At 44.5% G+C, this 144,179-nt stretch overlaps 5 long non-coding RNA genes and 1 other non-coding gene across 10 annotated transcripts in view; 2 read left to right on the top strand and 4 right to left on the bottom strand.

Moving 5' to 3' along the window:
* The window catches only part of LOC138924037 (uncharacterized), an 11,114-nt gene extending 8,136 nt beyond the window's left edge, over positions 1-2,978 (bottom strand). Inside the window, exon 1 of the long non-coding RNA XR_011438582.1 lies at positions 2,795-2,978. This is a non-coding gene — a long non-coding RNA (uncharacterized lncRNA). The remainder of the gene's footprint in view (positions 1-2,794) is intronic.
* A 27,149-nt stretch (positions 2,979-30,127) lies between these two features.
* Positions 30,128-70,452, bottom strand: LOC111773482 (uncharacterized). Of its 3 annotated transcripts, none has more exons than XR_011438581.1 (4): positions 70,281-70,452; positions 35,121-35,271; positions 34,119-34,216; positions 30,128-33,438 (listed from the first exon to the last, which is right to left on the bottom strand). It is a non-coding gene; the product is annotated as an uncharacterized lncRNA (long non-coding RNA). The 3 variants fall into 3 exon arrangements; XR_011438579.1 differs by having other exon boundaries at positions 35,089-35,271; positions 70,281-70,450; XR_011438580.1 differs by lacking the exon at positions 70,281-70,452 and adding an exon at positions 36,630-37,108.
* A 6,240-nt stretch (positions 70,453-76,692) lies between these two features.
* On the top strand, positions 76,693-80,011 carry LOC138924036 (uncharacterized). Its single transcript, XR_011438576.1, has 4 exons — positions 76,693-76,971; positions 77,131-77,178; positions 77,996-78,129; positions 79,733-80,011. It is a non-coding gene; the product is annotated as an uncharacterized lncRNA (long non-coding RNA).
* Positions 79,689-79,757, top strand: MIR205 (microRNA mir-205). The gene has a single exon (NR_032842.1). It is a non-coding gene; the product is annotated as a microRNA mir-205 (primary transcript).
* Positions 80,012-85,307: 5,296 nt separating the features above from the next.
* Positions 85,308-103,179, bottom strand: LOC111773386 (uncharacterized). Of its 2 annotated transcripts, XR_011438578.1 has the most exons (4): positions 103,062-103,179; positions 96,544-96,666; positions 95,360-96,051; positions 85,308-85,342 (listed from the first exon to the last, which is right to left on the bottom strand). It is a non-coding gene; the product is annotated as an uncharacterized lncRNA (long non-coding RNA). The 2 variants fall into 2 exon arrangements; XR_011438577.1 differs by lacking the exon at positions 85,308-85,342 and having other exon boundaries at positions 95,263-96,051.
* A 17,980-nt stretch (positions 103,180-121,159) lies between these two features.
* Positions 121,160-135,201, bottom strand: LOC138924035 (uncharacterized). Of its 2 annotated transcripts, none has more exons than XR_011438575.1 (4): positions 134,663-135,201; positions 133,789-133,874; positions 124,563-124,712; positions 121,160-123,289 (listed from the first exon to the last, which is right to left on the bottom strand). It is a non-coding gene; the product is annotated as an uncharacterized lncRNA (long non-coding RNA). The 2 variants fall into 2 exon arrangements; XR_011438574.1 differs by having other exon boundaries at positions 121,160-122,463; positions 134,663-134,879.
* Between the last annotated feature and the right edge of the window lie 8,978 nt (positions 135,202-144,179).

Raw genomic sequence — 144,179 nt, 5'->3', positions numbered from 1 at the left:
TTTAATAAAACTAATAAATCAAACCCTGTTAGGTGGCGCCTCCTGGCTATGTTTTAGGCCTATAATTGGTGCACATGGATGATATGAGAATAAAAGGCATTGAGTCAGCAGAAAGACTGCTAACCTCTGAAGTGCCCCTTGAGTATTTCCAGGATTCTCTCCATGATTTGTTTGGGAAAGTTTATCGAAAACAGAGTATCTTTCTTAGAAAAGTGCCAGACTACCAGTCTATGCCTATCAATGGGAAGTACACCCTCTCTCTGGGGATCTTCAAGGACAATGAAAAAGCCAGAGAGGAAGGTAAAGGAGAGATAGGAAAGGGAAAAAAAAAATTTAAGTATACTGATTTGTTGTGCACCTCATATGTGCACTTTATGTATATTTTCTGAGCTAATCCTCCCAACGACCCTGTGAGATATGTGACACTATCCCCTTTTTACAGGGAGAAGGTGTGTCAGTTAAATGACTTGACCAATGGCGGAACTGCTTGACTTCCAGCCAGAGAAAAAGCAGCTAAGGAATCTTGGGGTATTGATCCTTGAGAAGGTGGACCAGGAGAAGAGCTCTTAGAAACTTTAGGCCAGTCTCAGATTATTGCTTAAAGAATGGGACCCCATTTGCATTGGGTCAGAAGAGAACAAAGGATACAAGTTTATGCGCAGGAGGACTGGGTATCAGGCATCTCTGACGGCTGTTGGACTTAAAAGGAAGTGGTAGAAATCCTTTGCCTGGAGAAAATCTTAACCTTCCAGATAGCTGGGTGCAGTAATGTTCTAGAAAGGGCACTTGACAGGTCCATGCCCAGGCACAGGCACTTACAAGCAGTGTGACTTTCGGCGAGCAACAAACTCTCTGACCTTCAATTTGCTTTGTAAAATGGAGATAGTCATAACTAATTTGAAGTATTTGGGGAAAGCAGTAAACGAAATGATGTATATAAAATGCTCGGTGAACACTAAAGTGCTATCAAGCATGAGGATTGTTATGACTCCACCTTTCTGGAACTTTTCATATATAATACAGCCCAGAGACAGAGGGATGGGCTGAATGACTGACTGTGGCTCCTTTACACCCCCAGAAGTAGATTATTCAAAGCTTGGGAGTGAAGTCGAGCTGCTTCTAGGGATCATTAGCTTTATAGTTTTCAGAAAACCTCAGCCTAAAGTAGAAATCACTTTTTCCTCCCTCTCCCCAGTGAAAGGTTCAATGACATGTTCAGCTCTGGCCCTATCACAGAGTTTGAGAGCCATGGACCAGGTCAAAGTCAGCCTCCCGCCAGGAAGCAAGACAATTTGGATGAAGAGTTAGCGGGTTATAATACTGAAGGTAATACGTGATTTGAGGCTAGAAGAAATTGGCCTTTTGCCTCAGAGGTCGTTTAATGACAGGAGATTCCAGCCCATTTTCAGAGGCCAACTTAGAAAAAGAAAAATACCAAGGCCTTAATCATTATAGCAGATTGATTAGTCAGGGACAGATGGCTTGGGGTCTACTCCCTACTCTTCCTATAGCTTACCAGACACACACTAAGTTCATCTCTTAATCAATATTGTAAATAGTTACCTCCTCTCGTTAAAGAGAGATAGTATCAATCTTTAATGATCAGTAATAGACAACGTCAGTTTAATTCCTTGTATGATGTCTACAGGACGGACTATACAAGCTGGTGGGGAGGGATAAGCTAGAAAAACTTTGATATACATACATACAAGAATACAGAAATAGAAATTGATTTAGATCTACTTAGCATGATGAATTATAATGACAAAGCAGTCTGAGATCTTATCTGTCATTTTTTTAACAGTGAGAAGCTCCAGGTACTTCATAACTCCATCCTTATTCTCTCAATCCTCGTATCAAAGAGCTTTCTGATTTTTAAGAGGATGATAGCATTTGGCTTTTTTGAAAGTTTCGGTATAACTTTGATAAACTTTCCCACACAAATCACCAAAAATCCTTTATGAGCCTAATTAAGTCACCAGAAGTAACTGCCTTTATTAAGAACCTTGCAGATTAAAGGCTAAATGAACATCAGCCTGGAACAGGAAAGGTGTTCCTAGGTGGAGGCTTTCCCTCACACCTCAAAGAGGTGTTCCCAAGGGGCTCTCTTCTCACACAACTCCTGGGCATTTTGTAGAGCCTGAAAAGTTGGACATGGCACACTAACTCAGTCATCCTCTTCAGCACTGGCAATCATTATCGAGGGCTTACTAATGCAAAGCACTGCACTTGGTATGGAGTGGCAAATATCGACTTTACCCCATGCTTTCCTTCAAGGAGCGTACAGTCAAGATGAGAAGACAGGACCAAGGGACAACCCACGTTTGTCTGACCTCAATGCCACATGAGTGTCATAGGTACTGAAAATTATAAAAATTCAGAAAAGGGCAAAATCACTTTGACATAGGAGTGATTAAGGAAGTTCTGAAAAGGTCCAGGGAGAATTCTTTGAGCCTCTGGTGTCTGCTCAGTGTTTTGTTAGCCATGGGCAAATGGACGGCTTGTAGAACACTGTTACAATGCCAGTTATCATCTCAGTGTTCCCAGGAATGTCTCATCTGCCTCCTGGACATCTGACCCCAGTTTTAGCTACAGAAAATTTCAATGCCTGCAAATGCATCTTGTTCGGTACAGCACTGGATTTTAAACTCGACCTTAACTGTCAAAATGTAATATTGCCATCCCTTACATTGTGAAATTATTTCTACTTTTTAAAGAGTGTTTCCGTTTGGGGACTATTTCATCTTCATAGGATTTCTGAGATCAAATGGAAATTATTAACTTCAATTTATACCTGAAGTAACTGAGGTCCAGAAAAGTCGTTTAAGAGCACACGAAAGTCTTGAGCAGAGGCAGGCTGGGACCCCGGGCCTTCCAACGCCCCATGCAGGTGGAGAGACGAATGTATCGACTGCAGTTATCTGACATCAAGGCAGGAGAGCGTGATTAATGGTTGTTTGTGAAGTGTCCAGAGACCCCTGGAGAAAAAGGCGTTGTAAAAGGGCAACATATTAAGCTAATTAGTGCAGGAGTAATTCCTTCAAGATGGCATTTCAATCAGAAGCTCTCTTCAGAGGCTCCCCGAACAGTCGGTGGCTCTGTAAAGCTGGCATTTCCTGTGGTGCAGAAATCATAACCACAGTTTGGCCATGCATCTCCTCCTCAGAACAGAGACCTGAACGCGATGAGAAATTGCTTTCAACTCACGGGGAGTTGGGTTGTGGCCTGAACATTTGCCTTATACCTGCTCCATCGAAAGTGAAACCAAGCTTTAACTCCAATTAGAGCTGGCTACTCTGGGCAAGGAAGATGATTGGAAGGAATGAACACAGACTTCCAGGAGTGATGAGGACAAGGAGGCAAGCAATATTGTTGAATGTCTGCAATGTGCCAGGCCATTTTGTGTGAATCCTAGCCTTTAATACTCACCACACCCTATGAGGCAAGGACAGTTGCACCCTTCTCACAGATGGGGAGGCTTACAGAGGTTAACAAATGTGCTCCAGGTCACGGGGGTACTAAGTGGTAGGCTCCTAACCAGCACTCAACTATGTCTGACCAAACGCCCAGGCTTTTTGCATTCTCAGTTCTAAGTCAAGCCCGTCACTGAAATGAGGCTGAGAAAGAATGGAGCCAAGGCTTAGGGAGAGATCTACTTCTGACCACACTTCTCCACAGAAGACTGGCTGCCTAAAGCATGGGACCCACTGCAAAGTGAAAATGCAGGAGCCCTCGTGCAAAAATTATTAAGAATTTTAAGACAGCAATCGCAGAGGATTAAGCCAAGGACAGCAACCTTCTGAGTGCTGGGCCCTGTTCAACAGCACAGGTTGGATGTCCATGAAGCTGGCCCTGCTCCCCTGAGTCCAGGGCATAACAAATATGAGAAGGCAAGAATCTTGGAGTTGGGGGTAAATCTGGAAATATAGTCCAGTGGTAGGAAAAATGGACCATGTGGTCCTCAAGAACCTTACGTCCCATCATGGGCCTGCTCATCTCTCCCTCTCTCTCTCACACACACATACACACAAGCACACACACACACACGCACATGCACATGTGCACACACGGAAGTGCATGCACTGCCTAGGGGAACTCACAGATCAAGACTGATAAAAATTACATGGCAAGGCCCTGGGGGCAATTGTAATCCTTTTTCTAATCTCAGGAAGATTCGAAATAGCATCACGGTGACACAGCGAATGAGAGGACATCACCCCTATTGCAGCTGTCACTTGTATCTGCAATCGGGTGAATTATAGAGACTAGCCACGTCCAAGAATTACTGCACTTTTTGCATGGTTCTGAGCATGGCCCTTCTTAAGGTGGAATTGCTCAGGTTTGTGTTCAGACTCTGGAGAAAGCTTAGGAAGTTCCGTGCTGCCACCCAGTGTTCAGAGCGTGGGCCCAGGAGAAGCAGCTGAAGGCAGACAAACATCCCAGGCTCAGTAGGGGTTGGAAACATCCTGAAGCTACAGAAGATGCTGGAAAGCTTTCACAGGCCCCAGCCAAGCTTATTGTAGAGGTCACATCCTACATCACATCCAAGGTATTAAATGTACCCAGATCCCACACTAAATAAATTGACATGTAACTATCTAAGACTTGAGTTGAGTTGTTTTTGAGTTGGTTGACATGTTGTGTTTTGAAATTTAGTTGAATGTTTATTTTGATTTTGCAATTTTCTTTTTGAATTATGGATCCAATATGGAGGTTTTTGGAGGTGACGAGCGGCTCTTAAACATTACCCTAAGACAGAAATATTTGAAAAGGTCCTGGACCCTGGGCTCAGTACCTGTAGTACCTGCTGCTGTGGGGAAGGCAGGCAAACAGAGGAGTACCACGGAAGAAGGGAAAACACGGGGAGTATTGGATCTGATCACCTCTGACAACCTGTGCAGTACAAGTATTAGTCCTTTCTCATTTCCATGTAAAGTACCAGCCTCAGTCTGTTGAATTTGTCTAGAAGAGTCCTAGGCAAACCATGGCTAGGATCTCTGACACTTTAGTGTTAAGATTTCATTGTTAAATAACAAAACAGAAAACCTTTGGTCAGGTGTGCTGCCCAATGCAATTGCCAAATAAGGCCCCTGCACTCCCACAGTGATGGGTTGGGTTTAGCTGCTGGTAGACAAGCAGCCAACATGGAGTTTCACGCTCTTGAGTCCCTGAATCCCTCCTAAGGTATGGCAAGTAACTTTTTGTTTTGTTTTGTTTTGTTTTGCTTTTTGAGGAAGATTAGCCCTGAGCTGACATCTGCTGCCAGTCCTCCTCTTTTTGCTGGGGAAGACCGGCCCTGAGCTAACATCTGTGCCCATCTTCCCCTACTTTTATATGTGGGACACCTGCCACAGCATGGCTTGATGAGTGGTGCCATGTCCGCACCCGGGATCTGAACCGGCGAACCCTGGGCCGTCGAAGCGGAACATGCACACTTAACTACTGCGCCAACAGGCCGGCCCCTAGCAAGTGACTTTTAATTACATAAGATAATAAATGGTAAAGCCCCTCACATAGCTCCTGCCAGAGAGACACAACGTGCAAATATTAGTCTTCTACTCCTCCCACTTGGACTGTGCTTCTGGTTAACAGGGTCAGCCAGCTCCTTGGTGTGGGAGCACAGGGGTGAAACCAGAGGATGCAGAAATAACCAGCTTTGTGTAAATGAGGGCAAACTGGACCAGGAAAAGAAGAGACGAATTCAGGCTGGAAGAGGCCGCGGAGCTCATTAGATCCATCACCCTTCTCTCAGGCAGAACTGGAGTGAATCTACTTTGGCCACCTTGTGGACCGAACGTCTCAATTCTGCACATTTGTGGATTTAGGATTTCAATGGATTTAGGACACAGGGGTTTATATTCTGTGAAATAATCTCTCTTTTTTTTTTATCTCCTTCCATTACCTATTCTTTAAGCTTTTAAATTTTATCTTCAACCACACTGGTCAAGACCCTATTTCTTCCATTAACTGTATGTGATGCATTTTACTACGAGCCTCTGTGACCCAGCTTATATAGAAGGATTATGGGATCACCTGATTCAGAGTTGGCAGAACCTTTATGAACAGAGTCTAGCTCCATCTAGAGCTGGAGTCTTCTTTACAATACTCCCAGTAAGTGCTCTTTCAGACTCTACCTCAATACTTACTTATTAAGCAAGGAAATTGTAACTTTCCGAGGCAATCTGCTTCCTATAAGTAGCACAGAAATACAGCTGCCAGAAAGTTCTTCCTTCTACTATCCCTGTAAGATTTAAACTAAGGTGAGTCAGTCATGCTGAGCGTGGGACTAGGCATTTAAACTTCTCTGCTGTGGGATACAAGTGGGAGCCCTACGTGGCCCTCAGGGACTTCATGGTGGACTGGCAACATTCTGTGGAGAGATAGCAAAAGCGACGCCCCACTCTTTCCCCTCCAAATGGCTCCAAGGAGTCCAGACTTTTGCAGAAGAAGTTAGTCTATGGAATCAAGGGGACATCGAGCATAGAAAACCATGGGCAAATCTTGCGTTTGTGCCAGGGCTCAGGGCTGTTCTGAGACCTTAGAACTCTTCTTTCTAGAGGTCATCCAATAACATTCTTAAAACGCCTGAAACCAGGATCCTACAGAAGCCTACGTGTTCGCCTCCGCACTCCGAGTATTAAACTCTACTCCAGTGCCATGGTTGTTATTTGTGGTTTTAGATGTGAGTGGGGGTGTGTCCTAATGCTGGAAACACAGTCCTGGGCTTCTGAAATCTAGAAGAAAAAACTATCCAAGTGTGAAGGAAAGGCAACAGTTGGCTTTCACTTCTACACCATCTGCATTTAAAAACAGAGGAAAATTAGCCCTGAGTTCCTGCATCAGTCGGAGGATGTGCTTCAGAAAGTAGACAGTAGCTTTTGGCATTTCATGAACTCAAGAGCTAATAACTGGGCGGACTAGCAGCTGGGCATGGTACTGATGCTAGGGATACAGGGATGAACAAAGCAAAAATACAGATCCTTGACATATCAGTTTAAAGGAAAGGTAAATGATTAAACAACTAGAAATGTTCTTATAGCCAAATTTAAGGAGTAGGGATTATCCTTATGGAGGATATCTCAGTCTACTCGTAATTATGCACTTTTCCAAGCTTCAACTATGTCCTAAAAAGGTCCCTAAACCAAAAGCTCCTCCACATCCCTTCCTACTACCCCTTCACCCAGCTGGGCCCAATTGTGAGCAGTGGTTGTACAGGTTATATTAATTTTCTGTTGCTGCTGTAACAAATTGCCACACACTTAGTGGCTTCAAACAACTCAAATATATTCTCTTTCAGTTCTGGACGTCACCAGTCTCTGGGCTAAAATCAAAGTGTCGGCAGGGCAGTGTTCCTTCTATAAGCTCTAGGGTAGAATTTAGTTCCTTGCTCTTTCCAGCTTCTAGAAGCTTCCTGCATACCTTGGCTTGTGGCCTCTTCCTCCATCTTCAAAATCAGCCATGTAGCTCCTTCAAATCTCTATGACTCTGACCCTCCTGCCTTCCTCTTATGAGGACCAGTGATTACATTAGGCCTACCCAGATAATCCAGGATAATCTTTCCATCTCAAGATCCTTGACTTAACCACACCTGCAAGGTCCCTTTTGCCACATGGCCTCACGTATTCATAGATTTGGGGAATGAGGACGTGGAACCAATTTTGATGAGGGGGCCTCTATTCTGCCTACCACATGTATCATTTCTTGTTTGTTTTTTAACACAAATAATCCATGTTCTTTACAGAAAATACAGAAAAGTTTGAAATTAGAAAATAAAGAATATGACCACTTTTAAAATATCTCCATTTTGTTCTTTAAAAAAAAAACAAACCCGACTAAATATTATCTAATGCACTTCCTCACTTTACAATCTAATGTAATCAACCTCCCACATCAACAGATGTGACTATATATCAGCATTTTAATGACGGTACAATGTTCCATTATGATACTGTCCTATGATTTTCGAACATGTAGGTTGTTTCTAGTTTTCTGTACATACCAATAATGGTGTTATAATGTTATTCTTCATGCATATTTGTATATTTGCCCAATATTTTCTGAGGGCAAGTTCCCGGAAATGTAATTATTGGGCCAGTGTCTGTGGCTGCTTTTAAGGCTTGAAATACATATGGCCAAGGTGCCCTGCAGGAAGTCAGTGCCAATTCACAGAGCCGAGTGCAGAGCACTCCATTACCACGCATGCTCAGGAACCTGCCCGGGATCTGACTTTCAACCCCTTACCAAACCAGTAGACTGATTGAAATCCCATTATTGTTTTAATTCACATACCTTTGATAAGCAGTAAGGTTGAACATTTTTCACATATTTATTTTCTACTTACAGTTCTTTTGTTATGTGCCACCGTAAGTCTTTTTTCTGTATTAAAATGCTTGTATTTTTCTTAATAATTTAATAAATCTGTAAACTAACTCTATGTCGTATTTGCCACAAATAATTTTCTCCCTTCTGTGCTTATTTTATCTTATTCATTGAGTTTTTATTGCCCAGAGGTTTCAAATTTTTTTGTAGTTAAATCTATCAGTCTTTTTATTTATAGTGTCTGCCTTGGGTTTCATGCTTAGTATCATGATATCATGGTATCACGGGCCTCAGCCACCCTAACGTTACATAAATATTCTCTGGGGGGATTTTTAATCCATCTTGATTGTTTTGCCTAAAATACATGTTAATGCCATTTGCTACAAGGATCCTGTTAAGGCAGCCACGTGAAACATGAGGATGCAGCTCCCTGCGAGGTTGACATCAAGCTCTAAATAACGGGCACATTGTGTGGCTGTGTGCAAAGGCTTGGCAGCAGCGCCTCTAATTGGGGTTATGCTTGAGGTCCTAATTCATTGTGGTTTTTAAACTAAGTGAAGAGCCTTCAGAGAGAGAGGATCTACCATCTCTTTCAATTCAGTTGAGATCAATATGACCCTGCTCCTATCTTTCATGGAGGAACAGTTTAATTTCATTTTCCGTGTCATTTATTTCCGCTGCTCTTTGGATCACTGAAGTGTGGGCAGAGATTTTACGAGATGGGGTCCAAGCCCGTGGAGTTCTTGGCTCTGGCTGTGCTGCTGTGGGCTCCAGCCAAGGAGAATCAGGGAGTGGAGGGCTTCAGAAAGTAGAACTCAAAGAAGTTACTGCAAAAGACCCAGGGCCTTCTGTCCACCACTCGGGGGAGACCTTCCGTTGTTCTTGCCTGATCTGGAGGGGCAGCTGTGGACTCCTTCAGCAAGTGCTCCCTGCTGAGTTTGGGCTGGTGCCAGGTGGAAGCAGGAAACCCAAGCTGGCATGGTGGGCACTCTGCTGACCAGACAGGTTTTGCTGTACTTTGCAAACCTAAAGATTTAGATGAAAGTACTTCTATTTTTCCAAAAATCTGAGTCCCAGGACTTTCCGTTGAATAGAGGAACAACATGCTGAACAGTCTGCTGTCTCCCTAGGTCTGCAAAAGTAGGTGGGAGTAGAGAGTCCCCTGAGGACAAAGCCTCATTGCTGAGCATCTCCCTCATTAAAGTAGGAAAGTGGACCACACCTGCTTTTTAGTGCATTTACTCAACAAGCCGTTACTGAGAGCCTACCTCCACACCTTTGTTTATGCTGTTCCCTCTGCCTTGCATGCATTCCTCTGCACCCACCTAGTGAAATCATAGTCATCAAGGCCCAACCCAAAACTGCCTCTAACTTAAAGCCTTCCTCAACATCTTTCCAACACTGCCATCTTTGCTGCCTCTTCCTCCTCTCAACCCCATCTACCCTGCAGGATTGCATAGTGGCTTTGGAACCAAAGGGACTTGGGTTTAACCTGATTCTTCCACCTCATCACTTCGGTACATTTGGGACCTTTGGAATATTGACTTAACGGTTCTGAGCTTCAGTGTCTTCATCTGGAAGGTGGAAATATGCTAATCTTCATAAGAGTGATGTTTTGCAGATTAAATGAGATCACACATGAGATAAATAAGAGCAGGTCTCTGGCTTCCAGATGCTTATATTAATTGGTTAAAACCATAACACAGTATTGCCATCGTAAAAGGGATACAGAATGCTTCATCAGTACAGAGAAAAAAGAGCTCTTGTCAACCTGGAAAGATCAGGAAAAGTAAATGGAAGAGGGAGCATTAAGCCTCTTGAAGAAGAAGTAAAAGCCTACCAGGTAAATATTCTGATTAGGGCCGGCCCTGCAGAAGAGTGGTTAAGTTTGCAGGCTCCGCTTAGGTGGTCCAGGGTTTTGCCGGTTCGGATCCTGGGCACGGACCTAGCATCACTCATCAAGCTACAACTAGAAGGACCTGCAACTAGAATATACAACTATGTACAGGAGAGCTTTAGGGAGAAGAAGAAGAAAGAAAGAAGAAAAAGATTGGCAACAGATGTTAGTTCAAGTGCCAACCTTAAAAAAAAATTAATTAATTAAAAAAAAAAAAAGATTCTGATTGAGGGAAGTCTGTGAGCCAAAGATGAAGGGGAGAAAGGCAGGCTATGTCCAGAGAAGGAAAAATAGCAGGCTCCACCAGAGCTATTTTAAAAGTAGATTATTTTGTTTTTGTTTTAAAGCTTCAGAAACCAAAAGTTTCCGAGCACGGCCTGATATCATTAGAATTATCTTTAGAAAGGTCAACTTGGTGATTATGTCCAGTACAGTTTAGAAAGGGTTCATTGGCCAGTTAAGAAGGTAATGCAGTCATCCATATTGAAAAGAACAGCCTTAATTCTGGAGTCAATAAACCTGACCCAAATTGCAACTTGATTGGTTATGACAAAGGGAATGGCTGTATCAAAGAGGGCTTATTCTCAGTGACTTGGAGTATGGTAGGGCCATTAAAGAAAATAGAAACCCTTAGAGGACCACCTTTTGACATGCTGGGATGGCGATCCCAGGAAGAAGAATCATTCAGTAAGAATGGAGGTTAAGAAAAGGATTGGCACCCAAGATCAAACTTGAGGGTTTATCTACATAAATGGGAATGAAAATTGTGTGAATGGATGAGATGCCCAAAAATAGAGGAATAAAAGAGGACCAAGGATAGAACCTTAAGTAATGTCTACAATTTAGGGAGTAGAAAAAGGAAGCAAGACCAGGAAGAGCAATATCGCATCCACCTATAATATTTTCCCTTAATCTGCAATGTTCACTGAGATTCCCTTTGTTTAAATTACCATGATTCTTCAAGGTCTAACATAATTCTTACACGAAACAATTATTAATAGCTTGAATTTATTGAGCACATACTGGGTACCAGTAACTGTGCTAAGCACTTTGTATGTACAGTAGTCCCCTCTATGGCTACACAGAGGATATGTTCCAAGACCCCCAGTGGATGCTTGAAACCTCAGATAGTACCGAACCCTATATAGACTATGATTTTTCCTATACATGTGTACCTATGAAAGAGTTTAATTTATAAATTAGGCACAGTAAGAGAGTAACAACAACTAATAATAAAATATAACAATTACAACAATATATTGTAATAAAAGTTAGCATAGACCCTAGTGACCTCAGCATACGATCTTTTTCTTTCCTTATTCAGTCAAGAACTTTCCCCTTTTCACTTAAGGGAAACGCTTTATGGCTTCTTTTTGGCATATCCCAACTAACAGCATCACTACCCTTGAGCTTTGGGGCCATTGTTAAGTAAAATAAGAGTTACTTGAACACAAGCATTGTGATACTGCACCAGTCCATCCGATAACCGAGATGGCTACTAAGTGACTAACGGGAGAGTAGCATATACAACGTGGATACAATGGACAAAGGGATGATTCATAGCCTGGGTGGGATAGAGTGGGATGGCATGAGATTTCATCACACTACTCAAAACAGTGTGCAATTTAAAACTTATGAACTGTTGATTTCTGGAATTTTCCCTTTAATATTTTCAGACCACAATTGACTGCAGATAACTGAAACCCTGGAAAGTGAAACTGTGGCTAAGGGGGGACTACTGTATTAACTTTTTCCCATAATGATATGATGCAGGTACATTAATTATACTCATTTCACAGATGAGGAATTAAAATTCAGTGCGATTTAATGATTTGCCAAGGTTCAACAGTTAGTAAACAAAGCTAGGTTGTCTGGCTCCAAAAATCAAACTCTAACTTCTTTGTTGTATAGCCTTTAACTAGTCTCCAGTATACTTGAGGCAAGATCAAAACATCTTTATTTTTTGAAGCTCTATGGGTGATCCTAGGAGCACCCCATTTGAGAACCTTGCTACAGACTGCACAGGTTCACAGCAAATCTGACCTCCATGTTGACAACACGTGGACTAATTGCTTGACTTCTTCAGATGGAGATAACTTTACCTTGCAGGGTCAGCATAAAGAGCAAATAAGGAAAGCAGGGCAAAGTGCCTACGTGCTATTCCTGTTCTTGCTGTTGCTGTTGATAGGCACTCTTCCACCTCCCCTCGAGCTCCCTCCTCTCCTGAAATCTATTCCAGGTTACTTTCTGCAAGTCCAAGTTCTCAGGCATCACTCATCTGTCATGTTCTGTATTTAACGTCCTGCCCACCCCAGGGAAGCAGCAGTTTACAGGGACTTCCTGGTGATGCAATGTCAGAGGTCTGAATACTTGGGCAGAGACAACCTGGCTAGATAGGCCATGCAGCTGCCCCATGAGTTGGACCTGAGCCCTCATTCCCTTCTTATTTCTGATACGCCTTCCTAACAAGGCCAGTGCCTTTATTTCTGTTCCCAGTGAGGGGCAACATCCTTACATCTCAGCTTCAAGAGACTATGCCATCGAAGCAGACATTCCTCCCACACCAGCCAGGTCCTCCCCTTCCCCATCGGGAGCTGATGCGTCTGGTTTGGTCACATTTGGGGCCTAATTCCATGCAAGGAGCTAAATCCCGGCAAACACGGCCTCTACCAAGACTTTCTCTTGGATTTTACAATCATCTGCTCCTGCCAAACCTCCACTCCCATGCTCCCCTTCCAGGAGGGGAAGGCATATGGACCGTTATTTTTTGCCAAAACGGATCAGAAAACAGAACTCAGTTCTCATAAAAATTGCACAGTACCTGCTTCCCTTTCTTTGCTGACAATAAAAATGAAGCCGGAGCTCCGGGAGCTATCTTTCTTGAAGGAAATATTTTTCACCCAGATCTAACTCTTAACTCTGTCATTTCTCACCTGCTCAAACGCCTTGATCACTGAGGGAGAGGACTATAAATAACAGAAATTATAATTTTGTTAAGAATCGTGTTTTATACACAATCATATGGAGATCTTGCCATTGAAATCCACTGATAATTTTAGAACTTTCCTTACAGAAGTGGAAAAGAATCCACAGTATTTTTTTTTATTTTAATTACTCACTGAATGAAATCTGAAGGTATTTAATTATTAGATTTATGCCTCAAGATAAGTTCAATGATAATTACAGGATGTCTCTTTTTTTATTCTAATTCCAAATAATTAAATCCCAAACACATTGGATCATTATGATTATAATTAGAATAAAGGTGTCTTATATTTGAAACCAAAGTCTGGCTTTTTGTGTAACCTTTTTGCACCTCATCAAAGGAGAATGCCTTAGAAAGAAATCTGTTTTAATCTCTCTAATGCTTCTTTAAAACAAAATAAAAAACATAATTGTCTGCAGGAATGCTTTTCCACTGCAATACTCGCAGAAAGGTGAGGCCCGAGCTTTCGCCTTGTTTGCGGTTCCAAGGCATGCTGTCTTCTCTATCGTCATTTGTCATCCGTTGACACAAGGAGAACTCAGAAACCAGGCAAAAAGATGAAATAGATGCAGTCCGAATATCAAGGCAATTCAGGAAGAGGATCTGTGAAATGATCCATCTCCCCCATCCCCGATTTGTCAATCAATTTTGGGGTAGATTTTCTGAGCCCCCCCTCAGTTAAAGATGAATGGATGAAGATGGGTTGGGATTGGGTAGAGGCCTTAGGGGGAGCCACACGCAGACTAGAAAATCTAAAGTGAAATCCCATAAAATAAGATCTCTAACTAGGGTTCAGAAGGTATTTAATGCTTGGAGCCTGGCAACAATAATTAATTGAGAGAAAATGTGCCTTTCCTTTCCCTGTGTTGATGAGGTTGGAAACACCAGTAGGATGGCTCAGAACAGCATATTAGTTGGGCTTACCATCCTGTGGACACCCCTACACTCTGCTTTGGGATTTGGGAAGCGGGAAGGGTGGTGGTTTGTGGTTTCAAGGAGGAGGTGCAGGGCGGGAGTTCAGGAAGGAGAGGAGACAGGAGTCTTTAAAAGTAAATAAGCCAACCCCAGATGTCTTCCCCTGACTAGTAGGCAGAGAGGAGAGCACTTGCTTATTGGAAAGCATTTGAAGGCTGGGGGGCTGAGAGTACGGGAGGAGGGAAGCGAAAAAGCTATAAAGAGAAGGCTAGAGAGCAATCAAATACTTAGAAAAATGTCACATTGAAACCTTCAGCTGCCGGCGGCTGGAGGGAAAAGAGTTCCAGACAATAGCTGAGGGAACAAGTTGAATCTTGTGTTCATTCCTGTGGTTAAAACAAGTCTGTACGACCACAAGGAAAATTCCGTTCTCCTCAGACCTTAACTCCTGCTTACCTGAGTTGCAGACACTTTCTGTGGAAAGGCCCCTTAAAGTTAGAACTGACGATGCACAAAGGCCCGACGGCCCTCCTACCCCAGACTTTCTCTCATATTCACGTCCTCACATCTTGAAAATTACCCCCTCTCCTTTGAGGGGCCTGGTTGCCGCATTGACTAAAGCGTGAAAAATAAAGCAGGCTTCAGGGGAAGGACAAGTCCCATTGCCGCCACTCCCCACCCCCACGACCACAAGCCGCCTTCACTTTCCAAACCTTGAGAACCATGGATGTCAAATAAAATTATTCACTAATTCAATAAATGTTTACTGAATGCCTACTATGTTTCAGGCTCCAGACTAGAAATTTAGGGAGGACAACCAAGGTCAAGCTGTTGTTAAGAACTTCCAAGTTGGGAGGCACAAAAAATAGGAGAGTGTATGCTGCTAACTGTAGCACATCATACATGGTGAACACTGGACATGGTCTTTTCCTTTCCTTCTCTGGGGCGTTCGGGAGTCCAGCTGACAAGTGGCCTGCCTGCTGGAGTCAGTCAGGCAAACATCCCACTTCACCGATATTCCCACATCTGCTTCTTTGCATCCCCCCAGACAAGCCTTAGGCTACCTTGCTCTGTAACTCTCCTGTTGGAATAGGACGATTATTAATAACTCCCCTGGGTCCAAGGGAAGATGGAAAACAAGTTTCCTTTCTTAAATAACCCCTGTGATACCCAATTCAGGGAGGTCTGCTTAGCACAGCCAGCACAGGCAGAATCCACTGAGACAGGCGTGGGTGATGGGAGGAAGTGCGTCTCCCCAGTGAGAAAATAAAACATCAATAATCTAATACGATAGGAAGGAGGCAAGGTTGGTAGACTGTGGCACTTAATGGAGATTACAACATATTTACAGTCTAACTGGGAAAGGTTGCGACCTGACTTGTCATCTGTGCTTGTCTTTTAAAAGTTTCAGTAAACTCTAAAATGTGTTTAGGAATACATAAAGAGAGCTACAGGAATTGATCAAGGCCCTCCGAGAGCTCGTAGAAGGGGTGTACTCACAAATTTTAACAACCAGTTTTCCCTGGGGGAAAAGTCCTGCTTTTTAGCTCTCGCCAATTTCCACAATATAAATACTCTCACAGTGGTTGATTTTAAGGTACCAATGTGAGAAGTGGGGAAGTAATGCATACCACCAGCTCTTGCTAGCTAACGTGAACTGACTCCAGAACACCAAAGCCTTGCAGTCTAATATACTGACACAGGTAAACACAGGACACACAGACAGAATCTCCTGATCAGTTGGCTGATTGGCATCAGATGGAAAATGTTTAACCAGGACTCAAAAGGAGCATGTTTTGGGGGTAGCAGGAAAATTGACTGCACAGTCAAGTAGAGACTGAGAACAAACAGTGTCTGTATTTCCCGCTTCCGGTTGCTCCGAAGCACAGAGAACCATGGGAGGTCAGAGCCTGCAAAGACCTGGGAGATAATCAAGACCAATGCCCCAATCCCCTGCCCTTTTCAGAAGGGGAATTGGGGCATGCAGGAGAGGAGCGAGTTAGATAGCCTCTTCTTCAGACATACACTTTTGTTGATGGTTTCAGTTTCTCTGACATTAGGCTGGGATACTGAACAGGAACCTTGCAAATAAACTTGATTACTAAAAAACAAAATCAACCAGAATTCCCTGGGGCCCTCCAAGCACCCGTAGAGGACAAGTGACTGTCTATACAGCTGATGGAGAGTGGGTGAAGGTGCCACCTGGTGAAGGCACAGTCTCTGTCCCAATTTGTTATTCAATGACTTGCCCTGGACACAAGCTTTCTGGCAGAACAGAAACAAACCCACAAGTCTGCCAGCCTCTGGCTGCCTTAGCCTTTGAATCATCGGTGAGGAATAAGTTCTGCCTAGGAAGGGAAAAAAAATACAATCCCATGTGAAGAACCCCAGCAGTAATTTGCTGGGCGGGAGAGCTACAGCTGCATCTTTTGGGCAAATGTAATGGGATGGCAAAGTCTTCAGTGCTGAAGGAGCTCCAGCTCCTTCCTGCCTGTAATTCATGATCCCTGAGACAATTATGAGCAATGAAAAGGCATAAATCAAAGGAACATTGAGTAAAGCTAGATTTGGGAAAATAACACATTACATTTAAATATCCATATATATTTAATCTGTGTTTAATAATGCAAGGAATACATTAGTCAAGGCTTAGGCAGATTCCACACTGACGTTAGTTACAGAACAGCCTGGCTCTCTGAAGTTTCCCAGCCTTGGCGTCATAGGAATGAAAACTTCTGCAGGAATGGAGCATGTCATTGCCAACCTGGGGCACTGCAGAAATGCAAACAGAGGAACTGCAGAGGTCACCACAAAGTCAAGCTTGCTGCAGAGAATAGAACTTGGGGTGAGCAAGAGAAATTCACAGTTCCAGGCTCTGGACTGACTTTCTCCACGTGCCACCTTCTGCATGGCAGGGCAGGGAGCGGAATTAACACCATGCAGGGAGAGAGGGACCAGGATCTACTATTCCAGCTGTTGTTTGATCTCAAATCTCCTCTTCTGTCCTTGGGCTTTCATTCTGGACCACCAGATGGAGAATGGCTGCCTGGGCCCTAGGGAAAAGTCAGAACATGTCCCCAGGGGCAATGCCCAAGCTCAAAGGCTCTTGCTGCCATCTGGAGAGGTGAACCAAGTGAGTGTATTCAAGGATGAAGGAGGAATCACAGGCATGCCCAGCTTTAGTGCAATCGTGCTCCTCCAAAAGCGGGAAAGGGAACCGGTGGGGACACAGTGTAGTATATGCCAAGTGGCATCTAGGAGCTGGAGAGAAGGAATAAGAGGCTGGCCTGCCAAGATGTAGAAGAAATCTTCCCACTGTGATTGATCGTCACCCAATACAACAATCATAAAGCCCCAAGTACTTTGAGCTTATCATGAATCTCTTATTCCACTTTGGGCAACTCATTCCCCAGACTCCAGAGTCCCACTCTACGCTCTAAGTCACTCACAACCTCAACTAAGGCAGTCTCAGGAACAAAATTACAGCAGGAAAGTATCTCAAAGACTCTCTAACCCAATCTTCTGATTTTACAGATAAGAAGACTGAACCCAGAGAGGCAAAGCAGCTCATCCAAGGTCACCCAGTCAGTAAGTGGATAGTCAGATGAAAGCCCGTGTCTCATTCCAGTGTCCACATGGAACACCGGCCCTCCTGTGAAGCACTGTTACCAGTTTTGAAGGTCTGTAGCAAAGGAAGACAAGTATGCATTAATGTCAGGCACTGTGCTAAGAGCTTGAGTATATATTATCTCTAAAAGATTAAATACTAACCTACCTCAATATAAGTTTAGGATCAAAAAGAAAGCTTGACTCTAATTCCAGCTCTGCCATTTTTTTCAACTGTATGTTATTGAATTGGTCACTGTACTTCTCCTGCCCGTTACCTGTAGAACCTCCAGATGTCATCAACCAAATCACAGAATGAGCGCTCAGCTAGTTCAAAGCGCAAAGAAAGAGATGAAGGAAAGGAAGCCTAGATCGAGGAAGAGAATGAAGGTGCCTCTCACAAATGCCTCGGGGAAGCAGAATTGTGACGATGGTCCAGATATGAGCCAATCTATATTCTTGAGTAAGTCATGAGACACCTCTATTTCCCCACCTGTACTTGGGAACAACTCGTCCTAACTCCATTCCCTATGAGAGTCATTCCACGTGTCAAAACAGTCCAAGCTGTTCCCAGAAAAGAATTGTGATAGACACCTCCTTAGTGTGTTTCAATCTTCCTTCCAAGAGCTGAGTCTGTAAAGATTCAAATTTTCTGAAATTTCCTCATCCCACAGGACTTCTTCCTTGGAGGGAAAGTCAAATTACTTCTTAGTGTCTCTTTCAGTTAAGCACAACTCTGAGAAGCAGGCTCATTCTAGCAGTTGGCACTTAGAAAAAACACAAGCCATGATTCACCAGTCGTTTTGAGCCAAGTAGCTTGAATTTGCTCAGGGCAGGAAAATGGCCACGGGGGTGGGATGGGGAAGGGAGGGGAGGACCCACATAGATGATGGCTAAGAACTATCCAAAAAGGCAAGTACAGGGGAGACTCTCAGAACATATGCTCCTGTTCTTGTGGCTTCCCTGCCAGGAGCCTCCTAAATCATTGTGAAATGGCTGCTTTCTGCCTGTCTCGATCATGTATTATGGGGCATTAATAAATAATGGGAGATTGTAGAACCAAAAGGCGGGAAAACCCAAAGGGAAGGTGATGGAGAGGCATAATTTAACAAGTAAATGAAAGAAGCTATTAAATCATAGTTAAATTATGCTGGCACCAGAAAAAAAGGATTTCCCACTACAAAATACTTTCCATAAAATATTAGAATTTCTCTCCTGGCTAACGGAGGCATCTCCCAATCATAAGGATAGAAATCTGTGGCCTGTGGCTCCCAATAGATAGTGAGCTTCAGCAAGGGCCCTGAGGATAGAGTTTCTAGGATGGATGCACATTCACTATTTGATGCCCCATTTATGATCCAGCTATTGCTAGTGGCCTCAGTAGCCGGTTCACTAATTTTATGCCTATTTCTTCATTGAGTCCCTTAGAGGAGGGGAAGTTGAGGTTACCAAAGCTGTTGCTTAAAAGTAACTCTTTGATTGTATATACAGCTTTATACTTTCTCAAGCAGCATCATATCCATTAACATTTTGACATTTACTATAACACTGTCAGGTAAGAAATGAACTCTTTCAGTGGAGAAACCATATTTTGTTTATATTTTTGCGGCCAGAACCCGGGAAACTGCACATTTAATAAGTATTGAATTGGATGGCCGCATGCATGCATGCTTGGAGAAATGAGTGAAAGAATGAATTCCCATCTAGTAGCTAAGAAGCTCGGAGAGGTTGAGTGACTTGCCCAAGACTGAACTGTATAGTGTGGGAGTTGTAACCAGCAACCAGACTTTCGGAATCTCAACCCTGTGCTCTTTCAACACAACATGTTGTCTCTCTTCAAAGTCACACAGTAAGCTAGATCAGAGCCAGTATATGGAACCCCTGTAAAATCACAGAAGCAAAAAGTAGGCACATTTTTCTTTGTTGAGATTGCGGTTTTGACTGTGCCGTAGACTATTGTTGAGCATTTGAAGGACTTGGAGAGTCTCTGTATCTGAAGGAAGTTTCTGGAATCCTCTGGCAGAAGATCCACACAGAAGCCAGGACACTTCGCAGTAAGGCCCTCCCTTTCCTTGCTTGCAGGGATGTTTGCTATAGTCTTGGCAGGAAAACTTGCTGTTATTCAATTTCTCAGACATGCTTGGGCCCCAAGCCCCAGTGGGAGCAGCATGTGTGTCAACACGCCAAGGGAATAAAGTCACAGCAGAGTAGATTTGTTTGGACAGGCAGGCTTAGCGGTCTGACAGGGTGTGCAAGCCATCCATGCTACCCTGCATTTTAAGAAGGAGCTACTAGGTAAATGCATCAGGTGGCCGGGGGCTAAGTGTATCCAGGGTCCCTGAATGGTCAGGGGTACAGAGGGTGGTTGGACACCTTTCAAGACAGTGAAGCGTACTCTGAACCTCTCTCCAGACAGTGGCGGCTCAACTCAGCCATGCTTGCTTAGAAGAATCTTCAGACCAGGAGAGAAGACAAGACATGCCCTTTAGAGGCCTGCACTTACCAGCAGGAAGTATGGTACAGCAGAAAGAGACTCTGTGCCGTGGGCTGTGGAATCAGAGAGAACCAGCCTCCACCACTCGCTACTTAAGTAATTTTGAGCAAGTTATCTAACCTCTTTGATCCTCAATTTTTTCCTCCTTTAAATGGGAATATTTGAACCTACCCTTATCACTTAGTATTAAATTCAGCTGCAAGTGACAGAAACTCTAAAACCCTAAGTGAATTAAACAAGACGTTAAAGAGAATAAAAATAATCTAGATGCAAGTAATTTTAGACAAGTATGGTGGCTCCACAAATCCTCAGGGATCCAGGTTCCTTTTCTCAGGTTGTTCCACCGTCTGCAACACACACTTACACCAAATGATTCAAGATGGCTCTGCAAGCTGCAGATACTTTGTCCAAAGTGCAGTCATCAGGCAGAAGGGGAACATGCCACCCCCCGGGAGGATAGTTCTCAGAAATTCCACATCCTTCCTCTTATAGTCCACCGGCCAGAACTTAGTCTCATGGCCACATCTCCATGCAAGAGAGCTGAGAAATTTAGTTTTGATTCCTAGTGTCCATATACTCAGTTAAAACTCAGAGGTTCTATTTCTTATTAAAAAGGGAGGATGAAGGGGCCAGCCCCATGGGGTAGTTGTTGAGTTTGGTACACTCTGCTTCGGCAGCCCGGGTTCGTGGGTTTGGATCCCAGGTACAGACCTACACCACTCATCAGCCATGCTGTGGTGGCAACCCACATACAAAATAGAGGAAGACTGGCACAGATGTCAGCTCAGGACCAATCTTCCTCAAGCAAAAAAAAAAAAAGAGAGAGAGAGAGGATGAGTACTGGGGGGACATCAATAGAGTCTCTTATGTCTGATTTATAGGACAAAATGAGATGCTTGTAAATCATTTACTTCCAGGCCTAGCATGTAGGTCATACTTAGTAAGTGCTATTGACTACTGTGTTTAAGGTTGATGCACCCTCTTTCTGGAGCAGACTTCTTTTTTTTTTTTTCTTTTTGAGAAAGATTAGCCCTGAGCTAACATCTGCCACCAATCCTCCTCTTTTTTGCTGAGGAAGATTGGCCCTGAGCTAACATACGTGCCCATCTTCCTCTAGTTTATGTGTGGGATGCCTGCCACAGCATGGCCTGACAAGCAGTATGTAGATTGGCACCTGGGATCTGAACCAGTGAACCCTGGGCCGCCAAAGCGGAATGTGTGAACTTAACTGCCGGCCCCTGGAGTAGATTTCTGTGGGAAGTCTGGGCAAGGCCCAATACCTGACTTCATTCCAGCGACATTGTATAATCCCCTCAGATTATCATTGAGATCAAAGGGAAGGTCCCAATAAAGTCAAATAATAAATTTGGAGAGGGCTCAGGGGAGAGAAATGAAGACAAATAAAGCACTGCTAACTAGGACCCATGAGGGAGAGATTAAGGAGCCATGAAGACTTCACCTAAAAGGCAGAGGTCTTCAAAGTTGCAATATCTGTTTTATCAGTGAAGGCAGTCAAACTCTGCTTTCCTCCACTGATGGCAAAAATAAAGGAAAAATATGAAATAAGGTAAGAGTTGAGTGAGACCTGGGGTCGTCATGTATATAGGTTTCCATGCAGCAGAAAGAGATGGATCAGATGGAGAAGGGATCGTCAATTAAAAAAACTGTTTTTTGGCACCTTGTGGCTATCCAATAAGTATTTCTTTTTTTTTTAAAGATTGGCACCTGGGCTAACAACTGTTGCCAATCTTTTTTTTTTCTGCTTTTATCTCCCCAAACGCCCCCTGTACACAGTTGTATATCTTACTTGCACGTCCTTCTAGTTGTGGGATGTGGGACGCCGCCTCAACGTGGCCTGACGAGCAGTGCCATGTCTGTGCCCAGGATCCGAACCCTGGGCTTTTGCAGCGGAGCATGCAAACTTAACCACTCGGCCACGGAGCCGGCCCCCCAGTAAGTATTTCCTGAATAGAAGGAGAAATATTAATCTTGCTGGAGGAATATGGATATGAAGACAGTGTTAGTCGGGGTTCTCCAGAAAAACATAACCAACAAGATGTGTATGTATGTGTATACACACACACACATAGACACAAAGAGTGTGTGAGAGACAGAGATTCATTTTAAGGAACTGGCTCATGCAATTGTGGAGGCTAGCAAGTCCAAAATCTGTAGAGTAGGCCTGCAGGCTGGCAATCTAGGGAACCATGGATGTTGCAGTTTGAGTCCAAAGGCAGTCTGCCACTGCCTGGAGGATTCTCTCTTTCTTGGAAGAGGTCAGCCTTTTTCTTAAGGTATTCAAGTGATTGGATGAGGGTCACCCACATTATGAAGGGTAATCTACTTCACTCAAAGTCTACTGATATTTAAATGTTAAACTCACCTAAAAAAATGCTGTCATAGCAACATCCAGACATATTTGACCAAATATCTGGGTACCATAGCCTAGTCAGGTTGACACTTAAAATTAACCATCCCAAAGACCCTCAGAGTCTTGTCCAGCAAGAGAATCATATTCACTTGGGGACCTCTTTTTGTTGTTAGGTTTTCTCTGCTTGAATAGTCTTTCGTAGACAGGACAAACTGATTACTCAAACAAATACCTTGAAATATTTTGAAATATAAAAGAAGTACATCCACGAAGGGGTTCGGCTCAAGGAACAGATAATGGGTTTTCATTTCAGAGTCAAAAGAAATTAAAAGCAAGAGGAAGGAGAGTTGAGCCTTCAGACTGGACAACGTGGAACAGACTGAAATGACAGGAAATAATTAAAGCCACAGGAGGTGGCTGACGGAGAGCCCTGACAGATGAAAAGTCTGTTATTGACTAAAGTGGTAGTTGGATATTTCATAGAAATTAATTGAGTTGTTTCTCTCGTTGCTCCCAATGGAACCAAGGTGGTGGGGGGAGGTGTAGTGAGTGAGTATGTTGAGTGTGTGAGTGTGGATGTGTTTATATTTGAGACATACTTAAATGGAAGAGAGAGGAGTAGGAAGCAGAAGGGGAACAACATAAATATTTAAGAAAGCTTTATTTTCCTGAAGCAGAGAATAACATATGACACTGAGGAAATAACGTCCACCTTGACTTTCCACGACCAGCGAAAGAGAGAATAACCTATGTGTGTTTTGAGGGATGCTGTGAAGACACCTATCCTCTTCCTTCTCTTCTGGTCAGCTTTCTTGGAAGACCCACTGGGGGTCACTCCTTTGGGTTGTAGCAATGGATGGGCTGGCACTTGGAGCAGAGATCAGCCCTCCGCGTTTAGGAGCTCCAGGCCATTAGGGTCTTGAGGGATTCCTACAGCGCATTTCCAAGTCCTGAGCAGAGTCGAGGATGACTCGTCTAAAGCCCAGCCATGGTCGTGCTTTGTTCAGCTCAGAAGATGCCAGAGGCTTCCCTGGCCAAATGAATTCCGTGCTGGCATCTTTGACCCTCAAAACGTGGCCCTGACTTTCCCTTCTGGCCTTATCTGCTGCTATGCCCCTGCCCATGACTAGCACTGCAGTTAACCTTTCCTAGTCCCGGCTCCCTGGACTTTTGCAGTGTCTCACTGCGCCTGTGCTTCTCCTGATGCTGTGTCCTCAGCTTGGAATCCTTCTTCCTTCACTTTAGCCCATCTACGGAGCTTTCTAAATCCAAACCCATGCTGCCTTCATCATGAACTGCTTTCTATTTAATTTTAACTGCAAGAAGAATGAATTTGTTGTAAAAATATTCATTCATATCAGGAAAGTGTAAAGTAAAAGATTTCTCCACTCCGTCCCTCCCACCAGTGCTACGGAGAACAACAACCTGGCATCTCGCGGGTGCTGGGTGTAAGGGTTCTGGTGGGTTTGGTGGGGATCTAAAGACCTTTGAAATTCGGGTAAACGGAGATCTCTCCAACCTCTGCAGTCCCCTGGCCCTTGGTAGCCGTCTTATGGTACTTTATCTCATTCTGGATTGTATTATAGTTTCATATGTAGATTTATCTTAATTGACCTCCACACTCAAGTCTTTCCTCACTAAAATGTAACTTATTTGAGCATCATCTACGTTTCCCTTTTTCAGGGCTTAGAACAACTGGCTCCATATTTGGTTTAGCTCTTCAAACCTCCATGAGCACCTGTCCTGGGCCCTTTTCAGCTGGGACCAAGGAGGAAAAAAAGGAAAACACATCCAGCTTCAAAGAACCTGCATTTTAGGTGACCTTTCTCTCTGGCCTGAAAACAAAGACTGTTTGCGGAATTGTAAGGTACTAACTACATGGAAGCAGTAGGCTCTGGCTCCGTGGAGGTAGCGCTCGCCTGAGCTAAAAATTGCTTGCCAGAAATATTTGAGAGCAGTTACAAAGCAGTCATCAAATGTGAACAAGTGATACTGAGTTCAAAATGGGGGTAAGGAATGAGAAGAAACATCGGTAAAGAGGGGGTTAATAGTGAAGCTCTAGAGGAGAGTGACTGAGGGGGTAGTTGGAGCACCTGGGATGTTATTTATGATGCATTGATGGCTGCCACGGCATTCTTCCGGAGAATTCCGCCTGCATGAGGAAGTCATTAGAGAAGGAGGCGCTGCCACACCAGAAGGGATGAGACCCTCCAGCTCCTAGTTTAATCCTCTTACCCTGGAGATGCATTTCTTTTTCTGTTGACCTTTCCTGGTCCTCAGTCCTCCACTATTGTTTGTATTTTCAACCAGTGTAGCATATATATACCGAAGAGATTTGATGTCAGAAAGACTGGACCTCAAATGTCACCTCTGACACATCCTCACTGGGGGCCAGAGCAACAGAGATCCCAAATTTTCTCATCTGTAAAATGGGAATAACAGCACCTAACACCCAGGGCTGTTGTGAAGATGAAATTTAATTGCATTTGGGAAATGATTTGGCTCAGTGAGGGGCACAAAGCAAGTGTTCAATGAACAGAAACTATTTTTATTGTTAGGCTCATTATCTTTAACTTGAGCACAATCATGATCGAGAGAGAGAGCTCATCTCCCACTCCTCGGTGCTGCTAGACACCAGTCAGGTTCCCTCACGCTAAGAGCATTCATTAACTGCCAACGAGTTTCCTGCCTCTGCTTGAAGAATGCTTCTCCCAAAGGAGACGAAAATCCGCAAGTTCCTACACCAGCTCATCACGGATGGAGCCAACAAGTGGGAGGGATGGGCAAGAAGTATCCTGCAAAGGTCTGCAAGATGGTTTAAGGGCCAGGTAGGGGATAGAAAGAGTATCAGTGTGAATGACCAGAGGAACTTTTCCATTAGACTGAGCAGGGGCTTAAAACACATTGTCCCAAATTCAGCTTATTTAGTTTTCTCAAGACAAGTTTAAATATGGAAAGAGAGAGTTTACATTTTGTTCCACGGAAAGAAGATATTTTTATAAAATATGACATCTTGTCGCAAGAGGCCAAAGCCATTGCTTGTGAGAAAATACGGCTATGAGCCAATGACCTGAAATCTTGAAACAACCAAACTCAAATCTTTGTATTGATCCCCAAGAAAGGAATATCTCTGCCAAAGAAGAGATGAATATGGATGATTTGTTCCAGATTCCTTGGGCCTTCCAAATGCATATTTTTATACCAAATCTTGCTCTATGTTCTGTACACAAGATCAAACTTAGGGGAGATGAGATCAATATTGAAGCTGTGTCTGAGATCTCATCTCTTTAATACTTTCCTCATTTCCTTTAGTGGGAGAAATAGAGCTCATGTCTGTCTTTCAAACAGTTGTTTTGCATTTTTTGATCGGGGAGGATTAAATTGAATTAGATGGATCTGGAGTGGTTATTAGAACCATTAAATTTGGCATGATGGACATACCTAGAGAAAACATTTACATAAGGAAATCAAAGCTGGACTCATTTTTTATCCAGTACTCTGACCTCTATTGGAGTTCTGACAAGCAGAATTTAGCCGAATATTTCTTAAGATGGTACATGTAACAATAAAATGGCATCCCCTAAGATATCTATATTAATCAACATTTCCTTTTGCTAAAAGGAATAAACTGCCAGAAAAGAAGAGAGCTTTTCAAATATTTATAGGCATATTTTCCATTTGGGTCCTTATTTGAATTTTACTCTCATTTAGAATACAATTCTGACAACTCCATCATTAATGCCAGCTCTGGCAATATTCCATGAAGAAACACCAATATAACACAAAATCTAGATGTGAAAAGGATTATGATGTCATATTAAAAGAAGGGAAAGGAGAATTAAAATAAGAAACCTATCTGAAATGATCAGAAATGAAATTCTCTTTGGGATAAAATGGTCTCTTCTAGAAATGCAGTCATTTAAAATAAGATTAAAGTGATATTTTATAAGAACTAACATAGAATACAAATTATTTCTCCCTGAATGAACTCAAATTTGCATACAATGAAGGGTAAAAGTAAAAGAGGGCATTTTTAGGCTATTAGACTGAAGCTTCTCAAGTTTGCTCAACAATTTCTCAACACACGCTCCTCCATCAACAACGTTAAGGTGTTAATGAGGCAAATTCTAGGGCCCCATCACTTCAGAATCAGAATGTGTATGGGGGAGGGGGGAAACTCTGCCTTTTAGACAAGCCCCCAGATAATTCTAAAGCCTATAAGTGTTTGAGAACCTCTGGTTTGGTGGGTCTCTGGGAAGTATAGGTGGACCAGGTCAGAATTCAGAGCAGAGCACGCTCCCTATTCTGAAAACCACCAACTCTATTTAATTGTCCTGAGTTTGAGCCCTTCCTATCTCTTACTACCAGAAGGGGCTTAAACAAGTCACTTTGTCTCCCTAGGCCTCAGTTTCTTCATTTATAAAATGGGATAATTTGTTTCACAGGTTGCCTTGAGTATTGAGGAAGTGATATTCTTCCACAAAAGCACTGCCTGATAAAGGTTAGTTCTCGTTACCATTATTGTTACTATGTGGCCAAGAGTATGATCATAAGAGATAACTTTAACTAGCAACATGGCCACTGTTAAGAGAAGGAATATAGAGATCACAAACTAAGTATGCCAGAAAGGAACTAGCTGGTAAAATTCTGTGTGATCATCAAATACATGTCAAGAGTAAATATGAATCAACCGGTTGGCATACCTTGAGATGAAAAGAGTATTGTTGGGAATGACAAGGTAGAATTAAGTTGGGACAGAGCCATGGTGATGGGGTAATGATCAGACCGGGATGGCTGCCGGGCAGGATGTGGTTTTGTTTCTCAGAGGCATCTGGATGCTGAAGACTGGTGAGTGGGAATATAGACAGGTGGCTCTCTTGGTGGAACATCTGGGGACTGAAATCAGAGAGGAAGAAGGAAGTTCCCAAAGACTGGTGTCTGAGAGGAAGCACGTCTGGATGGAGAAAGGTGAGCCAGAAATGGCATTTAGAAATCACAGCAAAGGAACAATGAAGAATCCTGAGACTAAAGTTGATTTCCAACCTGGGAGCAAATCATCAGAGTGCCAAAAAGGATGGAATTTTAAAATATTTCCTTAATCAGCAATGAGGCAAGTTTAGTTACTGAAATCCACAGCCCTGCCTTCCTTGTGGGTTCCCTGTGTATGCGGTAGGGCAGAGGAGGCGGAGAGGGGAGGAGGGAAGGAGGGTGCTGTGCTTCTCCTAGAAAGGGAACTGAAAACACCAGGACCAAAAGGAGCCACACTACTAAAGGGCAGAGCTCTGGCTTCCTTTGTGTCAAGCTCTCAGAGTGTGAATTTCAACTTCTGAGGGTCCTTCCACTTGAAGCCCAGGTGAATTGATGTTCTTCCTGGAAGTTCTGTGCTGTGCCCAGCTTTTCCTCATTTTGTTCCCTTGGCCCTGTTTCTGACATTTGGAGTCCTAATTATCTGTAAGAACTGATTCCAAGTGTCGACTCATCCACCACCTCCGCTTCATTCCATCCATCACTCTCTTCTCTGTGACCTATGTTAGTGTTAGGTATCTGCATGTGGGTCTATGTTGAGGAGGTTCTTTGAGGTCAAGGACTACATCTGATTCACTACGTATCCCTCTAGATGCCTTCTTCCATACAATAAAGATGCTCAAAACACATATATGAATGATACTCCCTCATCCTCTATTTTCACTGGGCTTTGGGATGTTGTTCACCCTGAACTGATAGAATACTGTTCAATAGATCCAACAGAGGAAGAAATAGCTGTGGGTTTCTCTGCACATTACAGCAGGATTTAAAGAAGGCTGCTTCCACACCAGCAAGCCAGAAGATCTCAGTAGTAAAGGGCTTCCTTTAACCAGAGACCTTTGTTAGGAAAGATTGTTTATTATTGAAGGTTAAGACCCTGGGACCCCATCTGTCCTTTTTCTGCCATCAGACCTGCCCTTCCTCACACAGTTGCATATGGGCAGGAGGCCTCACCTCAGTGTGCACTGGGAAATCTAGTCTATCCATACAATCCTCTCTATTGGTTGCCTCTTGTAGAGGTTCCCTACTGATGGAAGTCACAACACAGACCAAATCAAGGAGATTAAAAGATGTCAAGTGTCTGAACATGGCTCCTTTGGACTCTAGGAGGAGTTGTTCAGGTGTAACTCTGATTCCTATGCTTGTTTCTACCCAGGCCTTGGCTTTTAACTTCCTATATGTGAGTTTATATTAATAGGGTATTCTCAAGTTGGAAAATGCAATTCCAGCTTCTGTTCTTAGAGGGCTCAGAGACTGTCTGCACTGGAAGGGAATTTAAAATCACTCAACTTCAAAATTATTTTAGGAAGAAACTGAAGTCAGAGTGGGGAAGAGACTTCCCGAAAGGTACATACTCTGCTACTGGCAAAAGTGGGACTAGAGTCCTGATGTTTTTCAACTTCAGCAAGTCCTCCATCTCTAAGGAAAGCAACACTTCATAAAGTATCCCAGATCCTCACATCCACCCCTGTCAGAGCACAGCTTCCCACTTGGTTAACAAATGGGCCAAGAAAACCCTCTCTGGAAGACTGGAGTGTGGGGACACTCCCTTGAACAAGCTAAACTTGTCCTGCTGAGGCGCTACACCTTCCCTGATTCTTCGGCATGCCACACTCTTTCCTACGTGCCACCTCGGCTCCCACCACCTGGTTGTCTTTACCCATCACCTTCTCAGGGAGCCCTTTTCTGATACCCCTAATCCAAATAGTACCCCACATGCACACATCCATCAACCATCACCTCTCTCTGATTTTTCAGTCTCTATGGTAATTACCGTGACCTGAGATTATGGTATTTATTTATTTATTTTGTTTGCTGGCTGTCTTCTCACACCAGAATATCAGCCCCCTGAGGTTAGGGGGCCTTCTCTCTTTTGTTCTCTGTAGTGTCTCCGGCACTTAGAAGACTGCCTGGTATAGAGCTCGTACTTGGTTATCTCCAATTGTACAAGTGAATGAATGAATGAAGTGAAAAGCAAGTGAACTCTGGAAGTCCCTTACAGACAAGCCGAAATAGTCTGCACACAGAGGGAGCAAGAAGATGATCTTTGATATGGAGCGTCCTGTCCAGTGAAGTCTAGAATGTTAGCATTTAATGGTCAAGTTCTCTCAGGAAACTACAAATAAAGAGGGGGAACGAGATAATGTTGGATCAACCATTTTGACCAAATTGTCTGATTTAGTCAAAGAGCTGTTGTGGAATTTTAGTCAAGTACTGATACACTATTGTTGGCTCTACACACATGCACATAAGGGAGTGTGCACGCACACGTACACTTACTCACACCCTCCTGTTGCCTCCTACCCAGTAGATACTCCAACAAAAGCTCTCAAACTAAAAATGACATGATGCTGTTCAGCTTCTCAGGGGGATCCACCTGTCCATGGAACCCAGGAGAGCAGAGAGGCTGGTCTCTTGGGAAAAATAAAAGTCTGTAAACAATTATATTTGTCATTTTTCACTGGAAATATTTGTTTAGTCCAAGAACTAGCAAAGAAATATTGAAAAAACAGAGACATTTTGACATCATTTATTTTTTCATACAGATATATCCCCTCTGCTTTAGAGGGACATCCGACACTAAGATGTGAACATCTTCCAACTTTAAAAAAAAAGAAATTGGCTTTTTTAAATAAAGAAATGCCCACAGTGCAATTTGTTTTTCATTAAGCACTGTCCATCTCCAACTATGGTGGGGAATTTAGAATGAAACAAATTCAAACTCCAGTTTAATTTCCTTTTTCCTGTTTAGCTCCAAGCTCAGTAGGTGATCTTATAAGTTGACTGGGATAACATTGCACCTATTAGCACTCGTCAACCAAAAGTAGATTGTTCGGGTTTCAATAAATGTTTTTTGAATTGGATTTAGGTTGGTGAGAAAATAAATTGTCAGAAATTCTTTGAGGCAAATTACATATTGAAATGAACAGTTTGATGCATAACCCTTCCATCTCCCCTCAAAAAAAAAAAAAGACAGAAAGAAAGGAAAAAAGCAGACGTCTTGCTTTTTCTAGGCTGTAAGAATTTCTTCTGCTGTTGCATCTGTGAACACTTTACAAGGCAATGTCTACAGTTGGATTTTTACAGCCCATGTTTGATTGGAGTTTGCACGGCAACTGGGGCTGTATTTTTTGGAGAAACTTCAAAGCTAGTGATTTCCAGTTTTTAACGGCCAGAGTATTTATTTTCTACCACAGCATAATTTCTACAGTTATTTTTTATGGGAGCAGTGTAAAATGAAAATCAGGAAGAATTAGTAACTTGCTCTTGTATCTGTCCAGGCTCAATGGCTCTTACCTGCTCTAAGAGGCTAAAAGCCAACGTGCTGACCTCACAATGTTGGAAAAATTGAACCCATGCCGGTTGTCAAGGACAACACACTCTCCGTCACAAGTACAAAGGGAGCAGGAAAGGCTAATGAGGAAGACGCCTTGCACCCCAGACAAGTACACAGCACCCTGCCCCCTCTGCTCAGAACCCGGGTCATGTTTGTGGCCACAGATGCCACATGCATGTAAGCTTTGCATGGGTAAGAAGAGTAAGCTTTGCAAAAATGATTTCCACCCCTTTCTACCGAGAAAGCAAAACACCACAATTGAGCAGGCTGCTCCTCAGTAAGGGAATGGATAAGCACCAGCTTTCCATCGTGGTTTAATCAGCCTGGTGTGCATGCAAGTAAGAACTAGAAGAGAGGCTGCTCATCAGCAAACTCCCCAGGACTTCTGCCGCCCAGCATTAGGGGATTTTTTGTTGGGTTGGGTGGTTGTTATTGTTGACTTCCCTTCCTGTGCTTTGGATTAAGCGATTTAAACTCAAGAGATAGCAGCCACTAGACCTGTATCTAAGAAGGTAAGTGATTTGCCCGGGTTCACACAGTTAGTAGCAGAGCTAGTCTTTGCAAGACTCCTTTACATAAAACAAGGCAGGTGAGGCAGGGGTGAATGAAAAAGAGGGTACTTAAATTATTAAGAGCTGGAAGGGAAGGGGCTAGATGAAATGGAGGGGCTTTGAGAGAAAATTGATAGATGGTGCTTTTAGTGGCCCAGTCTCCCCCGCCCACCTCTGGCTCACTTTGCTCCAAGCCCTCCTTCACTCTGAGTTCCGCCTGGGCAAGTCCTGAGCCCCTGGAATGCATCTTTGCCTTCCTTATCTGAGAGTTAATCACTAAATAGCAGGTGGCGAAGATTCTGTTTTTCATCTCTCTTGTTCTCTCCCCTCCTCTCTTTTACTCATTTCCTCAGGGCTACGAATTTCTGAATCTTAAGCAGGAAACCTCCCTGATTTGTTCACACCTGGAATCTCACTCTCTCTTTGCTTGGAGACTATCCAGAGGAGCAGGGAGAATCAAGAGAAAAAGCTGTTGTCTAGAGAGAAGAGATGTCAGCATTTAAATATTAATACACGCATTCTATGAGGCATGTTGCATACACATATTTTAAACCAAGCATTCTTTCTTTCAACTCCTATATTTCCCAACTCATCTCTACTCCCAGCCAATGCCTTACAAGACACAGAGTATTTGCTGTGTGTCACTTTAGTTATCAACACTCCACACAAATAGGTTGACAGAGGAAAGAGGCAAAGTACCTTTGCAAGGCTGTTTGGGGTTGAAATAACAACTAGATTGCCTAGAGGCTCTTAGAGATTACCTTACTTTTTGCTCCTACAAATGTTAGAAACTGGCTGTGGAAGGAAGCTGTCATCAACCTCCCTGTCTCCGTGGTTGTTGGGAAGTTCCAGCCTTTAAGCTGGGCATTCTGTCCTCTTCATGGACTTTCCATTTTGGAAAGGATTTAGGCAGGTCAAGCGGTACAGGCTCCCGCCTTTAGTTATCATTTGTCTCTAAACCCAGAGACTGGTGTTTGTGGTCTACTGAACATTAAGCTCCCTATGGGGAAAATGGAACAAAATATTGGACACAAGGATGTAAATCTAAAGCCACGGTTTCCAATCTGTGGACCCTGGGACCCCATGGGAGCACCATATTTGCATGAATCAGGACCTATAGGTTGACTTCATGGCATGACTCAAGTACATATATTCTGACACTTCCAATGTATTTATTCATTCATTCTACAAGTATACATAAGGTGCCTACTTTGTGCAGGAACTGTGCTAGGTGCTGAGTATACAGTGGGTAGTGAACAAATCAAACCAGTCACAGCCTTATGGAGTTTCCAGTCCAGGGGTGAAGACAGGCACAGAAAGTTACAGAAACACAGAGTGAAAGCAATAACTCAGATTTGGGATAATATATAGAGAAGGTTGTGATTAATAGCATTCAAATTCCTTTTAGGGTGATAGCCTCTGCTCTTAAGCACTGCTCTACGAATGCATTCCTAAAGCGTTAAGTATCTTTATCTGCAGGTCTATAAATTTTTTCAGATGAAAATGTGCTCTCCATACTGAAAAAGGTTGGACACCACTGATCTAAGTCATCCCCAAGAGATGTCTTTTTATCCCAGATGAGTGAATTAAATAGCAAGAAGTGATGTTTCCCCAATATTCTAGCAGCTTTCAGGTGGACAATTCTTCCCTAGATCTGAGCTTGCGTTGCTCTATTGAAAGTTAATCTCAAAGCTCTCTGTACCCCATCATCCAGGAATGCTACCTCTCTGGAGAACACTGGAGGAGAAATCAACAAAGAACATACCCATTTGGTCCTAGAGTCTACCTCCCCAGGGGGCAGAGAGCAGCCCCACCTCCACCCTTGACTTGGGTGAGGTTGGAGGCAGTCTTGTGGTTGACTTTGGTATGCTGTGGAATTGCAGGCCTGGAGCCACGGGACGTGACTTGTTGCTCTATTAGACACGCTAGGTAAAGTCCTGAAACAAAGAAATAAAGCAAAGATTAGATGGGAGGATTTTCCTGTCAAGAATTATGAATGTAAAAATAACCCAGAAAATACAACTGTATTTGAAGAGGAGCCAAGCAAGATAATGGACAGGAAGCCCTGTTAAACATGAGGTCCCACTTAAATCAAAATGATCCACCAAATCTCAGCTCCCAGTGAGGTCTCTGCTTGCATATTCAAGGGGAGAAATATTACAGGGACATTTTTAGTGTCAATTCTGTCTTAGACCATGTGATGGGCACTGAATCTACAAATAACACAAAGTATGGTCCCTCAAGTGGCTTCTTTTAGAAAAGGTAAATTGTAATGCTCATTTAAAAGATAATTAAACAGTATTTTAGGCTTTGTGACAGTGGGCACAACAACCGCATGAGGGGCAGGTCAATGTGTGCAAGGAGAACTATGTTTAGAGTCAAGAGACAGGATTTTTTCCTGGTTCTATGTCTAATTTGAGTCTGACCTGTGGCAAGTCACTTCCCTCTTATCATCAACTCAGTTTCCTGACCTATAAATTGATAAGGTTACTTCCAGCTCCTGGTACTGTGGTTCCAGTTCCCATACCAGAAAGGCCTTCTTATAAAGGTACCCTTAACTTCTCTGGTCACAATTATTCTTCCTATAGAACTTCTCACAGCAGGACAGAAACTCCACCTATTTGTATCAGGCATGGGTTGTGGGATAAGATATTTCTTGATTGACAGCAAGAGCCTCTATCTTCAGGGCCTCTCCACGTGACCCCATGAGAAGACCTTAAAGGAAGGAGATCAAAAAGCCAAATGGTGAGGACAATTTGGGGGGTAGTCTGTAGGAAAATGATCTGTTTATTTAGTGGCTAGAAACTTAAATGCACGTATCATATGTCTCCCTATTCCCCTCCCCACTACCCCACTCCCGCCATGGCCACGGGAAAAGGAAAGAACACAGCAGCTCTTTAGCATAGTTAGACCTCACCCATTTTCAGCCCTGGTCTTTCACTGAGGTAATATCTTTATCTGCTGCCAACTAGACCTGTTGGTGTATGTAACTATTGCTTCATTCTGACTCATCACGGCTTGCTTTGTGGCAGCGAACCCAGGAGGCATTGTTTCCTGGTGATGCCTGGCCTACTTCTTCCAAAATGCTGCAGGGCAGTCCTGGAGCACTGGAGGGTGGATTGACTTTCCGTAGGTCAGTCAACAGCCTTTGTCACAGCTACCTCCTGATCCCCTTTAAGCCCTCTTTATGAGTCACAACATAGAAGTTCCAGTGAAAGCCTCCCACGTTCTGCTAATTCCATAAAGGACTTTTCAAGAGTGAAAACTGGGCATCCAAAGCCCCCATAAAGTGCCATACATACCGTGCCCTCCAAAATCAGCTCATTGAGGAGACTGACCACAGTGGGAAGAGCACTTGCATTTGGAAGTCAGATAACTGATCCAGTTGGACCAATCCCAGTGCAGCACAGACTGCATATAGGTCCACATAACTTGCTGTTTTCTAATTCCATGTCTTGCTCATGCTGCTACTCTTTCTGGCATGCCCTGCCCCACCCCACAGCTTCTCTTCAGTAAGCTAACTCCTGCATATCATTAACCCTCAGCTCCAACATCACCTTCTCCAGGAAGCATTCCCTGACCCTCACCAGCTGCATTAGATGCCCCTCTTAGTGCTTACCCAAATGCCCCATGTATAGTCTCATCTGTAGCTTGGAGATAACAATCCATCTTTCATTGGGATGTTGTTCAGATTAGGAGGTAACATATAGAAAGTCCTACTACAATGCTGACACATAGGATGGAGAATTAATGCACATAGGGTCGTGGATCTGCACAGGGGATGATGAAAAAGAAAAACAAAGAAGCAGGCTCATTTTAGGGCAATGAAGACTTCTATGTTCAGTTTCTAGTCCCTTTCTCCATGGATTGAATGTCCAACCAGTAGCTCCCTCACTTCAAGGAAGCCTGGAAGTCTTTTTTTGTTTCTTGTTTTTTCTTAAATGGGAAACACACAGCAGATAATTCCCAAGTTTCCTAGGACTTCAGCATCTCCAAATGGATTGACTGATTAGCATAGTTACTCTTGTCATTTCTCCCATTGACATGGGGCCCCACAAGTCTAGACTCTCCCCCACCCCCACCCCAATGCTATTGTAAATAGGTCCTTTCAAGTGAGGTCAGGTTTACCCAGAGTATCTGGTGAGTTATCCACACACTGGGGAGAAAAGAGGAAGAAGCAGTGGTCTGAGCCTCCAGGAACCTTGACAAGTGAACTGACACTTGGAGGGTTTGCTCCATGTGTCCAGAAGAGTTTCTAAATAATGGAGATAAGGAAGCAGGAAAAGATAGCAGAAACCGGGTAGATACCATGACAGCAACTGTTGCTGGCCCCAGACCACAGTATCATGACACAGGACCAGCCCCACCCACCCCAGTCTCCCCAAAACACACATGCACATCAGCACCCCCTACACACACACACAAACACTGCCTCCCTTCTGGGAACAAGCAGGGTTCTCCCCTGGTCAAATGCCCCCACATCCTCCGGTGAATCAGGCTGAATCAGACGCTATGAGTCATCTAAAACACACGAGCCAGGGTTAATTTATTCAACAATCATTTATTAAGCAAGTTCCCAGTGCTAGGCTCTGTGCTAGCCACTGCAGGCCAATGCCTTCTAGAACATGCTTGAAAGTCTTTCTCCCTAAGCCACCCCATGGAGGGGAAATCATTTCCGTCAGAAAGTGTGATGAGACAAGGGCTTGGCATGGAGGTATTACCAAGGAAGAGATCTGCGTTGAGGCAGGCACAGGTCATTAGCATTCAATTCATTCTGCAAGGACACACACGAGGGCCCAAAGCCACTCCCAGGGACCCACAAAACAGCCATCAAGGCAGAGCCCGGGAGCAGTAGCAAGTTATGGAAGAGGTTCAGCAATGGGGGAAGAGCAAAAGTAAGGAGGTTTCCCACCGAATTTCTGCCACTTTTAAATTCAACCATGGCCAAAGAGCCAAGAAGCACTTTAGCAAGTTCCCCACTGTCACCTCCAAAGTATCCTAGGATTCGAGAAGTGGAGATGAAGGAGCTCCTTACAGGGAAAGGGACGGAGAGTGATGGTGGGGCCTGGTTTGGATCTGGCAACATAGGCTACCGTGAAGATTTTAAAACATGTCTGCAAATACTTACATGATCCTCCCAAGCAAAGCCAGGTCTATGTCCCCTCCCCTTGAATCCAGGTGGGCTTCTGACTTGCTTGTAGACAACTGATTGTGGCAGAAGTGATGCTCCGTGACTTCTGAAGCTAGGTAGGAAAAGGTTTTGTAGCTTCCATCTTATTTGCTGGAACACTCACACTGGGAGCCCTGAACTATGAGCCACTGTGTAAGACTGCCCTGAGGTGGCCATGCTGTGACGAAGCTCAAGTGTGTGAAGCAGCCAAGTGTGAATGTTCTGGCTGACAGCTGTACTGAGGTCCCAGCTCACAGCCAGTGCCGCCTGCCAGCCTTGTGAGCGATGAGCCTGTAGATTATCCCAGCCTCATGGCCTTGAATGGCCCCCAGCCTTTGAGTCTTCCCAGCTGAGGCTCCAGACACTACGGAGCAGAGGTAGGCAGTCCCTGCCACACCTTGTTTGAACCCCTGGTCCACAGAATCTGTGAGCAGAATGAGATGGTTGTTTTACGCCACGGATTTTGGGTGACTTACAGGGAGGGGCAGGGCTTCAGTGATCCAATGATTCCAGAGGCGCGAGTGAACAGTGTTAGAAGAAGAAGACAGAGGAACACACAAACAAGAGAATAATGCTATAGGAGAAGGACATTGACCTGAATGATGCTGTTTGTGCTGTTTTCTTTTCTGAGGTGAAAAAGGAACTGAATATAATCACATTTCACACGCCATCCCTAGGCCCTCCTTTTGGGGGTGCAGCCTTACAGTGGTCGTGAGCACTCACAGTGGTTGTCCACAACCTCCTGTCCTGACCCCTCCCTTATGCCACTCTCCTGGAAGAGGACAGGAGCCTCCTGCGCCTTGGAGGACCCCTGTGGTGGGAAGTCAAATGACTTCCCCGTGGGACTTCGGTGCTGCAGTGGCTCCGATTGAAAGCTTGCAGTCAGGAATTCCTTGGTTCTTCACAGCAGGAGAGGGAGGTTACTTCCTGCTGATTCAGATCTGGGCAGGTGCTTCTGAAGCTGGGGCTTCTATAGCTTCTTCCCTTACCGCCCCCCAGGGGTGAAGCAAGAGGTGACAAGGATTACGTCTTCCCAAAGGCGTCCCAGAAATTGTCCAGTTGTTCCTGATATGGTGGACAGTCGTCATCCTGAAAGAGACCCTAACCAGCATGGAGAGTGCTCATTTCATGCCAGCTTCGGGGAGTTACTTGGGGCCAACAGCTCTCTCTGCTCTTTGAGTTTCCTTTATTTCCACTGCTTGGAAAATAGACCACCTGCTCACCCCCACCCCTCCCACCAGCCTGCTAGGAATACTTATCCTTGTTTACACAGCCCCATATTAGAGCTCAAGTGCATTTTAAGAAACCCCTTTGAAACAGAGGAGACCCTCAACAGGCCCAAGCCAGGAGTCTGACGGCTGCCCCCACAGTCAGCTCACAAGTTGGCGAGCATCCAGGGCCTCTGGAGTCCTTGAGGAGAGCATGGTCAGAACTTGATACATTCAGTGTAGAAGTGGGGAGGGTTCTCAGATCTGCAGGGCTCCCCCAGGGACCTCTGTTTGGGTCTCCTGTAGTGTTCCATTTTCCAAGGGTCCATGCATGTTGTCAGAACGCCTTTCCATCTGCCTCGGTTTACTCTGATTTCAATCTCCTCCTTCAACTGAGTGGGTGAATTGGACCTGAAGTTATAGACTCTTTGACTAGACGGGACCTTAGAAATCCCCTAGGTCAAGCCCCAGGAAGAGAAAGTGACTTGTTCAAGGTCACACAGCAACTAGGACTAGAACTAGGTTCTTTGGTTCCCACGCCAGGCCTCTTTGCAGTGTGCTGTCAGACTATCCAGATGTCTGTACCCTGGAGAGCATGAACTCAGGGAATCAGCTTGAGCTCAACCAACCTCAAGACTCCTGGGTACCAAAGGTCCTGTCTGCAGAGCCCCTCTCCTCCCTACCACAATCCCAGCCTCCCAAACCTTGAGAATATTTTGGAGGTTAGCAAAAACAGCCTGCCAAGGCAGTGCTCTTTTCTTTAGGCAACCTTAGCATTAAAGCTCCTGGTCATTCTAGAAATGAAGACTTTCCCACCCACCTGTCCCTAGCCTTTTCATTCTCCTCCCCACCCTGGCTCTGATTTCACATCTGCTTTTCTGTTTCCTTGGCTACATGAGGCATTTCACCCGGCCAAGCTTCCATATAGACTATTTCCTGTCAGTACAACTCCGTGCTTGGACATAACAATAAAACTTAACTTTGGTCAATGTGCTGTTTGGGGTTTTTCAATAAACCATATCCCTTGAACACATTTTCGAACAAAGTGAAATAGCGAAAAATGAAGAACATGGTTATTTGCAGACAATGGAGGACCCACTTAGATATAAACATTATCAGAGAGGGACAGACTGTCCTATATTGTAACTGTTTGGATATCTGTTTTCCCCACTGGACCTAACTCCTGAAGGGTTTACATCCTGTCTTTACAATTCTGCATCCCTCACAACCTCAGACATACTGCTTTTCACATACTAGAGCCTCTATAATTGTTTAAATTGCAAACCACCCTAACAACCCTGACTCCAGTTCCAATGTGTTGGGAGTCTTCTCATACCAATCAAGCCATTCTGTGACACCAGCTGGGTGTCCCACACTTCAACTCAATTCTGACACTATCCGCCTGGAGGTAGCGTCAGATTCCACAGATTGAGCTCTCAATCCCACAAGACTGGCCTCCACTTCAGAAGTCAATTGCAAGTCCAGGTAGTCACCTGTACTTCTGACCGACTGGCTATAAATCACAAGTTTCCACAACCCCCTCTTTGGGTTTGGTTAATTTGCTAGAGCAGCTCACAGAACTCAGAGAAACATTTTGCTTACTAGATCACTGGTTCACAAGGATATAACTCAGGCACAGCCAGATGGAAGAGATGCACAGGGTAAGGTATGTGAGAATGGGCGCAGAGCTTCTATTCCTCTGGAAGCATGCCACTCTTCCGGCACCTCACATATCCACCAACCCAGAAGCTCTCCAAACCCCATCCTTTTGGGTTTTTATAAAGGCTTCATTACACAGGCATGATTACTTAAATCTTTGGCCAGTGGGGATTGATTCGATTTCCAATCCCTCTCCACACCCTGGAGGAGGTCAGGGGGGTGGGACTAAAAGTTCCAACCCTTTAATCACAGGGTTCGCTCTACTGTCAATCAGCCTCATCTTTAGGTGGGGTCCAAAAGTCACTTCATCAGCATAACAAAAGACACCTTTATAGCTCTCTTCACTTAGGAAATTCCCAGGGTTTTAGGAGCTCTGTGCCAGGAACCGTGTCAAGGACCAAATATATTCTTACTATAAATCACAATATCACATACCCTCAAGCTTAGTAGCTTAAAACAATCACCTTCTGTTATTTCTTATGGGTCTCCAGATTGGTTAGCCAACGCTGTTGATCTAGGCTCGGCTTGGTCAATGTCAGTGGAGCCCCTGTAGTCACCTAGAGGGCAGCTGGAGGAAGTTGATCTAAGACGGCCTAAGCTGGGGTAGCAGGAGTGACTGGGACCTCTCCCCATGTGATTTTTCATTTGCCAGTAAGCTAACCCAACCGTATACTCAAGGTAGAGATAGCAGGGTTCCAAAAGAGCAAGGGGAAGAATGCAAGGCCTTTTGAGGTTTAGGGTCAGAACTGGCACCCCTTCACTTCCGCCACACGTTATTGGTCAAAACAAGTCACAAGGCCAGCCCAGATTCAAGGGCTGGGGAAATCAATTTCACCTCTTGATGGAAGGAGAAACAAAGTCACATTGCAATGTATTGAAGGACTGTGGTCATTTTTGCAATCAGTCTACCACATAAGTCCAATTTTAAGATGAAGAAAGAAAATAGAGAGACATTAAAAGATTTATTGAGAGTATTATAAGATTGCATTGTGGTAATGGTTGCATAATCCTATAAATTTACTAAAAATCATTGAACTGTACACTTACAATGACTGACTTTTCTGGTATGTAAATTATTCTTCAGTAAAGCTGTTAAAAAAACTGAAAAAAAATTTAAAAAATTTATTGAAGATCATTCAACTCATAATTGTCCAAATCTACACTTAAACTCAGATATTCTAGCACAAAACGTAGCAATCTTTCCAATGCACTATATTTATCATACCTAAAGTTTTAGATTCTCAGAACTAGGCAGTCGAAGAGCTAGAAGAATCTTCTACAGACTATTTTGTGTGTCCCTTCTTCAAGCAGTTGAATGAGTAAGTCTTCTGGCACAGGTGTGTGAATCCTCTTCTTGGGTTGAAAAATAGGAACAGTGCTGCAGAAAACCTGGGCCAGGTAAAAGTATGCCTCATCTTCTCATATGCTTTTGGGATCCAGGGTGATTAGCACTGGAAAGTTGACCCACTGTTCTTTCTGGAACCAGAGCTGCAAACAATTCTTTTGATTTTAGGTCTTCTTATTTTACGCTGACCATATCTTAAGTAGCCAGGGTACCTAATGTGCTTAGAATCTGGTCTTAACAGCAATAGCATTTTTCTTCTGTTTTATTTTGGGTTGAAAGTGGTTGTATTCAAATTAAAGTTCTCCCAAGAAACTTGCTTTGTGGGTAAAAATCTCTGACCTGAGGACTCTAGGAATAAAAACAGTTAAAAAAAAAAAAAAAAAAGGTGGATTTGTACAATATGGTTCTTCTCCTGTGAGCATTAAGGGATCTGTGAGGATGATGAAAAAATGGGAGGTGGCATGGTTTCATCCTATAATTTGGACTTGTTTCTGGAGAGAAAAAGAGTGAAATCCCAGGGAGACGCATCCAAGCTCTCCATAAACAGAGCTTTGAAGAGCAAATGGAGCAGCTTTCATCAATCACACACGGACCACATCAAAAGCTGCCTGAGGAGAATCACTCACCTGATGTCAGGCAGGGTCAGACAAACGTTATCAAACGCTCTTTCAAGATATTATGAACCCGAATGAAAGAGAAGAGGAGGTAAAGAGGAGTGCCAAAAATAAGACCATGAGAGGAAGGGAGGCAAATGAGGCAGAGAGTGAGATGCAGTGGCAAAGACGGCGAGGAGGAAAGAGAGAGGAAGACAAAGGGGGAGGAAGAGAAAGACGAGAGATATAAATAGATAGCAAGAGACAGAGAGCAGAAAGGAAGATGCTGCAAAATAGAACAAAAATAATCAACAGCTAAAGAGAGGCAGACAAAGGAAAGCTCAGAAGCAAAGTGGAGAGAAACAGCCTTTATACAGGGTGGAGGCCATGTTGGCAGCCGTCTGTCCTGAGGATGCATAGTCTACACTGACTTGTGTTGCAAACTGGCCAGAATGGTTCTATCTTCAGCACCTAGAGGAGCATCACCAAGTCTCAGCAAAAGGACGTGCGATGGAAACCAAAAAAAAAGGAACACTCCACCCTCTCCGGCTCCCCAAACTATCTTGCATCTACTATGAAGCGCTACTTGGTCATCCTGGCTGGCTTTACTCAGGCCCTCAAAATCGGAGGGAATGGTCATTAGAAACCCAGGCACATGTCCACACAAGTCCCCACTGGAGTGATTTCATCTTTTATTACAACAAAGTGAGGGCAGTAATACATCAGCTCAGGCTATAAGTTTGCCTTCTTCATTGATCAAGGTCGATTTTCCAACTAATTGCAGGGAAACAAATCCACTCCTGGGTCAAGCCAAGTAAATTTCCCCTTCTCTGTAAAGGGGCTGGCTCTGTCTTAATCAAGAGCTGAGGCCCCAGGTGCCTGGGTGTTCTAGTGTGGAGCACTGAGGAGCCCAGGGTCAGTGAGAGGATACCAGGTGCAAGAGGGGGAGCCTGTGCAACAGGGAGAAGATATGAAGAATGGGCGATGGAGTGGCTTTCTCCAAAGAAAACTTTGCTAATTGTACATTCTCACCCCATAAAGAGGTATTGGAAATAACACTGCATTAAGAAACGGGGTCCTCGAGACAGCCTCGCTCCTGGTGCTCTGTGCACCTTTGTTGAAATAAGGAAAGATACTAAGAATGGTTCCATAGTGGTTCCCAATACTCAACTGCAGGGTTTAGATGGGAGCCGAGAGAATAACAATGCTAACGTCTATTGAGCCAATCATTTTCCACGCATCATTTCATTTAATCCTCACAACAACCCATGAGGTAGACATTTTCCTTATTATTCCCTTCTTTTTCCAATTTTTTTTTTTTTAGTGAGGAAGCTTCTCCATGAGTTAACATCTGTGCTAATCTTCCTCTGTTTTGTGTGGAGGACGTCACTGCAGCATGGCTTGACAAGCGTTGTATAGGTCCACACCTAGGATCCAAATCTGCGAACCCTGGGCTGCAAAAACTGAGGTCACAAACTTAACCACTATGCCACCGGGCTGGCCCCTTATTGTTCCCATTTTACTGATGAGGAGGCAGATGCTCAGAGAGGTTAAATGACTGATCCAAAGTCACAGAGCAAGAAAGTGGTGGAGCAGAAATCTGAGGGGCGGCTGACCCCAGAGCTGGTAGTACGTGGGCGACATTGTTCAGGTAGCCAGCAGATGTGATGGAAGAGCACTTTGGTCCTGTCCACTTGCAAGCAGCATGCAGGATCCAGAAGAAGGGAACTCGCAGCAGCCTCAGTCCAGTTGGACAGGATCAGGGCCTTGAATAGGATGGTAACAGTCCGTGTCGCAAAGAGGCCAGTTTACGAAATGACGATTTTTTGAGCTTTGAGATAAATGGTTCCGCCATATGCCAAGACAGAAGGTAGCATTATTATGTGCAGCAACAAGTTTAGAGAGCTCTCTAAACTCTTTTATTTCTCTTTATGAAAGCAAAAGGCCAGAAAATTATCCATAATTATGGAGCCATCAGCACTGAATTCCAACGTCTCTTGCATGCGCCAACGCGGCAAGAGACATCACAGCATGAATAAGGGTCCTGAGGTCCCCCTCCCACCCCCAGCTCCACCTTGGGGTACGCTGGCATGAGCAGCCCTCCAGGTCCACTCCATACAGCAGTCAGAGCACAAGAAGTGTGGTCAGCCAGACCTGTGTTCAGCTCTTGTCTCTACAACTTACTACCTGAGTAACTTTAGACACTTTATTCAATGTCTGAGCCACAGTTTCCTCATCTGAAAAATGGGGCCATAAAAATACCTGAGACCCAAGTAATGTTAGGATAAAACACAAAGATGAATACATAACATCTAGAACGATGCTAGCACCTAATAAGCATTCTTTAAAAAAGCTATTATTATTATATTTTTCTACCCCTTCATCTTCCTTATTTGAAGCTAAAAGAGGAAGAGGCAAATCAAGGGAAACTGCTTACATAAAAGCTAGAGAGGGCCTGGCTGTTTCACCAGAGGCAATAATTACAAAGCTGCTTCAGAGTACAGAGAGTTCCAAGAACGGAATACACATTTGGAACAAGTTCATTAAAAAATTGCTTACTCATAAAAGCCACTATCATTATAGCCTGACAAATGGAAGACGTGGCCCCGATAAATAAGAAGCCGGCGGTACACAAGGCGACTACTCCGAGGTCGCTCGATCCCTCTCTTCCCATCCATCAACGGTTTCTTAACGTTCTATGGGGTTGTAATGACAGGTCGTTTTGATGTGGCTGTTTGCTCCGAGTTTTCCCCAAACTCCAAATAGAGAGAAGCAGCCTCCAGACTTCTCTGCCAGGTCTCCCAGCCGTGGCACCCAGCAGGCCTGCTCTCGCCTCCTTGCCCAACAGTCAGCTGCAGGTTTTTCCCATCTCTTCAGCCTCTTCAGAGACCTCCAAACCCTCACACCTCTGCTCCAGTGCCTCCCCTCAGGCCTCCCCTGTCCACTCCAAGAATTGTCTCCTGGCCAGTCTGGGCCTGGCTGCCTTGCCCCAGCCTGCGCAGGTCACCCTCAGGATAGTGCGACGAGTCCTAACTGGAAAGTCAGGAGATGGGGATAACACAGCATGGCCACTTAGTAGCTGGACATTGTCACTGAACTTCTCTGAGCCTCAGTTTTGTTGTCTATAAAATCGGGATAACAACATCTCCCTCATAATGTTCCTGTGAAGGTTAGATAAGTCTATGGTCATGAACTTTCCCTACATGTGATACAGTGTCGCAGACAGTCAATGACAATGATTAAGTCCCTTGATATCTGAGCTCTGTCCTCTGAACTCAGGGTCAGGGGTGACAATAGCAAGTAGGGGGAAGGCCCCCAGGTATCTGCCCTCAGAGTTTTGAGTCACAGTGCAATAGAGATCACTGAGACTTCAAATCGTTTTCAAAGAGTTTGTTTGTTTATTTGTTTGGTGAGGAAGATTGGCCCTGAGCTAACATCTGTTGCCCATCTTCCTCTTTTTGTTTGAGGAAGATTGGCCCTGAGCTAACATCTGTGCCCATCCTCCTCTATTTTGTATGTGGGATGCCACCACAGCATGGCTTGAGAACAGTGTATAGGTCCATACCCAGGATCCAAACCCACGGACCCAGGGCCGCCAGAGGAGAGCAAAGCAGAAGGAGAGCAGGCAAATTTAACCACTATGCCACCAGGCTGGCCCCTCAAAGAGTTGTTAAGTGCAGATATGACCCGAGGAAAAGGGGCCAAAAGAGCTGGGTGCTGTCACCTGTCCCCTGTACCCATGCTGTCCCTGCCCCACTCCAGCCCTGACAGACTTGGCTATGGCTTGTTCCCTTGCCAAAGAAAGCCCAGTAACATCAGAAAGGAAGCAACTCAGTGTTTTTCTAAGGCCTGGGGCCAAACAAACTTTTGCCAGGATTTACCAGAAACCATGGCAAATCTCACAAATTCTTATGTAACGAAAGCCGGTAATCTCCACATATTCCTTTCTCACCCAAACCCCGCCTACTTGACTACTGTCTTTCTGGAAGTTAAAACAAAAACTATGTGTCAGTTACACAAATCAACAGCCAGTTTGGGCTTTGAAAACTTTCTTTTGTACAAAGGGGACTAAACAAAAAGTAATACATTTTGGGAGTCACATCCTTCCGAAGCAAAATTGTCTGGAGAATTGCTTTCTGTGTGTGGGTGCTCAGAGGCAGGAATGGCTGGCTTGAATTTGAATCGCAAAAGCTAGGCTTTTAGGCATCCACTCTGCTATCCTAGAAACCTTTATTGAATTTCCACCACGTGCAGAGCATTATGCTAGGTGCTAAAGACACGTGCATGTCCTACACGTGATTATTCCTGTTCATCAGAAACACCTGGGCAGTTTTGAAATAATGCAGACACCTGGGTCCCACCACTAGATAATCTAATTCAATTGAAATAGGGTAGGGTCAAGGTGTGCCATTTCTTCTTTTCGCACGTAAATCTAATGGCAGTCAAGGTGGACAACCACGGGCTACAGAGAACAGTACAGGTGGAGGAGGGACAGGAGTCCAGGCTGGAAAGGGGCAGGGCCAGTGGTGGCCAGGTTGACTCATTCACTCCACAAAGAGTTGTATCTCAAGGACTGTGTTAGGTGCTGGGCATGTGAAGGAGCCTAAGCCCTAGCTCCCGCTGTCAAGGAGTGGACAGAATAATGAGACAAGTACAGTTATTCTGTGTGTAGGTTCTGTGATGAACTTGAGCACAGAGGCAGGCTCCTGGCCCACTCCAGTGAGTCAGAAAAAGACTTTTCAGAGGAGATGATGCCCGAGTCACATCCTGATAGGGGAGAAAGAGCTAAGCAAACACAGGGACAGATGCAAAGGACATTCCTAGCTGAGGGAATCACCCCTGCAAAAGCCCAGGGGCAAGAGAGAGCTCACTGGGTTCTGGGAGCTGCAGCAGCAGTGCAGAGCAGAAGAGGGGGCAACAAAGGGGCTGCAAGGTCAGTGGGGAGGGACCAGAGCATGATGGGCTTCTCATATTTCAGACCACTTGGTTGTCTCTGATCCCTAGTACCTAGCACAGGGCCCAGCGCATGATAAACATGGAATAACAGTTGGTTGGCTAAACCAATACAAGCAGAAGGCTGAGGACAGAGTTTGGGGGGAACACAGACACTTCAGTGCTAAGGAAGAGAAACTACAAAGAGACTCAGTTCTTATCTGTAAAACAAGGACAATCCCCCCCCAACTTGAATGATCGTTGTAATAAGTAAATAAAAAATGTCTAGTGGAGTGATTGGCTCCTGTAACATTTCAAGTTCTTTTTTTTCCCCATCTTTAATTGAAAGAGGTCCACTTAAAAGTTGGCAGAGTAGAAAGACTTGTATCTCCTTGTATCTCTCCTCTTAGGAGTTTAGTGGCCTCTCGCATGTCAGTAAACATGGTACATACACTTCAGCTTCCTCAGTCAAATGGAGACACTGGTCCCTGTCTCATAAAGCTGGGCTTTTAGATTTACTGAGAATATAACAGTAGAAGGCATTTGCAAAAGTTAAAAGTGCCATTGACATGATGTGATTACTATCCAGGCAACACAAAAAAGAACCTTGAGATGGGTGACCAATATTTCCTGAGAGTCTGGTTGAATCATTGATTCACTCTTAAAAGCTCTAAGACCTTAGGGAAGCTGAACACAAAGCTTCTACATCTTGACCTCTAAAAGGATTAAAATTTTTTAAAGTGTATGAAGCTCTCTGAATATAGTAAATGTCAACAAATGTTACTTTATGGTCTTGTAGGGGAGGAAGACATTTCCTCTACCCTCTCTGGGTTCTTCTGGCTGGAGAATGAATTAAATTCACATGAGACAGAATAACAGGAGAAAATTAAACAAAGGTTTATAACATGTATACATGGGAGGCTCAGGCAAGCTGAGCAACTCACCAAAATGGCTGAAGCCCCCACCTTAAATATCATCTTCAGCTAAAGACAAAGGAGGATGTTGGGGGTGGAGGGGGAGCTGATCATGGGAGATAACCAAACAAGTACAGTAAACAAATGCAGATTTAAGTCCTTGCCTTTGGCATTGATTAAGAGTTTCTAGAGATAAGGTCATCCCCCCTTCTTCCTGGTACAGAGAGGGAGACAACTTTACAGACGGAGATTTCCTTCACAATGTAAATGTCTCTTAACAAAGGGTAAGTAAATTCTACTTTTCAGTTGCTTTCCTGTCTGCAGTTTATTAAAAGTAACCAGCCCCAAATAATCCTCATGCCAAAGAGACATATCTTGGGGTGGCCAATTCCCATCCCCCACAGTCTCCTCATCTGGACCTTTTAAAAACAGTATTGTCTTCTATCTACATAGAATAGTATGAGTGGGATTTGGCTTGGTTACAAAGGAAAGACAAGAAGGTTCAAATTCAAGTATAGGCAATGGACATTAGAAGACTCAAGAAGTAGAGACATGCTGTTTCTAAACTAAGTTGCTGGTGGAGACCCTCCCTCGTGATCTTTTTAGCTTTAACAAGCATCCCATATTTAACTAAAGTCTTCATGCCACCAACTCTTGCCCCAAACCAGCACCTTGACCAGAAGATAACAGTCAGTCTCTCTGATTTGACTGCAAGCTCCCAAGAGGGATAAGAACAGGTTTTTTTGTTTTTGTTTTTTTAACAAACATACTAGTCAATGAATAATTACAGAGACAAAGACTTTTCTTTTTACTACTTTTTTTTTTGGTGAGGAAGATTGGCCCTGAGCTAACATCTGTTGCCGATCTTTTTTTTTTCCTTCTTATTTTCCCCAAAGGCCCCTAGCACATACTTGTATATTCTAGTTGTAGGTCCTTCTACTTCTGCTATGTGGGATGCCACCACAGCATGGCTTGATGAGTGATGCATAGGTCCACGCCCAGGATCCAAATCAGCAAACCCCAGGGCCACAGAAGCAGAGCGCATGAACTGAACCATTCAGCCACAGGGCTGGCCCCAGAACTGTCTTCATCATTCTTTTTCCCCAGCTCCATGTTTAGTGCCTGCTTCAGCCTTCAGAGGCACTCTATCGTGGAGTTGGTAGACCTGGACTCCAATCACTGTGGCATCCTAAGCAGGTGCCATTGACAAAGTGATTCAGCCTGTTTAAAGCTGCAGTTTCTTCATCTGTAAAATCGAGACACTTCTGATACACAAGGATTGGAGAGAGGAACAGAGCGAGAGTCTGTAAGGAGCTAGCCTAGTGAACCGCCACATAGTAGGGAATCAGCACATCATGGAAGCTCATGTTATTGTTAGGAATAGAATCACCCAGTGTCCCATGCGAGGGAGCCCAGTGAGATCAGGGTGCAGGCAGGGGTAATAGAACATGGACAGTCAGATCTTACAGCTAAAAAAAAGTAAAAAAGGCTCAAGTGAAATTTGTCCCCGTTTCACTAAAATAATACGCTCTGAGCCTGAGACCTTTTTCCTCCTGTCTACTGCCCAAAACTCATTTCTCCAACAGAGATCTAAGCCACCATAAATCCCACCAGGGGTCAAAATGGCTGACACAATTTTAACTACAAGAGAGCACAGCATAAATGGCGTCATTATTATCCCCAAGGGCTGCTCTCTGCCTTTTCTAGGGGACAAAAGAAAAAGTCATATTTTTTAACCTGGAAATATATAGTATTCTAGCACTTTTGAGAGACAGATCCAAGAACTCAGAAGCACAAAGGCTGTTAAAGTATGACAAGACTTAAAGTGAACAATCTTTCTGCTGTTTTTTAAATCTCTTTGTTGCTCTCCTACCCAAAAGCCCAGAGACACTGTTTCTAAATAAAGTCAGTTCTGCCTCCAATGTCCTGTGACTATGCAGTCCTCCATATTCCTCTAGATTCTATAACCAGATCTCATCTGGTGACAGAGCACTCGCTCCCTCACTGAGGCCGCACACTTTTTCCCGGGGAGGTACAATACTGCAATCTAATTCTGACACTGACTACTCGGAGTTAGTTCAGACTTCACGAGTTAGAGGCACAGTCTCCAACCAGACTGTCCTCACTTCAGACAACAGCCACAAGTTCAGGGGTCCCCCAGGCCACCTGCACTTCTCACCAACTGGTTACAAATTCAGAGGTTCCCATAGCTCCCTCGGGTTCAATAATTTAGAACGACTCACGGAACTCAGGAAAGTGCTATACGTATGATCAAAGTTTTATCATAAAGGATACAAATCCCCGGGCCAGCCCAGTGAAAAGATACACAGGGCAAGGCGTGGGAGGGTCCTGAATGTAAAGCTTTGTGTCTTTGCCCAACGGATTCAGGAGGCACCATCCTTCTGGTACATGGATGTGTTCACCAAGAAGAAGCTCAAACAAGCTTCAGCATCCAGAGTTTTCATTGGGGGTTTCATTATATTGGCATCGTTGATTCAATCATTGGCCATGTAGATAAACTGAGTCTCCACTCCCCTCCACTCCTGAAGGTTGGGCCAATATCATGTGGCTCAAAGCCCCAGTACTCTAATCCTACGATTAGTCTTTCCAGCATAGCCATCCCTCATCCTGAAACTATCTAGGGGTTCACTATGAGTCACTTCATTAGCATAAATTCAAGTGTAGTCCCAAGGGCTCACCATGAATAACAAAGACATTCCCATCATTTTGGAAATTCCAAGAGTTTAGAAGTTCCATCTCAGGAACTGAGGGCAAAGACCAGACAAATACATCATTATACAACAAGAGGGGGTTCTAACCTCTAAAGACTTCATATTCTCACTCTAGACCCAATGCTTGTTCACCAGTTGCCAACTTCAGCAAGTCAAACACTTTCTTGCTGGCATCTCAGTCTCTTCACCTTCTGGCACCATTATAACCAACCACTCTCATTCCACTATTCTGTGTCACAAAATCTGCACCCTACTGCTCCTGCTCTATCTTAGTCTCCCCAGATAAGTCATGGAATGCTGAGATAACCTCAGGAACATGGATGAATAAGACCAGCAAAGGATCTAGGACATGAACCCACTCTAATATTTAAGAGTGAGCAGAGGAAGAGCAACCTAGAAAGGAACTGATGAAGTAGGGGAATGTAGCTGCTGCAGGTGGCCATGGAGGCCCTGGAAATGAACTTTCAACATGCAGGGAAGACCCAATAGTGTCAGCTACTACTGGGAGCTTAAGGAAGAAAATGGCTTAAAAGTTTCCATTGGATTCGGCAATAAAATTTTCATTGTTGACCTCATTAGAAGCAGTTCCAGTAGCATGATAAGGGCAGGAGCCAGATTGCAGAGGGTAGAATAGAGAATGTGAAGTAAAGAGGAGAGAAGCAGCTATATCTGTCTTTTTAAAGAGAAAACAGAGGCTGAAAGGTGCCAGGGGGCCTGAAAGGAATAGCATATTCAGGATAGAAGACTTGAACGTGTTCAAGTGCTGACAGCAAGAGGTCAAAAGGGAAGAGAGAGGGAACATTGATCAAGCCAGGTTGCTAAGGACTGGGAGAGAAGAGCTCCAGAGGACAAGTAGAGGGATCAGCCCAGGTGGAGATGCTCCCCTTCCATTATAACAGAAGTGAAGGAGGGAAACATGGAGAGAGTTCTAGCTAATTTTTAAGTTCGGTGGCAGTAAGTTAAGTGGAGGGGATTGTTCCCATCTTTGGCTTCTACATTCTCTGTGAAATAGGAAGAATTGTCATATGCTTAACTTATGAAAGTCAAACATTTAAGGAGAGGAGAGCGAAGAAGGCAAGAAAAAGTCAGTCAAGAACTAGAGAGAGAACTAAGAAACCACAGAATGATTCCAGGGCACCAGTGGAGAGCCAGTAGCATCTGAGAACCCTGAAGTTGCAGTGAAACTAATCTGCAGATCTGTGTGGGTTTCTCTATAACACTTAGCAACACTGGTAGAGAAGGTGGATTGTTAATTAGATACAGAGTTGAGGTTTTACCACACAGTATAAACGAAAGCCAATGGAGCAATGATATGGTCTAGACAGTGGCTGAAGTAACAGGAAGCTGCAGAGAGAATGAGGAGTGGGCTTATAGACACGAAGAATATAAAGAGAGTGATCAATGGTCTGGAGTTCCTAGTTTAAAGGACAGAAATAGTGTGACTTATTTAGTAAAAGAAAGAGAAAGATAGGAAGTTATTATGGTCAGAAATTAGGTTGTGACCTAGGAGATGACACTGTACATGAGAAGATCCAAGAACAGGGAGTCAGAGTGTTGCTGGGGCTCCCTCATGAACACTGAGCTAACCCAGGATGAGGCGAGGGGTTCAGATGCAAGGAAAGACTGTGAGCCACATCCTGATATCTTTAGTGAAAGGAGGAAGGTGAGTAAGAGATTGTTACATGATGACTAAGAAATATAGAGTGAAAATCACAGATCAGAGGCTTACGGGCCAAATCGGACCAATAGCGAGACTCTATTTGGATGGCACAGGGTTTTTTGCTTATTTGTTTTATGATGAATACCTCCTATCATTTAAAAATCAGGAGAGTTCATGTAAAAATCTGGATTCTTTGGAAGGCTGCTCTTAAAGACTATGAAGATCTAGCAACATGAGGCTCATGGCAACATGGCCCTCCACTGTGACCTGTGGAGCTGAGGATCAATTGCGGCCTTTAGAGTATTGTGGGGGATCACAATTGACCACCACAAGAGATATGTCTTGGGCATGAGGATTATTTTGGGCTGGTTACTTTTAAAAACTGCAAGACATGAGAGAAACTCTGAAAAGTAGAAGTTATGCTTTGTAAGAGACATTTACATTGGTAAGGGAAATCTCCATCTGTAAAGGTGTCTCCTTCTCTGTACCAGGAAAAAGGGGGGATGACCTTATGTCTAAAAACTCTTATCAATGCGGAAGGCAAGGACTTAAATCTGCATAATAACCTTACTCTTGTTTACTGTGCTTGTCTGGTAATCTCCCATAGCTGATTCCCCCCACCCCCAACATCCTCCTTTGTAGCTGAAGATGGTATTTAAGATAAGAATCTCTGCCATTTTGGTGAGTTGCTCAGTTTCCCTGAGTCTCTCCCAAGTATACATGTTATAAAGTTCTGTTTAATTTTCTCCTGTTATCCTGTCTCATGTGAACTTAATTCTTAGGCTGGCCAGAAGCACCTAGAGTAGGTAGAGGAAATGTCTTCCTCCCCAACAGTATCAAGCTGTCTCTAGCTCACCACCGCCTCCACAGGTTTACTTCACTCATTGAAGTTACTTGCCTGCCTTCTTAGGCATCTCATTGGTGGCGTCTAGGAGAGGGCAGGCAATGCCAAAGCACACAAGTCTTAAAGGGGCTGAAGTTTTTACGTGAGTTATTTTGGGGAGTTGTGGTGAGAAGCAGAGATGGTGCCAATATCACCTGTTGACCCTGAGGTATAGGAGAATGAACAGCTCCCCTTGAGAAGGGAGAAGCAGGTTCAGATAAAAAGGTGGAGGGAGGGGCTGTCCCAGTGGCGCAGCGGTTAAGTTCGCACGTTCCACTTCTCAGAGGCCTGGGGATCACTGGTTCAGATCCCGGGTGCGGACATGGCACTGCTTGGCAAAAGCCATGCTGTGGTAGGCATCCCACGTATAAAGTAGAGGAAGATGGGCATGGATGTTAGCTCAGGGCCAGTCTTCCTCAGCAAAAAGAGGAGGATTGGCAGTAGTTAGCTCAGGGCTAATCTTCCTAAAAAAAAAAAAAAAAAAGGTGGAGGGAGTGGTTAATGAGAAGTCTGAGGTTATGAATGAATTTCTTGATTGTGGAAATTCTGGAGTGCAGACATAAAAGTTTTGGTAGAAGCTGTGTCAAGTGAGAGGAAACAGAGATCAATACTAAAGGACAGGCCAAAGCAGAAGCCACCTGGGAAAACAGATATCTGAGACATGAAGCATCTAACGTGAAACTTCAAAAATGTCTAACTAATTACTCTTGGGAGCAACCCGGTAGCTGAGGTGGGGTCACTGACCTGGACCCTGGGTGCCCAAGTCACCTTGGTAAAGATCTCACCAGGACAGCTCAGGAATACCTAAAGAAAACTCTGACACCAAATCACAAGGAAGCAAATCAGACTGAATTTCTAATCCTCTTTTTCCTCCACTTTGTCCACAGATCACAGAATCTCATAGGAGGAACCTCACCTGGCTTACCCACCTGTTATCCAAAGCAAGAATCCTCTTTATACCGTCCCTGGCAACGATGCATTTAGTTCCCTTGGGGGCAATGCAAGGCCCTGATAACCAGGGAGAGAGAAGCAGAAAAGGAAGATGCCAAAAACATGCTAGGTATCTTCAAAATTTCACCAGCGCTTGGCTCAAGAATCAGGAGAAAGGAATGGAAGTTCTTCTATCTCCTCTTTTCTAACCACACGGATTCTTGTCCCTAGCCCACTAAAACTCTTAGCAATACATTTCAGCCAAAATAGTATATATTAAATGGACTTTTGTGAGCAAGTCAAGAAACCTGACCACTGATTTAAAAGGACTGTTCTCAAGTAAATTGAGTTCTGGGTTCTGAAGACCCAACTTGGAAACTTTAGGCACACAGCTTATAAGAATGGTCAAGACTGCCTAGATTTTAAACCAGATTTGAGAAAATGTGTACGTTTCAACTTGTTTTTTTCAAGGATCCTATCAATCAAAGCATGGTGGCTTGCCTTCCTACAATAACTACAGATTCATCAAAGGCTCCCTTCTCCTTTTAAGGTGTAAATCCACTTCCCCTGATGTTTGTTCACCTTACAAAGAGCTCCGTGCCCAGTCCTTTCTGGATTCAGTCCAGCCTCCTCCTGAAGTGGCTGGGGAGGTGTCAGAACCCCGTGGACACAATGACCCTGTGGGCTTCAATGCAGACTTCACCCTCCAACCATGGGATTCCTAGGGTAAAGGGTGTGAACTCAAGAATCAGCATGGAGACAATGCCAGTCGGTTGGTCCTTTTGTTCTACGACATTGAAAAGCATTCCATACTCTTTCCATGGCCTTCCTCTCTCAACACCTGGCTATCACATCTTAAACAAACTGAAACTCATCTTGGTGCAGCCTTCCATTCAGATTTCCGATGGTAGATTTTCTTCTTCTTTTACCTTTTGCCGTTCTCTCCTTGTCAAAAAAAGAGCAATAAAAGGAAGCAGAGAAGCACTCACAGTTTCTCACCTTGTCTTGCTTCAGTCTAAACAAGAAAATGTCTTATTAAAAAAAGAGGGTGTGCTGGGGGGAGAAAGGTGATATTTCATTTTATTGGGGAGAACGAATCATTGCTAGAGAATGCCTGTGGCTAAATGAGACCATCAAACCAAGAGCAGAGCGGCAAACAGCGTGCACAAATATGAAGTAATATCTTTCTACTCTGAGGGAAGCTGACACTCAATTTCAGAAGCTTCAGGCAGGCAGCTCCGAGTTTGAAGAAATCACAGCCACCTTCTTGGAACCATTTACAACTGCTTCGACTCTCTGCAGTGAAAGCTGAAAAATGCAAATGAAATGGGGCCATTTAAAGAAAAATATCCCTGCTAACTGTGCTCTGGGAAAGAAAAAAAAAAAGCCTATAGCTCAGAGGGCAATCTTAAAGTCAATGAAACTCAGCAGCGCCGGATGGAGCTTCATTCTGATGGATAATGTGCGCTGTGCTTCTCCCTCATAAGTTTAAAAGTATTTAAAGAAAGGGTAACATCACCCTGTTTAGGAGATTAATTTCTTTTCTGAAAAAAATGTCTGTTTTTGCTGTCACTTCTAGTTTGACGAAGAGTAAAACCAGAGCTTATTCTAAATGTTTGCTGCTGAAAATTGCCAACAGGGGGACTGGAAGTAAAAACGCTGGAGAGGTCAAGTTCTTCCCCATTCCCCAGGCAAACTCATGCTTATATTATCCAGGAAGCCATTGGAAATGTATTTCTTCAGGGACACAGATTCTAATAAGACGTGCGACATTTATTAAATACTGAATGCCAGGGACTAAGCCTAGCAACTAACATGAATTATCTCGTCTTCACAACTCCCTCTTCCAACATACACACACAGTGTGTCCCCTCACTCTAGGCATTCTACAGGTGAGGCAACCTAGCTTGGGGAGATCGACTAACTTGCTCAAGGTTACAGAGCTGGAAAGCGGCTGGGCTAGACAGAGTTCAAGGTTAGGTTGTCAGCTCCCGAGCTCAAAGCTACACAATGCTGTGAGGCCCACAACAGCCTCTCAAGGCAGTTCATTTCAATTCAATCCAGTAAGCCTTACCAAACTTCAACATTGATATAATTCAGTAAATTAAGTCTTGCTTTGAAATTTCTTTCTTTGAAGACTGTATTTCAAATACTGTCAAACACAGAATTTGATGAGCAGGCACCATAAACCTAGGGCGGAGGAGCAAAGTGGGGACAGCTGGCTCACAAAAGGAAAAGGATGCATGAAACTTCCTGCCCTTCATGTACTTAGGATATAATTGGCACCCCATCTTTATTAAGCCATTTAATTCAAAAGAAGAACCTACATTAATTCAGAACCTAAATTCTTCTTGATGCAACTCAAGTACATTTTCCTACTTTATGATGAGATAGCAAAGCCAGGCTGCCGACCTCACCACCTTCTCTAATTCTTAGGTAAAGAGTGTAGTCTGAATCCGACAGTATGCAGAGCAATAAGAACCCTTGTACACTGCTGGTGGCAGTGTAAATTAATACAATCAGTAGGAACACAGTTTGCCATTCTCTTGAACATTTGGAGATATGCGTACCTGACAACCCAGAATTTCCACTCTCAGGTACTTTCCCTGGGGAAATTCTTGCACGTGAGTACCAGAAGTCATGCACATGAATGTTCCTAGCAGCAGCGTCTGCAAAAACTAAAAGCCAGAAACAGCCCAAATGTCCATCAACAGGACAAACGAAAAACAAATCGTGGCACATACACACAAGGGAACACTCTGATCTATTGAAAATGAATCAATTACAGCTGCATGCATCAACATGGATGAATCTTGTAAGCATAATGAGCTAAAGAAGGAAGTAACAAATGAAAACATTTCATACGATGCACATACCATTCAAAACAGGCAAAACCAAACTGTGTTGTTTGGGGATGCATAATAGATAGTAATAGCCTATTTTTTTAAAAGGCAAGGAATAGGTCATCACAAAAATGTGGAGTGGGGTCATCTCAGAGGTGACTGGGAAGGGACACATGGCATAGGTAGGGGCTGGGCTTCTAAGACATTGGCACTGTTCCAATATTGAACCTGGATGGGGGCTAAATGGGTCTTCATTTTTTAAAATATTCATTAAACAGAATATATTGAAATGCATATTTGTTATAAAACATGGTCTTATGTATGTATGATAGATTGTATAAGAATATACTCTGTGTATGTAATATAATATCAAGAAAGTATGTAGCCTGGCTTAATCTGTGGCAGAGAATGAGCCTGTTTTCATGCAGAGTTACAGAAGTTCTGAAATCCTTGGCATCGATCCTTCTAATCCTGAAATTCTCTTAGAGAATGCCACCCTGAGACTTTCCAGTCGCTGCTTGCACACTACAGTTATGGGAAACTCAATACCTCTCATAGTAGCCACTTCTTTTTTTCTTTTTTGGGGGGGTTGATTCTTTAGGCAATGGAGCCCCATATTTGTTGTTTAACTGGGTAAGATATACATAACACAAAATTTACCAAGTTTACCATTTTTTAGTGCACAGTTCAGTGGCACTAAGTACATTTACATTGTTGTGCAACCATCACCACCATCCATCTCCAGAACTTTTTCATCTTTCCAAACTGAAATTGCATACCTATTAAACATCAACTCTCCATTTCCCCCTTCTCTCAGCCCCTGGCGATCATCTTTCTACCTACTGTCTCTATGAATGTAATGACTCCAGGCACCTCACAGAAGTGGAATCATGCAACATTTGTCCTTTCGTGGCAGGCCTATTTCACTTAGCATAAAGTGGTCGAGGTTCATCTATGTTGTAGCATGTGCAAGAATTTCTTTCCTCTTTAAGGCTGAATAATATTCCATTGCATATATATATACCTCATTTTGTTTATCCATTCATCCACTGATAGGCATTTGGGTTGTGTCTATCTTTTGGTTATTGCGAATAATGCTGCTGTGAGCATGAGTGTAAGCCCATTTCTTCTTGACTACAAGTCCTTATATTCAACTAAAATTTGTCTCCTTATAGCTTCTGCCTCTTGGTCTTCATTCTCCTACCTTAAGTCCTTGCAAAGCAAACCCTCCCCCTTTTCCTCACAAGGAAACCTCAAATATTGCAAGACAACCTTGACATTGTAGTTACCTCTTCTTTAGCCCAGATATGACAAGGTCTTTTGTTATTTCAACCATTCCTCATCTGATGCATTCTCCAAGCCGCTCGTCAACCTAACATGCTTCTCTGGATACATCTCAGATTACATTAACTTTTATGGAAACCACAACCCACTATTGTTTCATCTTCTGTTTATGTTCCAATAAAAAGCCCTTCACCTAGAAAGCCCTCTCCCTTTCAATATTAATATCTGCAAAACCAGGTCTCCTGATTCTGTGGCTGTGTAATTGATTTTTGAGCTTCAATGCAGCAGATTAACATTTATATGTGTTAAATCTCATCTTCTTGAATTTAGTCCAGACTTTCAGTCTATCAAGATCGCTTTTAATGTTATCTCATGTGACTCTATGTCATACAAGAAAACTGGAAATTATATTTGTTACCATGTTCCTTCACACCGTTGACGTATATATTGAACAAGACATGGTTAAGGCAAAGGTAAATTTCACTGACCTCTCTTTCCAGATTATCACTTATTAACACTCTTTAAATACATAAATTCAACCAACTGGAAATCCATTTAACTGCAGTGTTGCTTAATACACCTACCGTAGTCTTATCCACTATGATATCATAGACAATCTTGTCAAACATGTGGAAATCAAGATATGCTAGATTTATGGACCTTCCAAGAGTCTTTGTTCTTTTTTTGATGAGGAAGATTGGCCCTGAGCTAACATCTGTTGCCAATCTTCCTTTTTTTTGCTTGAAGAAGATTGTTGCTGAGCTAACATCTGTGCCAATCTTCCTCTACTTTATGTGGGATGCCGCCACGGCATGACTTGACAAGTGGTGCCAGGTCTGCGCCCAGGATCCAAACCTGTGAACCCTGGGCCGCCAAAGCAGATCACACAAACTTAACCACTACACCACTAGGCCTGCCCCTGGACCTTCACAGGTTTACCAATGTAGCTGGTCCATCATGGTTCAGTTTATGGCAGCAGTATCCATAGTGGCTGCTAGAGATCCCCTCATTCTTTTCTAAGCATGAATAAAGCATGAGTTTAATGCACTGTTGAAGACTTTTATCAGATCCAATATCCAGTTCCCTTGGAGGTGGCTTCCAAAACTATTTTTTCTCTCTTTTTGAAAATTAGAGGAATATTTTTCTATGTACGTATTCTGGGGAATTTTCCATTCTTCACCATTGCTGAAAACAAGAGTTTTGAGATTTCATCAGCAAATGTCTTCAATACATGAGGATGCAACCACCTGGACTTGGAGACTGTGATCTGATTCAAAATGACTACATGTTAATATCTTTCCACCACCCTTAAGTCGTATATTGTAACCTCTCTTATTTGACTTCCTCATTCTTGATGAAGACTGAACCTAAACTTCCATTGGGCTTCCACCTTCTCCACTCATCTGTTAACATTACAATTGCCTTAAGCAATTGGCCCATCCATTTTAGGTAATTTCAATTTTCATTGTTCTTCTTGCACTTTTAAGCCCTTTTATTGGTTGGGAAAATAAGATTTGTGGTCTTCAGTGGATAAGAAGGAAAAAATAGATATATCCAGGTACCAAGACTTATAGGCTTTGATTGGTTCTTCCATTTATAATGGAGAAGGTCTCTTCACTCCAGCTGTGCAACCACTGTGAAAATTGGCCAAAGGGAACAAAAGAAATGCGATCACATCAAAGATAGACAGATGAATCAGCCCCATTCATTGCCATTTTATTGACCTGGGGAATATCCGGCCTCAGTATCTTCAAAACTCAAATGATGAGCTGGACTCAGTCCTCTAAAAAGGGGCACTACTGTCACTTTGGACCAAAAAATTCTCTGCCATATGGAACTATATCACACCATATAGCACAGAAGCACGTAGAATGCTTAACATCTGTAATTTCAGGACATTAAATTCAGTTGTGTTACTCAGTCACTGTCATCACGACAATCCAAAACAACCATATACATTTCCAAGTGCCCTTGGTGGAGACCCACTGACAGATGATGTTTAAAGTCCCTTTCAGCTCTGAATTTCTGGATCTATAATTCTTTGCAGACAGAAACTTTAAAGTTTTAAATCATTAATAACTTTATGTTAAGTTTTGGTCAATAACATATTACATTATTGAAAGTCATTTTCTGGATGAAATAGAGGTAGTCTGTTCAATTTCAGCAGACATGCAACATTTCTATCCAATTTTTTTTAAATTGGCGGGAGTAACTACAAATCTGGACATTTAGAAAAACTAGCATGCAATTAATCACTTGAGTCAATCGGATGAAGAGCCTAGATGAATAAAAAATGTTGACAAGTTCTTACCACAGTATCACAACAAAGAAAACAAGCTGCTAAATCTATATGTATTTTGCTTTGTTTTAAAGGAGCAAAAGCCTAACATGTTTCTTATCTCCCACTGTATCTTGAAATTCTCCGGCAGATCAAAAGAATTTCCCCAAATCCAGGAGAACTATCTTCCTGCTCAGAACTGTATATTTGCCTTATCTCAGAGCAAATAATTTAGTCCATCAACACTGTGCCTTCCAAGAAGCTTATTTTTTATCCCTTCCCTTTACAATACCTTCCTGCTCCACACCCCTCCAACACACATATGCCAGCCCCTTTCCTCACCCCCATCACTACCATCACTGGCACTGCCACCACCACCCTCACCCAGGGAGAGCCAGAGCCATGGCCGGTTGGCCTTCCCTCAGCACAAACTGGCACAACTAGTCTAGTGCGATGCATGGGTCTCTCTGCAATCAACATCTGCAGAAAGTATTTTCCTCTCAAAGCAGAAGGGCACCCTCCTACAAAAATATCTGGCTCCTTCCAAGGCTTCTGAGCTAGTCCAGACAGAGAGAGCGGGTTGTAAAACTGAAGACACCTCTTTTATTTTTTTCTTGGTAGGGGAGTAAAAATGGGGAAGGAGTACCTTTAAGACAATGCATTGTGTCAGGCTGCCTTCCCTTCCCAGCAGTTCCAGGATGCAGCATCAGCAAAACATGTTATGTCATGTTCTGATGTGGAGACAAAGAAAGAGGGGAATTCAAACACTTTGCAAGGGGTGGGGCTTTGAGACTCTCGGCTCCTCTTCCTGCTGTCTCCTTTCTCCCTGGTTTTGGGGAAGGGGGAAACACTGCAAAGGATTTGGGGGCTGCACCAAAAAGAGTGAAGGGACAGAGTATGTGAGAAGCTGAGATGTACGTAGCTACCTTGAAGACACTGGAAGTTGAGCCTCAACTTCAATTCATTTTTGTTTTCCTGCTAATTATCTGGCATAGAAAGCCAGTAACGGGCAGCTATTCTCCTAGCAAAGGGATTCATGTGTCCAGCCTGGATTGGAACCAGGCTTTGGATAAAGGCTGTACAATCCCCATAGCTTCTTCTGTCACACACAGAAGAGATAGGACTAGCTATTCTTTCTTAAGGACAGAGCCAGTGAAAATGAGTTGATACCATAGCCACTGGGATCTAGGTTAGATATGACAATGAGTCCTGCAACACAGGAATCTTATGCGATGTTTCATCCAGAGGTCTTAATATCTGAAGAGTTTTTCATCTCTCCTCTGTGTCTAGTCTGGTCTTTTCCAGAGGCAGTGGTTGGTGACAGCTTCATTTGTCTTTCCTTCTTTTCTCCATTTCTTAATTTAGCAAACTTTTCTCCAGCATCTATTGTGTCTGTCTCTGTGCTTGGAACTGGGAGGAGAAGAAGGGAAAACTTTTCCTTTGATTCTAATCCAGGTGGTTTATATCTGTAGTTCGCACCAGTGTAGCAGCAACAGGAATGGACAAAAATGGTTGCATTCAACGCCTGTTAAGGTGGTGGAAGTGACAGGTTTTGATGACAAATAGAATGTGGAGAGTAAGAGGACGAAAAGAATCAGGGGTGACTCCTAAATTTCTGGCATGAGAAACAGGGTGAAAGTAAATGCCAATTACAGAGCAAAGGAACACAGGAGTGTTTAAGGGAGCAAGTTTCAGGAAAAAGATAATTCAATTTTAGACAGGTTGAGTTTGAGTTGCATGCAGGATATCCAAGTGGAGATGTTCAAGAGAAAGGTGGACAAATGCATCTTATGCTTAGGACAAGGATCTGGGCTAAAGACATGAATTTGGGAGGCACTGCATTCAGGCAATTTGTTACACATGGTAGGAAAAGCAGGGTTGAAGGAGGTCTGTGTATCTTTCCAGCCCCCAGAGAGATAAGAAAATCCAAATGAAAATCCCACAGTGTTTTGGGAATTGATCACCAGCCTAGATTTCAAAGAAAGGTGCTGACTGAGTGAGGAAAATCCCATGAAGTCACAAAATGCAGCCTTGGTGGGCCCAAAGGACCAGCATCTTTCAGTAACAGGCAAACTGAGCCTTTGTGCAGATCCAGCTGCATAGAGAAAGATTCCCATTCTGCCAGGCCTGGCCAATGATGGTATGACCTTTCAAATGTCGGAAGAGCATAGTAAAGAAGGCTTTACAAGCAAAGCCCGTGGGCTCAGCTGAAGAGCACCAGCAAAATCAGCTTCCCCAGAATGATTTCACAGGGTGGGGATTTAGCAGCATATTCAATACTTTTAAAAGAATTTTTTTAAGGAGCCGGCCCTGTGGTATAGTGGTTAAGTTCAGCACACTCCACTTAGGCAGCCCAGGTTTACCAGTTCGAATCCCAGGCACCAAGCCACACCACTTGTCAGCCATGCTGTGGTGGCAACCTATATATAAAGTGGAGGAAGATTAGCACAGATGTTAACTCAGGGCTAATCCTCCTCAGCAAAAAAAAAAAAATTTAAGGGAAGTTGACCTGCCTCCATCCTAAGAGCTTTAACATCTTCCCAACCTCTCTTGGACTTGCCTCTGTCCATGCGGCAGCACCACAATAAGCAGAGTTTCTTCCCAAGTCTAGCACAGAGTTCTCAAAGGAGCATTTTTTCCTAAAGACATAGAACCTCTATTGGTGCCGCTGGAAAGAAGGCTGTTAGCAGGTGAGGTGGAATGAAATGGCAGCGGCTGAGCTGAGCTGAGCAAAGAGGAGGGGGAAGGGTGGGGTGCCCCAGTGCACGCCCAGAGCCAGGGTGGGGCTGAGGCGGCCCGCCAAGGCATGAACCCACTTCAATTCCAGGTACTTGGACGTCAAACCAAGCCCACCCCTCTGGGGCTAAAATTTGTTTATTCTTGGCTGAGGAAGATTCCAGGTTTTCAAAAGGGAGAGAGGAAATGAGAAATCAGAAGAAAATCCTAAAGGTCTTATTATCAAATGACACAAGTTCTTCTGTCAATAGAAAAGCATCAGAAACATACAACTTTTCCCAAAACTTCCCCACCCACAGCACAAACATGCTTTTAGGTTACCAGGAAGAGTTTTTCGCAGACGTGGCCATTAAAACATTAGCTAATGAAAGAGACAAACAGCAAGTTCATTGTCAGGATTGACTTAAGACCCATGTCATCCCAACTTGCGGTCAAATAAAAAAAATCACACTGGGAAGGGGCATAAAAGAGTAACACCATTTTTCTTCTCTTTCTTTTTCCTTTTATTTTTGGATTTTTAATAAATGTTTTATTTTAGAATAGTTTTAGATTTACTTTTCCTTTCTTTTCAATGTCCCACAATACCATCTTTTTAAAAAACAAGCATTTGACTAATCAAGTCCTGATGAAGCCTTTTTAAGAACTGCCAACAGGGCCACCCAACTTTGAAGAAACCTCGACTCCAGGGAAAACCTCAGGCCGTCACCCTAGACCAGCTGTCAGCCTCAGGGGTGTTTGCAGCTCCGGGTCAGCACTGTTCGTAAGCCCAGCCAAAGCCAAACTCTGGGTGTTCTTACAGATCAGAATTGATATAAAAACAGCCCTTAGTTTTTAAGCACTTTAAAATTGACAAAAAGGGCTTCCACATACCTCGGTTTATCCTCACAACTCTGTGAGGTTTACCATGCTGTGTTATAGACAATCCTGGAGAGTAGAGAAACCCAAGGGAAGGACGCTAGAAAAGGCCAGAGCTGGGACTATACTGTAGATCTTGTAAGTCCACACCGAGCTGCCATACCCCGGGTGCTGACGAGAGATGACAGTCTGGCAGGATGGGGGAAGAGACACAGTCAGGAAGCACAAATGCCTGGTAGTCATGCTAATAAGGCCTCGGTGGGAGCACTTCCCTACTGGAATCATGGACCCCCACCCCACCCCCCTCTGAAATGCTGGGTCTCCCGCATTTCCCACCACGCATTCTGCAGGGCCAGGTGGCGCCCCCTCACCTCCCTCCTCAGCTAAGCCCAGGAACAAGGCTCATGGTCTCCCATGGCTGGTTCCCCATCCAGGGGACGACTAACGTTCTGAAGCATTAGAAGTCTCAAGAAGGAGATGTGGCCCAAACTTCCAACCCCACACACTACAAGGAAAGATGAGATGCTCCCTTGGTCCTCGTGTCACCTAGCTCTCTGGGTCACAGAATTGTACAGACCAGTGCTTCTCAAACTTGAATGAGTCGCCTGGGGATCTTGTTAATCTAGGGGTACAGATTCTGATTCAGTAAGTCTCAAGGGGGGCCTGAAATGCTGCGTTCCTCACAAGCTTCCAGGTGCATGCTGCTGGCCTGAGGACCACGCTTTGAGGAGCAAGGCTGTGGAGACTGTCAGAGCTAGAACGGGCCATAGAGATCATCCTTCTCAGTACTTTTCAAACTGTGTTGCCGGGAAGTTCTGATAAGGTATTTCAGGGGATAATTTGAAAGACCAGGAGGAAACCAAGACCCCTCTGCTTCCACCAGAGTGGCTCTGCTTTTCCGTTCTAGGAATTGAAATTCTTCATAAAGTTTCATTTTATAAAAGGGTTCCTTTGTTTTATAAGTTTGAAAGCTACTGCTTTAATCCAATGACTTCACTTTACAGAAGAGGAGTTTGAGAGTAAGAGAGGACAAGTGAGTCATATGCGATGACACAGCTAATTGGAGGCCAAGCCAAATCAGAACCCTGGGCTCTTCTTCCCCACGCTACTCTTGCTGTCTTTAGGGGAAGACTTCAAAAATGCCACAATTCAGTGGTTTCTCCTCTTTCTCTTGGGTTTACTTTGGTAAGTACCCCACAGTACCCCAGCTCTTGGAGGGCAGACGCCCGGCCTCTCCCCACCAAGGGCTGGCTCTTCAGAGTTGCCCCGCCATCTACACTGGACAAGTCAGGGCAGCCAGCAGAGGAGGAAGAAGCTTACTCAAGCAAGGTAAAAGTAAAGAGCGTTCCCAGAGGCAAGATGGGGGTTAGCTGTGGAATCGTTCCACAGAAGGCAGGCGTGTGCTTGCAAGACCTCAGAATTCCTTGTCTTCAAGGAGGGGCCCAACTGACTCACCAGGGCACTTACAAATGGCTTACTTCAAGCTGATTTGCAGCAGGCATGCTAGGGCAGCTGCAGGGCCGCAGCTGAAAAGGAAGGTGTCACTGGCAAGAGCAAAGCCGGAGGTGCAGGAGGTGCACGCAGGCAGGGGAAAGTCTCCGGTGAACAGCATGTCTAGCACAAGCCTGTGACCACGAAAGATCAGACACTCTGAGGCCAACAAGCTTAGGCCAGGGGGTGATTTAAGAAAGGCAGAAGACACGGTCCTTGGCCCCAAGAATCTGGAGAGATTGTGACGAGGTAAACAATGTGAAAAAATTAGAGGACAATACCAAACAGCATGGAATTAAAAGCTAGACTGGAGGGTTCAGAATGTAACAGCCACAGCAGGTCAGTGCAAAAGAGGTTACCATGGCCTGTAGCATTTGGGGAAAAAACCCTGAGAAAGATCACACAGCAGCACAGAGGACGGGTAGAGGACGCAAGGAGAGAAATATGTCATGGATGGTGATCCATGTGGTCAGAGGAATGAAGGGATGCTATAAACAGCATCTGGAAGGGCGAAACACGAATTAAATCTGCAGGAGAGCAAGGGAGGGTGTGGCTGGCTTGGAATCAGACTCCTCCTAGCGGAACCACGACTGATCGAATCTGGCCAACCCAATTCCAATCGCCTCTGCATTTCCACAGGGCTTTTCTAATTTCCCAGGCTATTGGGCAACTCCAAGAGCTCTGCTAAGATATAGGCAACAGGAGAAATGCTGAGCTCTACTTTGTGGTGGTCCTGAGCCAAGGTCAAGCTCACGTGTCAAGAAATCAATATCCATGCATTATTTCTGGCTCCAGCTAAAGCTTCTCTTTCTAAAGACTTGGATATACCCAGAGAATAGAGTCAGGTCAGCCCCAGGAAGGAAAAGAACCCCAGAGATTCAGAGAGACTAAATGCTTTGTTGGAAACCACTCAGTCAATTATGAAAGGGAAATCTATCACCACTTCTTTTCCACACACTCCTGTCCCTGGTCTGACTCCAACTAAAGACTAAGAGTGAGCCTTCTCAAAATCTCATCCCTCACTCACACACAGTCTTCCCGCATCTACATTTCTGAGATAGGTAAGTTTGAGTGAAACCCGCTTCCCCAGGGATGCACTGCTCAGTTTACAAACCTAAGAATGGAATTGCAAAGCCTTCTATTTCCTGCCTCACCACCTCATCACCCACCTCCATGGTACCATCTTCTGACCCCTGCACTGTGTTCAGCCAAAACAACTCAGCAGCCTGGCATTCTTCAAGCTCATTGGGATTACCAAGAGCTGTAAATAACAACTCCTGGCATCTAGTTCCTTCACCCCAGACTCTCTTTGACCCATCCTAGCATCATAACTTTCCTACCGTACTTCAGCAATCTGATTTGAGTTCTTCCCAAAGTCTATCTACAACCGTCTGAAGAGTTCAGTTCTACATTAATAGTCATCTAAGCTGTTAGAGCCAGAAGGAGGCTTCAAGTCCATCTTCTCCAGCCCTACCACTTGACAAATGAGAAAACTAAGATCCACAGATGTAAAATGACTTGTCTAGGGTCACACAGATCCTTGGTAGTGGATGTGGGTTGGAATCTTGGTCTTCTAACTCCCAACCACAGAGTGTTTGGATTACCTTATGAGAAGATGGCTTGTTGCCCAAGACCCTACCTAACCTCCACTTAACCATATCTCCTGAGCCATTTGCAAGTGAAGACACATATCCGATGACCACATGGTACATCAGCAATCCTGGCGGTGGGAAGCAGATGCGCCTGGGTCAGCTATTTGACATTATTTTACTTCACTTTAAAGCATCAGCCAGAAAGGATTAAGGTGCTGACTAGATGGCACACCTTTATTGCACAGTCGCCTCAAAAAGGAAAGTAAAGCATATTGAAGGGAAGTCTGTGCAAACTGCCTCATTAAACAGTGAAGTGACAAAGCAGAGTTACCACTTTGTTACCACACTCTGGTTACATCGTGAAACAATTGTGCGATTAACTCAGGTCACTCCCTGATGCTTCTTTTGAGACATTCAAACCCCTCATTGTCTGCAACAGTTTTGTCAAGCCCCAAGCAACAGAAATCCCACGCTCCTTCCATCTTCAATTCTGCTGAAAAGAATCCGTGTGGGTCTGGCAGGCTGTCCTGAGTGAAATGAGCACTGGGCTGAGAGCCCAGGACACCTGGGTTTCTTTGTTATTCACTGAGCAACCTTGAGCAAGTGGGTTCACCTCTCTGTAGTTCACCTGTGTGGGAGAGTGAAGTTGGAGGCAGAGAGGGAAACAAAACAAACTGTCCAGGTGCCTTTCCATGTAAGGAGTCTGTGACATTGACCGATACCAATATCCTTTCTCCGCTTCCATTTAGGGCAGAATGAGAGCAAGGGAACCTAATGGTTATTGAACATCCACTATGTGGCTGGACTGTGCTGGGGCCCACACCAGCCTATGATGTGGTATTGTGTAAGCCCCACATGTGGAAATAGTGATCAGAAATGTGAAGCTGCTCATCCAAAGTAACACTGTTAGTGAACAAGGGAGCCAGGATTTAAATAAATGTCTCTGCTCAAAAGACCTTTCTCTTTACACTATATCACACTGTCTTTAATAAAAGATGAGTTCATATGACTCATATGACACCTCCCCTCCCCCACCGTTTGCAAACTCTGGACATTTAGAATAATTTCCTAACCACAGGAGTGAGAGAGACTGAAATATTGCACTTCAGGACCCTGGGAAGGCCCCATCTCTAGATTTCCTTTTTAGAGAAAGTGAACTTTCTGAAACGTTTGGAGCCAGGATACGACGGCACTATGAGTCAACCAACCCCACCAATTTGCTGGGACGCACACCAGCAATTCTTCTCTCTCTCGGGGAGTCAGGGGGAGCCATACCTGCATGCCACCAAAGCCAGTAGGAGTACCCTTTTTTTCTAATAAGCAACAAATTATTTGAGGGGACTTGGTTGAAAACTAGTTCACCCCTATAGTTAAATCCAATTATACCATAATTACAGGGAGTCTGCACACATCAGAGCCTAGCTGGAAAAGAATAGGAACACCACAGGTCTTCAAAACGTTGGCCAGAGGTAAACCTATAATTTCACCTACTGTCGTCCTGGCAGAACCTTCATGGGAAAGAAGGTACACTTGGCTCTTGGTTTTCCACGAGAGGACAACCCAGAGAAGGCCTCTTTGGCACTGTGTAGTGTTGTGTCTTCTTATAGTTCAGAAAAGATACAAGTAGAGAGGTGTCTCATTTCCTTTCAAACTGGCCAGAAAAGAAGGGTGGGCTCATTTTCTCAGCCCAAATAGGATCAGGCACCAGGCCTAAGGAGAAACAGGAAATTCCCAGTCATTGTTACATCCTTACCATTCCCTACTTTTGTTTATTTTTTTCTTGAGGTGGGGAAGAAGGGGACACTTAGATTAAAAAAAAAAAAATTGAATCAGAAACGACAAGGAAAACCCTTAGAAGTCTCTCTCATTCATTGCAAAAAAGCCTCTTGTCCATTTTCCACTCTCTCATCAAAACCCCTGGTCCTCAAATTCGAGGGAAATGTGAAATTGTTTTTGCTGGCTACAACGCGAACAAGAGGCAGAAGCATTTTACGAACCCTTGGAAGGTTTGATGTGTGCAATATTATAACTGCAAATTTTGTTAAATAACAACGTTCTTCTCCTGAAAGTTCATGGGCACGTCCGTTCCTCTGTTGAAACCCTTCTGGCCTGCCTTTACACAGACTCGAGGCTCCGTGCCTCCCGCCAGAGAATATTCTCAGGGCTTTCCAGAGGACAGGGTCCATTTTGCAGAAGTAATATCATGCTACATAATTCCTCTCTAATCCCCGTCTTATTTTTGTTAGAAAATACGTGACTGAAAGGAGGGGAAGTTTTCCTCGATTCATCAAGCAGGCATTAAACCCTGACACTGTGCAGGACGTTGTGCCGGGTTCTGTGGGAAGAGGAAGAAGACTGAGAATGTGAAAACGAATGAAGAGCGATGGCAAAAGCCCTGGCCCGGGGAGTCAAAACAACCTTTTCTCAAAACTAAACTCTAACGCTTACTAGCGATGTTCCCTCATACGAGTGACTTAATCTCAGTTTCCGTATCTGTAAAATGTCTGTGCCGGGAGGATTACAGGAGGAAAAGCCTGGGCTAATCATTGGCAGAGAGGCATTCAGGGCACGGTAGGGGAATCCGGCCCTGCCTCCAGAGGAAGGCACAGCCAGGACCAGGAGAGAGCCAGCACCCACCCGCCCGCCACACGGGAAGAGGCGCCACAGAGAGGCCCACGTGTGGGGAGGAGTATGGGGCCAAGAACAGGGAAGGGAGAATGGGGTGCAGAACGCTTCAGGAAGGAGGTGGTGCTTCAAGATTGGGCCTATTCAGAATATTCAGGAGAACATTCTGGATGGAGGGAACAGTGTAATCAAAAGCAGAGAGTAAAAAAACATGAACAGCATCTCCTGGAAACAGAAAGCAGCCCTGTGAGACTGGAGTCTGAGTTGCAGGACCAGAACCGGGGGCTCTCCAGGGCCCCCAGCACCCCTGCTCCAACATGCTGCGTGTGACTGAGGAGCAAAGCAAGGCCGGGCAGCCAGCCCCAGGGCCTCAACACGCAGAACCAGTGAAGGGGCGGGGCCAGAGTTGTGCTGGCAAAGGCTTTACAACAGATTCTCAAGAGGACCCTGATTTGTGGCATGGTCTAAGGACTCCCATGATGGCCGATTTCAAGCTACCAACATGTTTAGCAACCAAATGGCAAACTATTTCTTGAAATTTTAGCAATGGGCTCTCACCAGCAGATGTTAGCCAGCTGCAGCTCATCTCTGACCTGGGTTGAGGAAAACTGGGGAATGCCAGTCAGGTCCTCGGCACCAAACACCAAACCCAGAACCCCAGAACTCAGAACACAGAGCCACCCCTGAGTCCATAAAACTCTGCATTTTAACATTTTGGAATCTCAGTTGAGACAAACATCCATAATGATTGTGAAGCTCTTCATAGTTCGGCGGGGAGAGTCTCATGCATTATCCAGGCATTAGTATTATGTCCATTTTATAGATGAGGAAACAGAGCATCAGAGTCCATGTGACTTGACTCAGTTGACCAATTAGTAATTGATGGAGTCTGGACCCAAACCTAAGTCTGTTCTCTCTTCCCCCTGCCCACCCCCACCACAAACAGGTCTCCCTGCCTGCCCCACACCTGGTTCGTTCCAGCTCAGGAAGAATGAGTCCCTTCCCTGGCTCCTCCCCATCCGGAGTTTCAAATGATGCTGAATACTTACGCTACCGGTCCTCCCAGCCTTCAAAAAGTGAATCCCAGAGTTGAGGCTGAAGGTGGGGCCCCCTTCGTCCGCAGCTCCCGCTCATCCCATCCCCCACCCCAGTTACGCAAGCCCCAAATTCCTTCCCACGTGCTTCTCCAGGCAGTCTCATCACCTACTAACAATTTACTTCGGTCCTGCGGCGTGTTGCTGCTTATTAAACTGTAGGATTATCTCATTCCGCTGCAGCGACAGGGCTCCTCGACTGTTTTATTGCTCTATGGCTCAGAACTGCTGAACTCAGCACAGAGCTTGCTTCTCCAGGACTCCGCAAGATGGATGAGCTGGCACTCGCTAGCGTGTTCTGAGAGCAGAGACTCTTTTGGAGCTCTTGAGCCCCAAAACGATTCCCCAACTGAAGGTGTGGTTTCTTTTATGTCTAAGGGTGGCAGAGACGAGAAGAGAGACCCAAACGTGGCTTATTTCTCCCTCTAACGACTCAGCAAGCGTTTGTTATGAAGCTTTCACAGAAAAGTTTTGCAACCATCCAACCCTCCTCCTCTTTTTCTAACTCATCCATTTTGCCCACCTAATCTCCTTTCTGTGACTATTAGGCAAGCCAGGCTAAAATACCCTGATATTGTAATTTGCTATAGGTACACTTGCGCACCCGCACATACACACGCATGCGCACCGCAGCCCTCCCGGGTGCTGAGCCTGGCAGCCTGGTGGCCTTAAGCTGCCTGTCTGCCTCTGCCCGCTCCCTGGTCAGTTTCTCCCCATTAAAACTCGCCCGTCTCCTGCCGACCCTTCCTCTTTATTTAGCAATTCTAACTGGCATCTCATGAAACAAACAAAAAAACCACGGGGAAGCAGCCAACAGAGATTGCCAAACTTGATAACCTGAATAGATCCATCTTGCAGAAATGCTGATGAGGAAGAGTTTGGCTTAGTTTTTTTCCTCTTAGGCAGGGTGGGCTCCTTCAATCCCCTCCTATCTTTCACCCCAGACCCCCCAGGTAGAAAATCAGTGTCTGCCTAGTGACCCAGGGTGGAGTTTGAATTTTTTTTTTCTTTTGCTTAGGAAGACAACCTAGACATCCCTGCTCAGCCCTACTGCCCAACGACATCCTTACGCAGAATTCTCTCTTTTCTAAGTTTGGCACATTTTCTCTCGCACTTCCAAGCTCAGCTGAGTGGCACCTCCTCTTTGAAGCCTTCCTTATCTACAAGGCAGGGATAGGAGATCCTGTCCCTTGGCTTCCACGGTGCTAGTACAGGGGCTGCCATACTTGCCCCTCCCTCCTGCAGCACGTGTCACCATGCTGGTTCCCTCACTGCACTGCACTGTGTTTAGGGGCAGGGTCTTAGTCATCCATTCATCTCCTGCACCTGGAAGAGTATCTGGCACATAGTAGGTGCACAATGAGGACTGAGTGAAGATGTGAATTAACAAGGGACACCTGTCTCTCCTCTGCGTTCTCCATGCCCTCTAAGTCTCCAAACAATGAGAGCCACGAGTCGAGGACTGAAGGTCCCAGCTATCTGTAGCTTAGTGTTTTGGGATCTCCCTCTTGGCATTTAATAAGAACTGCTTCGACTTATCAAAGCCTCTTCTATTAAGAATGCTCCTCCACCCCTCTGCTTTCCTAAGGTCGTATTCAGATGTTAATTTAGAAAAGTAAAATCTCAAACAACCATTCTCCATGGAAATGGAAGTCCCCCAAACCCAGAAGGCCTACAGGCAAGTCGGCGAGATTGTTTGTGATGCTTTATTGGAACAGACAACTGTAGGGAATGTCCAGAGTGGCCAGGCTAAGGACAAATGACTTCACCTTCCATGTGCTATAATGTCGCCTGGACTCCCTCTTCTGTCTTCAACAGGAGGAGGACAGGGGAGGGCAGTGGAGTCATTCCCTGGCTTGAAGGACTAGCTAGGGCCTTGGAGGGAGGGGCCAGTGAGAGGACACCCCAACAGTCAGGCTTCAGCCCACCTCACTCCCTCTCCAGTCTCCAAAGAATACGCCTGCCTCAAGAATGAGGGGCCTCCAGCCCCAGCCCAGAAACAGAAAAGTGGACAACGAGCTTTCAGATCTCCAGAGCACGGCAGCATCTGGCCACAGCCCCTGAAACTTTGGGACAGATTCTGATCAACGTTGGAGTGGAGAGAGGCCAAGAGAGGGAAGGGAAGGGGATGTTAGACCCAGCCCGCAAATCTCCTCAGGAACAGAGGGTCCGACTTCCCCCAGGCAGCCCTCTCTTCACCTGAACCCACCAACAAATGGCCGTGGAGCACATGCCACGTGGCAGGAACTTCTAGATGCTGGAAACATAGGGCTTTCTTTCCTGTTAAGAGGTTCGTGGTCTAGTGAGAGAGAAAGACAAGAAATCAATGATATAAGATGATGTATTACAGAGGTGTGCACAGATCACAGGTGTTATGTGCAGGGTGGGGACGTGCCTTCAGGAAACAGTTAATGTACAGAGGCCTGGCTAGCGCAGACCAACCCAAAACGAAACTTCCGGCTCCACCACACTTGTACCAGGTGAGGGAGGGTTTATTCAAGGAGGGAGGGAGGAGAGCAACAATTTTTTTGATGCTGTTCTTCAATTTGATTTACTGACTTGGGTTTAGGGCTTTGGCCCCACCTGTTCAGACAGGTGTTCTGTACCACCTGGTGGGAGTACACCTGGTCCTTCCACTTACCCCTTAGGGAGAGACTTTACCTTCTCTGGGGAACTGTATTGACTCCAGAATCATCTGGTTTCTTTTACTGCCTGCCTGTGTCCTCTGTGGTCTCTTTCTAAGAAGGTACTTCTATGGGGAACTGGTGATAGGAAAAGAAATTGCTCCTAATTCTACCTCATGGGGCCACTAAGAAGAAATATAAACCTCTTCTACGTGGTACGTCTTCATGTACTTGAAAACAGCTATTGTATCCAGCTCCCTAGTCATCATTTCTCCAGACTGAGCATCCCCTATTTCTTAATCCTTCCACAGATTGACCTGTTTTCGAGTCCATCCAAACACTTTCTCTCACTTTCAGATTTGTATTTACCCCTCTTAAAATGTGAAGCCAATAACTAAACACAATAAACCAGGTATAATCTATCAGTACAGAGTAGAGTAGGAATATCACCTTCCTTGTTTTCTGTCTCATATTTCTAATAAGACAACCACAGATAGAATTTGCTCTTTTGGCAGCCACATCACATGTTGAGTCCCACAAAGCTTACCATAAACACAAACCTTAAGCTTTTTTTCCCCCTATTTCTGCTAAACCACATCTTCCTACTGGATATTTGTGCAGTTGCTTCCTGGGCTAAAGTGCAAAACCTAGGCAATGGCAGAAGAATTATCATGCATGCCTCCTGATTTGGGGCTCTAACTGAGAACCCTCAGTATTTGGAGCAGAGCTCAAGGCCTAGGACCAGTGTGAAGTTGGTGATGAGGGCTCAGTCTGCAGGTAAACCAAGGGCACTCTCCCCTCCACCTCTGGGTCATGGGCTCTGATGTCCCCAGCAGGTTCCTGGGGTCTTCTCACAGCAGTGCTAGGCACGGAGGCAGAGCTGCAAAGTTAGATGAGTTTATCGCCAGGATTTAGCGAGGAGCGATGGGTAGATAGCTCCAAGGCTAACCAAGTGTTAGAACACGTGAGAGTTTGCAGTCTTTTACCTGTTTCCTCAAAAACCAAAGATGTGACAGTAAGATGTGGGGTGAAAGTCAGAGCCAAGGGAATGGCAGTGTTTCCAGGGCCAGAGATGCATGTGGAGGTCAAAGACCTTCTCAGAGCTGAGGGACTGTGGCTCAGGCATGTTGAGGGGAGAAGGAATGAGGATCGGGGGCTATACAGTGCATCAGACCAGCCCTAGATCAAGAGGGAGTGAGGGAGCACCGCTCTAATGGCTAGTTCCTGAGTGGGGACGGGGCCCCTGTGCTCCCCAGCCCAACCACCCTGCCCTCAGGCTCCATTCTTCTCTGCCCACAAACACTCTGGGGCAGGTGCAACAACCCTTGGAAGCATCTAGGGAATCCCTCCTTCAGACTCGGAACTGGAAATGTGGGGGAAGGGAGGACATTTAGGGCTTTTGCCTCTCAAGGGACTTTGGACCTAAGAACCAGACTGAAGGGTGGCAGGAGAGGAGGCTTCCAGCAAAGCCACCCTGATGTGCTTCCCACTCCCCTCTAGACCCACTATACAAACCAGTGTCCAACCAGTTGACAGAGCATCCTGCTGGGCCATGGTGAATCAAGTTGAGGGGAAGACTAATAATAATGATAATAATAATTTAGAGCAGGTGAGTCTTTCCTGGCTATGTCAGCTGGGTTATAGTTTGTTTCCATTTTTCTGAACAAATTTAGAGATCAAAGACGACCCCTGGAGGGGAAAGAGTATGACCAACAGGACTTATGCTTATTTTCTGCTCTAAGGACCCCTCCTTCCCCTCCCTTTACCCCGCATTTGGGGGCAGTCATACTCCTCAGCCGTCAGCCACCGTGCCTCTGGTCCTACCCTGGACCAGAGGCAGCACCACCCCACGGTGTGAGGGCTCCTTCCTCAGGGCTTTCATTCACACTGGTCCTAACCAACCTCCTGTCCTTCATCTTTTCAGACTCAGCTCAAATGTCACTTTCTCTGTGGGGCTTTCCCTGAATCTCATAGACAAAAATTGACAGTTCCATTTTTGGGGGTATTTATAGTCTTTTGCTCATTGGCCTGTTTTTTATGTCTATTCTTGTAGATGTATATTTAAGTTGGGAGCTCCTAAAGGGAAAACACAGCCTCTCACTCACCACAGAGTTGATGCTCTTGTGGACTGGACTGGGGCAGTGAGGGAGAGACTGAATGAATCAATGAAGGAGGGAATGAATGAGTGAATGTGTGAAATACAGGAAGGGAGGGAAGGATGGACAAGGACACAGGGTCTCTAACCCACAAGTATATGTGTATCATCTTGGCCAAGGACTCTGCTCCTTTGTCTACATTACTAATTGGAAAATAGAAGAGCTGATGCTAAGCTGAGACAACCTGGGTCCAGCTGGCAGGGACATCATGTGCCCTGACAGTTTGAGGGAGGAATCCCTGTACCTAAGAAGGCTGTCACCTGGAAAACCAACCTCCCCTCATCCTCAGTGGAGCCTTTTCTTCTGGAAGGAGTATGGAATGCTCCAGACAAATGTGAGCCCCTCCAGAACCAGAGAAGGCAACATGGAGAATTTGTTATCAAGAGTCCTTAAATGGAGGTCAGGACATCCAGGGAGACTAGAATCTTGACCCCACACTGGCTGTGTGAACTTGAGATGGAAATTCTCCTCCCAGAGCCTCAGTTTCCCCATCTGTTTGGTAAGAGGTTTAGAGTAGCTGATTTCTAAACAGATTTTGAGCAGATAGGATTCGGTTCCATGAAGGGCTGTGGGACAGGATGGCACCATATCCCACATATTGGGTTCCTTACTTCCCTTCTTATACCTGGAGAAAGGAGGAATCTACTTTTGCTGCATAGCAGATTTGCCTTGAGAACAAAGGGGAGTCAGTCTAGGATTCTAGGCGAAATACTCCACCTTTGAGGAGACTTCCACCTCCTTTATCCTCCTGGTGTGCAGAGGGAGAAGTGGGGAGAGGAGAGCTGGAAAGGGGAAAGGGGGAGCAGGGGAGGGGGAGTTTAAATAATCAGTAGTTGGACCAACCTCTCTAACGCTTCCTAATGAGTTTGCTGGCTCTTTCTCTAATTCCTTTTGTCTCTTCCCAACTTCCCCTCACGCAGTCTAGTCTTTTCCCCACCCCCAGGAATGGAAGGGAAGCAGGTGGCAAAGCCTCTTGGATTATAAAAGCCACTTGCTTCTCGCAAGAGAGGAACGAACACACTGTACTAAATGCCGGGATAACCCACTGGTTGGGCCTCTGCTCAGACCCTTGGACCTCTTTCTACAGCTGTCCCTTGATAGGCTGTGGATCTCTGCTGGATTCTTGAAGTGCATTGTGTAGAACTAGGACCCAGGGTCATGGCTAAAAGCTCAAAAGGCCATCGATTTTCACAGCCTACACACATGCGTGCACACCTGCACGCACGCGCGCGCGCGCACACACACACACACACACACACACAGCCTTTTCTAGCTGAGATAAGATCTGAGCATTCCCCTTTCTTCCTTCCCCAGATCTTTGGGAGGCCAGAGTCTTCAGGGACTGTGCTCAGACAACCTGCATCCTCTCTCCAATGAGCGAGACCTTACCTCTCTTTTCGGGTGTTTACAGAACAATAAGAAAGTAGTCTCATATGCAAAAAGGCTTCGCCAGTCACAGCCCCCCAAGGGGTGTGGGTTCTGAGAGGCGGAACCAGCCGCCCAGGCCCTCTCTCCATTGGTCGGGTTCAGCAGGTAACCCGAAGCTTTGCCGAGAGGTGCATAAATAAAGAGTGAAACTAGTACCACCTCCTCGAAAGGGGCTGAGTCCTTCTTCACCCTTCCTTGGAAAAACCAGTTTCTCTCTCTTTTATTGTCTATTAGCAACTTCTATTCTGAAAGTGCAGCTGAACCCCACCATACTCCAAACTCTCTCTTCTAGCTACCTTTGCTCCTCTCTACTCCAATTCTACTTTCCTCTGCTTTCAGATTCTTTTTACCCAAGGGAGAATGACTATTCAGGACAGGCCCCCACCTTCCCTCGGGAATCTCTTCTGCACAGGCCTGCTGAAATGGACACTTCATGCAGTAAGTGTTTCTCGTTTCTTGTTCCTTGTCCTCAAGCCTTAGGAGTGAAAGAACATTCCAAGACTTGGAATTCCTTTTCTTCCTCTCATATGCATGAGTCTCCAGCTATCTCTTTGTTCTTAATTGTCTTATGAAAAAAATCTATTATTTTGAATCAAGCACAAAGTGGGGCCTGATCTCTGAAGGCACAGATGCTCGTGCTTACAGGTGAGTCTGAAATCTCTGTTTTTGGGGGGCTTTGGAAAACCAAAGCTGAGTGGCTATATCAGAGGATCCCTGGGCGGGAAGAGAAGAGGATGAGCTGTGGAAAAAGCCACATTCACTGGAGGCTGATCATCCACTTCCTGTAAGGCTAAAATAGTGAACCTGCTGCCTTTTAACCAAATCCCCAGCCAGCTTCATGTTTTCCTGGAACTTTCCAGTGATTCCAGGCAATAAATCTCACTGCTTATGGGAACTGGCGTGGTAAGATGGCTGCTCAGTAGTTAAGTACCAAGATTGCAGTTGTGTCTGGAGACTCAGCTGTGTCTGCAGTTCGTGGAGATTTACTCAACTAGGGTTGGCTGGCTTTTCAGTCCCGAGCTGGAGGGTGCAGCTATCACAGGAAATTCAGGACTTGGTTCCATTCTTTGGTTCTCATATCCAAGCTGGTTTTCTTGGGAAGCCATTTGGGATACAGTCCCGAAGGCAGTTGAGGGGGCACAAGGGCATTCACTGATGAACTTACTCTACAGCCAAACACATGCACGATTTGCTTCTCTGACCAAACCCCACACTGAAGTGGCCGAGGAGAAAGCCACGGGGGCATCAGGTTGGCAAAGGCATGGCGGACAGAAGAATCTTGAACTCCAGGGGTGGGGTCCAGAGTGGGTCAAGGCTCCAGGTACAGGTTCTTGCTTGTCTCTTCCTTGTAGCAGCTGCAGGTCTGTAGGATGAGGGGACGGTGTAAAGCAACGGCCTGCCTTTTCTGGGCTGTCTAACATCACTGCTGCCTCACTCCCTCTGTTTGCATGGCTTTTCACAGTTAAAGTGCTTTTACAGACACTGTCATCTCTGGAGTATCCACCCTGGAGGCTAAGGACCCCACGTGAGGGCGAGGCTCTCCACACACTCCGATTGAGGACTTGAAGAATCTGGTGGACGATACATGTTGGGAGGGTAAGAGCCGGGTTAGGTAGGTCTGGAAGGAGACGAATTGACCCCTTTGCTCTCTGAGTTGGGCTGAAATCCAAAAAGAAAGCAAAGAATCCTTCCATCTCAGAACTATTTCCTCCCTTGATCTCCAACCATCATTTATCAGAGCCAAACAGGCTGATCACTCTTCCTCTGACTGTGAAATGGGCCAAAGGCAGTGCAGGAGGACTGTGTAGTCTAGATAATTCACAAGCAGGTGCATTTCTCTCTCACAATTGAGAATTGTGAGGATTCATAAAGAAGGCTGAATGGGAGAGGGCGGGCCACCTTCTTCCTCTCAGAACCCAGATCCCTGCCCCCAGCATGCCCTGTGTTCACCTTGATGAAGGAAAGCAGGCTCTTTCTCAGCAATAGCTGGACCCCCAAGCCCTTTTTTAAGAGCCTTTTTCAGAGGCCCAATGCCCAGGGAGCTGGATGTGGGGGGAGGAGCCACATTATAAGCTACTATCTCTCTGCATCGGGTCAGAACAAGCCCCAGGAAGAAAGTATTCCAAACAACAGGGTGGATCTGCCCTAACTCACACAGTCTGCATGTTGGTGCTGAGAACAGCCTTTTATGGGGCTTACGCTGAGCCACAGGCATGTCTGAACACAGCAAGGAAGAGGCCGGAGCCACGACTACACAGCAACGGCTGGATGGGCATTTCTTTTAAGAGGACAGAAAGCTCTCAGATAGTTTCCATCCTCCCTGTTTAGCTCAGTCTCTAAAGGCCAGGTTATCTCTTCCCTACCCGCATCCCCGCACTGCCCAAAGAAGATGTTGTTGTGCCATTTCCAGGCAGATTTCAGAAAGGGTGTAGGGTCACCGGAAAGCAGACAACCTAGATAAGTCTATAGGAGTGAGACCATGGGGCCTCCCCCTCCTCTGCCCACCCGCTCCCTCATGAATGGGCCTTGCTCCACCTGGGTGTTCTGGTCCCCCCAGAGCTCCTTGCCCACCTCCTCCTGATATGACACTGGCAAATGGGCCTGCAAAGTGCTGTTCATGCTCTTTGAACAGTGCATTCTGGAGAGGAACACTCCCACCCTTGCATTACTTCACCTTGGTAAGCAAGTTCATAGAAGATGGTTTTTCTAAAGCAATTTCAGAACACCTGCCTTCTCTAACCAGGACCAGCCATACCAAGCTCAGTAATGGCACACACAGGGAGACACAGACAAAGGGAGAGGATGACAGCATCCCAACTAGGGAAATGCAGAGAGGGTTCCACATGGACTTGTCTGGGATGGCTACTTCAAGGGTGAGAAATAGCAGGAGTCCCCGGCTTTGGAGCCCTATCCCCACCACTCAGCACCGTCTGTGCTGTAGACACGGGGGGGTCTCAGTGAGCAGGCTCTCTGCAGCCTCCTGGAAGGAAGTGATCCTAGGGAGAGCTGTGAGTATTCAGGTGCTCTCCATCTCCCGAGTCTGTGATTCAAAGATCCTGAAGGTCTTTGGCCAGGCAATAATCCTGCATGCAGAGGCTGGGGTTGACACGCAGCCTGCCCTCTGAGAAAAAGACCCCCAGACAATCCATGTGTTTCTCTTGTCCTTCATTCCACCGGAGTCTGTCTCATACCCAACCAGATTTCAGTGGAGTGAAGTTCAGGAGGCGTGGAGCTGACACCGCAGCGGCAGCAGCAGCAAGAGTAGCTCTGACTTAGAAAAAGAAACACCCGGTGAGATTCATGATAGATGAAGGAGACATCTGGAACGCAGAGCCTTCTGCAGAGGGGATGGCGATGGGCAGGTTGGAAAAAGCACCACAGATGGGAACCGCTTGTTTTTCTTTTCTAAAATTGATGCGAGGGAAATGTGTGTTTTCTGTAACTTATAAAAATTAAAAGTCGTCTGTCTGCTGGAAAACCTGCCTCTGTGATTCATGCTGTTGGATGCCAACTCTCTGGCCTTCTAAGTCACCTCCCCTTTGGGCTAAAACAGAGACAGGAGCTTGAGCAATGACACAGGCCCCCTCTGTCCTTGGGGTCTCCAGGCAGGTGGTTGCAACTCTGTCTGCAATCAGCAAGGACCCCTGCAGCCCTCAGCGCCCCCACAGGGCCAGCAGGACCTCCAGAATGGGGTAAAAAAACTCTATTAAGATTTTTAAAAACCTATTTATATAGTAATAAAATAAATGTAAATAAGATTTAAGTAAAGGCAGATTGCAAGTATTTCTGCCGCTGTACAAGATCCATCTCATAGAGCATGGGTGTAAATTCTGCAAAGGTTAAAGCGCTAAAAAGTATTTGACACATAAAAATGTCAGATCCAACGTTAATCATTTACCAGTTGTGATTGCCTTTATATGGGTCTCTTCTCCCCAAGACATGTGCTGAAAACACCAGGCTTGGTAGAAATCTGGGAGGAAAAAAAACAAATAATACTTCTCAGCTGTCAGAGTCTATGATTTGCTTTGATAGATTTAGCACTGATTTCATTGGCTTTACAAGCCTCTATGATTTTTTTTTTTTTTTTTACTCCACATTTCTGCTTTAGGAAAGGAGAAGGTTGTGGGGAGAAGGGAGGAGCCTCAGTCCAAAGAAGTCCCACTCGGTTATGGGGGAGATGCCCAAGCCTTTTTGTTCATTGCCCCCTTCCTCAGGTGAACAGACTCCTTCAGGGAGCCAGCCTGGCTAAGAAGGCAAACTGAGCAAAGCCTGGCTCTGACAAGTCTTCAGAAAAACCGGTTTTCACCTCCAGAACGTGCCCCAGGCGGCAAACCTCAATAGATCCCCCTGGCGTGGCATTTTTCTTAGGAGCCCCCTCTAAAGGAGATTCCAGCTCTGCAGAGGATGGATGCCTGTCGCCTGGGTCTCCAAGCCCCCTCCCCAGCCAGTGACAGCTGAGGGGAGGGGCCTCTTCACCATCCTCCCCACTCCCTGGGGGCCCTGCCCCTAAGGAATAAAGGAGCCAAGAGGAATAAGCATTTCTCCAAAATATCTTCCTGCTTCAAGTTAATACGGATTCAAAAGCTTGTCCATGTCACCCTTGCCCCTTCATTCTAGGGCCCTTGGACAACAAAAGGGTGAGGAGGCCAAGCTGCTGGCATTTTCAAAAAGCATGTTTGCCCATAAAAATTATGCAATGAATGAGGTTGGGGGGGGCAGTCAGAGTACTCAGGCAAATTACCCAGCAAATACCTTCCATTCAAGATTCTGAAAGAATAAAAGGGGCACAAAGCAGAAGTGATGTGGCATTTCCATTTGCAGCTTGGTTTGAGCCCTATGACCTGGAATCTTTAAAGGAAGAAGTATGTGTGTCTGTGTGTGTGTCTGTGCGTACGTGTGCGTGCATGTGTGTGTCACCCGTCTCAGGTGGAGACCGGAACCGAGACAATGACCAGAGGGCTGACTGTCAAACACCAGCCAGGGCATAATGCCGTGACTACAAAGGGCTCTACCCCATGCTGTTGGGTCCCCACACACCAAATCCACTCCAACACTGTCTTCACAGAAGAGACACAGGGCTCTGTATTTCTGGCACCGAGGTCTGAACTGCCCACTTCCTCCCACCAGGGCAGCACAGATTGTTCATTCTCCGCTGCAGAAGGAGAAAATCCTGAGCCTGGCCCAGAACAGTTTGCCAGGGAAGCCAGCATGTCTGCGAGCTGGAGTGAACTGCCCCATCCATCTTCCTCGTCCAACCCCCACTATTTTATGTCTCATATTCTCATATCTTCATTGCAAAGCGTGGCTCTCCAAAACACAGCACAGAGAAAATAATTTAATCAAAATTCCCTTGCAACAACAACAACAAAAATCATATTGCCCTGCTTTCTTTATTCATGATCTTTTATTGAGGCGAAAGGCAAATATCATTGAGCCAAACCTGAATAGACAAATATATACAACCATTGGTAATTTAATATTTTGTGCTAATGGTATACACTGTAGATACAACCCGAGAGGAGTAAATTATAATCCTATCAATAATACATCACATTCAGGCTCCAGTTTCCCAGTTCATGAGAAAATGTGTATTGGCAAAAGGCTCTCCGAATATTAAAAGCCATGCATATAATGAGGCAGTGGGAACAGAAGCTAGACACTCCCACAGGACTGTATTCTCGTCTTTGTTATCAAGGTCCTTCATGGGGAAATATCCCACATGGAAGCTCCTAAAGCTGGGGCTAGATGAAGACATCCTGTCCACATTCTTGGCAGATCTCTGGGTGAAGCTTCAATCACAGAATAACCTAGAAGCAGGGCGCCCGTTTGCCAGACTCCTCAGAGCACAGCATCCGTTCAGATGCCTCAGGTCTGTGGTGAATGTCGAGGGCGCGTTGGGATGACCCATGATGACGGACGAGGCACCGCAGAGAGCCCCAGTGCAGACGACAGCGTCTGAGAGAAAAAAACCACATGGCTTCTGAGCTCCCTCTCATCCTGACCCTGACCCCAGCATCCCCAGTTGTGTGTGGTCCTCCAAAAGAAAGGAAGAAGGGAGGGAGGGCTGATGACAGGTGGGGAGCCAACCACCTGCAAAGGATAAGAGATTTATTCTGGGATTTAAAATGTCCCCGGTTATTAAAAATCAGTGGATCCAAATTCCCTTACTCCTCCTGCCAGGAGAAGTAAATGACAGTCTTATTTGAGAGTGAGGAGGAAGTATTTCTGTCATGGTCATATTAATATCGTGGACGCGTTAGGTTGCTGTTTGCAGGAGGACTGGTTAGTGCCACTGTCACACACTGGTTCTTGCCTTTGACCTCCCCTGATTAATGAAGTATTGAGGAATCAGAAGGGCCAGCTGGGTTAGTACCTTCCTTACTCTTTCTTAGTCAGATCTGGAAGAAGAAGGAGAGCCCACAGAGGAATGGGAGGCTGTGGGGGGCTTTCAGCAAAAGGAAGGGGACGCATAGAGCAGCCCCAGCCTCAAGCTTGGAGATGAAAAGGCCTGGCCACACACCACTTCATTAGTGGGAATAAAAGCTTCTTAAATTGCGGGGAACTGAGGAGGCTTTCTGGAGAGAAACACCTATGCATCAAAGAAAAACAATGTGAAATATTCCCTTTGTCTAGAGGCAAGAAGCAGCAGCCGGAAGTCTTGTCACAGTCTCCCTCCCTCCTTTTCACAATCTCTCCACCACCCCTGCCACTTCAATTCCTCTTTCCCCTTCGGAGGGGAGAAGGCCATTTTCCCCCACTGCATGTCAGATAGCAGGGCTGGGTGGGACACCTGGTGGGCAGTAGAGGAATTACACCTGCATTCGATCTCAAACATCAAGTATTCAGGCCTCAGACCTGTGTACTCTCTGAGATCATAGGAGATAACAAGGCAAGCAGCTCCCTGGGGCATGTGGTATTGAAGTGAACTTTAAATACAGTAGCAGTGGGTAGACGCTGACCTACATTTCTGCTATGTTCAACTGTACTGGGGAAGAATTGGTGGCTAGGAATATATATAAATAAATAGAATTTATAGATAAACAAATAGACACTGATTTGCAATACAACTTCCTAATTGTTTAAACTTTACTAAAAGTCACATTGAAAGTAGATACCGTCCCAGAGAACTCACCAAGCTGAACAGCTGGGAGAAGTTCCCCCCAAAATAATCTATAGATGAGAAATTCTCCTCAAACATAGTTAAACATTGACTGCTCAAGGCTAATGCTGAGGAGCTCCCTACTGGCACCCAAGTGCACTGTGGGCAGCAGGCTGAAGTTTCTGAGTCAGCCTGCAAAGTGGTTAAGAGGGATCAAATTAGAGCCGGTGCCAAAATGATCTAACCATCGGACTTTGGGCCAGCCACTTAAACTCTCTAAGACCCAATTTCCTTATCTGTCAAGTGGAAATAATAGCAATAATGGCAAGTACTTACTAAGGCCCAGACACTGTGTGCCTTGTGTATTTTAAATCATTTAATGCTCCCAATTACCTTATAAGATGTGATTGATATTCCAGTTTTATAGATGATAAAACTGAAACAAAGAGAGGGTAATGGACTTGCCCAAGGTCACACAGTTTGAGAGTAGCAGAAATGAGTTCCAAACCTGGATTCTCTGCCTCTGGAGTTCACCCACAGGACTATTACTCTGTCCTATCTCTTAATGTTGGTGTGAGGATAAGGTAGGACAATGCATGCTGAGGGTTTAGCGAGTGCCTAGTAGACTCGAAGCACTCAAAAAGATTATTTATTCCTGCAACCTCAGTATCAAGAAAAAATATCTTTGAGAAGCTTGTCTAGTGTCCGCCGACCAGGGATAAGTAACTATATGCACCTCTTCGGCTGCCAGCAATCCAGTGGTGAATTTACTGTGCAATTCAGTTGCAACTTTGATCAACCTTAGCTTCTAGAACAGTTATCTCGTTCTCCCATCACCTTCATTTTAGGTGAGTTTTCATTTTTTAGCTTCACCTTTGCTACATGTGTCATACTGTAGGAGCCTTGAGGATTTTTCTTTTTGTTTCAAAATAGGCATGGCATAAATCAAAAATAAGTAATCATTTTTCTAGGATAAGTGCCATTTCAAATTTTTAGTATACTTTTCCGGGGGCAGGTGGAAAGTACTAGTGGAAAAGAAACTGGGGAAGAGCTGATTAAAAAAAGAAAAAGTTTTGAGCTCTCAAGAAAGTGGAACAATCAAGAAAAATAAATCAAGAAATAGCAAGCAGGTGATCAGCGAGGAGGCTGTGAGGGCACTGAGCCCAACACCCCAAAGCCAGCGTTTGAGGAGCATCTTCATGCTAGAGCCATATTGTGTAGGTCTCATTCAAGAGATTGCCCAAGTAGGGGCAGCTCTGACACTAGGAATGTCATCCCCAGGCTGGAGTGTCCAGCTGGTTTAAAAGTATGAGGGTTGTGAGGCTGGCCCAGTGGTATAGTGGTTAAATTCGGCACATTCTGCTTCAGGGGCCCCACATGGCTGGTTCAGATCCCGGGTTCAGATCCCGGTCTCAGACCTACACCATTCTTCAAACCAGGCTGTAGCAGCAACCCACATACAGAATAGAGGAAAGATTGGCACAGGTATTAGCTCAGGGCTAATCTTCCTCCAGCAAAAAGAGGAAGATAAAAAATGTGTGAGGGTTATGGCTGGAGACTGCTCACCTGGTAGTTGCAAGCACCAGGAAGTTCTCACCTGAAGCTGGGCAAAGAGCTGGCCAAAGGAGAAACTAAAATGTTTACAGAACGAATTCCTTTTGTCTCATTACCTTACCTTATGACCATCTGCTTTCTCTGAAGAAAGACAGCCTGAAACAAAGAAAGTGTCCCTTTTTATAACACCACTATATCAATTACATTTCATTACTACACCATTACGGAACATTGCGTTATAATCCAACTGTTAATGGCCTCACCTCAAAAGCCCACATCACTCCCCTTTGCCCTCTTGAAGGCCTGGCTTTTAGCTAAGTAGCTTTATCTACTGCAATTCAGTCCAGATTCCTTCCTGTCTTAGTCAAGTCCATGATGGCAACAGCAGCAACTTTTCTACACCCCTCCAAGGGGGCTCTGTGAAACCTTCCTTGCCACTTGAAGCTAAATTTAAATGTTTCTATAGAGTAATAAACCAGTCGGGCTTCTTTAACCTCAATGTGCGCACAAGTCACCTGGGAATCTTGTAAAAATGATTCAGCAGATGTTGAGTGGGACCTGAAATTCTGCATTTTTAACAAGCTCCCAAGTGATGCCGCTGTATGCCAAGACCACATGTTGGATAACAAAGAACTAGAGTATTCAAGACTCAAAGCCCAGTGTCCCCCCACACCACTACTCTCAGTTCAGCAGAGGGCCAGGATCCACGTCTCAGCTTGGCTCTGCTCCACTTCCTCTGGTTTTTCTTTCAAATCATTGGCGTCTTAGCCAATGAGACATGAGAGGCTCAGAGGTCGGGAAAGTGGTTTTGGCTCATCATGGTGGCCCAGGCTCCAACACGTGATGAAGAAGTTTGGGTCTTTTCTTGACATGAAAATGGTCCAGGTGATCCCCACTCAGAGAAGCCACAGTAATTTAGAATCATAATAGTACCCCCAAAACCCAATATATGAGGTGGATTATTTAGAAATGAAACCTTTGTGACCCAAGAACTAAGATGAAGTAAATTCAAGTATCTTGGCCAGTGACTACCGATCTGAAACAAGTAACCACGAGTATACTTTGGCTACCAGAAAACGCAGAGCTAAACTTAGCGAGCAATTTTCAAGATGAAGGAAGAGCCAAGTCAAGTAATTTACCAAAGATCAAGATTCTGGGCCAGACCTGAACTCACCTAGCTCTTCTGCCTCTCGGTCGAGTGCTATTTTCAATGATCTACTCTACTGCAGTTCTAAGAACCTTCTGCTCTCTTGCTGACTTGTCAACACCCCGAAACTCAACTTCTCAATGCATTTTTTTGTAAAATGGGAATTGTAGAACTGACAAAATTTATCAATTAAACATTTAATATGATGTATATTTATAAAAGTTTATGTATAATGTTTAGCTACTTTTTCAGTGTTTGCTGGAGAAATGAATACCACGGATAAATTACTATTCTGAGCAGTAACATGTTGGATCATGAAGTCAGTGACTGAGTGGAGAGAACTCAAGCTGAAGCAGAACAGATTTGAGTTCAAATCCAGAGTCTGCAGCTTTAGGTAAAACAGCAAACCTATTTGTACTTCAGTTTACAAAAATCTACAAAGCAAATCAGAGTCCCTATTTCTTAAGGTCATTGTAAGTACAAAAAGTGCTTGGTGAATGGCAAATAGGAACATGAGTATTTGTATGCATCTCCACAGCAGTAGGACACAGAGAAGAGGAAAGACAGTGGGACCGGGAGAACTGAGGCAAGACTGTGAGGTCACAGCCCAGAGGAGATCACAAGACACTCAAAAAAACAGAGGCCTCAACCAATTAGGGATCTAAAACCGAATGGGCTGATAGGCATCTGTGGATTCAGAACCAAAGGGCAGAAGCAAACCATCCATGGGTCCAAAGGGATGTTGGAGGTATACGTTGGCAGAGGGAAGACACATTGTGACCAATGATCAGAATTGAGTTGTGGTTCAGCAGACCAAATGCACACAATGTAGGGATTCAGGAAGATGCATTTCCTACAGTCAAGGTGAGGCAATGGGTCGAAAAGCCAGGCAGGTTAGTGGGCAAGAAAGGCACCCACTACAATGAAACAAGCAACAGGAGGCTAGAAGTTGACCTTGCTAGAGGCAAGTGTCAGGCCCCGTCAAGAGTTCCACAATTCTTCCTATCAGGGCATGGACAGCTCAAAGTCTGTAGATAGGGGCAGGGAAGTAACGGCGTCTGGCTGGATTGTAAAGAAAGGAACAGAGCAACAACTGACAGCAGGTTCTGACACAGCACCGTTAAGGTATTCCTGACCCACATTCATTTTGTCAAGAGATGCTTTTCAAAATTGAGTCTTTATTGAGAAGACATGCACCTAACTCTGATTTGAACAGGCAACATAGCTGCCTGCAAAATAAGAGGTTAGAGAGTACCTGCTTTATACCATCACTCTGTATCTGGAAGCAAAGTGCCCTATTTTGTATTCACATTCAGTGTTCCGGATAAACTGTCAGGTCCCGCTGCCAGATTTTTATGGATAATTAGAAGGTTGCAAGAAGCAGATGTTATGAAACTATCTGTGACTAGTCCTTAATGGTGGATGACAAGAACTCAGCACCATTTCTTAATTACATGAGACATAGCAAGAGGTGTAAAAAAAATAGAGGGAGAGCTTGTCAAAGCCTGACAAGGTATCAAACGGTTAATCACCCATATTGAACCTGAACATTTCTTCACTATGTAATTTGAAACACTGATCCCACCCCCCTCTAGCTGAATAATTTTATAAGTTGTGGCTTCTCCTATGCTGCTTCATTTCAGGTTGTAATAACTGAAATATGAGCTCCTGCATAAAATAGGTGGCTTTACTGGTTAAAACTGCCCCGACAAGAAAATTTGCATCTTATTAAGCATAAGCATAGTTTTGCTACATCAGATCCTATTCAGCAGGATGAAAGGAAGATATACTGCTTCAGAAAACTGGGTTCTTGTCCCACGAAGATGATGGCCACAGCTCACATTTTTCAAGAACACACTCTGTGGCAGGCAATGTGTAAGCTTTTTGCCATGTCCTCTTATACCATCCTAACAACAACTCCAAGTCAGTGGGAATTTTATTAGCCCCATTTTACAGAAAAGGAGACTAGTAATAATGGCAGTGATAGCAACAAAAACAACAATGGCTACCAGTACTGGCAGTTACTGAGTACTTACAATGTCCTCACATTCTGCACTGGAGACATCATCTCATTGAGTAGGACTAGTGCCGTACTTATTTTCATTTCCACTTAACAGAGAAGGAAACTAAGTTTCCAAGAGATTAAATAACATGCCCAAGTGATTATAAGTGTAAAGTCAGAATTCCAACCCTAGTCTTCCCGACTGTGAAAATATTATATTTAACCCTGGGCTACCCTGTCTCAGTTTGGCTAGATGACTATTGTGAGCTGAATTGTGTTCCCCAAAATTCATATGTTGAAGTCCTAACCCCCAGTACCTGAGAATGTGGCTATATTTGGAGACAGTGCCTTTGAAGAGGCAATTAAAGAGAAATGAGTTCATATGGATGGGTCTTAATCCAATATGACTATAAGAAGAGGAGCCTAGGACAGAGACAGGCACAAGGGGAAAATCATGATAAGACACAGGGAGAAGGTGACCATCTTCAAGCCACGGAGAGAGGCCTTGAAGAAACCAACCCTGCCAACACTTTGATCTTGGACTTCTAGGCTCCAGGACTGTGAGAAAATAACTTTCTGTTGTTTAAGCCCTGCAGTCTGAGGCGCTTTGTTCTAGCAGACTTAGCAAACGAATACAGTGTGCTTGTTTAAATTCCTAACTTCTGAATGTCTCATTTTTTGAACTAGAAGCTGTCCAAGGCACTTTCTAAGTGTAGCCTGCCTTGCGTGCTGTCCCTTTAACATTCTTCCCCAGGCTGGACAACTTTAAGTGCTTTCTTTCCCTGGCTCCAGGGGCTCACAGTGCTCCTTGCTCATCAGTCTCTCCTCCTCTTCCCGCCCTTTCTTTTGTCCTTCCCCAGGCTACTGACCAAGTGAAAGGGCCAGGTCAGAAAGAGCAGGGATGGGCCCTGGAACAGAGGAAGGGCTGAGAGCCAGAGATGGAAGGGCAGCGGGAAACTATGGGGTGGAGCCTCTCCTCTTACGCTTTCTCAACTATTCAACGATTACTTATAAATGTATATTCGACATTATTTATAAACTACTCACAGTGTACTAGGCTCTATGGAGAGAGCTATGCATAATGCTCAAAAGAAGAACAGGGTCCTTACTCTCACTGAGTAAACAGTAGAAGGGGGAAGCAGATATTAATCCAATAATTACACTATTTATTGAATATGTAATTTGTCAAATGACAAAACTGAAACAATTTAGTAACGAGTTTGCTATCTTCTGTTCAAGAGAAAACAATGCGTGGGTTGGGGGAGCAGTGCCTCACACACCATGCTGTGCTCTTCCTGAGGGATTCTGGGTAGAAGCGGGTTTTCTAGTGTTAGAAGAGGCTCCGTGGACACCGGGCATGATTGGCAAGGAGGTCGGGGATTCCCTTATAAGGCTGGCAGGCCCTACTTTTCAGGGTAAGTTAAGTTAAAGCTGAATTGGAGGATTGGGATTGGTTTTAGGTTTCCTTAACAGTGAGGCATTTCCCATAAGAGCAGGCTGATTTAGGTGTAGATTTGTGACGTGGCCAGGCCACTGGGGCAGCCTCCATTCTGTGGGTCCCAATATATCAGTTAACTTTATTAAATTTAAAGCAGAAATAGACGCTATGAAGGGAAGGAACAGAGTTCGTAAGACTTTCCATAGAAACTTTTGTTCCCAAATCAAAAATGAGGCCAAAAAATGCAAATCCTCCAGGAAGAGTAGCACGCTGACTTAAAGTCACACCAAGCCATAAATGATTCAATGAGTCCTTTTTCGAGAGCTAAGTTTTATGAAGAGAATGAAATAGCAGAGGTATTGGAGTGCTGGCAGGGGGAAAGCACACAGGAAAGAGCTACTAGAGAACTGAAGACAAACATTTGCTGCTTCGCAATTTCATCTGGGGCCAAGGCTGGCCCACTGCACCGTGTTTCAGGGGATCCATTAGCGTTTACCACGTTCCCACTGAGAAAAGAAGAGAACCTTAGAGTACCAAGCTCTACAGAAAGAGAGAAAAGTAACTTTTAAATCAAAACGTCCCTCCTCTTGACGTCAGGAAGATTTCTCTTAACTTGGATCAACAGGTACACACCCAAGAATAATTACACAATGATGACAACTCCACTCAGACTACCTGTCCTTGTTTTCACAGCAGTAAAAACCAAATGCACTTCATTCTGCATCAAACAGGGATTGAAAGCCTACGATGAGCCAGGCACAGTATGGGTACTAGGGCTGGAAAGAAGATAATGACATGGTCCCATCCCGATCATCCAGAAGTTCATCATGGAGGGAGAAATCCAGTCTCATAAACAGATCACTGAGTTACAGTGCAACAAATGTGATGACCAAGGGTACGGTATAGTGGAGAAAGGGAGCTTGGAGCCCACCATATAAAGATGGATCAGAAAGGAGAAAGGTTAACCAGGGAATCTTCTAAGGTGATGGCATTTTGAGTAAGGCCTGAAAACACAGGGTTCACCACACAATCAATTATAACACTGAAGAAAAGTATTTGCCTATGAACTGTATAGGCAGCAAAGAATGTGGAGGGGAGAGAGGAGCATTCCAGTTATGGGAATAGTGGTGGAATTTGTGAGATTGGTGTTGCAGTAGGGTATCCCAACAAGCAGACTATGAGACATAGATGTCATTTAAGAATTGCTTATGGGATCAAAACCTGCTGAAGACAGGACCAAAACAAGATCAGGCAGAAGGAGAAGTTAAGATGTGATGCAGTCCCAACAAAAGCCTTAGGGACCTCACAGAAAGTTCTGGAGCTGGGATGGCCTTTCAGAGTTATCCTGACTCAAGGCGAATGGGCTGAGTCTTTATACCTCCATGAAGATAAGTCATTGCATGTTAGATTCCCCAGAAGGAGGCATGACCTTGGAGGAGGCAGTTTCTCAGGCCAAGACAGTCCCCTAGAAGAGCTGAGAGTTGAGGACTATCCTCGGCAGCTGGGGGAATAAATTCTCTATCCTGAAAGGGGATCTGGGCAGTATGTCACAGCATACTTCAGAGTCCACCTCTTGTGCTGCTTGGATCCACTTCTTCATATCAGTTCTAGAAGTTCCTCCTGGATCCTAGTGAGCCCCTCTTTTGGGGGAAACTTGGAAGAAGAAGACTAGTGGAATGAACTACACAGTCGTGTGTCACCGCCGACCCCCCCCCCCCCGCCCCGCCCCCGGCTGCTGGCTTTGGACTACAGCTGACAGCATTTTCTCCCCACCTCCTCTGCTATCCACTATAGATTCCCTCCCTTTTACCTAGTACCTCTGCTGCTCTTGGTGGCCTACTTGGTGGCATGCCCCAGACCCTTATTCCTTGGGGTCTGAGCTCTTGGTCACTGTGCCCTCCTCACACCAGGATTGCTGCACTTGCCCATTTCTTCCTGTTGAGAATTCAACTGAGCTACTCCTTGACATTGCTGCCTTGGCATCCATTTTGTTTGGACAAGCAGCCTACGGGGATCTTAAACTGACACTAGCCTTCTCATGCAAGTGCATACCACCTAGATAGCAGCCCACAGAGTCACAAGCAAATATGTAAGTTCCTGATATTGTGGTGGTGTGATATTGATATGACTTCCTCAACAGCCCTTGTGATCAACAGTGTCCCCTGCCTCTCAGCACCTTTACGCCTCGTGTACCCTGTACATAAAACTCCTATGGGTCTTACCAAAACCCCTTTCTTGGCTTGAGTTGACCAATCTGGCCCTAGCCCAGGAGCCCCAAAGCACTCCACCCATGAACCTTAATAAAGGAATGTGCCCAGGTCCAGCTTCTCCTTCTGTCTGCACCCTGCTTTGACCTCCCCGTGTGGTCCCCTGAGGCATGCTATATACTTCTTCCAGGATCTGTGACTAATAAACTTCTCTATTTCAATTACTCTTGTGGCCTGTTGTTGAATTGTGATTCACCATCTGGCACCCTATGCTCCACTTAACATATATTAATTTAATGAAGTCATAACACCTACTAAAACTGGTCAAGAAAGTACCAAGAGATGCCCAAGTGGATCACTCAAAACCAAACATGTTTCTCCTTGCCTACAGTGAGTAACAGCAGCCCTACCTCCTCCTGATGACCAGGGTAAATCATTCAAGCAAAAATAGGTACTCTTCTTTCTGCCTGCTGACCCCTGGGCACAAAGAGGAAGAAGTGCCAAAAGAAAGTAAGTTTATCATTCAATGGGATTTCAGCAGGAATTCCCTTTTAAAAAAACAGCACCTCTATACATGCAGAGCTCAAAGTTGTAGGGGTGAGAAGCAAATATTCCCTAAGTGGTCACAGGAATATTAGTCTATTCCTGCCCAAATGCAGACAATTTGCCACCAAGTGGCCAGTTGTTCTCCTTGAGGGATGAAGTTGAATCGTGAGCCCAGCATGGTTCTCTTGGTGGCAGGTTGGTCATTTGACAGTAACAATAGATAAATGAGCCTTGAGAGTTCATGCTGCCATGCCCATGTATACTCTGCATCCCTGCCAGCATGGCTCTTAGATTCATTGGTCCATTGTGCTAACACAGGGGTGGCCAATGACGGATCCTAGCCAAGTCTTTCTGTGTACCTAGTTCTATGTATCTCCTCCATGGTAGAATGCTCTCTAATAGGCATAAACATGTGATACGAAGATCTTTGCGCTTTAGGCCCACTTCCACATGCCCATCTCCACGTCTCTAGCCTACATCTCCTTGTCCCCAATCTTCCAGTCTTTCCAGACTCCTTATTAGCCAGCCAACCCCGAGTCCATAAATATTCTAACCTTGGGCCATTTGTTTTTACACAAAGTGGATGGCTAGGTGGACTTCCTGAGCTCTTCTTTACTATGAAGCGCTTCCCTCATCACTCTTTCAAGCCCAACACTGAGTGGAGCTGTAGTTCGACTACAAAACATACCCACACACCAAGCCAACCCACTCATGAACCAAAATTGAGTTTTTTTCCTCCTTCATCACTGGTCATAAGGGATCCTATATGCGGCCACACATGTGAGCTAAGGAAAAGGCTCTGGTGCAACAGTGGCAGAGGTCATGGGGTCTGGACTACTCGATTGTGCAAGTTTCTTGTGCCTTCTGGTCCTGCTTGTGCTCAATCGCAGATGTATCACTTCCATCAAGGAAATCTGGGCCCTTCTGACCTTATGATTTGGTGGATCTGAGCAAACTCAGCTCATGATAGGTGATTCCAGATGCATGGTCACTTAATGTCCTATAGTGAAGTGTTCCATCACTCCTGGAGACAAGTAGCACTCTATGAGCAGTTTCTCAAAATGTGTGTAATTCTCTTCTGTACATGGCCTTGTCTCAGGATCCTGGGATGACAGCTACTATGTCACCTGGTATATGGGTTGTACAGTATTCCCATGTGTAGAATATCTACCTCCAGAATCCAAAGAGGTATTGCATTTTCTTCTTCATGATGGGAGGTGCAAGGCACAATAAATTATCCTTAACTTTAGTGGTGATATCACAACATGCTCTAATCCAAGATATCCCTAAAAATTTTATTGATCTGAAGGGCCCCCAAATTTTCATAGGGTTTATCTCCCACCCTCTGGAATGAATATGTCTTACCAAGGCCTTGAACATGCTCATCCAGTCTGATTAGCAGGATGTTATCAGTATAGTAAATCAGTTTGATACTCTGTGAGATGTTTAGATGACCCAGTTCTCCTTGGATTATATTATGACATAGGATGGAAGCAGATGAGGCAAAACTGTAAATATATACCTATGTCTGTTCCAAGTGAATATCAATTGTTTGATTCTCTTTTTTGATAGAGATGGAAAAAAACACATTCACCAGTCAATACCTTCATATAATGTGCCCGAGGCCACGTTAATCTGTTATGGCAAAAGGTAGCAGCACTTGTATTTACCACTTGGTTGAGTTTTTGATTAATTCACTGTTATGCTCCAGGATCTGTCTGTTTTTGCCAAAGCCAGATTGGTGAATTAAATGGAGATTATGATGAGAAGCACTACCCCTACATCCTTCAGTTCTTTAAGGCCAGCATCAATTTCTGGCATTCCCACTAGGATGTGGTATTGTGATATTGTTTGTGATTTATGATCTTGGCCTGGAGTGGGAGTGGTGGCCAATTCAGAGGCTTTCACTTAGCCTTCCCCAGAATAATAACTCTTACTCCTCAGGCCAAGGAACTAAAGGATGGTTGTGCCAACTACCAAGTATGTCTTCTCCAATTACACATGTAGGAACCAAGGAAATGGCCAGTGGGTGGGTCTGCAGACCTACTGGACCCACTATGAGCCAGACGTGGGCTGAATCTCCATTTTTATTACCTTGCTTTCATATGCCCCTACTACATCAGTGAGGCCACGATGACACTTCCGGGTGCTAGGTATCAATGTCTACTCATATCTTGTGCCCAAGAGTCCTTAAAATGTTTGAATATTGCCCTTTCCCCAGTGGAGTAAATGATTGTAATCCCTCTGAGGAACAAAGAGTAGACTCAATACTGTGTACACTTGCTATGGTGTTTAGGCAACCCAGCCTCTCCCTCAGTCAGTGGGTTCCAGACCTGAAAACTAGCTCAAATCTGAAAACTGAGCAAGTAATCATGACATTTTCTTGGAGTGACTGCTCTCAGCTTTCTAATCATCTATTCTTGATATTTTTTCTTCGTTGTACAGATTAGGCAGTACCCTTGTTGGCTGTTCATATATTTTGCCCCAGGGGTGCTGTATTCCATTAGCATCTCCATAACTCTCCGCAGATCAGGCACCCCTGGATTCCACTGTAACTTTGTTGTTATTCATGATAATTGCACCCACCTGGCTCTGACAGCACTGCCACCTAGCCACTATTGTTACAGGGTATTATCATCCCCATTGTTCTTAGTGAGCCTATTTCTACAGCAGTATCTCTTATCACCCCAGGCCTACAGAGGAAAACCATCACTTACCTTCTTAGTGATGCTGCTGTCCCTCTTACCAATACCTTCTTTATTGTTTCCTCTGGACCCTTCCATGGAGCATAGTCATCCAGTCTTACATATTATATCCATTCTAACATACCCACCTCTCTGAACCTTCTAATCCCTTCTTCTAGCATCTCCCATGGTGATTCTGGCATTTCTGCCTAACTTAGTGTGAGCCGTTATTTTTTCTATGCTTCAGAGACATCCTAGCAGCGTGTTTGCACCATCTCCTGGGGTCCTTGCCAAGGAGTTAAAAAAATGCTCCCATATCAGTAAGTCCCCTTTTATCTAAATTTGTGCTCTGCTCCCCCAATCCCTTGGTTCAGAACTGTCAGAACATAATCCCATGCATTCTTTCCTGGCTAGATTCTGCAGTTCCCCTGGGGGGCACAGTCTCAGTCCTTCGCTGGCAGGCCGAGCGTGTCTTTGCTTAGAGAAGCTTCTGTATCATTTTCAAGGTGAGAGTCTAACTCTTGTTAGAACATAATGGTCCTCTTCCTCGGGCTCAGAGAGTTCAGGAGAACATAGGAATTTAAGATTTCAAGGACATCAACCCAGGTGTTCTCATCTCATGTGTCAGAATCCCATTCCTTTTCAACCAGAACGTTGACCTTGGCATAGGAGATCTGCTTTTGCTGGGAATGAGACTTTCTTTGGAGCTTGGCTACTCTTCTGATTAAGCTCTGGGCCGGGTCTTCAACTTTCTATGTCCATCCCCTTGCAGAAGATGAGTCTCTTTATACGCTACCAAGAGGACACGTGGGAGCGGGGAGATGTACGTGTCTTTATTGGACTGTGGGCGCAAATTTGAAGAGGATAATTAGATGAAAAACATAAATGAGGCTAGATGTGAGAATCACATGGGGAGTTCATAAAAGATGAATTCTCGCTTTGTTTCCCCTACCCATCGACAATTCCAATTTTGTATATCTTGGAGTGGAGCCTGGGAATCTCTATTTTTTAGGAGCTTCTCAGGTGAACTTGATAGGTCACCACTTTGGAACTATTTGAGAAGACAACCACTCAGTTTCACATCTATATCTAGCCCCAACATAGCTATTGTTTTAAATTGAAAGTAAAAGAAATGCAAACATCATGGGACCAAAGTTTGGAAGTAACTTCATGCACTACCTGCTTTTATTTGTTTTGGGGTGTCCCCCACCCCAGGCTAATTTCCACAACACTGGGTCTCCACAGAAAGCTGAGCAGGAGTGTGAAGTCCCAGGAGGTGATTTTGATAGGATGTCAGGGACCATGTGAGCAGTGACATCTCCAAACTGCTTACCTCAAAAGTGTGGAGAGTAGGAGGCAGAGTGATACCAGGACAGGAGGCAAATACTCAGCACAGCCCACACATTACAGTCCCAGGTGATGTGAGCTCCCCACATGCACATCTTTGAAATGGGCCCTGTGGTACAATAAAAAATAAGTATTTGGAGTTTGTCATCCCTTTTTCTGGCACAAAGCTCCTAAAACCGTTGGAATCTCCTAAGAGATTACAGTGTCTTTTGTATGTTAATGAGATGGCTTGTAGAGGGTGAGGGGTTAGGTAGCTTCATGACAGGGCTGGTCACCAGAAAAACCAACCAAGTGATTACAGTCATGCGCTGCATAACAACGTTTCAATCAAGGACTGACTACATATACCATGGTGGCCCCGTAAGATTAGTACCACCTACCCTAGGTGTGTAGTAGGCTACACCATCTAGGTTTGTGTAAGTACGCTTCATGATGTTCGTACAAGGACAAAATGGCCTAAGGATGCATTTCTCAGAATCCCCATCATTAAGTGAGGCATGACTGTAGAGGATTAGAATTTTCAGCCCCATTAACCTCCCTCCAAGGAGAAGTGAGGGGCTGGAGACTGAACTCAATCACCAATGATTTAATCAATCATACCTACCATAAAAAAACCTAAACATCCGAAACCTCCATAAAAACCCTAAACAGTGGGGTTCAGTGAGCTTCCCGGTTGGTGCACACATGGACTGTGCTGGGAGGGTGGTGTGCCCATTGAAGGCTTGGAAGCTTTCCACCTCGCACCCTCCATACCTTGCCCTATGCATCTCTTCCATTTGGCTGTTCCGGAGCTGTACTCTTTATAATAAACTGGTAATAGTAAATAGAGGACTTTCCTGATTTCTGTGAGTTGCTTTAGTGAACTATCAAACTTGAGCAAGGAGTCATGGGAAACTTCAGATTTGTAGTTGTCCAGGCAGAGGTATGGGTAACCTGGGCACCCCATCTCTGGCTGGCATCTGAAGTGAGGGCAATCTTGTTGGGCTGAGCGCCTTAACCTGTGGGGTCTGCACTAACTACAGATAGTTAGAGTTTGAATTGAATTGACTTGTTGGATACCCAGTTGATGTTAGAGAATGGACTGTTGGAAGAACCACACAGGCCCTCACACCACTGTCCTCTTATGACTGTGTACCCATGCCAGAAAGGCCCAGTCGTTCTGGAAGACAATGTTGTTATCCCATAAAATTAGGGGTCACTTGCCTGATGGGCATAAACAGGTCATTTACTTAGGGCATCAGCCTTTGAGAAAGAAATCAACTTTATTCTGTGAGATTGATCTTGTGGGGGACTGGAATTGGCCACCCCAAGATATGTCTCTTTGGCACGAGGATTACTTGGAGCTGGTTACTTTGAAAAACTGCAGACAGGAAAGAAACTCTGAAAAGTAGAATTTACTTACCATTTGTTAAGAGACATTTACGTTTGTAAAGGAAATCTCCGTTTGTAAAGGTGTCTCCCTCTCTGTACCAGGAAGAAGGGAGGATGGCTTTATCTCTAGAAGCTCTTATCCACATGGAAGGCAAGCACTTAAATCTGCATAATAATCTGACTCTTGTTTAGTGTACTTGTCTGGTAACCTCCCATAACTGACTCCCCCCTCCCCCAACATCCTCCTTTGTCTTTAGGTGGGGGTGGTATTTAAGATGAGAGCTTCCACCATTTTGACAAGTTGCTCAGTTTGCCTAAGTCTCTCCCATGTATACACGTTATAAAGCTCCGTTTAATTTTCCCTGTTATTCTGTCTCATGTGAATTTAATTCATTGTCTGGCCAGAAAGACCCAGAGTGGGTAGAGGAAATGTCTTCCTCCCCTACAATCTGCAGGGAGACAGGGGACATGAGCCTGATCTGTCTCACTAACTCAGGATTTGGGGTGAAATTTAAGAGGTTAGGGAGAACCGGCTGGCAGGCAGAAATGCTAGCAGTACAGCTTTTGATTGGCGGGTTTCAGGCATTTATGGTAAGGTTCTAAACATTTATGATGAGGTTTTAAACATTTACAGTAAGGTGGGGAAAGAATTTTAACTTCAAATCTTTCTGAATGATGGACCCCTCGCTTCTGATAAGAGTCTGACTTTTAAGTTCTGGTCATGTCCTGGTCCTTTGGTTCTGTAGGGAGGAGAATCTTTGGTTCCAAGGTCATTTCAGGTCAATATTTCTTCTCCTGCACATGTGCTGGCTACATGACTTTGCAAATTTTCTGAAAGACAATTTCTTAATTACTCTGTTGATAAGATGGGGTCAGTTGAACTGGTCCTGGAGGGCCCACGGTTATGGCATCTTCCACTGACTTCTCTGCCCACTCAGGACCTGGCACTGAGAAACAGGGTGGATGGTAATGATGGGGTTCAGGACACACTACCCCAAAATATGGCACCTCAGCATATTGAATATCTTAAACTGATGGAGTTTGGAAAAAACGTAGCAGCAGGAAGTTCACTTTGCTTCACCCCCTCCACTCTTTTTCCCTGAGACAGATCACAAAACTCCTATGTAAAAGGTACTGTACCAGGAGGAAAGAAGCCATTCTTACCATCAGAGCTGGGGAATTTGGGGCCAACAAATCTGTGCAAACAAATCTTCTTAAACTAACCCTTATCTTGCTAGTTACTGCTTCACCACTTACTACCCCTAGCCCATACCCCTTTGTCTCGTCAATTCTTCACAAATTCATTGCTTCTTTGTCTAGAAGGAATAAAAGCTTCCTGCTCTGGGCACTCCTTTGGGTCTTCATTCTCCTGCGAAGGCTGCCACGCACATGTAAAAATTTGATAAAATTTGTATGCTTTTCCCCTTGTTAATCTGTCTTCATCAGTTTAATTTTCAGACCCAGCCAGGGACCTGAAGAGGGTCAGGAAAACTTTTTCCTCCCCTATGGTAACAGAGGGGTCTGGATCCTCTGCCTTGTCAAATTAAAAACAGAAACCTCATTAAATTGGAGTCAGGAGGGTAAAAGGGGGAGCTCTCATGCCCTACCTCCATGGCAGAGGCCAACAGGAAGAAGAAAGACTTCCCCTTCTTGATGGGCAAGAAGCTCAACCAATGAGAGACTGTCACAGTTCAGCCAATGAAAAATCACTACACTTTGACCTCTTTGTTTACAATAGTCCTCTCACCCTCCCAACTTCCTCTTCCCTCTATTAAAGAGCTTCTCCTCCCTTGATGCTGGGGCACTTGATCGTGGCTTACCATGGTTGAAGATTCCAAGTTGCAATTCTTTGCTGATCCTGAATAAATCCTTTTTTCTTTTTTTGGTGAGGAAGATTCACCCTGAGTTAACATCTGCACCAATCTTCCTCTATTTTGTATGTGGGATGCCACCTCAGCGTGGCTGACAAGTGGTGTAGGTCCACACCCAGGATCCAAGCCTGCGAACCCGGGCCACCAAAGCAGAGGTGCCAAATTTAACCACTACATCAGGGGGCTGGCCCCAGAATAAACCCATTTTTGCTGGAGAAATAAAACTGGCTGTCTGTTTGTTTAGGCTCCACAGTCTCCTCTCTGCACTAGGAGCGCTCACCTGGGTGTGAGCTTTTGGCCTCTCACTCTTTCTGCATCAGGAACAGATCACAGGCCACAGTTCAACTATCCCTTCTTCACAAATGATGTTCGATTTTAAACCATCAGCTCTGACCTCATCTGGAACTTGGTCTCCAAAGTGTCTGACTAGCCTTAGACTGCCTCCAAGGTCCTGTCACCATCTCAAACACAAATTCCCAGCCAAATGTACCCTCTTCCCCCAAAGCAATTCCCTCTCCCAACTTGCTTACTTATTTTTGTTTATTCCTTAAATATGTCCTGCATCGTTAATATATGCCATGCCCTGTGCTAGATGTTGGAGGTACAAAAAAAGGCTAGGATGAGATCCTCACCATCCAAGAGCTTACAATCCAGCTAAAAATGTGTGTGCGTCACCAATATGAAATAGATGAAAACGAAAGCAGAGGTCACCGGAGCCTGTTTTATACTTCTGAATGTCCACCGCATATAGTACAGTGGAAATGTTTGTGAGATGAATGAATGTGAAATCAAATGAAGGAATGCAAAAGCTAACTGACAAATAAAAATGGCAAGTAATAGGATATATTGGAGAATATGAGGAAGCCATTTGGTGTAAACCTAATTCGGCATGACCTTGTCTTTCCAAAAGGGCCTGACCGAGGCCGTTGAGCACGCATTCTATATTTGCTTTAGATGTTCCCTACGGCAAGAACAAAGGCCCTTGAGATAAAGGTGCAACTTCCCTCCCCCTGCCAACGTTGGCATTCCCTTAAGTATTAACATCTTTCCTTAGGCTAGGAACTGATTGCTGCACTCACCTGTGACCACCCAGCTCAAGACAATAGACTTGCCTCCTGCTAGTCCTCTGAGATAGCAGACCCACTACCTGCTGTGTCCATCAAGCACTGTGCCGAGAGGGCAATCCTGTGACTATTGTGGGAGGGACATTTCAATCACATGTGAAACGTCCTGTATGGGAGTATATAACCACTCTGTATACCTCACTTCTTTGGTGCCCTTTCTTCCTTCGGAAAGAAAGGCCCCAGGCCATGGTCCTCAGATTTCAGCTCAGAATAAACTCACCCAAATTTTCATTTATAGATTGGTTATGGATTATTTTCATCGACATAACCTACTGAGGCAAGAGCATCGGGTCCATAAGGCGCCTCCATCCTTGTGGGTGCCGCTCTCTGTGGTTTCAGATGTGGGCTTCTGGATTCTCTGCAAAGACTATTCCCCTTTTCTAGGTTACCCAAGGGTAACAACTGACTTTTCCTTTTTAAATTACCAACACTTTCCGCTCATAACATCACTATCAAGCTTTTAGAGACAGAGCAGCTAAAAATTACTCACAGCAAATGGCCCCTGATGAGTCAGAAACCCTTAAAAGCTGTAATCAGGGGCCAGTGTCCCTGCATCCAGTTCGGTGGTTAGGCAAGCAGGAGTCACCTCCGGGAGGATAATGCTTATTCCCATCAGCATGAATGCTGTGCACCTCCCCGCTCCCAGCACCTAGCTTCTCGTTAATTTACCTGTGACATGTTGCTACACTTAATTGCATTTGACAATTAGTAACATTTCAACACCTCTTTTAATGGAACAATTAAGAGAGTGCTTGTGTTGGTTGCAAGAAAATATATGAGCTGAATTTTCAGAGGAAAAGAAAAAAGACCCCACATAAACCCCCAGGGGTAATTCAGTTATAGACAGCTTTGAGGTAAGCCCTTTCCCTTTTGCATTTTGCAAGAATTATGTGCAAGCATGCCTTTTTGTGTTTGTTTGGTATTTGTCTGTTGCTTGGTTTCCCTGAATGAGCATTTCTCCACCAGACAGCTTGGGGCTGTTCACGCAGCCACGTGATATTAATTACAAGGAAGAATGGATGCTAAGCAGTTGCTGTTACTCATTTCTCACTCGTGTTGTTGCATTGATTGCTTGGGAAAGCGGATGCCCCAAGGCAGTTCTTCGCACAATCAATGCAGTCCCCAGGGAAGGCTGAGAAGAGCCTTTGCGCCTTTGTCCTGCCTTCCAGGTCCCTCCAAGTAACAGACTAGCAGGGAAGTGTGACCCCTAGGGTCCCTGAAAAAACTTCAATAGCTGCTATTTTTATTATCCTGTCTCCCTCGCCTCACATTAGTAACAGAGAAAAATTACACTGCTTTCTTATTACAAAATTCACCTTACAGCAATAACTTGTTTACAAATCTTTGGACTCAAGAATAATACAATATTGTCACTGTAGCCAAGACTGCAAGGAATGTGCGCTTGAAGCCTCACTACTAAGAGCTGCGAGGGGCACAGAATTAAATATGCCATTTGCAAAGAGTTGATGCATTTCATTTTCTAGAAGAGTCATTTAGCAGAGCAGATGGAATGGATCATTGAAGTAGCATCCGTGTTAGAAACAGTCCCAAGATGAACATGACTGACAGCCTGGTCGAGGCTTCTGTCTTTGTCCAGTGCCCACCAAATTTCGTCTTCACGGCCCACGGCCATCCTGGCTCTAGACAAACTGGAGACCTGCCACCCCAAAAGTGACTGCTACCCTCCCACCACCGTTTGGCTGCCATGCTCTTCCTCCCGCTTGCACAGCCCTCCTTCTCTGCTTGTCCAAACCCCACCATTCCTCAAGATACAGCTTACATACTATGTTCTTCTTGAAGCTTCCTCTGATTCCCTCACCCATTGTCTCTGACCCCTCACCAGGCTTGGATGCTTCCTGTGTCGCTCATCATCTATAGCTTTGTCTTAAAGCCAGTTGGACCATTTGCCCCTGTCTGAGTGGACTGTAAACTTTGAGGCTAAGGAATCATGTACTATTTTTCTTTATAATAATTCACGAACTTCAGTACAGTATATGCTTATTTATATTATCAGTAATAATTATAACTGTTGGGTATCCTTCAATAAGTATTTGTCAAATTAAATCGTGGTGAACTTTCAGATATGAGTCTGACTTTTAAAAAATTATATTCATTTGATTGGCAGTTGCCTCTTTTACCTGACTCCATGCCTCAAAAAGGCTAGAAAGGGCAAGGAAAGCATTTCTGCTCTTCCAGCTTGGATTCTAACACCACTCCATCAGCTTAGGTTGGTGTGTCATCCGCTCCTGAGTGGCTGGGCGTTTGTAACCAAGGGCTGTCACAATGTTCCCCAAGGGAGAGATGCAATCAGAAGAGCAATAATGACTTTCTGTGAGCTGGGATGAACGACCTCATCTCTCAGGTCACTAGGGCAACATCTTCTGAAATCCACCACGGATTTATCACAGTCCTTTCTCTCCCTTTCCACACCAGCACGATTCCCTCTTCTGTTGCCCCACACACTGCAGCTTTGTATCCAAAGGGCCCGGATTGGACGAATGGAGGATCTAAACAGAACTTCCACAGACCCTATTCCACTCCTGGGTCAGGAGGGAAGGGGGTCACTGGTCCTAAAAGGTGGATTTAGTTCCTTCTTGCACCAAACATCCTCAATAATCACACCTCCCCAACACACACACACACACACACACACACACAGAGTTACGCTTGCACTCACACACATGCACGGTTAACTGCACACACTAATGCCACATCTTGCTAATTGCATTACCCTTGCTGGTTATTATTAAGGTCTTGCTTTCGGGACATAGAGAGAACCAACCACATAATGATCAAGGAGACAAATGGAGCGTATCACTGCAGCCACTATGCAATGATAATGAGTTACATAAATCAAAAGTTTGGTAATTTACCTATCAGATTGAGCAGTGCATAGGGATTTCAGTTACTGTGATTGTTTTGTGATAGATTTTTTAAATAACTCTCGTACATAGATGTTCCGGAAACTAGAGATTTGTTTCCTAAAGGGAGGCAGCAGAATGCTGTACAAAGTTCACCGCATGATGAGTCAAGAGACCCTTGAGCTAATTTTAGCTCTGCCACCTTGGGAAGGGAAGCTGCCTTCTCCCGCCTTCAGATTCTTCTTTCAATAGAAGGGTGGTTGCATTTGAAAAGATCCTTTCTTTCTGAGATTCTATGGGTACATACTCCTTAGACAAAATACAACACAGACCTCCTCCTGCCTACCACTTTGCAGAGGGAATTGAGCTGTAGGTTTTTTTGGTTTTTTGAGGAAGATTAGCCCTGAGCTAACATCTGTCGCCAATCCTCCTCTTTTTTGCTGAGGAAGATTGGCACTGAGCTAATATCTGTGCCCATCTTCCTCTACTTTATATGTGGGACGCCTCCACATCATAGCTTGAGAAGCAGTGCATAGGTCTGCACCCAGGATCCGAACCGGCGAATGCCAGGCCACCAAGGGCAGAACACAAACTTAACCACTACGCCACCAGGCTGGCCCCAAAGCTGCAGTTTTAATGAAAGTCAGCCAGCCCCTCACCAGCTAGAGAAACATGAGTTTTTCCTCACTGTATGTACACTACTTCATTCCCCAGACCCTACACTAAATTGAGAGACTATATAACCTCTTCCTCTTTTTACACTTGGTAAATTGCTTTGTCTACATATGTCACTGGAGGGTGTCACTCATGGTAATTTCCGTTAGGTTAGAGCACAAACTGTATTGTTAAACCAGTTTGTTTTGTTGGTGATTTGTGGGTTAATACTTAGCAATTTTGAGGGATAGATTATCTTTTGGACCCATGGGATTAATAATTCATTTTATTCCAATTTCCTAATGGAATAAACCCCAGAAAGTGGGATATCCCTTGACTCACGCCCAGAGTGAGGGAGCAGAAGCCTCAGTGAGATGGTTAGATTCAGAGCAGAGCCTGGGCACAGAGTTCCTTTGAGAGGCGGTGACTAGGAGTCTGCGTGTACAGTCATGCATTGCTTAATGACGAGATACACTCTGAGAAATGTGTCTTTAAGTGACTTTTTCATTGTGTGAATATCACAGAGTGTATTTAGACAAACCCAGATAGTATGCCTACTGTAAACCTAGGCTATATGGTACTAATCTTATGGTACCACCATCGTATACACGGTCCGTCATCAACTGAAACGTCCTTATGCAGTGCCTGGCTGTATATGTACATGTGCGCATATGCGAATGTGTGGCCATGTGTATATGTCTGTGTATCCATGTGTACATATATATGTGTGTGTTTCTGTGTGTGTACTTGTGTACATATGTATCTGTATATGTGTGCACATGTATATGTGTATGTATCTCTGTATATGTGTATATGTTTCTATGTTTGTATATGAGTGTACACGTGTGTGTTGTGTGTATGCAAAATGCAGCTTTGATGTCTCTTGGTTTCAGTTCCTGGATCAAGTGATGATTATGTTTATGATAAAGGGGATAAAGATGCCAAAAACTTACCCCTTCCCCAAACCACTGGCCTCTGCCTCCCTCTCCAAACAGGGATCCCTTCACTTCAACCACGGGCAGAAAATAATAATCTTCTCTGCATGGAAAGAGACCCACCAGGCATGAAGCCAGTTGGCGCCGGCTCCTTTAGAAATGAACAGATAAACAAACAAATGGGAGCTTGGAAGCAGGAGATGGTTTATGAATAAAACAATGTTTTATTAAGTCGCTATTAAATTTCAATTGAACAGTGCTCGGGCTACATAGGCGCAGACATATTCCTGAAACTAATTGGTTTTCCACATCTGCCTTGCTTCCTAATTGGACTAATTACTGCACTGTAGGATCATGCTCGTCGTACTAGAGAAGGCAAGAAACCTTGATTTACAGTGAGAGGAGCGGCAATTAGAGGGAATTAATTCATAAAGCAACATCTAAATAAATCATATTATGAGAAGACAGCAATGTAATTATTGTGACTGGTGGGTCCCTGGTGGGGAAACATCAAACTTAAACCTCAAACCACGCTGCTGAATTCTCCCTGGATCAGTGTAGCATCTCCTATTTCATCAAGCATGTACTACCTATTCTTTAAGGCCTAATTGAGGCTCCGTGTCAAAAACAATATGGCCTAACACTTCTCCTCTCCAGCGGCGGAGGCAAAAACATCAAGTTCTCACCACCTCATATTTGTCCTTTGTCAGAATTAAATATAAGCTCAGCACGACGTGGGTAATGTGCTATGGCTGCAGTTTCAAAATGGGCGCCTTTGCAAACTTAAGTGTCATTGTGAATCTTCTCTTGACATCCAGTGGCATTTTGGGGGTTATAGCTAAGAGAGCTTATTAGTAAGAATAGCACGTTTCCACTCCAGTCTTTCAATAATTCATCTCCTCTCACTGTGAAGTCACAGGCTCAGGTCCTGCTTGGCTGTAATGGGTCGGAAGGCCTTGCAATATTCATGGTGGCTCCCTCCCCCTTGATAGTGGACATCCTCTTCATTTCCCTTTATTATTTTTTGTTTGGTTGGTGTTTTTTTCTTCTTACTATCATTCAGACTGAGCTTGAGAAGAACTTGTAAACAGCCTCCAGAGTAAATCCTTTGAGCCTCAGTTTCCCATCCATAAATCCAATGATTTCCTCCTTCCTAAGGTGCCACCCTGGAAGTTGCTCTAAATAAGATTTCCCCACTTTTTCACATCGAGGCACATGTAGAAAACGATGTTTTTATATGACACTGGGGTAATCAGAAGGGGTTGTTTGTGTCCAAAGGGCATTTGGGTTTCTAGATCCAGGCTCTGGCCACCTCAGCCTTGTCGACTCAGGGAATTAATATCTTGGGACCCCTGTAAGCCATGGGTGCCATGGACACCCATTGGGGAGCTCTTCCCCAAAGAAGCTACACTTTCTACTTCGAAGGCGCTTCCTGCTCTCTCAGGGGCCTGGAGCAGCCCAGTCCTGCAGCCCTCCCCTTCACAATAGAGCAGGTCATTATTCTCAGCAGGTAGCCCCGAGTTCACTGTCCATTAGGAGGCCTGCCTTTGCTCATCTTTATCTGCTAGTAGAGAAGTGGGTACCACTCAGAGAAAAATATTCTAGAAAAATAACCTCCAAAGTAACCACACACGGTGCAGGCGTTCTGGACTTCCCTTGGAAGGGAGTCCATGTACGTTACTCCATGTACGTTAAACCAAGAAGTCAAGAGTGTAGCAGGGGTCAGAGCATGGCTTTAGAAGAATATCATTCATTCCTTGGACTAAAAGAAACTAATTGCTAAGAACAGGTGCTTTTAGAATCAAAAGGACCTGGATTTAAATCTTTTTCTGTGATGTTTAAGGTGGAACCCACCATCTAACCTCTGTCCTCAATGTTCTCCTCCTCAAAATGTGGGTACTAATACCTGCTTCATGAGGTTGTTATGAGGATTAAGTAGTAGAGTGTGTGTAAAGATCTTCTAGGCCTAGACTAACTCTCAAAAAATAAAAGTTACCGAGGCAGCCCTGATGGTCTAGTGGTTAAAGTTCGGTGCTTTCACCACTTTCCCGGCCTGAGTTCATCTCCAGCCATGGATCCACACCACCCGTCTGTCAGTTGCCATGCTGTGTAGAGGGTTGCATGGAAGAATTAGGACTTACAACTAGTATATTCAACCACGCAGTGGGGCTTTGGGGAGAAAAAAAGTTACTGTTATTATTATTATTGTAACCGCCTCCATCTAATTCTTCTGGTCAGTCTAACATAGCCTCACCAACTGGTTGTCCATCTGAACTCCTGGGAAAGGAGGAACTTACTTCCCTCTGAGGCAGCCCATTCAATTTTTAAGCAGTCCCGCATCTCCTGGTTTCCACTTCTGGATCTGTACAGCGTCAGTTTGTCTGTCATTTCAGAATGACTCATTTTGCACAAACTGACACAGCAACGGCATTCCCAGAGAGCTCAGCGAGCTCCCTCTGCCTGTTGTGACTCGATTTCAGAAGAGCTTTCAGCTGGGGGTTGTCCGCAGAGGCTCACTTCGGAGATAACGATTCAAACACTGCTCCAAGCAGATTCTTCAAACCCAAAGCAAAATCTACCCTCTTCTCATGAATATAATTCCACCTTGACTTATAAAAACAATTGCCAATCGAGAATGGCTTTCTTTAAAAAAGAAAAAAAAAAAAAAGCTGATTTCATTTCTATTTATCTCCAGGCACTTCCTTAGGATGCAGATCTGAAAGGAAAAATTTCCTTGTGACATAGAAGGGTATTTTATGTCACATTCCAAGACTCATTTGGATTCTATGAGATTGTGCTGGTCATTAGCTAATATAAATTAAAGTTGAATAAATGTGAATATGTCTACATGAAATACAATGACCTCAAACAATACAAAAGCGGAGGATTTCAAGTAGCAGATTTGGATTTGTCTGTGTTCAACAAAATGCTCCAGGAACACCCGCAAGCCTCTCTAGGGTGAAGGAACTCCTGGGCAGGACTTCAGTAGGTGCGCACATCTGGCCTTCTCTCTTGGTCTTGTGGAGAAGTAGCCAGAGCGCAGCTGGATGCACCAGGGGGCTGGACCCAACCACTCACCACCTCCATCTGTTCGTTGTTCTGTGGGGTGAGCATGGTAACAGGTTTATACGGGGGGGAAACACATTTGGGGCTCAAATGTCCAGCAGTGTAAGCTTAGGTACTCGCTCTCAGGGGGATACTCAGAAACACAGTTGCCAGATACCCGGGGTACTTAGGGCCCTTTAGGACCAGTGGGAAGCTAAGTTTTGGCACAGCCTCTCCCTCTGTGGAAGAAGGAGCTGTTGATCCTAGATAGCTCAGTATCAGGCAACCCATGTTTCCAGGCTCCCTCACTGGACAACCCTCTGTTTTTTCAGACTTCCAGCTCTATATCCTAAGAGCCATGATTTCAGGAAAGTAACTCAGATTCTCTGAGTCCTTACTGTCTCATTAGTAAAATGTAGGTAATAATCATGCTTATCCCACAAGGGGTGGTAGGAGGAGTAAATGAAATACTGTGCGCAAAGGCACTTAGTCAACAGAAATGATGCCTTGGGCTCTCAGGTTGTTTAGGAAAATCCATTCGGGAACATCTTCCCTTCTGGGAACAGGGGCCTGGGCAGTAACTCCTCCCTCCCGCACGTGTATTTTTCTTTGATGTCCTATAGTCACATCACGTTAAGCTGTGTCAAATCACCTTCCTACGATGGAGAAGAATTAACATAATATGATGTTGGAGGGCATGTTTGCTACTCGATACGCCATAAAGTCCTCCATTCAAAAGCAAAACTTCACAGCCAATTACCTACTTTTAACAAAATTTTCATCCAGTATGAGCCAGAAAGATGAGGGATCATTTCAGGCAAGCAGACAAGAATCCATCCCAATTTGTGATGCTTAATGCCATGGTGGGGAGACCTTGAAATGGGTTCCCCAGCTTGCGTGGAGAGCGTGGAGAGAGAAAGTCACTCCAGAAAGATGCAGTCCAGGAGGGGCAGACGCTTGTTCAGCATTGTTTGTTCCCTCTCTCTCTCTCTCTCCCTCTCTCTCTCCCTGGGAAAGTTATTGTTTTCTTTATGTTGATGTTTCTCTTGGAAAGAATTTCTTAATCACACCTCCTAGACACACCCATTTGCACAATTCAGTCTAGTTCTTAGTGGCATAAAATCCAAGGAAACTCCCCTCCAGCAATCACCAAGCATTATGACAATTTACCGTCTTTAGCTCTAGTCTTCAACAGCTTTCCTCTCTAGACCACAGGGATACGATTAGTGAAGGGAATGAGAGAAACCAGAAAAAGAAGAAGGAGCGAAAGAATGAAGGAAGAGCAGAGATGAGAAAAATTCAATAAAAGGAAATAATCAAATTTTCACTTGAAAATTTCCTGAACTCCACAGTAGATTTAGTTCTTATGTTCCATAAATTATATGCAAAACAAGTGCAAAAAAAAAATAAACATATTGCAAACAAACCAGTGGCCCCTACAAATATTTCCTTTACATGACTCTAAATATTACAAGAGTTTGTGATTATACAAAACTTACAGAAACTAGAAGGTCATATCCCCACAAAATAAAGAGAAATAGTGAATTTAGAGAGTTCATTCAAACAACTAGCTGCTTAAATGAGAAGTTTTTAAAAAAGGGCAAACCAGGTCCATTCAGTAGCCATGTGTAGATAAAACCTTCAATTTTGGCTCTATGCATTCCCTTGAAAATCTATTCAGTAAGAGGAAAATCCTAGGTGAATTGATGAAGACAGAGAAGTTTAAACAAACCAATATTTATTGAGTTCCTACTAGTATTGGGCACTGTACCAGGCTGGAAGTGGGAAGCGGGAGGGATAAGAGTGAGAGTGGGCTAGGATGTGGAGAAATAAACCCAGAAAGCTCACTGTTTAGTGAAAGGACACAGTCAGTGACACAGCTGACCATCTGCAGACGTTTAGGTAAAAACTGCAATTATGATGCTTCTGCTTTTTAAATGGACAATGGAACCACATATTTGAAATCAATCTGTCCCAGTGTTGGTCTAGTTAGCCTAGAGTGCTCTGAGTTTAGAAGAAGACAGATTTCACCAAAGGATGGCTAGAATGCCCATAGTCAGGGTAAGTGGGGGAAAGGAGCATTCTAAGTAGAAGGAACATTATATATATGCACCCAAATAGAAAGCATGAAAATTCCTGGTAAATCTCACACACCCTGGCTCAGCAAAGTGGGTACATAAGGCATAAGCAAGGGAGTGGAAGAGGTAAGAGGTAAGAGGAATAAGGTGAGGAATAAGGTAAGGAATAAGGTAAGAGGAAGCCAGATCACAGGCTGCCTTAGGAGCTGCGTGAAGACATTTGGAGTTAGTCTATATATTGATGATTATAAAGCTCGTGACCATCTATGGCAGATTGTATTTCCCAAAATTGGCCTCAGCAATGTTTTCTGTAGGGGAGGAAAACTTTTCCCTTCTTCTTTTCTAGGTTCTTTGGCTGGCCTAATAATTAAATCGGCATTAGACAGATTAAAAGGAGAAAAAAAATTAATTTTGTACGTACAGGAATCTCAAAGATATGAGGCTCACAGAAGTGACCAAAGCAGGCAACTTTATACCTTTTATACAAAGAAACAACAAATTTGTAACTAATTGACAAGAGAAAGAAGTTTGGGCTTGGGGTAGTAAATTAGTAAAGTAGTAACAAGTTTTGCTTATACTGCCTTCTTGGCCCTGAATCCCCTATAAGGACGTCTCTCTTTCTCCCGGTAGAGGGAAGATACCTTTCATATGGGAGATTTATCTCTCCCTTTAAGGGGGACAAAGGAGACTCAAAGGGTCCTTCCTGCATTGGCTATTTTTTAAGTAACTTTAATTCAAAATAATCAATATGCCAAATGGCATATTTTGGGGTGGCCTGCTTTGAGCCCCATCATTTCCAATCCTACATATTATTCCAGAACATTGCCACTATTCATGACGAGATGGAATCTATTTCTCTCCTTCGGTCTGGGCGGGTTGTCCTTGATCTGCTGTGGAGAACAGCAGAAGTGATGCTCCATGACTTCTGAGGCTAGATCATAAAACCCACACAGCCTCTGCCTCTCTCTCTTTCTCTCTCTCTCTCCCTCTCTCTCTCTCCTCACCCATGGAATACAGCAACCATGATTTGAGAATACCCAGGCACAGGGAGAGGGCTCACGTGAGTGTTTCAGCCCTCAGCCCCAGCGAAGATCTCAGCTAACAGCCAGCAGCAACCACTACTTACAGGAGGGGGCAAGGCTTCAGATGATTCCAGCTCCTAGCTGAGTCCTCAAGTCTTCCAGCTGAGACTCCAGACATTGTGGAGCAGAGGAAATGGCCTGTCAAAATTCCCAACCCATGGAACCCAGGAGCATGACAAATGGTTCTTTTATACCACTAAGTTTTGGGGTAACTTATTATGTATCCATGGTAACTAGAGTATCATCTTAATAATAACAGACTTAATGATAACAAGGCTTTATAGCTTTTCCTATTCAGTAGTCACTTATTCCCCACTGGGGGACATAGTATTACTCTCCTAATTTTATAGAAAAGCAAAGTTCCTTGATTCAGAGATAGAGCTAGCAGATGGTAGAGCTAGCAGTGAAACCAAAATCTTCTGGCTCCAAATCTTGTTTTCTTTCCACTCTACCGCTTTCACTGGGTCCCACTGCATTTTGGTGAACAGGCGATGAATTCCATTAGACCTGTGACTTAGAAGGTGATCCTAGTGGCAGTGTTGCATGTTATGTGCAGTGGTTCTGGGGTCAAATTGTCTAGTTTCAACCCCTGGCTCTGCTTCCCACAAGCTGTATGACTTGGGCAAATTAAGAGATGTGCCCGGGGGCCAGCCCGATGGCACAGTGGTTAAGTCCTCATGTTCCGCTTCGGCGGCCTGGGGTCCACCGGTTCAGATCACGGGTGCGGACATGGCACCACTCATCAAGCCGTGTTGTGGCAGGCGTCCCTCACATAAAGTAGAGGAAGATGGACACGGGCATTAGCTCAGGGCCAGTCTTCCTCAGCAAAAAGAGGAGGATTGGCAGAAGATGTTAGCTTAGGGCAGATCTTCCTCAAAACAAACAAACAAACAAAAAGAGATGTGCCTGAGTTTCTTTAACAGTAAAGAATTTAGAACAATGCCTGGTATATCAGACATGCTCAATAAATGTTGACCGTGACTATGGATTATAGAATTACTCTTAGACTTAGGAAACGGGGCCCTTGCCCTAGGCCTCCCAATTTAGTAGGACCCACTTTGACACATCTCCAACCATGCCCTTACCCATAGGACACAGTACATGGAGCCAAAAGGACATGAGAATCCAAGTCTGTGTCCTTCCTTCTAGAGCGTGCTCTGGATGTCCAGGATTCTGGAATTTCCTGTATGCATGGCTGCAAGCCCACTTCTGTGGGACAAATGGTTACCTTCTTGATCCTTCGTGCCAAGGGTAGACTGTGCTTTTGTCATTTTAACCCTAGGCCATGGCCAAATCTTGGTTGCTTGCATGGGCTGCAGATGAATCTTATATACGCAAGCTCAGAATTTTCTCATGTGTGTACAAGACCTCTTCTGTTATGGGTGGGGTTGGGGACGGGAAGAGAAGGGATTGTGGATGACGGGCTGGGGTCCAGGATCCAGCTCTTCCCACACTACCACATTTCGTGATGTAACTCTGAGGAGTCCAAAAGTTCAAAATTTGATCTAGGTTCCAGGTCATTTTGAAGGCATATTTGTTCAGATAGGAGGCCAGAATATATTTTGTTTAGTATGTTTTTAATCTTGCTTTATAAGTTTTAAATATTTAGATATTTAGTGCTTGGGTCTCCATTCATGTTCTTAACCCAGGCTCTGCACATATTCGGATTGATGGATTGATCAGGAAAGAGACAAAATGCAGGGAGACCAGCTGCAGAGCTCTTGCAGGCATTGAAGTGACAAACAGAAAGCCAGATTAGAGGTTAGGAGCTTTAAAAGGAGAACACAGAAGTAAGAGGCGTTTCAGCAGCAGAGGCAATCAGCCTCAGGCCCCAGGGGGATGAAGGATTTGAGAATGGCCTTAGTGACATCTTGGACTTCTCTAGCTAGTTCCGTGGATATAGAAAGGGATGGTGGGAGAAGCAGCAGATTTGGGGGGGAATACAGTGAGTTTGGTTCTGTGTAGAGGTGCTGGCAGGCTATCCACATGATGAGGACTGTGGCTTGAGATATATAGATTTGGCAACTATTAAGGAATGGAGTTGAAGCCATCACCAGAGTGGGAGAAAAGGGCTGGGCAGCAACTCAGAGCAAGAAGAGCCAGCAAATATGCTGTATTGGTCAGGATGAGCAGAAGTAACAAGTGACCCTGAAATCTCAGGAGCTTGCAGCATCAAAGGTTCATTTCTCTCTCACACATGTGCATTGTGGCCAATTGTGACTCTGCCCTTGTTCTCTAACCAGGACCCATGCAGGTGGAGCAGCATAGCTGGTGGGGGTTGCAGAGGGAAAAAAGATCATGGCAATTCACACACTGGCTCTTAACACTCCTTCTTGGCAATGATAAGTGGTCCTGCTGCTCACATTTCATTGAGTGAAGCAAGTGACACGGCCAAGCCTGCATCAGTGGGGCAGGGAAGTACAACCTCTCCCAAAGAGAGGCAGTGATTTTGTTTTTTTTGAGGACAATTAGCCCTGAGCTAACATCTGCCGCCAATCCTCCTCTTTTTGCTGAGGAAGACTGGCCCTGAGCTAACGTCTGTGCCCAACTCCCTCTATTTTATATATGGGACACCTGCCACAGCATGGCTTGACAAGCAGTGCATAGGCCCACACCCAGGATCCGAACCAGCAAACCCCAGGCCGCAGAAGTGGAATGTTGGAACTTAACCACTGCGCCCCGGGCCTCCCCAGCAGAGACTATGTTTGAACAATAATAGAGTTAATGACACGCTTTTCTAGAAAACAAGTCTTCTCACTCTTCTCACCCCTCCTTTCTCTACCATAACTGGAGCTGTCTAGCTTGGGTGTGGGGTACAGGGCTGCTTTTCCAATACTCAGCAGTGGTCAACCAAGTTACTTGGTGGGGAGAAGGGGATTAAGGTGCTGATGTTCCAAATGGTAGTAAAAGCATAGACAAGCACGTGGGGATGAAAGAGAGCATTAATTCCCTCGGTAAGCATTTATTTACCAAGTACACACTGGAAAAATATCTTTCTACAAACCTGGGAAATGACTCAATACACCCAATGCAACTAACGGTTTACAGCCATAAAGGAAAACAAACCTTTTTTATCAAGCAGATTTCGTCACCCAGAGACATCCCTAAAACATTTTCCATGTCTAATGCGTTGTTTTTAAGCACAACTTATACTTGCTTATAGGAGCCAAGGCAGAACATGGCCAGATGACAAAACTGCAGAACGAGTCCAGACCAGAACAGTCAGAGATGGTGACGGGGCGCCCTGCTCAAAAGGAAACGAAGGAAAGGGGCCATGTGCAAGACGGGAGGATCTGTGCATACCCCACATGCCCCCACCCAGAGCGATGATGTGGAGACCCCTCCTCCTTCACATCCCAGGAGAACCCTGCTCACCTTCCCTTGGAGAGAAGGTGTTTAAGAGCACAAGAGCGCCTTCTCCATATTCCTTGATCAATGAGTAAAGTTTCTGCTCTGCTATTCTGAACCTGGTCTCTTTCTATTGGCTCCAGCAGCTCTGGGCAAAAGCACCCACTTTTGGGTCACCAGTTCCTTAAGCCTAGGTAACACTTTTAATTGCTTTATATCTATTAACCACCCTTCCCAATAACTTAGTAAAATGATAGTTATTATTGTCATCGTACAGATGAGGAGTGTGAGGTTTGGGGGTTTAATAACCTTCCCAAGATTAAGCAGATGGCTAGGGTCAGAGCCTGGATTCCAGTGCACTCCTAGTTCTAATCTTCCATTGAACCATCTATCCTCAGCAGAGAGCTGCCCAAGGTGTAGAGGAACTCAGGCACAGAGTGAACAGAACGAAGGCTAGAAAAGAGGCAGAGAGCTTCTCAGTAGGATTCACCATGTAACTTTAGATGGCGAAGTGACTTCCCAATGGACTCCTGGAGAGAGCGATGCTTTAACACTAAGGACGGACTGTAGAATGTGGAGGTCCAAGCATCGAGTGGAGCAGCTGGAATGAGACTGTGATGTGAGTATGGGTCATGGGGACAATGAAGAATTGTCTTGGTGGAGCAACCATGTCAGCCTTTGAAGCCCAAGAGAGTAACCGTCTTCTCTCCGCGTCTTTCCTAATCTCCCAAGCAGGTTCAGATTCTACAGCATGAAGCACTTTGCAGCTCTTCTGCCTGCTATGACATACGTTGCACCCTTATCTCCCCTCGGAGATTGTAAGCTTCTTAATTGCCATGGGACAGTCTCTTATTCATCTTTGTTTCCCAACACTTGGCTTACTGGCATCTCAGTGTGTCTAACCAGTTGAAAATTGCTCCTCAAATAAGTCTTCCTGCGGGCAAGGAGAGCTGCCCTACATTAGAGAAACTTTAATGGCTATGTTTTGAAGAAGGGTTAAGGGGGCTCCTCCTAGGATGGGTGTAATTGGAGAGAAGGAAAGATTATTTCCAGAACATTAGGGGTTGCAGTTATTTGAAGAATCAAAGACAGTCTTTCCTGTCAACTCTCCCATGCTCCTTTGCATTTAAAAGCAATGCCATTTACTTACAAATTACAGTGGTTTCGATGCAAATGAACCACTTCAGGACAGTTTCCTCTCCCCCAGATTAGCTAGGAAATGTGGGGAAATTGACCAAGGATGCAGAATGCTGAGCCTGACCTAAGGCCTATTAAAATAAAGCTCCTGTTTAATTATTCCTATTTCTGAAATGAGAGGCAATTAGAACCCAGTGAAGTGGCAGGAGGGGCTGGCCCAGGATTTTGCTCTTGTTTATGTGGATTCTGGGTCTGGATATGGCTAGCAGAGCACACTTGACCAGACAGCGTAGGGGAATTGCTGCGTGCAGAGGCATGTCCCAGGCCGGACCTGACTCACTCGCAGAAGAATTGTGGTAAATTACCGAACCCCTTTGGCCCTCAGTTTCTCTGTTAAATAGGGAGACCCATCCCTGCCCTCTTTATGGGAAGACTGGTGAGAGAATATTAATCTAATGTCTGGTACTTGACAATTTAGAATATATAAAGTGTTTTTGCATCCATTACCTCATTTGGTTCCCCACAAGACCCTATGAGGTGCGACTTTTTCTCATTTGCATTTCCAACAGGAAAACTAGGGCTGGTAGAGGTTAAATTGCCCAAGTCGCACAATCAGTTAGTGATGGAGGCATGCTGCTTCTAACTCCAAATCCCATTGGTCCCCTCTTCCTCCCTCATAGAGAAAACAGTGAAGAGAAGTGGAGGGGAGGAAATTTTTTTTCCCCTTTACCCATCTTAGGTTTCCTAGCAAGGGTAGGGGAGGAAGACATTTCCTCTACCCGCTCTGGGTCCTTCTGGCCAGACAACGAATTAAATTCACATGAGACAGAATAACAGGAGAAAATTAAACAAAGCTTTATAATATGTATACATGGGAGAGGCTCAGGCAAACTGAGCAACTCGCCAAAATGGCTGAAGCCACCACCTTAAATATCTTCAGCTAAAGACACAGAAGGATCTTGGGGGTGGGGAGGGGGAGTCAGTTACGGGAGGTTACCAGACAAGTACAGTAAACAAGAGTAAGATTATTATGCCGGTTCAAGTCCTTGTCTTCCACATTGATTAAGAGTTTCTAGAGATAAGGTCATTCTCCCTTCTTTCTGGTACAGAGAGTGAGACACTTTTACAGATGGAGATTTCTTTTACAAATGTAAATGTCTCTTAACAGAGGGTAAGTAAATTCTACTTTTCAGAGTTTCTTTCCTGTCTGCAGTTTTTTTAAAGTAACCAGCTCCAAATAATCCTCATGTCAAAGAGACATATCTTGGGGTGGCCAATTCCAGTCCCCCACACAAGGATCCCATAAATTTGACTGGCCAAAGACAGATTAACAAGAGAAAAACAAACAGAAGTTTATCAACATACGCACTGCTCATGGATATATGGGAGCATCCAGCAGTGAGTAACCCAAACGGGTGGTTTGAATTTGGGTTTATTAACCATCTTAAGTTAAACAAAAGAAAAGCACTTAGGCTCTGCTGTGGGTCAGTTATGGGAAGGTGACCAGGAAAAGTTGGTAAACAAGTGCTGTTTGGTAAGGTGTGTTACACAGATTTAAATTGGTGCTTTCTCATTGACAAGAGTTGTAAAGAGTCCTCCTCTTTGTGGTATGGGAAAGAAAGACATCTCTACAAATGGAAATTTCCTTTATAAATGGAAAATTTGTGCCCTCTTTCTAGAATTTTTCCTGCATCTTCTGGTTCTCAACGGCCTTTAGCTCAAAATAATCCATATGCCAAAGAGGTATATTTTAGGGTGGCATATTCTGATACCCTTCAGAAGACAGGACATAGCTAACAATAATACAAACACATCTTACTTCCTAAGGGCCAGGCCTGGCTCAAAGAGCCATACATACGCTAATTCATTTAAACCTCCCAACAACCCAATAAGGTGGGTATTATTATTATTCCCATTTTACAGATGACGAAACTGAGACACAGAGAGGCCAAGATCACATAGCTAATAAGTAGTGGAGCTGAGATTAGAATTTAGGAAGACTGGTTCTAGAATACACGTTCTTAAGCCTTTGGCAATTACTTTACCTATTTCCTGTGGCAGAGCAGAAGGACTGTCTATGAGTAGCTACAAGTACGGTACTACTTGAAAGATGAAAGTGCATATTTCGCTCCTGTCCCCCATGTCCACCCCTAGAAATCTTTCCTACTAACCAGCATGTTGTCAGCAGTTCCACCTTACAGATCATTTCTCTGGACAAAGTTATTAGTTGTCCCGGTTTAAATGTTCTCGCCCTACCTGCCTCTTTACCCACCCCACCCCCATGCACACGCGCACAGAACAAGATCTACACTTCTAGCAGCAAGTCCTCTGTGATCTTGAGACCCTCTTGCCTCATCTCTTGCTTCTTCCTGCTTCACACCCTGCCTTCCCAACCCACGAAACTCCTGGAAGTTCCTTGAAGGGGACACAAACCCTTGCATGTCAGCGCATCTTCACGTTTAGTTCTCTCTTCGATCCCTGTAGGACACCTATGTGTGAAAGTTCTTTGCTGCTCTCCCAGCTTACTCTCGGTGCACCTCTTCAGTGATCCCATAGCAACCCAAGCACTTTCTTATCGTATGGCATAATTGTTTGAGCACATTAACTGGGAGCTACTTGAAGGAAAAGGTTGCTTCTGTTTATCTCTGTATCACCCAGTTCTGTGCCTGGTAGTTAGTATGTATTTGATAAAGCTTCTCTTGGCCAATAGTGTTCATCAACACTCTATTATAAACCAGTTTATCAGTATCTTTCTTCCACAATAGAAATAGCTTTATAGGGTTTGTTTTCTTGATTATTAAAGTAAGGCATTCTCATTGTGGCATTTTCCACTATTACAAGAAAATGTAAAGAAGAAAATGAACATCACTGATAATATGACTACCAGAGATATCTTCTCTTTTAGCTAGTTTTCTACAATAGTGGCTAGCTGAGAAAGGATGGTACCTAAGACATTCATCCAACAGGACCAAGAGGAAAGGAGAGCCCTAAATCATACAGAACTGCCCTGGCAAGCCATCTGTGAGTTGAACACTTCACGGGATATGTTCCAGATCAGCAGGGAGAAGCATGAGGTCACTGGCTGCTGAAGAAAGAACACCAGGAGAAACAGGACAGCAGAAGCTACAGGAAGAAAATGAAGGAAAGGCTTTTTTGTTGCCTTCAGAGAGCAGAACCAGGACACAGGGAGAACATTTGCAAAAAGTCAGCCTTTGATTCAATTTAAACAACTTTCTAATAATCAGAGAGCTGACAAAAACAACATATTACCTCCTGAGAAAGTAAGCAGCCTGTCCCTGGAGGTATTCAAGTAGCTGCTGATGTTAAATAAAAATTCTTCAAGACACTCATGAAAGATGGTAAGGTAGGTTTTATTCAAGGGGGAGCTGCTACAGTGGGGTTTAGCAGTAGAGAGAGATCAGGCTCAACTCCAAACACAAGGAAATGTGGGAATTTACAGCCAAGGAGCAGGGAGGGAGTCAGTGGACGGAAAATTATTTGGAGGAAACATCAGGGGTAAGAGGGGATTCTGGCTAAATTGACCCAATAGGATTCTTGCGGAATGCCTGGCAGGGTAATCAGACATCACATGGAGTGTGGTAGAAGATGAGGAACTTGATCAGATATTGAGGGCGGGGGATTCTGGTTAAACTGATTTAACAGGATTCATGTTAAATTGGACAATGAAAAGATGAACACAGAAGCCAAAAATCAGGGCCTAGTTGAGAAGAGAGTTCAGAGAAGATTGATAAGAGTTTTGGTCAAGACGACAGGCTTTGTGAATGAGAGATGTGCACTCATTTACTCAGTCAGTCAGTAAGTCATTCAGTCAATACTTATTAAGCATCTGCTACTTGACAAATGATGTTCTAGGTGCTGGAGAACCAAAGTCAAATGAGGCCCAATAGTCCTTGTCCTCAAGTGGCCATTTATCATGGGCAGGATGTTGCTACAAGTGGGAGGGTAGACCAGATGACTTCTGAGATCCTTTCTAACTACAGCACCCAATTGTAACCGAAAGTTCGGTCTCTGAACCCGTTGCCAATCCAAATAACGAGAACAGAGTCTTGAGTGGAAGAAGAAAGGTTTTTACTTGCCAGGCACAGGGAGCAAAGCAAGGGCTCATGCCTCAAAAATTGCTAGCTCCCCGATGAAGAATGGGTAGGGATTTTTATTTGGGGTTTTGGGTAGGGGCGGGGGAACATGTAGCTTGTGCAACTCGGTGCTTTTCCACCAGCCTGCGATTGGCCTTGAGAGGCTGCTTGCAGCCAGGCGGGAGGATGGTGAGATAGGAGGATGGCAGGTGGGCGTCCTTCGCCATTGTCTCTTGTCTTGTCTTCCTGTTTGAGGTGGGTTTGAGCGCCGGGAGTGAGGAGTTGAGGTCTGGGAAGCCTGCGCTCCATGACACTCTTGAGACAGCGGCTTTCCTGGCAAACTCAAGGACACATGATTAGCTAAACCTTAGTGTGCCTCCAACTCCAGGCCACCTGGGCTTTTAACAATGTGTAACTCCCATTTAGTTGTAAAGCTCAAAGAGTCCAAGTTTAAAGAAACAGGTATTTACATATGAGTGGAGCTAGAGAAGCAGGAAAGGGGGTGATGGGTTTTAGTTTTAACCCCATATACGCTGGGTTCAATGCCGGGGAACTGATATCAGGGCTGATTTTAAGAGCCTGTAATGAGTCTTACTTTTGAGAAGTTTGGTCCCAGCAAAACTCACAAATACAATCAGGCACCACTTAACGACAGGGACACTTTCTTAGAAATGCATCATTAGGCAGTTTCATCATTGTGTGAACATCATAGATGTGCTTACACAGACCTAGATGGTGTAGCCTACAACACACCTAGGCTATGTGGTACTAATCTTATGGGACCACTGTGGTATATGTGGTCCGTCACTGACCAAAACATCATCGTGTGGTAGATGACTGTACATTCCAGCTTGAATGAGGGTAGAGGAGAGAAAATGAGAGGCTCTTGGTGACACACTTCCATCCTCCTTATCCTCCTTGTCTATTGCTTCTACTCTAAGGGAAGAGGTAAGCGGTGGCTGCATTTCTAGTTAAGTTTAGGAAAATTCACTTTCCAAGAGGTTTACATTTTTATACAGTTTTATTTACGTTAAATCATGGGACAAATTTGGCTCATGATCAAAGGAGTCTTTATTTCATAGAATAATCTACAGTTGAGTTGTTCGAAACTGCAAGCTCCTTTCATGTCTTTACAAGTGGATTTGTTCTCACCAAAAATAATCCAATGAACTTTGAGGAGGTTTCCTACTTGAGAAATCAAGGCTCATAGGTTTAACTTCCTGGACCTTTGCTTGCTCAGCTTAAGTCCTTCACACAAGTACGTCAATTCCTCCTCATCTCCTTGCTTCTTACTCAGGATCCCTTTCCATCATGACAGTTGACCTGGGACTTCTGCAGAGAGATGGCCTCATGGGGCATCTAGATGGTGGTAGAGGAAAGACTTGTAGCCTGGGCGAGTCACTGGACTTTTGTCTGATGAAAGCTCTAGGGGTAGATGAGGTGGCCCCTATCATCATTCACATGATGTGAAGAAATTATCAGGTACTTTGTCCCCTGACAAAGATCCTGATCCAGTCTACCTCCTAGAAACTCAAGCAGTACCCACATAGTAGTCCTCTCTGCCCCATTGCCTGGCATCCGAGGTTTTGCTGTTTTGCTCTAACTACACTCCTGGTGCCAGATCCCCCTCTTTTCCCTTCTTTCCCGGTCTCTCCTCAATTGCAGAACATATATGTATTGTCTTCCACCAAAAAGTTTTATTTTATTCTCCTCTTTCATAAGACCCCTCAGTGCAATTTTAATATCATCCTAAATAATTAGCATGCATGCACACATACACGTGAGTGTACACACACACACACAGACACACACACAGCAGGGAGGGTTTGGTCTTCAGAAGTACAGTTGCTAGTAGGAAAAATGTATTTTATTCAAGAGAAGGTCACCTTCCTGTCCATAAGAGAAACTGACTTCTTCTAATGCAGCAAAGAAAACACCAAAGTCAGTTGAGTTGTTGACATTAGGGAAAAAAAGCAGGTGGGATATAAATACTCTGCTACATGTCCATGGAGGATCTAGCCAAAACAGCTTAATGACTCCTAGCTCAGAGGAGGGTTGGGAGTGCTCCAAGTTTGGCCAGGAAGACGGCAGAAGACTCCAGGAAGATGGTAGAAGACATCAGCAGAAGTGGTGCCTCAATGGACCCCACTTGACTGCCACCTTCAGCACATTTCCCCCAATCTCTGCTGCTTGTTTCAATTTCTTGCGTGGATTGAGTGGCCTGGTGGGGTTCTACCAAAAGTCCCAGATCGGCAGCTGGGCAAGCTCTCTGGATGTTTTTAGTAGATACGTCCTTTAAGGGGTCGCTGAAAAGAGCAGAGGGAAGAAGAGAAAGGTAAATGGCAAGGTTTGTGATGGCGAGTCTCCTTCTGAAGCCGATATTAGGATTCCCATCAGCAGGGCAGCTGCGTATGATTGTGTACCTTATTCTCTGAAAAGAGCACACAGCCAAAGGGGCAAGTTAAGGCTAAAATGCAGGCCTGGCACAGGATCCGTTTATCCAGAACGGGCATCTCTTCCAAGTCTCATGAAGGCACTGAATGGCTTAGCAATGTCTGCTCAGGGGTTGCTCTGAGATTATGCTGCTCCTGTCATCCCAACTCTCATAGTCCACAGGCTGTTTCCCTGTCCGGGAGAAGGCTGGAAGCAGCAGGACAAAAGCTAGCATCATCACCATGTTCACATCCTCCCGACCACCATCTGTACTCCTCCCTATGGACAGTGAAGTGGAAGGCAGCTTTAAAGGGAGAAAAGGGGTTGGCCTGGTGGCGCAGCAGTTAAGTGCGCATGTTCTGCTTCAGCAGCCTGGGGTTCGCCGGTTCAGATGCCGGGTGCGGACATGGCACCACTTGGTAAACCATGCTGTTGTAGGCGTCCCACATATAAAGTAGAGGAAGATGGGCACGGATATTAGCTCAGGGCCAGTCTCGCTCAGCAAAAAGAGGAGGATTGGTGGCAGGTGTTAACTCAGGGCTGATCTTCCTCAAAAAAAAAAAAAAAAAAAGGAGAAAGCATGGGGGCCGAGATGTTCAGGGAATTTGTTTCTTGTTTAGCTGCTGCCATCCCACACCGTGACTGTGAGCAGGTTGGCTAATCTCTTGGGTCTTGGCTTCTTCAATCCTAAAATGAAATCTATTGCAAATAAACTAAATGGAAGTTTACTGTGACAATGAAATAAAACCTATTCCCTGCCTTTCAGTCTTGAGGGACAATCAGATCCACCTCCATCCTGTTCTCTGCGCCCCCCCCCCCCCCCCACACCCAGCTTCAGGCAAGTGAGGACAGGATTCTTTGCGCTGTACCCAGACCCTGCTCCTTAAAATGTCACAGGGTATTTTCCCAAAGAAAATGTGCGTAGGGGCTTGCAGGGGTGGCCCTGAGCAGTCACAGACCCTGAGCCATTTTCTGTCTCTGCAGCATTCATCTTTGAGAGAGAGAGAGAGAGGAGGTGCTTACTGAACCTGTTCGAATACCTCCAAGCACCTGAACCATGACGCCGCCTGCCTGCGCTCTCTCCATCCCTCCGTCTGCTGCCCTCTGCTCAGGCCACGTCTGAGATAACTGGGGAAAGGCTGACGCCCTCAGCCAGTGAGCAGAGGCTGGATCAGACGTCACTGTCACCATGCAAATATGGTAGGTCCCTTTGCCCTTCAACCCAGCATCCCTTGCAGGGTGAAGCCTCTGGTGAGATCATTATTTGTTCCAACCTTCAGCTGCCAGGTGGGTGCTCCCGGAGCTCTCCATCTAGAAGCCCTCGGGACCGGAGATTTAGTAGCTGATCAGGCACCAGGGCTTCCAATTTACGGTTCAGAGAAAAGAAACCCTATTAATCTGGCACCTTTTATTCCACTGTAAATTCCAGCCATATTTAACTCAGCCACCATCAAGGTTTTCCCCTATCTGCCAGCAGCAGGCCCATGATATAAAGCTTGCCCATTCAAGGAGAAATTAAGATCCTGCTTAGTATTCAGAGGGTGGTTCCTCTCAGGAGCTTCCTTTTTGAAGTCCCCACCATCCCCATTTGGCAGGGGAGGAGCATCTCTGCTCTAATTTATGGAAGCTTTTTTGGTTCTGTGGCTGGAGGAAAAGAGACCTAGTTTCCTTCCACTTAGAAAACTCAGACTGTCTGTGCTGATGGCCTGGTGACAGTCCTTCCCCCTTGTGAAGCCCAGAGAACGAAAATGACTTGTCAAGGCCATGGGGCTCATAAGTTCCAGAGCCAGGGCCAGAGAAAGGAGGAGAGGGAAGGGAATTATTTTAATTAATTAATCAACTAATTTTGTGGGCATCGCCTACATTCTAGGCACTTTTGAGTAGTCTTTCCTATTAAATGCTGACAACTCTGCCAAGTCAGTGCTACCATCTCCACTTAACAGAGGAAGAAACTGAGGCTCTGACCACCCACCTGATAAGGAACAAGCCTGGGATTAAAGTCTCCAGCTTCAACGGCAATTCCTTCAGAGTCATCAACTGTTTCCTGAGGGCCTACTGTGCGCCAGGCACCACACAAGGAGCGGGGAATAAAGACGTGAACATGAGATCTCTGTCTTCCATTCTAGTGGAAAGAAACAGAAATCAGAGAGTAAATAATAATAAAATATCAGAATGATGAGTGCTCTGCAGAGAATGAAAATAGGATCCTATGATAGAAAGAGGCAACAATAGATTGAGTAGTCAGAGAAGGCCTCTTGGAGGAGGTGATATTTAAGGAAGCGTCTAGGGGCTAGAAAGAGCCAGCTCATGCAAAGGGACAGGAAAGGAGAATCTAAGCGGAAGTCATGGTCACCACAAAAGGCCCAAGGAGGGAATGACAGTGGCTGGTTCATGTCTGAGGAACAAGAAGAAGGCCCCTGTGGGAGGAAGTGAAAGTATGGGGTGAGTCCAGGGCCACAGGCAAGGGCCAGGCTGAGGAGTTTAGATTTTATTTCAAGTATGATGAGAAGCCATTAGAATGTTTTAAGTAGAAGACTGGCATCATCTTTATAATTTAAAAAGAGACATTGGCCCCAACAGCTTGAGATTGAATTGTTTTCCTAGCTAAGATTTCCTCAATACGACCCAGCTGAATCACTACTGGGTATTTACCCAAACAACTTGAAATCAATAATTCAAAGAGACTTAAGCACCCCTACCTTAATTGCAGCATTTTTCACAATAGCCAAGATGTGGAAGCAACCCAAGTGCCCATGGATTGATGATTGGATAAAGAAGACGTGGTATATATGTATACAGTGGAATACCACTTGGTCACAAAAAAAGATGAAATTGTCCCATTCGCAACCACACAGATGAAGCTTGAGGGCATCATGTTGAGTGAAATAAGCCAGACCGAGAAAAACAAACACCATGCGATTTCACTTATATGTGGAACATAAACAAACTTACAGACAAAGAGAGCAAATTAGTGGTTACTGGGGGAAGAGGGGTGGAGGGTGGGCACAAGGGGTGAAGGGGCATAGTTATATGGAATATGACAAATAATGTACAACTGAAATCTCACTATTTCATAAGCTGTTATGACCACAATAACAAAAAAAGTTAAGACAATAATAATAATAATAATAAAAGAGTTTCTCAAAGCCAAATGGGCCAGCTCCTCTCTGCTGTTATCTGGGGGGACAGCGCCTGCCATGGCTCCCAAAATTCTTGCCATCAAAAAATTATTTTCAGGCAAAGAAAGTAATAAACCTCTTAAAAATAAAAATGTGAGGGGGTTGGAACTCACTAAACCTGCGTCAGTCCTGGTACCTCAGAAACAGTTGACCAGACAAGTCATTCCCAGTTCATGGACCTGAGGTAACAAGACCCAAGACAGGGATGGGCTGATGGGCGAGGACACAGATGAGGAGCGGCCTAGACGATGGGCTGGGCCAGGAGTCCCTCGAACTCCAATAGCCTGAACAGCCAGCCTGCCTGACTCCCCCAGACACACTGCCTTACTCCAGTGTTTGAAAACTGTTGGGAAGTTGAATAAGTAACTTCTCATCTCTTGATACAAATTGGCAGAGGTAAATTTAAAGTCCCCAAAAGGTGACGGAAAGCAGAGTTCTCCTTCCACCTCACGCAGTAACTGGCCCTCTTCATCTCTTCACGGGGTTGCTTGGATGTCATACCGGGACCATTGGTCTGTCTGCACTAGAACGACATGGAGCACCACTGATCCTCTGGTGGAGCCAGGGAATGTGAATTTGCAGGAATGGCAGCATTTTGAGGCTCACCAATATTTGCGGACTGCTAGAAGCCCAGTGGGTCACCTTCTGTCGGCTGCAGGTGGAACCCCCAGTGGAGGATGCTTCAGGATAATGCTCGTGTCAACTCCTGCTCACAATAATTCACAACTCTACCCTTTTCATAACAAGGATCATCTCATTTGTCCTCAAAAGCCCTATGAGAAGGTAGGGTGGAATAGGATTATTTCCTTTTGAGAACTGAGGAAACAGAGACAGAAGTTTAGTGACTTGCCCACGGTCAGGTAGCAGGTAAGGAGTAAAGCCTGGATTTGAATCAGGCCCTCTGAGTTCAAACCCTGTGCTGTTTCCAATTGTAGAAATCAGCTGTCCCAGAATTGAGTAGCAATGCCCCATCTTTGCAGCACTGTGAATAGGCTGCAGAGACCCAGATGGCAGAGGTGCTGTTTGGAAAGCACCAAGCAGAAAGAGGAACTCTGTGTTCCGAGGGGCGCTTAATTGACCTGATTTATTTCAACGTGGATAAGGAACTACCAAGATCCTCGGAGTGCGGGAGTCCTGGTTCATTGTCCTCTCCCTGAGGCGGGTTTTAAAAGTCATAAAAGACTGGAATTTTATCTTTTGATGTCTACCCCTGTAGATTAACCAGTTTCCTGATCATACCGGCTCTCCCCTCCACCAGCACATGGAAGGGAGGGACTGAAGCTGTTTCTCAACATGGGGAGGAGGCAAGAGGAGAGAAGATGGAGATTTGGGGGGAATTTCTGTTTGTTCCTGAGCCAACTATGCTTGTCCCACTCTAGACCCTTCAGGGAAGGGAGTAGAATTAGTTCTGAGGGGCTTCAAAGAAAAATAACTAGTGATTGGCAAGTCTGAATCCTCTCCAAGTTGGAGTGAGTCACAGGAGTGGGAGTAGGAGGTGACAGAGATTTTTAACTCCTTCTGGGGGAGATGAGTCTGACCAGGCTAAGTCAAAGATCTTCAAATCCTAAGGTAGATAAGAAACATTGGATTTTATTAGAAATGCAGATTCCTGGGTCTATCAGCAATGAATCCCATTCAGGAGGCCTGAGATGGGGCCTCAGAATCCACCCTTTAGCAAGGATCATTCTATTAAGGTGGTCCACAAGATCATACCTCAAGAAAAACTTGACTGTCTGGGCCAGATCCAGGGCTAAGATTCCCGCAGATTCCCTTCCTAGTAACACTTTAGCTAGACAGAGACAGCTCATTTCCAGTAAGATCCTGACAATTCCTATAATTCACTGCTCTGTTCTCAGAGCTCAGCAGCTCCTCAATGTGGTGAGAAGGAGAATTCTCTTCCCTGCCTCTGACTGCCCTTTCCAGCTTCTTTTCTACCCTGTGACACTATCCAACCTTACTCCTTCCGTGCCCTTGTGAAATAGTCACCCGTGGATTCCAGACTACATAGGAAGTGAAGTGAGGCCTGGAGAGAGCTGTGGCCTAGACTGGTGGAGAAGTGCCCTACAAGGCTGATGATGAGGTTTATGGGAGAGCTAGAAGGTAGAAGCCAAACAGTCTTCAATGACAGCAGGATTTGGATGTTTCCATTGAGAAGAGCTAAAGTGAACTTGGGTGTGGAAAGCGAAGAGGCTCTAAGGCTACGGAGTTGAACATATCATCCACATAGACTTTGAAGTTGCCCAGACAATGATAGGAAATGGCTTGCAGACGAAGACCATAAGCAATGCTGAATACTTCAATAAGAGATGGCCATGCCACCAGGTCAGTAGATGACAGCAAGCTGTGGGCGTCAAAGGAAGAGGGGCTGATGAAGGAACAAAGTTGAATAATAAACGTAGAAAGTAGGAGTGAATGTCTAGAGGATGTCAACCTGGTCTCCATGCTGGAGCTGGAGGAAGGGTATCAGTAGAAAGCAAAACAAGGAAAATGAGTAACTTCCAAGCAGAGGGTTGCAAAGGAGGTGGTCCTAACAGGCGGAAGCCAAGTGTCAGTTAACACAGTATCATGTAATGATTTAGGAATCAGAGAGACCTGGGTTCTAGCCCGGCTCTGCCAATTTCTAGTCATGCAATCTGGGGAAAGTCACTCTATCTTCCTTTGTCTCATTTTTCTTATCTGTGAAATGGAGATACAAATAGTGCCTACCTTATAAGTTGTCTGTAAGGGTTTCATAAATATTGTATGTTGGGTAATCAGCACAGTGCCTGGCACATACTAAGTGTTCAATAAATGTCAGCTATTATTACTAATATTAGTTTTGAAAATCAATGTTTGGATGGAATAATCTAGAAAAAGTATGAGGGTGGGGAAAAATTGCTTGGCAATTTTGACAGAGACTGGCTAGATGCTCATCTATCTCATTTCTTCTTCCTGGGCACACAGAAAGACTACCTTTCCCAGCCTCCTTTGTAATGCGCTTGGATCTTACATGATTAAGACATTTCTTTGAAGTCTTTTTGAATGTTTTCTGAAGAACATGTATCAGGTACAAGAAAACAACCAATTTCCAAACCAAAAGGAATTATAAGGGCGGAATAAATGCAAATAGAAGATTCAGTTCTCTCCTTTGAATTGGTAATAAGGCTGCTTTCCCTCCTTAACTGCTCCTGTGGGCAAGGCTCCATGTTCTGCTGATCATGGGGCAGTTCAGAGATAGCTCCTGTTCACTAGGTAGTGGAGAATGGGATTGACCTGGAGCATCACGGTAAAGAGGTGATTCAGCAAAATGCCTATGACATGAGTTATCATCTTCACAAAAGATGCCATCGCCATTCCCAGCACACACCCTGAGTTGTTTTTTCTGACACAGTCATATTCTCGCCAAGTTCCTGAATCACTGATAGGTCCCATTTTCGTGAAGGCTGTTGAATGTGTTGAGAAGCATGAGTGGGGAGCACGACAAAGTTGTGCGACTCATACAGCAGAACAAAACCCACATCCTTGACTTCTCTAGTGCTATGTTGTAATCCTTTGAACACAACCCCATAATCTTGACAGAGTGTATAAGTGGGGACCCTCCAATACAGAGTGAAACTCTATATGTATTTATTTAACCAATATTCATGGAGTGCCTTATAGGTGCAACACTACATTAGGTGCTAAAGGTTTGATGACAAACAACTCAGACAAGGTCCCAATTTGCTTGGAAGATAATTATTAAAACAAGCTACTGTATAGCAGTTAAGTACTAAGGATGTTTGGATAGGGGAAGTGCTATAAGGATAGATGTAATGAAAGTCAAATCACAGTATCCCCTTTATCAATGCCCTGTGACTCTAATTACCCTGGGCAAGCCTTTCGTATGTGTGTGACTCTCAGTTTTGTCATCTATACAATGGATTATCACACTTCTTTCTTAAGAATCTTTGAGATAGTGTATGTGTAGCATTCTGTAAAGTGTATATTCTTGCCCAAATATAAGAAAGTATTGCTAAGAGAGTCTCAGTCTATCTTTCCTTCATGCTGAATGGTGAGAGAACTTCCTGATGGTTTTGTGTGTTATCAAAGTCAACAATGCTAAAGTTCCTTTCTGGCTGAGCCCCAGGCAGACAGGAATCACCAGCTAGAAGCACTTCTCTAAGGTTCATTCTCAGTCTCAGCTGTTTGCACTCTTTCTGGATGTGCCCTGAGCTCCTTGGCCGGCTGTGCTTTATCCCTACTCTCCTGTCCCTTTTCAGTACGCTAACAGAGCTAACATACTATAATCTTCTCTCCTTTATTACTCACAAGTGACGCTGAGTACCAGCAGCATTAGTAGCCACTGGGTGTTTGTTAAATGCAGACTCATGGGCCTTAATCTATACCTCCTGAATCAGAAACTAAATTTTCGCACAATTCCCAGATAATTTAATGTGCACTAAAGCTTGGGGTACATTGGCTTAGAACATAAGTTGATTTCTACCCAACTGCTTAGTTCTTTCATTCTAAAAATAATGACTTTGCACTACTGTGTGCTGTCACTGTGCTAGGTGTAGGAGTTACACTGTGGAGCTCCTAGAACAGCAGGGAAACATCTATTTGAAATCTTTTTGGAGTGATGCAGGTTACAGGCTAATAAGAAGTGGCAGTAACTGACTCACAGACAAATCAATGTGGCAGAATGTGAGAACCGCTCCGATATGGATGACGAAGAGCTGTGGGAATAAGGGAAAAGTTAAGTTGGCGTGGGCAGCTGAGAAAGACTTCGCAAAGGAGGCAATGCTTGGGCTTAACATTGAAGGATGAGTAAGAACTGGATGGGTGGAGCAGTGTGAGAGGATAAAACTCTCAGCCAAGGGACAGGGATGATGGACGTCAAAGCAAGAGGAGGCCTGTTCTGCTCTTGGCTGGAGGCCCAAGCTCTGCTCTCACCATGGGAAAGCTCTCCTCCAGTTGGTGCTCTGCCAACAATCACCGTGAGGCCTTGGGCAAACCACCGCTTCTGTCTGAGTCCCAACTTCATCTAAAACTTGTGGTTGGATTACAACTTAGCAGTTTTCAAAATGGAGAGAATCCCTTTAACTTTCAGCAATGGCCAAAGGAAATGGAGAAGAGGCAGGACACTGGGCTGGCCATTAGAACATCTGCCAAGTGTAATCCTTTCCCACCAGGGGCTTCCACTTAGCTTTAAAAGACAGCAGAGGTGAAGTGGGATTTCACATATTTAACAAGTATGAAAACCATGGAAGGAAGTGACTTCTAAGGTCTCCAGCCAATGTTAACACTGAACGCTTACTCAGTTTTTCAACAACTCTCTGGGTTACCACCTAGCTTGGATTTTCAACATTATGGCCAGAGGCATCCTCTCACTATATGTCCTGGAGCTAAAATTTTCCTACTTTCTTTTTTAAGAATTCCTTTCCTAAATGAAACCACACAGGAAAAACCTAATATGAAGAAGAGATCAAAGAAATAAACAGATTTCTGGGCAGATTAAGTCTTCACTATTCAGTGGTACTTTTTTATATGGGGTCTCCTTGCCCCTATCACCACCCCACCTCCGGCCCTTCTGTAGATCCCCAGGATTGAGTGTAAAAAAGGAAGGACTCCAAGGAAGGGATTCAAGCTGAGACGAAGGTTGCAGTAAGTCCTGGAGCTTTGATAGTAGAGAGCTTCCCTAGAGACAGGGACGGTGTGGGGCTGGGAGCAATAGCTTAAAGGGAATTGGGGAATGGAAAAAAAGAAAAGGAGAGGAACAGATAAAAGAAATCAAATAAACAAAAAGGAAGAAAAAGATAAGAAAAGAGAACTCCCTAAAAGGCCAATTAAGTAGTCTGAAGGAATACTATATGAAGCTTTAGTGCCTGCTGCACACACAGCCACCTTTTGTAGAAAGTTGTCCTGATCCATCGTTTTCCACTTACTTGTGATTATGGATTGAATTGTGTCCTCCAAAAAAGATATGTTGAAGTCTTAATCCCAGCATCTCAGAACGTGATCTTATTTGGAAGTAGGGTCATTGCAGATGTAATTAGTTAAGATGAGGTCATACTGGAGCAGAACGAGCCCCTAATCCGAAATGACTGGGGCCTTTATAAGAGAGAAGAGATACAGAGACAGAGATACAAAGGGAGAACACCATATGACGATGGAGGCAGGAATTGAAGTGTTGCATCTGCAAGCCAAGGAGTGCCAAGGATTACCAGCAACCACCAGAAGCTAGGAAGAGACAAGGAAAACTTCTACCCAGACTCTCAGGAAGCATGGCTTTGTAGACGCTTTGATTTTTGACTTCTAGCCTTCAGAACTGTGATAGAATAAATTTCTGTTGTTTCAAGCCACCCAGTTTGTAGTACTTTATTATGGTGGCCCTAGGAAACCGATACACTTACTGTGGAACTAGCAGTAGGTTTTGCTAGAGAAATCATCCATGCTACTCAGCAGATGGCTTGGGCATGAGCGTTGACACACGAGAGCTGGTGCCTCAGAGCCAACCTGGCACTCTGTCCAGTTGGGATGTTCCCACTTAGTGATGGCAAAGCAAGGCAATCACACCCTTCTTTGGAGCCACATAAATGCAGATAGAACAAAAGAGAGAAAGCAGATAAGAGCTCAGCTCACCCCAAGTCACTGTTTGCCAAAGAGAATCCACTGTCAGTCAAATCCGTGGCCAGAAGGAAGGGGCATCCCCTACCGAAAAGAGATCTTTAGAGTAACAGATGAGCATAAGTAAGAATTCCCCCAGAAGGATACGTGTTGTAGGCAGGTTGTAAAATAAACCAGCTGCAGGGGTGAGGCGTCCCTTAGAACCACTGGAATGCCTATGCTTGCAGGCAAGGAGAAAAGAATTGGAAGCAAATGTGCAAGAAGAAGCATGGGTGAAGGAGGGAGGGACTACAGAATGACCAACCATCCCAGATTGCCCAGCATAGAGGGGGGTCCTGGAGCATAAGACTTTCAGTTTTAAAACTGAGAATCCCAGGCATGTCAGGATGAGTTGGTCATCCAATAAGAGAGAGTGAAGGAGCTGAGTGGAAGAAGAAAGTTTTGCATGATGGAAGAAGTTATCAGCCCCTGAGAATATATAAGCACAAGCAATCTAGACAGATCCAGATCAATCCAGATTTGGGGAGCCCTTGGCCTTCTTATGGTTTGGCCAGATGGGCATATCAGTGGATTTAGGGGAACTGGTACTCAGGATTCACTCAGAGCCTCTACTCTGCCCAAAGGCTTGGGAAGGGAAGGGTGGGTGACATGAGCATCCACTTCTGCAGGATGAAAGAAAGTTTGCCCATCAGGCAACGTCTCCAAGGGGAGAAGCCCTTCACACTGAACTCGCCAACATGTCTTCTCATCCCGTGGGACTGTCCACCATATTCCTAAACCCCACAGGAAGCCTTGTAGGGAGGGAGCCTAAGGCCCTATTCACAGAGATGCTTTTCCTTCTCTCCTAGTTCTTCACCCCATCCCGGCCACAAATCTTACGTGGCATGCTCTCAACGATCTGTGAAAACTGTCTTTTACCAACTTATCCCCACCAACTGAGAGAAATTCCCCAGTTTACGCTTCTATATTCTCCCAGGTATATGCCCATCACAGCACTTTTCAGAATGGAACACAGTCATTGATTTTCTGTTTGACCTCCTCTGCTTGAGAACAGTTTCCTTCATAGCAGGGCCCGTACCTTGCTCATCTTTGAAACCCCAGGGTCCAGGAAATGCCTGGAATGTAGGTTGTGCAATGTCTGGCAAGTAAGCTAATTAATTAATTAATGTTAGTTAACATTGATCAGCATGCTCTTTCTCTTTGAGTGAAGTATCTATTACCTGGCACTTTCTGGATTTGTGGTGTATCAGTCATTAAGCCATCTGCATGCAGTTAAAAAAAAAGGAGGGGGGGGGGGGAGAAAGAAGGAAACACATCAGAGCCTTTACAGCCTCAGAGGGCTCCCTGAGTGAGCAGTCACTGTGGCCAGCTCGAAGGGCAAGCCTGAGGTCTTGTGCCAGGGCAGTGACAACAGCTCTGGCAGTGGATACAGACCCCTATGCACGTTACGACAGATGTGCGTGCAGATCGTCATACCCTGATGATTCTACTTCGTCCATGCTCACTTGATGACTGTGGTTCTGAAAGAAGAAAAAGAAACTGAGCTGGGAAAAATACCAACTGCTGAGCTCCAGACAGAAGCTCAATAAAAGAGAAACAGGATGGTATAAATTGGCTAACAGAACACTTGGCTTGAACACCCCATGACATTAATCATATCTTGTAAAGAAGGTCCATGATGATGAGGTGGTGGACCTGGGCTCTGATCTCCCTTCCACTACGGTGTGTCTTCAGTTAGGTGGTCTAACCTCTCTGAGCCTCCAGTAGCCCATCTCTAAGTTCAGCTAATAATCCTTCTGCCCCAGGTCCATTGGGGAGACATATGAAATAACACATGCCAGACATCTTGAAGTCTTCTAGAGAGGCGTCCTAGAGAAATTCAAAGCAGAGAATTTTCTCTGCCTTAAAATGACTCCCAGAGCCCCAAGGACAATTATTTTAGAAAACCTACTGATGGATTAAAGTTTATGAATCTGAAAGCTAATGTACCTTCCTCTCTAAAGAGCAGGGCACTGCAGGCTTTGGGGTTGCACAGAAACTCAAACACTCGTGCGAGAAGCCTATGAGTAAATAAAGCTTATCTTTTGTAAAGAATTGGAATGTGGAAGCATTCTACTCGTAGACCAGCACTGTTCAAAATTCTTTTGTTCTGCAATTTAAAAAAACATAGGCCTAATGTTTCACTGACCTCCTGTGGGCATAGGAAAGAAGTACATTCACCCCACAGATCTAAATTTCCTGGTATGAGCTAAGGGAGAACATCTTAAATCTATCTTCCTCTCGGAAAATTGGCCCTGTATTTACAAACCTCCTGGGAATAAGATTCCACATGTTATTTCATTTTGGTCCAGGATCCATCAGGCCCTTGTGGTAAGTTCCTCCTGATAATTTAAATGGTACTTGAGTCCATTTTATAGATTCCTGAAACAGCAGAGCAGGCAGTGTACAACAGACATCATCGAGGAGCTGACTGAAACGTACACTCCTGAGCTCCACTCAAAGATTCTGAATTTGCGGAACTAGGGTGGACCTGAGAATCTGTATTATGTAATGAAGTACCTGGGTGATTCAGATTGGATCTCACTTAAGATACCAACTTGCCCAACCCCCTTGTTTTACAAACGAGGAAACTGAACGTACTGAGAGATTAAGCTTCTTGCCCAAATTCACAAAGCAAATCTGGAACTTGACACTGGCTTCTGACTTAGTCTTAACTCTGTAATTTGCAATCAAAACAGTCACCATTTATTCAGCAGCACTTATTCGTTGGCTACCATGCTGAATAAGTTGCCTTGTAGCATCCTTTTATCAACTCTGTGGAGAAGATGGAGTGTATTATTACCCCATCTTATAGGTGAGGAAACTGAAGCTTAGAGTGGGGACATGACACACAGCTAGTTAAATGCAGAGCAAGACTCAAACCCAGCACATGTGACTTTAAACCCGAGCTCCCACCCACTGCCCCACTCTGTCTCAGAAGCACAGCACAGACATTAATCTTTCGTGGCTCTCTTAAGGGCAGCAGCTTCCCACGGTTTGAAATAAAGTGATGCCCACGTGGCCTCCAGGGGCACACGTTAACAAACCCTCACGCTTCCTTCAATAGAGGGGATCTTCATGATGAGGGGTCTTTGTAAATCTCAACTTAGAGAAAGAATCTCCCTCACCACATCCCAGAGAAACTTGTACACAGAATCAGCTAGCGCTTTTTAATCTACCGGAAGATCAAGCTGAGGTTGCAGGCAGAGCCCCTTCAACAAGCACCAGCCCATTGAAACGGGAATATAGAGAGCCGTTCAACTAGGGAATAGCAGGAAAAAACAAAGGCTCTCTAGAGGGATGGGTCCAAGATCCAAGATCCAAAATTCCTTCAGAGGAAGTAACACTGTTAATGGATCAAAAGAAGAAACAGGGGACCAGCACCATGGCATAGTGGTTAGGTCCAGCACTGCACTTCAGCGACCCAGGTTCGTGGGTTCAGATCCAGGGTGCAGACCTACATCACTCATCAAGCCATGCTACATACAAAATAGAGGAAGATTGGCCCAGATGGTAGCTCAGGGCAAATCTTCCTCAAGGTAAAAAAGAGGAAGATTGGCAGATTGGCAGCAGACGTTAGCTCAGAGCAAGTCTTCCTCACACACACACACAAAAAAGCTTGGGGCTGGCCTGGTGGCATAGTGGTCAAGGTCATGCCCTCTGCTTTGGTGGCCTGGGTTTTGTGGGTCAGATCCCAGGCACGGACCTACACACCACTCATTAAACCACACTGTGGTGGTGTCCCACAAATAAAGTGGAAGAAGATTGGCACAGATATTAGCCCAGTGACAATCTTTCTTAAGTAAAAAGAGGAAGATTGGCAACAAATGTTAGCTCAGGGCCAATCTTCCTCACACACACAAAAAAAGAAGAAACAGGATTATTCTAATGCACCTATTTCTCTCATTAAGCCCTGTATTACTTATCTATTTCTGTGTAAGAAGTTATCCCCAAACTTAGCAGTTTAAGACAAACATTAATCATCTCACAGAGTTTCTGAGGTCAGGAATTTGGGAGCAGGTCTGCTGAGTGGTTCTGGCTCAGAGTCTCTCCTGAGGTTACAGTCAGGCTGCAGGCCAAGGAGAGAGTGTACCAAGTTCCCCCATCCTGGAATGGCCTCTCCGTTCTGTTTCTCTCCTCCAAAGTATGCCCTTAGGGCTCGCTGAAGCCTTGCCTCCTCTCTATGTCCTTACCCACTGCAACCCTCATCTCTCTCCCCTTGTGCAATCCTCTACCACCCAATCGCAATGCCTTGCAATTTCAAAGTAGTTATAAATCACACTGTGCTATTTCATGGGTTCAGATTTTTCCTTTCTCTACAGTATAACCTCTCTGAGGAAGGGAACCATAACTAGTTATCTCCTTATGCACCTATTATAATGCATGGTGTATAATAGACATTCAATATGCTTGAATAAATTATCATAAAACCCATGGTAAAAAAGTAGGATTGGAGACCTATCTGCACACTTGTACCTACACCTGAGAGCACTTTCTCTTTCAAATGCACACACGCACGTGTGCACGCACACACATCTATCTATAGAGCAGGCTCAGAAAGTGAGGGTGGTAGAAAGGACAACCAAAACCTGGTAAAATTAGACCATCCTGGTGATTTTAATCCATTCAAAGGAAGGAAATAAAGACTTCTACATAATGATGACAGATTAAATACACACAGTTACATTTGTTCCCGAACCTGACTAATCTGACTGCAAAGAGATTTAAAGTGTAAACTCTTAAAGACAATTAAAAAGGCACAAGCAACAACATTTTAGATGCTGGAAAACACGTAAAAAATAGTAACTTAGTGACTTAGCAAAAAAAGTTAAACCCTAAGCTGATAGTAGAGAAATCCAACAAATGAAGCAGTTAACACTGAGGAAACTCCAAAATCTCAGGGATTGGCAGCAAAGGCAATTCTGGAAGTGGGGCTGATGGTGGAAGTGAAAACAGGAGGACTGGCCTGAAGTCTACTTAGAAGCAGTTACTCTTAGAAACACACCTCGAATGAAAAAAGTAAATTATAGAACTACATATAGTATGATCCCATTCTTATAAGGTTCAAAACAAAACCAAAAGCATGCATTGTTTATGGATATATACACATGTGATATATGCTTTAAACTATTTTTTAAAAGCAGGGAAATGACAAATACAAAATTCATGATAGCAGTTACCTCTGGGTTAGGATGGTACAAGAGGCAGGGAGATGGGAAAGAGATGGAGCACAGAGGTAGGGGCAAAAATATTTAGAATGTTCTAGTTCTTAATTCATGTTCATCCTATTAATAAGCTTCATAAACTATATATGCATTACTTGTATGCTTTTGTACATAATATTTGTATACTGTATTTTCTATAAATATTACATAATTTTAAAAAGAAAACAGAAAACCAGATCTCTTCCACCTGGGTGACTGCCTCTTCCACACCCCAGAAGACTGGACATTTAATCTCTAAAGAGACTAAAACAGAGAGTCTTCGCAATGGTAGATACCAACCAGGGGTGAAGACAGGGGTCATACTGTAAAAAGGCACAAAATGAACATTAATATTCCGTATTTTGTGAGCTTTAGCCTTCTCCCTCCAATCGGTTTTCAGAATACACACAGCTAGTCCTGTTAGATAGATGTTTGAAAGACTTTTCTTGGAGAATCTAGACAGCCCAAAAGGAAAGAATTAAAGATTTTCATATTGGAGGTTTCCCAGCAAAAGACCCACACTGGCTGCCTTATAGCTGGAGCTCAACAGTAACAAGCCTCACCTACGTGCTCAGAGATTTCAGTTTACTTTTTAGTGCTTGTTCGTAAATACAAGACAGCCAAGGGTTCCTAAACATCTGAGGGGATCCTCCAAAGGGAAAGAAGGACACAAAAAATCAAAGCAAAAATAATAAGTTGCAGGAAACACAGACAATTCAAGGAAAACCAAAAATTTAAAGTTTTGCGTCATCAGTGTTCTCAGAAAGATAACAGGAAAGATATTGTATCCATGAAACCGAAACAGCCCACTGTTGTAAAGGAAAATTAAGAGAATAAGAAAAATTTAAAAGATGATTGCAGAAATAAAATATTTTAATATGAACTTAAAAGTTAAATTGAGACAATTTCCTAGATAGTAAACCAGAGGGGAGAAGGAGAGAAAGAGAGAGAGATAGCAGAAGGGAAACTGGAAGAAAAAGAATAAAAATATTAGAAGACCAATTTAGGAAGTGCAATATTCAAACAGAAGGAATCTAGAAAGAAATGACGAGAAGACATGAAAGCAACCATGAAACAATTCAAGAGAATTTTCCAGAACTGAAAGACATGAGTTTCCAGATTGAAAGAGTCTACCAAATACCCATCAAAATAGAAATGGATAAAAACAAATTCACCCTGTTATATAAACATGGCATTTCAGAGCGCTCAAGAAAAAGAAGATATCCTACAATCCTTTTGGGGGAGTGGGGTGGGGGAGGTTTAAATTAATACAAGTATTGGTCATTAAAATGGCTTTGGACTTCTTAACAGCAACACTGGGAGGTAAAAATTGTGGGAAAGCCATCGAAATTCTGAAGGAAACTATTTTCCACCTAGAATTCTATACCCAACAAAACTATCAGTTAAGTATGAGAGAATAACAGTGCTAATTTAAGAAAGCCAAGGGCTCAAGAAATTTGCCTCCTATGCATCTTTCCTCAGGGAGCTGTTAGAAGATATAAGATTGACTGCCTTTCTCATAGTGATTCTACAGAATTTTGGATTCTAATGTTCTGGAATCTATGAGAAAATTAAACCTAAGGCTCTAAGGTAGTGATTCCTAAGCTTTTTTTTTATTTCAGGACTTCTTTATATTCTTAAAAAAAATCCTTGAAGATCTCAAAGAGCTTGGTTCATATGGACTATATGTAGTGATGTTTACCATATTAAAAATCAAAACTGAGAAAAATTTTAAATTGTATTTTAAAATAATAGTAATAAGCCTATTACATGTTAATAACACAACATATTTTTATAAAAATATTTTTCATAAAATAATGAGGATAGTGCATTGTTTTATTTCTTGTAAATCTTTTTAATGTCTGACTTAGAAAACATTTGGATTTGTGTATACTTCTTTATTTACTCTTTGGTGATATGTTCTTGGGATGAAGTAAATGAAGAAAATTCAGCTGCATAAAGGAAGGATAATTTTATCGCCTTTTCCAATAATTGGGGATATTCTTTGATTCTATGCCAAAATGCAACAAATGGTAGTTCCTTAAAGGTTAGCTGTAATGTAGAATCTGAAATTGTATTGGAGAACTTTATGTATTCTGTTACGCTAAAATCTACTGGTCTGTCTTACACTTTGAATGGTTCTTTTACCCATGCATGATTTTATAACGGTATGCACTTGGCATTTGGAAAATATTACTTCACTGAGTTGTGCTGATCTTCCAAATGTTGACACATTTCACTATACAGCATCAAAACAAGTCACAATCATTAATATCACCATCAAGCTCCTCAGAAAAATCTTCAAGACTCGGGGAGTTGTCAAGCTCACAGTGGTAGAACAGGTTTTCCAAACTTCTAATTTTCACTTGAAAGCTCAATTTTATCATAGGCAAGAAAATCGTCAGTTGTATTCCTTGAACTGATTGGCCCACTTCAGGCATTATTAAAAAAAAATCTGCAAAACACTCAAGTCTGGATAATGATAGTTTGTCTATCAGTCATTCTTTCAAGTTAAAACGGTGTTTGATGGAAGAAGCCGCTGGTCAGCCCACAACCCCAGCAATCATACAACTGCTTTTCCTCTACATGTTCATGGTCCTTTGGTATGCAGCAGATGTGCTTTATGAATACTTCTTAATTTGTTACACAAAATATTTTTTAAAACCTTATGCAGGAATTCTTAAGGGAAATCAACTTTGTTTTCCAGCAAATGTGTGGTGGTGAAAACTACAATGATTCCCAGCACAGTTTGATGCCACTGCTCGATTAATGCTAAGGTACCAGCAGTTTTACACACCCCTGCTTTTCCATAGTCAGGGCAAATGTCAATACAGTGAAAAAGGAAAATAATGTCTTAGTATGAGAATGAAAAGAGTTTCGACTTCATGGATCTCCTGAAAGAGTCTTAGAGACATCCAGCGATTCAAACGTGACACTTTGAGAACCCCTGTCCAAAGGCATCCATTGTATGTAATGAATGAATTAATTTCTCTCCCATGCATCTACAATGGCACCAGTTGTATACCATCCTTGGAAGAATTGAGAAAATTGTCACTCAAATCACATTCCTGATTTTGTGGTTCAGATGAGGGATCCCTTTTGAAAAAGACTGCTAATGTGTTCATGTTTATCTTAGAAACAAAATAAAATCAAAATGAATCAAGAGAGGTAAATTAGGACTATCAGATTGCAAGCCCAGACTCCTGCACACAGAGACTCGGCCACACCCACCAGCTCTCCTGGCACTTTCCTCTGCTGTCTTACCATGATCAGGACTGACCAGGAAACAGATGAGGCTACAAAGTTGAGGAGCGAGAACTTGTGACATAGACTCTCTCTAGTAATCACATAGCCAAGAAGCCATGACTGGAAGCAGGAGACCTGGTGCTTACGCTCTCTGGTGTGATGTGGGAGAAATTGCCCAGGCTGTGCCAAGCCCAGTTCAAATCTGGATTCCGCCTCTTACTAGCTGTGGGACCCTGGCCAATGCATTCTAACCTTTCTCTCTCCTCTTCTATAAAATAGCAATCATGACATCTATCCTCAAGGGGCTTTGAAACTATTAAATAAAACAATGACTATCAAAATAATGACTATCTCTGATTTTGTACAGAGATTGCCTATTAATGTGATATGCACAAAGTATAAGTACAGGTCCCTGACCCCAAGGAGCTCGTGACTATGTTGGGGAGTCAGAATAACACACACAAAAGAAGAGGTGGCAACACCAGACCCCAGACAACCAGTTACTGATTCCAAGGTCTTGATTAAAGGAATCCTAAAAGCGAGGAGCCGCTCCTCTCATTAGCCACATGGTAACAACCGTGGGACACTTACCATTCTCTGTCATCCCTGTGCTGATTCTCAGGAAAGCCAGAAAAATAGCTAACCAGGCAGAAGCCATGGAACAGAGGTGGCGACCTACACAGTAAATGCGGCTCAAGAGTTCCAAAGACCTGTCTGCCCAAACAGGGTCTCTTCCACCATAAAAACACTCTTTAGGATAAATCACTGTATCCTGAAGGCTCTTGTTTAAAAGAGAAAAAAATTGGTTTGAGTGAGTGACCATTAACCAGGGTTTAAGTGGTTTTACCGGTAGGATATCTGAGAAAGCGTATTTCCCACATCTCCTGAGGGCCGGATGCTGACATCTGCTTCTTTATGGTCAGGGGAAGTCAGGAAAGGCCTTGCTCTCCTGGAGGACCCAGCTGGGATGTGAGGCCCTCGGTCTCTATGGAACACCCAAGGCTCTAGAAGTTTCAGGACAACAAATAGGAAGGTTGATACCAGGAGACCTCACTTCCTTTTTACATTTTACTGAGGGAGTGAGTTCCTAAGAAGAGAGAAGGGAGAACCTCTGCTAAGGGCGGGGCCTGGATTCTCTGCTCCATAGACAGTCCTGCACCAGGGGGTGGGAAGTTTGACATCCCTTCAAACACTTCCAGAAGCCGCAAAGGAAAGGAGCTCCCTGCCGCAGAAGGTGGATTTTCTGCATGCTGAGGGAGAGAACTGGGCTCAGCATAGATGTCACATAGACAATGTGCCTTTCATGCACGGAGGTCACCAGGAAGGATGAAACAGCCACTCGTGAAAGGGAGAGCGAGTTAGAGATCAGCTATGCCCATGTTCCACCATCTGCTGCTGAGCAAGAGTAATGAAAATGGAGGGGAAACCTGTTGACAAGTTAATAACAGGGCTAAAATCTCAAAGGGTAACTGAAAAATGGTCCATCATCAATGTAGAACAGAAGGCAGCCCTCAGGAAATGCCCCAACAGACGCGGAGATGAAAGAGAAACAGGAAGAACAGTGGGGGATCTGAAAAGCCTGCAGGGGAGTTTTGCTCACATCTGCTTTTTTCTTATTTTCTGACCCAGGGAGACTGGTTGGTAGAATCACCCATAGCAAGCTCTGGTCATCAACCACAGGGAGGCTGCCTCAGCCCTGAAGTCTCCGGAACCTGGATGCTTTGGAAACTGAGCTCTGCTGCGTCGACGTCAAACAGCCTGGCTCAAAATCTTTCTTCCTTCTGCTTTTGGAGGTGAATTCAGATGCTCAGCAGAGCTCCCAGCAAGACAGGGCCATGCAGAGGGCATGGTGAGCACAGACTCCACCGCAGGCTTGGCACCCCGATGGCAGGGATGAGGCAGGGAGGGCACTAGTTTTAGGGGTATTGGTTGGGTATTTAGCTGGATGAGGGAGGGACTGTGAGAGGAGGGGCCAGAGAAAGCAGCCTGCCACAGGTAATCAAAGCCTGCTCTCTCTCTCCCATCCCAAAATATGCCCTTATGAATCTGCAATGGCTCCCCAGTGCCGGTTTCTCCAGGACAAACTTCCTAGTTTCTTACAGGGCCTTTTACAACTTTGCCCCATCTTTCCAGCCTCACCTCGCTGGACCCTCTCCAATTCTCCTTTTCCTCCAGCCACACAGAACTTGTCCCCTCTCCATGAATATTCCAGCCTTTGCAAGTTCTGTTCCCTCTGCTTTAGCAGCCCTTTTCTTCTTTTCCTCTAGAGCAATTTCAACATATCTGTCAAGGATCAGCTCTGTGAACTCAGCCCTTTGCTTTTTGTTCCTCCTAGGACATTCCCATTGCATTGAAAGTATCTGTTTATCTGTTTAATACTAGTCTAATAGTAATGATAATATAATAATGATAATCAGCATCATCAACTGAATGCTAATTGTGTTTGCGGCACTGGGCTAGATATTACATATATAATCTTCGCACCTCACATTAGCCTGTACAGTTATGCCAGTAGCACAGGCACGATTCAAACCCAGGATGACCTGTGCCATGAGACAGAGCTCTTCAATGACGGGGACCATGCGTTATTCATTCCTGAACTCCAAAGTTATATCAGACCCTCAAATAAATACTTGTAAAAGGAAGAAATAGGGACAGGTAGGGGAACTTCACTCATATTAACTGCCAACATCAGCTGAGTGTTTATCACTGGCCAGGCATGACACTTAGCACTTTACTTACCTTCAGTTCGTTTAATTTTTGCCCAAATACCTGTGAGGTAGGCACTATTATTATCAGCATCTATCATGGTACCCGGCAAGTAATAGATGCTCAGTTAAACATGTTGAATGAGTTCATCTCCATTTATAGATATGGTAACTGAGGCTTGGGAATAATAAGCATTTGGAGGACACAGGGTAGAAAGCAGCATAGCTGAGACTGGAATCCAAGTGCATGGTAGGAAGGCTGGCAAGCAACTGCCTCTCCCCTTAACATTATTAGTCTGAATGGAGTGCAGTGTTTGAGATTTCCTAACGGGACATGGGGAGTTTCCTGAGGTGAGTTTGCTCTGTAGTCTGCTTCAAAGCTGATGGCTGCTGGAGATGAGCCCTGGACAAGGGAAGCCTGAATTCTGGTATTGGCTCTAGCGCCAGACAGCAGAATAGCTTCAATGAGTCAAATGACCTTTCTGAGTCCAGTTCCTGCATCAGCAAAGCAGATTTGTTTATAGGCTCAAATGCCAATATGGACAAAAGTAGAAACTGTGCTGTAAGCATAAAGTTCGGACACCTGTGATTACGATAATGATTACAATAACTAGCATGACTAAGGCCT

The sequence above is a fragment of the Equus caballus genome, chromosome 5, assembly GCF_041296265.1.
Source record: "Equus caballus isolate H_3958 breed thoroughbred chromosome 5, TB-T2T, whole genome shotgun sequence".
Taxonomy (NCBI): domain Eukaryota; kingdom Metazoa; phylum Chordata; class Mammalia; order Perissodactyla; family Equidae; genus Equus; species Equus caballus.
This window is presented reverse-complemented; position numbering and strand designations above follow the sequence as displayed.